The sequence below is a fragment of the Schistocerca cancellata genome, chromosome 9 (assembly GCF_023864275.1).
Source record: "Schistocerca cancellata isolate TAMUIC-IGC-003103 chromosome 9, iqSchCanc2.1, whole genome shotgun sequence".
In the NCBI taxonomy this organism is placed as follows: domain Eukaryota; kingdom Metazoa; phylum Arthropoda; class Insecta; order Orthoptera; family Acrididae; genus Schistocerca; species Schistocerca cancellata.
This window is the reverse complement of record NC_064634.1, coordinates 185,701,898-185,818,979: the sequence shown is the minus strand read 5'-3', so window position 1 is coordinate 185,818,979 and position 117,082 is coordinate 185,701,898. Positions and strand designations below refer to the sequence as shown.

At 41.9% G+C, this 117,082-nt stretch overlaps 1 protein-coding gene across 1 annotated transcript; it reads left to right on the top strand.

Moving 5' to 3' along the window:
• Positions 1–17,898: 17,898 nt before the first annotated feature.
• On the top strand, positions 17,899–91,290 carry LOC126101008 (alpha-tocopherol transfer protein-like). Its single transcript, XM_049911674.1, has 7 exons — positions 17,899–18,034; positions 56,239–56,377; positions 65,636–65,795; positions 72,605–72,860; positions 79,177–79,287; positions 87,409–87,511; positions 90,829–91,290. Exons 2-7 carry the CDS (start codon positions 56,239–56,241, stop codon positions 90,978–90,980), a joined length of 921 nt encoding a protein of 306 aa, XP_049767631.1. The 5' UTR covers positions 17,899–18,034; the 3' UTR covers positions 90,981–91,290.
• Positions 91,291–117,082: the final 25,792 nt, after the last annotated feature.

The window sequence follows — 117,082 nt, the reverse complement described above, 5'->3', positions numbered from 1 at the left end:
AGCCGTAGAATATATAGCATGGCGTAAATAAAACATGAAAAATGTTTGTGGGCAAAATTTAATGTCTGATAGGTATATAATACAGAGGTTTGATACAGCACAAGTAAAGACAAGACTCAGAAAGGTTATTTAAACAGCAAACTAGGGCTTAAAGCAATGTATGACGCCATTTATGGTAACGTAGATAGGAAGCAAATGCAATATGTCTTGCTAAGTTTCTCTCAGGGTGTCAAGGCTCTAGGAAGGAGGATTGCTATGAGCCACAAGCCTAACAGGTTTCAAGTGGGTAAGTCGAGATGGCCAATCCTCCCGCCACATTGCGTACTGTTCAAAAATTAGACGTTTATTAAGCGCACCACTCCCATTTGATCAAGAAGCTGACACAGATAGGAGTGGAAAAATTATGTAAACGCCACGAACACAGTGAACTACGACGCCTGATTCGATGTAGGAAAATTTTTGGAATTCAAAACTGCTAACAGTCATCTCGTACCGTGTGGCTTTCAGGTGAAAGTAACACCATACTTTCTGTAAAATAATAGCAAGTGCAGGTAACTACGATGGAGATAAGCAGCGATCACGCACCTTTTCTCAAAAGTAAGCCACAAAGTCTCAATAATATCGAGATCTAATGACTGTGGTGGACAGGGGAGATGGGATAATTCATCCTCGTACTTACAAAACCATCCTGAACGAAGCTAACTGTGTAAACAGGTGCCTTATCGTCCTGCAGCACTATTAGGGGAAAAACATTGTACCCTGGCATAGATCTGGACAGAGAAAATGGTCACAAAATCCTTGGCACTAGTACGACCTTCCAGAAATATTATGGCTTCGGTACCAGTTCCTGTTACGGGCATTTGAATCGCTGATGAATGGTTCTGTAATTAATTCAAGGTCACCCTGCAAGTCCATATTTATGGACCCCCCTTTGTGTTGTTTTGTTACTGATAAGGTTAACGAGTGCGACATTCAGTCCTGCAGCGCCTTTTGTAGCTATCGTCCGCTTACACTGAAGCGCCAAAGAAATGGTGTAGGCAAGCGTATTCAAATACAGAGATATATAAACAGACAGAATACGGAGCTGCGATCGCCAACGAATATACATGACAATAAGTGTCTGGCGCAGTTGATAGATCGGTTACTACTGCTACAATGGCACCTTATCACGATTTGAGTATGAAAGGGTGTTAAAGTCGGTGTACGAGCGATGGGACACAGCATCTCCGAGGTAGCGATGAAGTGGGGATTTTCCCGTACGACAATTTCACGAGTGTACTGTGAATATCAGGAATCGGGTAAAACATGAAATCTCCGACATCGCTGCGGCCGGAAAGAGATCATGCAAGAACGGAACCAACTACGACTGAAGAGAAACAGAAGTGCAACCCTACCGCAAACTGCTGGACATTTCAGTGCTGTGCCATCAGCAAGTGTCACCGTGCGAACCACTTAACGAAACATCATCGATATGGTCTATCGGAGCCGAAGACCCACTCATGTACCCTTGATGACCGCGCGACATAAAGCGTTACGCCTCGCCTGGGCCCGTTAACGCCGGCATTGGACTGTTGATGACTGGAAAAATGTTGCCTGGTCGGAAGAGGCTCGTTTCAAATTTTATCAAATGGATGGATGTGTATGGAGACAACATCATGAAACCATGGACCGTGCATGTCAGCAGGGGAGTGTTCAAGCTGGTTGGAGCTGTGCTATGGTGTGGGGCGTGTGCAGTTCGAGTGATATGGGACCCCTGATACGTCTAGACGCGATTCTGACAAGTGTCACATGCGTTATCATCCTGCCTGATCACCTGCATCCATTCATGTCCATTGTGCACTCCGACAGACTTGGACAATTCCAGCAGGTCCATAATTGCTACAGATTGGCTCCAGGAACACTCTTCTGAGTTTAAATATTTCCGCTGGCTAACAAACTCCCCAGACATGAACATTATTGAGCGTAGCTCGGATGTCTTGCAACGTGCTGTTCAGAAGAGATCTCTGCCCCTCGTACTCTTATGGATTTATGGACAGTCCTGCAGGATTCATGGTGTAAATTCCCTCCGGCAGTACTTCCGACATTAGTCGAGACCACGCCACGTCGTGTTGCGGTGCGTGCTCGCAGGGGTTCTACACGATATTATGCAGGTGTCCCAGTTTCTTCGGATCTTCAGTGTATTTTCCTACAGCGTCCTCTTAACTTGCTATCTGTCAAGATCACTTTCGACCACGTTTTGACTCAACAGATGATGTTTTGTACAATCTCTGCATGCAGTATAAATCTTCGACATAGTGCCTTTTTAAATATCAAAGAGTTCGGTTTCCTTGCTTAAAGAAGCGTCCACTATACGACCACCAAAAATTAGCCGACAGTCGAATTCAGTTAGCTCCTACATATTGCACTAACTACTATACGGTATAAAATTCTCACCATGGCTGACGCTTGCGACGCAGTGAGAGCACCATACAGATTCTGTTCGTGCTCAAATAGAACAAAATAAGCTGCTGGTTTGGCTAGCATCTGCATTTATGTCCAAGTATGCACTTCTTGCCGTTTTTCCGAACTTTTGTAGAAGAGTGTTAACATGGTAGTACATTTTACAAAGTTCGTAGTTGCGCTTTACTAAGTATAATAGCGAGAAATCGAAGTTTCTAATACGCTCAGTATCGAAAAGTCACAGGATGATTCTGGATGTGATGTTCGTCGGCTGCTGGAGCCTGTTAGGAGCATTTGTATCCATACCATCCTGACTGAAATTGGTTCCTGATGCGACGAAATAAAAATAGGCAGCGATCTGGTCAAGAGCGGACCGTCGAATGTCCAGTACGGCTATGCTGAAGAGATTGGAAATCCGTTCGTCCGGCATCTGTGCTCCGCCTGCGCGGCGGTTTACATTAGTCGAACCATTGTCTCTGCTGCTCTGGAGACCCTCTAGCCTGTATTGACCTCTGAATTTCGAATTCTTCTGTAATCTCTGATATGCCGTGACGCATAGAAGTCGGCAAATGCAAAGCTACTACTCCTATTCAGAAAACTTTTATTAGAATCTCGATTTACAAGAGAAACTTAATCCCTTCGGCTGTCCAAAAGTAGTAACGCAAGCTGCCACATGTTCCTTTGATACTTGCCCTGCGGTATCGAAATGAGGAATCAAGTAACTAACGTAGCTCTCGTCTCACTCTTAGCCATGTTGCGTGCAATATCGACCACCTGGAATGTTTTTCAAACTTTATCAAGGCCTTAAATTCAACTGTTCAGCAGTTAGATCCCGGTAGTGGGATTCGACTGCACGAAGGCGAAAAGCCTTCCCAGAGACACACATATGCATAAAATTGGATCGGAAACTGACTGCACATCTATAGCTGTCGGGAGAACATGTAGATGATGTCCCAGTACTTCGTGAGAGGTAATATTTGAAAGGTAACTCTGACAAAAACTCTTAATTTTATCTAAATGATCGATAACCCACATCGAATACGTGACTTAATGTTAGATTAACAATAGCATCTGTATACTCCCTCATTTGTAGACGTCAAGATTAAGTGAAATCACAAGCAGGTACCACCGCAATGAAAGTTGGGAATGTATACAATAAGGGAGAATAATCCTGCGTTAATATTAAAACAGAAATACACAACTTAATAACAGAAACAAATAAGACACACTCAATATAATAACAGAAACAAATAAGACACACGTAATATGACAACAGAAACACAAAAAACTTCCTCTACCACTATTAATTCACACCGGAGCAAGAGGTCGTGCTAGCGAGGGCCTTAATTAATTAATTACGTAATTTTCATGATATTTGAAAATCTGTATGTAATTTGTGGTTCATTCTGCATCGAATTATTTATCCGATACATCAAAAAGTACTATGCACAATGTATTTTCGCTTTTTGCACACGTGACGATTGACCTGTACATGAAACCAAATGGTTCAAATGGCTCTGAGCACTATGGGACTCAACTGCTGTGGTCATAAGTCCCCTAGAACTTAGAACTACTTAAACCTAACTAACCTAAGGACATCACAACCATCCATGCCCGAGGCAGGATTCGAACCTGCGAACGTAGCGGTCGTGCGGTTCCAGACTGTAGCGCCTGTAACCGCTCGGCCACTCCGGCCGGCTGTACACGAAACCCTAACTCTTTAATAAAGGAACAAAATTCAGATCTCGCGATCGAAACAGGCAGGGCACTTCAAGACTATGAGAAGCAAACAAACTTGGCTATGCACGAGGCTTATTACTCGAAATCAACCTGCCTACACCAAGATACCAAATTTATATCAAAATTGTTCCCCTTACAAATTTAGAAAAGCACTGTTTTTAAACAGGTTCCAAGTTTTTCTCAAGTCAAGCAACACCATTTTTGATGGCTCAAAGTCCACGTTCCCATGAACAAAGAGAGAAATCTAATTCAAACATCTCCCATGAGAATCGCTAAAACAAGACCTCCACGATTCGGAACCAAAAACCTCCAGAATGCTTAATGAAGTTTATGAAGCAGTTTCCTTATCAAAATGAGTATCTATATTGTTGTTGTTGTTGTTGCGGTCTTCAGTCCTGAGACTGGTTTGATGCAGCTCTCCATGTTACTCTATCCTGTGCAAGCTTCTTCATCTCCCAGTACCTACTGCAGCCTACATCCTTCTGAATCTGCTTAGTGTATTCATCTCTTGGTCTCCCTCTACCATTTTTACCCTCCACGCTGTCCTCCAATACTAAATTGGTGATCCCTCGATGTCTCAGAACATGTCCTACCAACCGATTCCTTCTTCTAGTCAAGTTGTGCAACAAGCTCCTCTTCTCCCCAATTCTATTCAATACCTCCTCATTAGTTATGTGATCTAACCAACTAATCTTCAGCATTCTTCTGTAGCACCACAATTCGAAAGCTTCTATTCTCTTCTTGTCTAAACTATTTATCGTCCACGTTTCACTTCCATACATGGCTACACTCCATACAAATACTTTCAGAAACAACTTCCTGACATTTAAATCTATACTCGATGTTAACAAATTTTTCTTCTTCAGAAACGCTTTCCTTGCCATCGCCAGTCTACATTTTATATCCTCTCTAATTCGACCATCATCAGTTATTTTGCTCCCCAAATAACAAAACTCCTTTTCTACTCTAAGTGTCTCATTTCCTAATCTAATTCCCTCAGCATCACCCGACTTAATTCGACTACATTCCATTATCCTCGTTTTGCTTTTGTTGATGTTCATCTTATACCCTACTTTCAAGACACTGTCCATTCCGTTCAGCTGCTCTTCCAAGTCCTTTTCTGTCTCCGACAGAATTACAATGTCATCGGCGAACCTCAAAGTTTTTATTTCTTCTCCATGGATTATAATACCTACTCCGAACTTTTCTTTTGTTTCCTTTATTGCTTGCTCAATATACAGATTGAACAACATCGGGGATAGGCTACAACCCTGTCTCACTCCTTCCCAACCACTGCTTCCCTTTCATGCCCCTCGACTCTTATAACTGCCATCTGGTTTCTGTACAAATTGTAAATAGCCTTTCGCTCCCTGTATTTTACCCCTGCCACCTTCAGAATTTGAAAGAGAGTATTCCAATCAACATTGTCAAAAGCTTTCTCTAAGTCTACAAATGCTAGAAACGTAGGTTTGCCTTTCCTCAATCTTTCTTCTAAGATAAGTCGTAGGGTCAGTATTGCCTCACGTGTTCCAACATTTCTACGGAATCCAAACTGATCTTCTCCGAGGTCGGCTTCTATCAGTTTCTCCATTCGTCTGTAAAGAATTCGCGTTAGTATTTTGCAGCTGTAACTTATTAAACTGATAGTTCGGTAATTTTCACATCTGTCAACGCCTGCTTTCTTTGGGATTGGAATTATTATGTTCTTCTTGAAGTCTGAGGGAATTTCGCCTGTCTCATACATCTTGCTCACCAGATGCTAGAGTTTTGTCAGGACTGGCTCTCCCAAGGCTGTCAGTAGTTCTAATGGAAAGTTGTCTACTCCGGGGGCCTTGTTTCGACTCAGGTCTTTCAGTGCTCTGTCAAACTCTCTACGCAGTATCATATCTCCCATTACATCTTCATCTATATCCTCTTCCATTTCCATAATATTGTCCTCAAGTACGTCGCCCTTGTATATACCCTCTATATACTCCTTCCACCTTTCTGCTTTCCCATCTTTGCTTAGAACTGGATTTCTATCTGAGCTCTTTATATTCATACAAGTGGTTCTCCTTTCTCCAAAGGTCTCTTTAATTTTCCTGTAAGCAGTGTCTATTTTACCCCTAGTGAGATAAGCCTCCACATCCTTACATTTGTCCTCTAGCCATCCCAGCTTAGCCATTTTGAACTTCCTGTCGATCCCATTTTTGAGACGTTTGTATTCCTTTTTGCCTGCTTCATTTACTGCATTTTTATATTTTCTCCTTTCATCAATTAAATTCAATATTTCTTCTGTTACCCAAGGGTTTCTTCTATCCCTCGTCTTTTTACCTATTTGATCCTCTGCTGCCTTCACTATTTCATCCCTCAAGGCTACCCATTCTTCTTCTACTGTATTTCTTTCCCCCATTCCTGTCAATTGTTCCCTTACGCTCTCCCTGAAACTCTGTACAACCTCTGGTTCTTTCAGTTTATCCAGGTCCCATCTCCTTAAATTCCCACCTTTTTGCAGATTCTTCAGTTTTAATCTACCAATAGATTGTGGTCAGAGTTCGCATCTGCCCCTGGAAATGTTTTACAATTTAAAACCTGGTTCCTAAATCTCTGTCTTACCATTATATAGTCTATCTGATACCTTTTAGTATCTCCAGAGTTCTTCCATGTATACAACCTTCTTTCATGATTCTTGAACCAAGTGTTAGCTACGATTAAGTTATGTTCTGTGCAAAATTCTACCAGACGGATTCCTCTTTCATTTCTTAGCCCCAATCCATATTCACCTACTATGTTTCCTTCTCTCCCTTTTCCTACTGACGAATTCCAGTCACCCATGACTATTAAAATTTCGTCTCCATTCACTACCTGAATAATTTCTTTTATCTCATCATACTTTTCATCAATTTCTTAGTCATCTGCAGAGCTAGTTGGCATATAAACTTGTACTACTGTAGTAGGCGTGGGCTTTGTGTCTATCTTGGCCACAATATGCGTTCACTATGCTGTTTGTAGTAGCTTACACGCACTGCTATTTTTTTATTCATTATTAAACCTACTCCTGCATTACCCCTATTTGCTTTTGTATTTATAATCCTGTGTTCACCTGACCAAAAGTCTTGTTCCTCCTGCCACCGAACTTCACTAATTCCCACTATATATAACTTTAACCTATCCATTTCCCTTTTTAAATTTTCTAACGTACCTGTCCGATTAAGGGATCTGACATTCCACGTTCCGATCCGTAGAACACCAGTTTTCTTTCTCTTGATAACGACGTCCTCTTGAGTAGTCCCCGCTCGCAGATCCGAATGGGGGACTATTTTACCTCCGGAATATTTTACCCAAGAGTACGCCATTATCATTTAATCATACAGTAAGGCTGCATGCCCTCGGGAAAAATTACGGCTGTAGTTTCCCCTCGCTTTCAGCCATTCGAAGTACCAGCACAGCAAGGCCGTTTTGGTTAGTGTTACAAGGCCAGATCAGTCAATCATCCAGACTGTTGCCCCTACAACTACTGAAAAGGCTGCTGCCCCTCTTCAGGAACCACACGTTTGTCTGGCCTCTCAACAGATACCCCTCCGTTGTGGTTGCACCTACGGTACGGCTATCTGTATCGTTGAGGCACGCAAGCCTCCCCACCAACGGCAAGGTCAATGGTACATGGGGGCAGGGTATCTATATTGGTACAGCTTTGTATTTCAGTTAGTGAATGTATCTAAACTAACTGAAATACAAAGCTGTACCAACACATTTTCTGAAGAACAACATCCTTACCACACCAGTGCACGGACTAAGAGACGCATTTGCGGCAGCATGTGCGGGAGGACCGCGGTACGTTCTTTAAAAATAAATAGATAAATAATTAAATAAAAAAATAAAAAAATAAAAGGGCGAAAATCGCTATGATTTTCTGAGACTTTGCTTTGTCAACCCTCAAAAAGGCCAGTCAACGGCAGTTGCCACGAAAACCAGTCGTTTTACAAAATGGAGTTGGCGCTGTTCTCGTTGCCAGCTTTTCGGTGAGAAACTTATGGTAAAGCTTTGATTTGAAGATAAGCACGTAACTAGGCCTTTCTGGAGATTCTTAGCAAGTTTGTCACTACACTACCAGACAAAACAAGAGAGTCTGTCTCCCTTACTAATAGATTCGAACACACCCACACATTCATAATTGTAGAGTTTACTCTGGGATATGGAGTGGATGAGAAAATGTGGTGATTACACAAAATAAATATTATCGCACCGTACGTATTGTCTTCCCAATGGACTGTAAAACACAGAAAAATCATCTGCGCAACACGTGCACGTGCCTGGCAGACAAATCTCTATAAAAAGTGAAAGATAATCATCTTTCAACCTGCCTTTAGCAATGGTTAAAAATCGATCAGAAAGAACGTCAAATTAAAGTGAACATGGTGAGGACCGGAGGGAGGAGGTAAGCAATCAGTCTGCAGACGTTCACACGTCTATCGTGCAAGGAACATTTTTTAGCATCTTCTAAATACTTATAATCACATAGTAGTACACTTTAGCTTTGCTCATTTTCAGATTTATCTGAAATTGCTCCATGATGATCCAATCCGGTCATTAACACCGCCATAATTTCTGAAGAATGATATAATTAATCAGTCTTACAAGGGGAATTCCCCAGGGGTGTGATCGACCTTTTTATACCATCTATTCGGTGGTGTTGGTTAGACCCTCAGACGACATACCCAGGAGCCATTCACACGAATGGGCCCTCGTTTGCGAGAAATCGACGAAAGAGCCTTTCTTACGATACCATAAAGCCTTGAAAATAGTAATGGAACGACAACAGCGACGTAGCGTGGTGGGTAAGACACCTTCCTGACTTGCTGGAAGCTGAGAGCTCGAATCCCAAATGGTGCTTTCAAACTTCGCTTTTAAATATTTATTGGAACAACATTGATCATTATTTTCATTAATTTAATTCGTTTAGTTGTATTTTTTTATTTAAAATATTGTGGTACGTCGTTTCAATTATCGTATTAACTTCATTATTCGCTCGCAGTTTTTCTTCCTTCTGTCTTTATACAACTGGGATCTTTATGCAAGTCTTCTAAACTATTTTCATTCATCTGTCATGATATTTAAACATATAAAAACGTTACCTATCGATCATAAAGCAAAACACAAAAGTCCACTGATATTTACTGTTTAATGCTGTCAAAAACATTTTTTTCGTTACAAGGTCTACATTTCTTCTTAATACTCCCTACGCAAACATTTAAAACATTAATTCTTGTTCCACTACGGACAAAATAATGTAAAGGAAGATTTAAAAAAAGATGGGATGGTAGATAAAAAAATTCAAACAAAACTGAGAACAGAAACAATGAAAGCAATAACACAAACAGAAATATAAAGTGATAAAAAGGAAAAAAAATCTCAGTTAACACAAAAAAATAATCATATGCAAAAATATTCCAAATGAAAAAAGAACCATAGAAAGGAAAATATGAGAGCAAATAAAGAAGTTAATTCAAAGATCAAAATGATGCGTCGAAATTTTAAAATAAAGTGATAAACTGAATAATAACATTGGACGAAGTCATTTTGATATAGATTCAGAACTAAAAATTTGAGTGCACCTGCTAGTGTTCGAATGTAAAACCTCTAGCATGTCAAAAATAAATCATAACGACATTCTTATTTTTACTAACCCTCCTCAAAGGGAGATGTGGGGCAAAGTGGGCAATGGTCGCAACCCGAGGCCTTCCACCTAGCCCCGTTCCACCACCACCAGGAACCAAGGAAAGAATAGGGAACATGGAGTAGAGGTACAATGAACATCTATGGTTTATTTAATTATTTGCTTTTTTAAATTAACATTAATACCACCGGGAATAGCAGGAAACCGGCGTCGCAAGGAGGAGGGCGCAGCAAGACGTCAGACTCATTGAGACTTTCGCCGTATAGTTTTTCCGAGGAGAACATTCCGATGACAAGAGAATATATCGGTTCCAAGTGTGGAAGAGGCGGGCATCAACACTTCATGACAGGAATAGCCCAGTGCTGGGATGAATTAAGGAATGACTACAAAGGAAATTGGAGAAAAACTATTTGTATTTTACATTGCGGACAACTGCACAATGGCGTCATTAAGGAATTGCCAAAATTCAAGGATACTTTTCTCGTCATCAGCTAACAAGTAGTGTACCGCGCGTCCACAAATCCACCTCACAGAGCTATTCTTTGCTTGCGGGAAGTATCCCGTGTCGGGAAAGAGGAGCAGTTGAGAACGTATCTGATGAGGAGTCGTACAGGTAATTAGGAACAACATCTGTCGTACCAAGAAGCAGACACCTGTCGCCGATCTGCACACCAGGCGCTGCTCGTCTGTGTCCATAACATCACATCGAAACGCAACGGCATATCTGGGAGATGAATCCTGTGAAGATGTTACCGGCATATTTGCTTCCCATTGACAGTAAGATACCATGTAGACTGGACGTCAGTGGCAGGGCAAGGAGCGCACACCGATCGCCAAACGGCACGCCAATCGACGTGGGGAAGCTTGCCGCCAGCCACATTCGGTGCTTCTGAAGGAAACCGTAGATCGCCTTCGTGGATGCCAACTGCGCCGGCAGTATCATAATATGGACGTGGGTCAGTTCAAGGACAAAGTGGCTGAAGTAAGAGAAGTGCGGCGGGACTTCCGAAGGTTGGATAGGTGCTGAGAGGGAGTGTGGTACAATGGCCTCCAGCAATAGGCTGGTGAGGCACGTAGGACTACGGTGCCACAAAGTCATGTGAGAGCCAATGGAAAGGGCTACCGCTCTGTAGGGCACATGATACAGTCCTAAACCGTCCCTGCACCTCGGTAGTGTAAGGGTTTTGTACCTTATTTTGAACAACTAGCTGTGGCAGACAAACGAACCCAATGCCGCTAGCGTACGGTGGGCCGTGGATGGCGGAATAGGAAATGTCTGTGCCATGTGGGGGACATGTGACGTCAAATATACATTTACGTATTGTGTGCGTTGTAGAAGATCGGGTGCTTGTAAACGGTGATCTAAGAACCCAGATCGTAGTTGGGATTGGGAAGGTAGACGTCGGCAATTGCAGGCAGTTTTCCGCCGCAGATCACCTGCGAAATAGAGTCCTAAGCACCAGATAATATCACCTACACGCAAAGGAGCAGCAATGTCCGCAGGAAGACCGGTATCTATAGCCATGGCGCTCGATTTGCGGACGTTAAGCAGCTACCAGAAGCTTCGCCGTAGGTGGTAACCCATGCTAGTGACTCCCTGCCCTCAGCACCGCTACGAAGGACGATGACGAGATCGTCTGCATGTGCAATGCAGCTGAATACATGGTCACCGAGAGACATCCCAGAGGCGTTGACGTAGGCCGTACAGCAATGGTTCCATAGCGAATGCATACAACAGTGCACAGAGCGGGCAGAATTGACGCACTCATCGAAGGATCGAGATGGGAGGAGGAAGACGGCCATTGTAGAGTACACGAGAAGTAGCTCCACGTAGGAGACCCATTACGACATCGACGGTAATATCAGGGTAGCCCATACTGCGGAACACCCCTTCCAGGAAATCGTGATCGACGCGACCGAAATCCTGGCTGAAGTCAAGAGCTACTGCCCGATAGCGGCAGAGGGCAGTGCGGATGTTATTGAGACCTCCCAAAGAAGTTAGATCGGGGGAAATCACGTACCGAGCTGTTCGTTTAAGCAACTAACAGCCAGGAAAAGTCTTTGTACCGCTGTTGAGTAACGTCAACGGGCAGTAAGCGCTTATCTGTGAGATACCCCGAGACTTGTGGATGGGACTGAAGAAACCGTCGAGCAAAGCGTCTGAAACCAGCACGAAAGGTGACATAAGGTCCTGAAAAATTTCCGTCCACACTGGCGCCAGGAGGGAGCGAAACGCCCGACACAACTCCAGTGTGAGGCCGTCAGGGTCAGGCGATCTGTTCATAAAACCTACTTGGATAGCGTCATGGACCTCGTCCTCCGTGACATTAGCAATCAGATCCATCGTCGCATCCACGAGAACCGAGCCAAAGGAGAGTCTGGAGACCGCCGTAATGTTGGCAGGGTGATGACGTTGTTGAGAGTGCAACGTAACACAATGTGCATGGAGGGAAGACCCAGTATCCCGTTGGGTATCAAAACGCTGCCTATCATCAGTTGTAAGAACATTAATCAGATTCCTCCGGCGGTGGGGTCGTTCCTGTATCACATGATACATAGATGGACGCACTTGCACTTACCTGTCGTATCTTCGTGCCCTGACCATAGCTTCTTCATGGTGGTGGTGAGAGAGGAATGTGAGCTGTGCCTTAGCACGATTCACCGTCGCCTGACGCTCTGGCGAATATGGCATCATAGTTCATTCTCAGAGAATGATGAAACAGAGTTCCTGAGTTCGTCGTCGCCACGCTGCAACCTCCCTTCCATAACAAATCAAGGCCTTGTGGAGGGCAGGATTTGCACAGAGCACCTACCAAGACAGGGCAGACTGACAGACATGACGGCGTCTACAACAAGCTGTCCACGTGGTTTCGATGAGCTGCCGGCAGTCGGGTGAAGTAAGGTCGATCGTATTCAATTTCCATGAACCACGGCCGCGCCACATACTTTGAAGGTAGAGATTGATGGCGTGGATATATGGGTCATGGTCAGAGAACACAATGTATAAACTTCCTCAGCCTGTCCCCCACTGACAATATTATGGAAGATGTAAATATGTTCGAGGTGGCTGGAAGAATGGATAGTGAAATGCGTAAACTCCAGACGATCGCCGTGAACATGTTCCTAAGAATCCACAAGGTTGAGTTGCTGGAGAATGTCGCTAGATCTGCGCATGGAGAGTGACATGGTAGTTGGTCTTTGTGTTCCTGGGTGCAGTTGGAATCGCCTTTCACGATCGATGCATCCTGCAGACCCAGCAAAAGAGGCGTGACTGTCTCTGAGAAGAAACTGGAGCTATCACGTTGGTGACCCGAAGAACAAGGCGCATAGACATTGGCGATTCCGACGGCACTACAGTGAGAGACATACCTGTGGCATCAGGGAGATAGGTAAGTCCATCAACAGGGATACCGTTACCTAAGAGGATCGCCAGCCCACTATCAGTAGGGGAAGCATGAGAGACATGTGCTGTAAGACCATGGGGAGCACAGAAAGTTGCAACGAGCACCTCCTGAAGGAGAGCAATGTCAACGTCAGCAGCAAACAGAATTTCATGGAGTAAAGTCAGTTTGTGGTGTATGCGAATGGTGTTGACACTGACCGTGGATACGCGATAAATCTTGAAAGCTGCCATCGCCAGGAGGATGGGCGATTCAAACACGGGGGAAGCATAGGGAACTCCCTGTTAAACCCCCACGAAAGTGCACATCTCTGTGATAGGGAAGAAGTCGACCCCAGCGAGTGGGTCCATCGTTCTGTACAGCTCAAGAATCTCCATCCTCAGCATCGACGTCGGCGCCCAGGAAACAGACGTCTCACCAGGCTGGTCCAGTGGAACACTATCAGAGACGCGCCCACAGGTAGCGTCAGACACATAAAGGGGGAAGCCGCATCAGACACAGGCGGGGGAAGGTCAGTGTCCAGAGGTGGACGCTGACTGGAGATAGAGGCAGGGACGGACGTTGCATCGTCAGTTGTCAGGGCGTCAGAAGACAGCGGATTATTAGCAGCAGGGTCGTCATTCTGTGCATACTTCCGATGGGCGCAGTCATCAGAAGGCGTAGGTCGTTGTCTCCTCCGTTTCCTCTTCGACTGTTGCTTCCTGAAACGCTGTTCCGTGTCGTATGGCGGACGGCTATCGTCCGACATGTGGTCAGATGGCAGAAAAGCGGAGGTCGGTACAGCTCCGTGATCAACAACATTGAGGCCGGGACAGGACAGCTTGTGCCTGCTGACGGTCATCGTTCTTTTGCATTGCCTCCTGCAGTAGTTAAGGACTGGCGAAGCATCCATCGCGTCGTCGAGAGGAGTCGACGCCGGTAACGACTGACGCACAGGCGGGGGGGGGGGGGAGGGGGGGGGGAAGGTAGCAGGCAGCAGCGCCGGAGACGCGTGACACAGAGGGAAATCAGTGGTCGCCGCAGGAGGAACAACGTCTTCGATCGGCATTTGAACCAGACTACGTCGGAGACATACAGAACGGACATGGCCTTCCCGGCCACAACCTGAACAGGTGCACTGCTCGCCATCGTACAGGACGACAGCTCTGCGGCCGACAGTAACCAAGCAGGGGACCAAGTGTTTCGGTAGTTCAATTTTTATCTGACGGACATTATTGAGGACACGGTTTGTATCGAACGTCTTACACACCGCAGCAAGGTGGCTGACGATGATGCCATAAGGTTTAAACGCGGCCATCACAACGTCCGACGGTACCTCAAACGGGAGTTCGGAAACTCGCAACGTTCGGAGGCCAGATCAGTGTGATCAACCACGACAGTCCCTGTATATCCGTCAGAGTGTCGGAACTTGAGAGCATCAGCATGGCGCCGCACAACGTCGGACTCAGCAGCAGCTGCGTTTCCCTGATGGCAGCCGGCTGCTGTGGCCGAGCGGTTCTAGGAGCTTCAGTTCGGAACCGCGCGGTTACTACGGTCGCAGGTTCGAATCCTGCCCCGGGCATGGATGTGTGTGGTGTCCTTAGGTTAGTTAGGTTTAAGTGGTTCTAAGTCTAGGGGACTGACGACCTCAGATGTTAAGGTCCATAGTGCTTAGAGCCATTTGAACCATTTGAACCCTGATAGCAAACATTTGGATCACCGAAATACTGAATCGAGTTGATTTTAGTATCGGGCAGCAAACTCGAAGAGACTTTCGAGACTTCTTAACTCGGGAAGCCTACGGAGCCATATCTTCTGAAGAGTTTCCTGTCACGTGAATTTATATTCGATGTTAACAAAATTCATTTTTTCAAAAACGGTTTCTTACTATATAATGTTTATATCAGGCGAGAAACAACAGCCATTAAGTACTTTAGGAAATACATTTAGGCTATCAGCTGTTTTATTTAACCTATTTATCATCTATCGGTTTCAGTCTTGGACTATCATCACCGGACGTCTGACAACGTCGAAAGTGAAAAAAAGTAGATAAAGTGCAATGTATATGATAACTGGATTACTCAACGAAAATATGGGTGTAAAATCATATATGAATACTCACAAGGTGAAGCACATCAGTTTAAAACATGTCCCATTTTCCTTTTAAGCTGATATAACATCAAGGTTGTCACATTGAAACCAAACAACTACCGTAACCCGTCCTTGACGTATTAAAGAACATATCCCAAAGTGCTTTAAGTCAAATAGACAACGTGTCATAGAAGAACGAAACCAAAATAATGCTGCCAAAATTCCACATTAACGGCGTAATGTGAAAGATGGTACATTTGGAATACATAACCAAAATAACAAAGAACTTTTACATCATGAGCAAAACAAAAGACCCAACATCTTTACCAAACATGTTTGATAGACGGAAAACATGGGGAACAGTGACAGTGCAAGTTACAGGGAACGCAACAACAAAATAAAAGTGAAGTTCATATAGCACTGAAACCATATGCGTTAATAACAGTAAATACATAAAGGGTATTCATAGTGCAGGAATACTTAAGTTGCCCTAATAACACAGGCAAATAATTCAAAGAAACCTGTTGCTTGATTTGGTAAGACTACACTATCAGACACTACCTAGACATCAGGTTACACATCATCCTAATTAAATGTGGTGCTTGAAGTACGTCGTCTATATCCACTCATAGGTCGCCAATGCTGAACCAGCGTTACCATCATATATCGCACCACTGGAATGCTATGGACAATAAAAAATAAGTAATGTATTTACGGTACAAACATGATAAAATCTATTTCAAAACTAAGGATAAGTAAAATGGACGCAGTCAGATTATTTATAAAAAGGTCAGGCCATGAGTGTCATTAGTGTATAATACATTATGACCTTAACAAACGACAGTAGGTTATATATAACATTGGAAATACATATCAGGGCCATGTACAGAGTACAACATCATGTACACTTCTAAAATAGTTCGCATTCTAAGCCCAGCACGTAGACGAGAGGCATACAATAGCAAAATGCACAAACTAACAGGTTTGACATAATTAGAGACAGAATACACCATGTCCAACACCATCCTAAGGATGAGAGGCATATAATACTGAAATACATAGAGTAGCAGATTAGACATATTGAGTAACAATGCTCATCATTTATAAAAACATTGGCCGGCCGCAGTGGCCGAGCGGTTCTAGGCGCTACAGTCTGGAACCACGCGACCGCTACGGTCGCAAGTTCGAATCCTGCCTCGGGCGTGTATTTGTGTGATGTCCTTAGGTTAGTTAGTTCTAAGTTCTAGGGGACTGATGACCTCAGAAATTAAGTCCCATAATGCTCAGAACCATTTATAAAAACATGAATAACAGCGTAAGAACAACTTGCATAAAAAGATATCACAATGATCCACATTCTTAACTGAAAACCAAGTGTAATGGGCAGAATACTTCATACAATCATTAGATCTTTTAATTTGATTGTATGATAATGGAATGTAGTAAATTAAATCAGGTAACGCTGAGGAAATTAGAGATGCTAAACCTAATAGACCAGGTCTGCTACTTGGGAAGCAAAGTAACTGAACATGACCGAAGTGGAGAAGATATAAAATGTAGGCTGGCAATGGCAAGAGAAGCGTTTCTGTAGAGGAGAAATTCGTTAACATCGAATATAGAGGTAACTGCTAGGAGATCTTTTCTTAACGTATTTGTCCGGAGTGAAGCGATGTATGGAAGCGAAAAATCGACGATAAGCAATTTAGACAGGAGGAGAATAGAGGCTTTTGAAATTTGGGGCTAGACAAGGATGCTGAAGGTTACAAGGGTAGATAGTGTAACTAATGAGAAAGCACTGAATCAAACCGGTGAGACAAGAAATTTGTTGCACTACTTGACTGCAAGAGGAGATCGGCTGATAGGCACATTCCGAGACGTCAAGGGATCACCAATTTAGTACTGGAGGGGAGTTGAGGTGTAAGAATCGTAGAGAGAGACCAAGAGATGAATACAGTAAGCAAATTTAAAACTAAGTAGGTTACAGTAATTATTCGGAGATAACGAAGCTTGCCCACGTTAGAGAAGCAAGGAAACAAGACTTCGAACTGAAGGCAACAACAACAACAACGTTCAGAATTTCGAAGAGTGTATTTCACTCAATGTTGTCGATAGCTTTATAGGAGTGTATAAATGCCACTAACGGAGGTTTGACATTCTTAGTAACAGTATAACCTCGCGTGTTACTAAATTTCTCCGTGACTCTAAGTTATCGTTCTGAAGTCAGCTTCTGAAATCTTTCAACTCTTTCACAAATAATTCATGTCTCAGTTTGGGAATCACGTCTTCTTAAACAGATGGTTCAGTAATGTACACGCCTATGGCAGAAAATCTAGATCACGATCGCGCGACAGGGATAAGAACTCCGCTGGTCCCAAACAAGAGGCCGTTGCTTTAACCATTGTGGTGCATCCTTTGGTTTGAGTAGAGCAATAAAGAAGCACAAACGGAAAACTACCCGGAAAGAAACTCAAAGAGCTGAACTGCTACTCGTGACCACAGGTACTCAGCTTTATCCACACCGCGTCCTTGAGCTATGCCCCGGCTACATGCTAAGTGAAATGGCCGTGCGATAGCGGTGAGGCGGGAGCATTGATGGCAGGTCCCGATTGCGGCAGTGCTGGAGGGAGTCGATTGCCGATAACGGGCGCCGCCTGACAGCCTCACACCAGACGCGACACAAGGAGGCCTGGGAAGTGCGCCCGCTAGCTCCGACCGCCTGCAGACCGAGGTACGTCTTTGTGTTTTCAACGGCCAGCCTACAGCTCTGCTGTATGTGTTTCCCATCTTCTTCCCATTAACTGATATTTCATTCTCCCACCTTGGGAAAAGAGTGGCAGAAGTAGCGTAGCAGTTCTTCGCCTGTCCAAACTTAAAATTATTCGAAAACTTTTTAAAATCATTCGGTGGAGAATCAAATTTACACACACTAGTCATACTGCCTTAGAGAAACAAACTTACTGTCATTTAGTTCTTTAAATAATAATAATAAGTGGTTAAATAAGTGGAGCAAGCTTCAGACATGGTCAGATGCACATAACTGTAAGTCTACATAGTTGACGTCAAGCAGCTATAGAATTATGTTTTATGCTCAAGAAGTATGACATTTCTGGCGAACGAAAATCTCCTCTATAAAAATCAACTTCGATTCCGCAAAGAGAGATCTAGTGAAACACAGTTCGCTCTGTTCCTCCACGACATCCATAACGCTGTATTCTACGGAGTTTAGGTTGATGCCGTGTTCCTTGATTCTAGCAGAGCAGTTGACACCGCCCCGTACTGCTGTTTAGTAAAAAGTACACAAGATAACCGAGTATCGGATCAAATTTGCGACTTGATTCCAAACTTCCTTGTAGACAGAACTCAAAACGTCGCTCCTAACGGAACAAAATCGACATATGTAAATGCAATACCCGGAGTGCCCCAAAGGAGTGTGGCAGGACCGTTACTGCTTACAATATAGACAAATTATCTAGTAGAAAGCGTTGGATGGTTCAAATGGCTATGAGCACTATGCGACTTAACATCTGAGGTCATCAGTCCCCTACAACGTAGAACTACTTAAACCTAACTAACCTAAAGACATCACACACACACATGCCCGAGGCAGGATTCGAATCTGCGACCGTAGCAGTCGCGCGGTTCCGGACTGAAGCGCCTAGAACCGCTCGGCCACCACGGCCGGCGGAAAGCATTGGAAGCTCTTTCAGAATATTCACAGATGATGCGGTTGTTGATCAGAAAGTAACAAATTCAGAAGACAGTGTCGATTTTCAGAATGACTTATAGAAGATTGATGAATGGTGCGGGTTCTGATAGTTGACCCTGAACGTTAAAAATAAATGTAACGCATTTCGCATACATAGGAAAAGAAACCCACTACTGTATAGCTACACTATTGACGATAAATTGCTGGAAACAGCATCTACCGTAATATCTAGGAGTAATCATCTTTAAATGGAATCACCACATAAAACAAGTAGTAAGAAAAGCAGATGCCAGACAGAGATTCATAAGAAGAATCTTAAGGAAACATAACTCATCCACAAAGGAAGTGGCTTACAAGGCTCTTGTTGGACCGATTATTGAGTATTATTCATCAGTCTGGGATCCTTACCATGTAGGACTGATAGAAGAGATAGAGAAGATTCCGTGAAGACTGGTGTGTTTCGCCACAGATTCATTTTGTCAGCGCGAGAGTATTACAAATATGTTCAACAGACTAGAGTCACAGATAGTAGAAGAGAGGCGTTGCGCAGAACGCGGAGGTTTGTGTGTGTTGACCAGCGCGAAAGTTAACTCCGTCCCATCGCCAATATCCACGATATCAAGGACCAGCTACTACAGATAGGTGATTTCATCTCAACTCACAGTTCAGGAGTGAATGTGTCACATCGTTATTACAAAGTTTTCTTAAAGAAATGTGCGTTAAATTCCGCAAGACACTTCTCAATAACTAAAATATTTTGGTTTTCTGATGAGTTGTTAAGAGGATATAGACCTCTATAAAAGAGACTATTTGTGAAAATAAAAAACTGTAATAAAAAACTGCAAGTGATAGAGATATGAAATTACGTATTGTCAATAAAAGCTCTGTTCACGGACCTATCAGACATTATTGACATATATACACTTCTTAGCTTTTTCTCACCACTAATTTGGAAAAATAAAATACAGAAATTTGTAACTTGTAGCAAACTTCCAAATTATGTTTTGAAACTATAAGTAGTTAAAGAATCTTAACTATCTTGAGAAATGAAGAAGTGGGAAAACAGCTAACTGTCAGCTACGATATTAATGCCTGAAATTCTTAAACTATTAAAACATTTTCGCATAAAGATGAGATAATATGACATTTTTTATATTTTATAAATTATTTTCTCTAAATTCCCATTCTGAATATAGTAAATGTTGCATGTGTGTTACTTGGTCGTTGTACTTAGGCAGGTACAATCAGAGTGGGCAATATTTTGCGATGTACAATGTGAGAAATTTTTATGTTAGACCTAGCTGCTTCCAAGGTAAAAAAATCCTGGACACTTACAAATTTCAATTGATTGCTGATGTTTCGTAAATATAATACAAAATTGGTATATCTTAGTGAAAAAAATTATTTTACAGCCTTGAAAGTGAGTGGGAAAACAATTTTTCATTTTGTTCAAGCTTTTTGTCAAAACTATCTTTGTACATACATTACTCTGTTTCTGATATTATTCACTAATTTTTATCGCCTTTTATCATAATTTTACTTCTTTATGACATTCCATAAACTAAAATCGCATACGCTGTAACAATCAATACTGCACTGCTGAAAATAGTTCATTTGGTTTTTTTTTTCGTTCGAACTTGCATAGCCAAGGTGAATTTGCACACCGACAAGGACGTCCCAACAAGAGCAGTACTTGGGAAATTGGAACTACGTACTGATTTGTTGATGATGGCCATATGAAAGAATTCGATGGACCATGAGGTGTAATAAAGGAGAAGGATACATCTTGCACTGCATGAGAGACACAAATATTATTTGTCCCACCCACCACTGATTGTCATACACACAAGAAATGAATTTGTACGCAACAAAATTTTCTAAAGTATTTGTCCCACCCACCACTGATAGTCATACACACAAGAAATGAATTTGCACGCAACAAAATCTTCTAAAATAGACTGAAGTCTCTGCGTTTCACAGACGTAAAAGGCTCCATTTCGTTGAGAATTGTTCTTGCAATATATATGCCACTGTGGCGTGCAACCCACCATTGAGTTGACTGAATTCCCACCACTGGTTTCATAGCTGTACACTCTCGTCTCTTTTTTAAACGGAATTCCTCTTATGTACTTTCATTTGGAAATAAGAGTTTCGTGTTTTGCAGTAATTTTTATATTGTCTGTACAGATCCAATAGCATCTCTTATAGCATCAACAGTTTCCTAAAAGAGATTAAATCTTGTTGCAAGGTGTTTACAGATACCTCCTTCCTCATTACACTCGATTTACCCACGTCATGTTGCTGAAGATATCCAAATTTTTTTCTTAACTGCGGTACAGAGCTTTCCAAGTTTATAAAGCTGTAAGCGGTTTTTAAAATGAGATGTTGCACCATCAGTCACGTACAGATGTTTAGGAAATGTATGCCATTTAGGTGCTATTTCATCAATTATCATACTGGCAGCATAGCATGCATGTGCATTGTCATGAATGAAATCATAACGGACACTAAAAAAACAGAGTGATCTTCCAAGAAAGTGCTCAACACTTGTGAATATTGACACTTGTGATGTGTACCAGTGGTAACTTTGAACATCGTTTTGCAAAGCATCAGACCAGTTCTCAGGAAAGTGGAAATGAAGAACTAATGTGTCAGTATTCTGGGACGTGGCTGATTTTATTTCTGCTGTGGACTGTCTCTGAATCCTATGGATATGATGATGAGTTACTCCTGTCATGACCCAATGCCTTACCTTTGTAACAAACTTCCCCAGCTTCACTGTCTTCTTTACCAACTTTCCTCCCTCCTATAACGCATAGGTTACGTCACTGTCAGTATACTGAAGGTGTAATATCACTTTAGCACCAGGACACACTACACACTCCTGAAACCAACGTTTATCTTGCAGTTCTTGACGTACACGCAACAGCACCAGATCCATCTGTATGCACTTCTTCCCTGTGACACTACTTACGGTGAAACAAATAAGCTTCAAATTAGTGCAGTGAATACATGTGCATATTGCCTTCACCGCAGGCATTTCACTCATTTTGGGCGTAAGGAGTAGAATTTTGTGAGACCAGTTTTTAAATTTGGGTTCTCCTTTTTCATGAGGAGATATGCTTCTCTTATTGGTATTGTCATATATATTTTTATCTTTTCAACTTTTTCACCATTTTCACTAACAGAAATAACATCAGCCTGACTAGGACTTCGCCAACTGCTACCTTTGTCATCACTTACGTAGTATTCCACATAAACATAAAGCATATCATCTCACAATGAATGCCCACAGTAGGAATATGGGCATGCCCGAGTATCTTTCTCATTATTTATTTTAAGAACTTTCGAAATTAAATGATTTGAGGAAGTGGCTATGTATTTCTGTATGTACTTCTTGTAGTAGCTATCTGGTATCAGTCAGTAATTGTAGCTTCTCAGTATAGGTGGGTGCTGAGATAGCAGGTAGATTTTGACACTACACATCACAGTGGGTGCACATGTCACTGTCATCAGGTCATGCCCCAAGTGCATCTACATTATTCACTTCACAAAGTTTTGGAAGACGTTGCATGTGCAAAACTTGTTTCAAGTTCTTCTATTTTTATTTGTATATAACGTTTTCTTCTTGTGCTTCTTATCTTTCCTGGGCGTTTAAGAGGGTATATTTTAGAGACTATAACAGAAATGCTAACGAAACTTCCTGGCAGATTAAAACTGTGTGCCCGACCGAGACTCGAACTCGGGACCTTTGCCTTTCGCGGGCAAGTGCTCTACCATCTGAGCTACCGAAGCACGACTCACGCCCGGTACTCACAGCTTTACTTCTGCCAGTATATCGTCTCCTACCTTCCAAACTTTACAGAAGCTCTCCTGCGAACTTTGCAGAACTAGCACTCCTGAAAGAAAGGATACTGCGGAGACATGGCTTAGCCACAGCCTGGGGGATGTTTCCAGAATGAGATTTTCACTCTGGAGCGGAGTGTGCGCTGATATGAAACTTCCTGGCAGATTAAAACTGTGTGCCCGGCCGAGACTCGAACTCGGGACCTTTGCCTTTCGCCGGCAAGTGCTCTACCATCTGTTACCGAAGCACGACTCATGCCCGGTGTTCACAGCTTTACTTCCGCCAGTATCTCGTGAGTACCGGGCGTGAGTCGTGCTTCGGTAGCTCAGATGGTAGAGCACTGGCCCGCGAAAGGCAAAGGTCTCGAGTTCGAGTCTCGGTCGGGCACACAGTTTTAATCTGCCAGGAAGTTTCATACCAGCGCACACTCCGCTCCAGAGTGAAAATCTCATTCTGGAAACATCCCCCAGGCTGTGGCTAAGCCATGTCTTTGCAATATCCTTTCTTTCAGGAGTGCTAGTTCTGCAAGGTTCGCAGGAGAGCTTCTGTAAAGTTTGGAAGGTAGGAGACGAGATACTGGCAGAAGTAAAGCTGTGAGTACTGGGCGTGAGTCGTGCTTCGGTAGCTCAGATGGTAGAGCACTTGCCCGCGAAAGGCAAAGGTCCTGAGTTCGAGTCTCGGTCGGGCACACAGTTTTAATCTGCCAGGAAGTTTCATATCAGCGCACACTCCGCTGCAGAGTGAAAATCTCATTCTGGAGAAATGCTAACATTCAGCGAATCAACAATTTCACATCGAGCAATGTAAACATCTGGACTGTTTTCTTCAGCTTCACATTCCAGTGACGAGGATCGTTCAAGTGGGTTATCACTAAATTTCCTTTTGTAGCGAGTATGGCAATTCCTGCACAATGAACGTGATGGTGACACAGTTGTTTGAGGGCCAATATATTTCTGCTGTACCTTTGACAGATTTCCAACGTAGTGAAGTGTTTTCACTTTTCTTAAACACCATCTTCTTGTGTCGTTTTTCATACTCCAGGCATCACATCCTATCACTATCTATACTTCCTACTGACATTGTATGTAACAAAAAAATCAAACCAAACGCAAAACTCTATACAGAATCATTCATGTGCAAGTTCCCACTCGTTTGCTATTAACAGAAGAGAGCTGGAAACGGTGTTGCCTACATGCATATTTTACACTAGAAATTCAATAATGCAAAATATGCAGAATGTTAAAAATTTCTAATGATTTACACAGAAAAATAATGCCCAATTTTATTGCAGTTACTGCTAACAAATTAACAAAACGATATATTGCGCAATTTTCCTAAGTTTTGTGACGAAGATCTTCGACTAAATACTCGTAAAAATGCAATTTTTTAAAAATTTTTAGTAGTACAGATGGTTGGGGCAAAGAGGATATAGTTTATAATTATATCAGTTGTGTCTGGTAATGTAACAAGAAAGTCAGCAGTCTGTGACCTTTCAAATAATGAAAAAGAAAATTTTAAGTAGAACAAATTTAAGACTTTTGTATTTTGCTCTTAAATTTGTAAGTTAAAAGAAAGCCCACATATCTGAGTATCTGACAATTAAACTGGAACATATAAAGAAGGAGATTTAAAACAGAACGCCTGCCATGTCTCCAGTACTTTCGATTTATTAGCTTTTTTTTAGTTCTCTACTCTTAAGAGTTCTCAAATTACTGTACCATTTACAAAAACCAAGATAAAATGAAAATATTTTATTTCTTAACACATATTTCTTCCAGAGAAATTTGTGATCATGAATTGACATGTTCCGTATGATTTGAGATTAAATTGACCAGTTGTGTGTCATCTTGCCTGAGGAGAGGTTACAATGGCTTTATAACACCATTCCCAACCGACTTAGTGCATGCATCCAGGCCGGAGGGTGTGCAAAGTCATGATTGCAAGTGGGCTCTTTTGTAATCACTGAACTAACATAATATACCCTCTCTACCAGTGATGCTTCATTTCTTTTCCTGCTCGCCTTCTGGGTGCTTCTCTTCTCCTGTCAGGCAGTGTAATTCATCCACAGGTCACACAAGAGATATATATTTACTGTTTTCGACTTATTACCCAGTCTTAGGGTCACCTGTTCGAAAATAGAGAAAAATGGGAATAGTGAATTACTGGGAAACTTAATTACAGATCATATTAAGGATTGCTATATAACTTATTCTAGTACATGTGGTTGTGTTTCAAAGTTTATTTGAGTAAAATTCCTAATCTTTTACTACCTCCATTTTTCATTGTTTTTAAACGGATCATCTGATGATGACTTGGTAATAAATTGAAGCCGCTCAATGTACCTCTTGTGTGACCTAAAGCTGAAAAATATAATTAAAAATAGAAGATAACAATGTAGAGAAGAACAGCAAAATGAGTGGACGAAATTAAAAATTGATGATCTTTGCGTGATGATTACTATTTCGGTTGTGACTGAAGTTTATTTTTCTTTTTTTTTTTTCTACTGACGGATATATTCATGCTGTTGAATTATTTGTTAAAAGCTGGCCTTCGGAAACCTAATAGGCAGGTGCGGATATTGGAGGAGTAATAAAAGGTTTGTCAGTGGGAACGTGGAACTGAGATGGATAAGGGGCTGGTTAGGGCTATTTATCGATTTTCTTTTTAAACTGGCAACATTGGGGCCACCAGCTCCGCTTTTATATCTTGTCAGGCATTCCTTATTTTACATTACTGTCATAATGACGTATGCTTTATAAGTTGCAGATAATATAGAATCCTACATTTATAAATTGATGTAGCATAAACAGCGTAGAAACGGGACAGTTTGTATTCGTTCATGGGAAATACAACAATAAAGATCAGTTACAAGCAGGAAGATTGAAACTACTAGCTCTAACAGAAAAGGGCTTGACTGGTTGAGCAAGGAAAAGCAAAAGAAGCAAAACAAGGAGAAAACGGAATCATTGGTTTTACCATTTGACAGAGAGGGCAATGGGCCATATACGTACATTGTTGGGGAAACATTATGAGGCTAACATAAGGAAGTGCTTCAGCGTGTTCTTAGAAGCAACAGGGCTTTGAACTGTAAACAGAGCACTGAGAAGTTGTTCGAAAGGCGGAACGATGCAGCACAGAAGGAGTTCGGGAATTATTTATTTATGTATTTAGTATATGACTAGTACCACATCCCACAAGAAAAATTATTTTTCTTTAAGAATAATAAATTTGCACACATTTAACAAATATAAAAAATTCATAACTGAACAGCCGCCCAGAATAAGGTTGTAACTGACAAAAGTAATTTTTTTCAGGAAAAAGGAAAACATTATACAGCATAAACGTTTATACTTCGAAATCCCAAACTACAGAGAAAAAAAGTGTGCTGACTTCATTAGTTGACTAACAAGCACTTGCAAAGATAACATATAAATTAAAAAGGAAATAATGGAAAAAATAATATCTTGACACAGAACAAGGTTGTAACCTTACACAGAAGTACAAGGTCATAACCAACAACAATATTTAAATGATTGTATTTAATCACAGTATTCAACGAAATGTTCAGTATCCTACAAATTACGTCTCCCCCTTGCTTATGCGGAATGTGTCATTTAAAATCACCGTAAGCAGTGGCAATTCGCTACAAACAGAAGAAAAATTCACTAAACAGTTCGTCACGGTCACGTTTAATGCTCGCATTAGCTACGGCATTCACAGCAGAGCGCTCAGAACACTATTGAACGCTCATTGGCTGTCGGAGGGTGCGTGATGTAGGTGCGCAGAACAATCCTAAACTCGACCTCCATCGTTCGTGACTTCGTTCGTGACTCCAACTATAGTCTATTATTCTTTGTCAAGGAAGTAAACTCTCTCACAACACTTGTCGTTCGAAACTGATAGAGCTACTCAAGTTTCCGAAGGTCATCATCATGGCCGTTATCCTTAGGAGATCAATCGCAGTGACAATATCTTATCAATGAATGACACGATAAGAGTATGGCTAATTAAATGTCATTAGAGAGCTGTCTGACCATTTGAAGTGTCAAATGCGAATATCGTATCTGACTTCGTAAGAATGCAAGGGAACTTCACAAATGAGAATATACGAGGGTTGGAACTTAAATAGTGGCAACTATTTATTCACAACCGATACAAAAGAGTTATATGTTTGCACCTGTTACTGTCCTTAAAAGTAGTCACCAGCGTTGTGTAGAACCCGTTGCCAGAGATGTGGAAGGCGTAGTATACCGTTACCAGAGCTTGTTCTGTTGATGACGTGAATGGAGCGGTCTACTGCCTGTAGAATCTCTGAAGCGAATTCCACGAAGTGGTTCTTTCATCTTCGGAATCAAATAAGAGTCACAAGGAGTTAAGTCACCTGCGACCAGCTTTGCGAAAGAAGCGGCGACACTTTCTGCGCAACCCACCCATCATTTTGCACGACAATGCGCGGGCGAATATATCGCAAGCTGTGGCTGCTCGATGGGACTGGGAAGTACTGTACCATCCACCATACTCCCCGGACTTAAGTCCTTGTGACTTTGATTTGATTTCAAAGATGAAGGAATCACTTCGTGGCATTCCCTTCAGAACTGTTGCAGAGATTCGACAGGTAGTAGACCGCTCCATTCGCACCATCAACAGAACAGGCTCTGCTAACCGTATACTACGCCTTCCACATTGCTGGCAACGGGTTCTATACGACGCTGGTGACTAGTTTGAAGGACAGTAACAGGTGCAAACATGTAACTCTTTTGTATCGATTGTGAATAAATAGTTGCCACTATTAAGTTCCAACACTCGTATTTCCAATTCATAGCAAAGATATAAAATAAAACGAGATAATTTACTTCTTTGTGTAAAACTGTTTTATTTTTTTTTTTTTTTTTATTTCTACGAGTTCGTTTTCATATCTCAATGCAATTAAGAAACAGATTTCTCACACCCTTTGAAAATTGACGTTGTTATTAAATTGATGACTGCTACTCGCTAATACAATAAGGGACTGTAGTACTGTCTCCAAATTCGGTTATCAAGATTATTCGTTATTTTTTTCCGTTCAGAGTGATTTTCAAATTGCTTCCAACTCAGGGCTGCAAATAAATAAATGCACTTCAGATAAAAATACTAAGTGGCAGAATATTCTTTCCAATAGCTCGTGTTATATCGCAAATGACTGAATTTAGGACACATCATTGACTGTCCTTCTACTGTTGCTATTATAGACATTATCGGTTACTTGAGTACTACCTTCAGTGACAGTCGAACAGTCATTAAATCAGTTACAGAGTGCGATACAACGCATTTCACTTGTTTTAATTCTAATCCTTATCATAATGCACAACGATACTCTTGAAAATGTGGAGTCCATTACCACGCGGTCACTTGCCATCTCATAATACATCGAGGCAACTGTCATTGAGCTGTTCCGCGTCAAATGAGAATAATTGTACAAATAAAAATAAATTTTTAATATAAGACGTTTTTATATAATCATAAATATATATAATTATAGATATATATTTATATACTTATAAATAATTTCTCCTAGTCCAATACAGAGTCCTAACTCTATACAGAGAGTTATGAAAATTTTGTAAATGTTTAAGGTGTGAATACTTGTATAAGATATGAACCGAAAAACGTGGGGCACATGCAACAGATACCAGGTAGGAGATAAAGCGTCCACTATGTATTCGAAACGCCCCAAGTATTTTATTTTAAGTCTTACAAGTACTTTCGTAGCTGTTAAAAATTAACAAATTTTCAGATCTGCCTGTATGGAGTTATGAATCTGTGTGGGACTAGGAGAAATTATTTTATCCCTCTTAGTCCGATATGCAAATTTCTTACTTTAATAATTAATTTTTCCTTTAATAATTATTTTCTGTTTTTTGGTCTTATGTTTGCGAAATTTTTCAATCGATTTCAGACATATTGATGAGATTACATCAGAGGCGTTTGGTATATTTCAGATTTATATCAGTTTCTCTTCATCCGTTTCAACCAATATACTACGTCCTCTCCCATGAACGGAATCACCCAGTTCTGAGCTATGTTGAACGTTTCATATCTTTAGCTCAGCGTGAAACGACATTGGTAAATAAAGTACCCTCCACCATACATCGCACAAGAAAACAAGTAAACATTGCATTGCCAACCAGTACTGAGTTACACTAAAAGTTTCAAGTCTCTAGCTACCGGAAAGTTACTTTTAAATCAATTGCAAAATTTGTGCTGAACATACGAACTGACAGATAAGAGTGTGAGCTAATGAAAACGAAGTAAAACGAGTCATACATGTATGAAATTCGGTTGAAACTGCTGCAGGCTTCCCTGAGTTATAGTTTTATGTTATACATTTACACCCCCATCCTCAGCAGTTGAGATGTTGGGGGGGGCGTCTTACTGTGACACTAATTTTATCCGGTTTACAAGTGATTCATGTGCCCAGGTTGATAGAAATTGCTTCAGGCGTTTCAGAGGTGAGCCTAAAATCGGATGAATTGTCGCTCACTTTTTCTGCAGAATGTAATTTACACGCATTGCGCCGTAGGGGCTGCGACGCGGTCTGCTAAACACAGCCATCGTGCAGGATCTCCACCTAGACAGGGGGAGCTGTGCGTTGTGCTGCTTAGTCGCCCACGCATCACCCCCACCTACTCCCCTACAGCAGCTAGGTGATTCTTACCCCCAATACTAGTGCATTGTCATCCAATTGTGAGATATGTTTAAAGTTCAAATTCGGTAGTTAGTTTAAAATCAATTGAAAATCTGTATCGAACAAACAGAGAAGGAAGCGACCTCATAAAAACAGGTAAAACCGTAAAGCGTTGTAACGATCTCGTAAACACCACATGAAGCATAAACATGAACAAATTCACATGAATGTAATGAAACAAAGTGAGTGTAAATACGTTGCAGTATTCAATTATCGAAATTACGCTGAATAGCACAGTGTCTGAACGTCTTACAAATTTAACAAAAAAAGCGTAACAATTGTTAAACAAACGAAACAATCTCCGTCACTACGCCTTTTTGGAAGTATTTTCTGTTGGCTTAAGATGTCCTTGTTACTTTTAATTTTTTACTGGTTTTCATTTCTAGAATGCTTCCTCTCACAGTCAGTTTTAAACTGTGACTGTTTTTGTTCTTGTTTTTGAAACTTTATACTATCACACAGTTATTCGTAGCCTACTGTTGCATATGATCATGGGCTTGTTCACCTGACGAGTTACTATTAAGGTATTCAGATACGTGTAGGTGTGTACAGAAGTTAGTTTGTTGTAAAATTTAGTTTTTCCATTTTTAAACAGATCTTCTGATGATGACGTAGTAACAGGTACAAACCATTGCATTTTTTGAACTGAGGCAGTAATATTTAACCAAAAATGTATAAATACTTATCTGAAGTCGCTAAGGCAGGAAAGACACCAGTGTTACACTTACTACACCTTGTTCGTAACTTCTGTTATTCGTCTCAATGACAAGAAAATTAGCACACTACGGCGATCTCCTGCGACACAATTCAAGCAAAACTACCTTCTGAACGGACGACGATCGATTTATTACTATGGAAACCTGTCCTTAAATGCTCGATATTTATGTTCGTCCGCTAGCTCTTAAGAAACCCAGCAATCGTATTCTGAATTTGTACGGGTGTCCGTACACGTGAGGTAGCAGTAACGTATAATAAAGGAACGAACGTGTACTGTGCCGACGTTGCTGCGGGCGATATAGGCTGAAGTGTGTTTATCCGGCCTGGCTCGATAAGTTAGCGAGTCAAGTGCCCGTGCGGCTGGACTTTGATGCCGGAGGCTTTGTATCGTGAACTTGGCCAGCACCTCTCCTTGCCTGTCGTGGGAACTAGCACGTGCGGCACCTCACAGCGGGGCCACGTGCGCTACAAGACACGTGACACAGGGCGTCACATGCCAAGCGTCACAATCCTTACCCAGTGGAGAATTTCTAAAGGACGGAGTGGATAACGGTTAGGTGAAATGTTGCAGCATACTTCACGAGACACGCTATGTAGGAAGCAGAACGAAACAATTTCTAGCAAAAGAGCCATTGGCGTCGTGCTTAACTAACTGTTCGCGTAACAAATTGATTTCTAATAGACATCCTCACATTGGAACAAATAAAAGAACAAACATTGCAATTAAGTTCGTTCATATATCAATAAACGAAATTGACGATAGTCTACAATAGTATTGTTAAAACTTAATCATTTTTACAATCGCCCATGACCGTTATTGAATCGGTTGAGATATTAGCAAATGGTTCAGATGGCTCTAAGCACTATGGGACTTTACATCTGAGATCATCAGTCCCCTAGACTCAGAACTAATTAAGCCTAACTATCCTAAGGACAACACACACATCCATGCCCGAGGCAGGATTCGAGCCTGCGACCGTTGCAGCAGCGCGGTTCCGGATTGAACTAGAACCTCTCGGCCACAGCTGCCGGTGAGATGTTAGCATTATTGCTTTTAGATACACTGTGATCATAAATTTTCCCACGCGTTCCTCACACGATCTGCGGGACGCCTTATATGGGTCGTCCTAGAAGAGGTCGATAGTCCGCAATGAGACAGAAATCGACATTAGAAGGAAAATATGCTCAATTACAAATACAGGATAAGTCAGGAGGTACAGTACATGCTTTGAGAGGTGATATTATTAGTGTTTATGTACAATAAACTGCATATGGACATATACCCTCTTCTGAATGGTTTCCGAGATAAACACAGTTAATGTACATTTTTGTTTATTTTCTGTATAATTTAAACACTGTACCTCAGTAGCGTAATGGAAATTGAGACTAACAGTTCGATACAGGGCAATTGTGGTCCATCACGTCCGGAAACTATCTCAAATTGGCCTACAAAACCTACCTAAGCTACATCATATGACCATCGTGCGAGACTGTCCATATTCTCGCGTTCTCTTAGCGCAAACCATTAGTCCTGCAGAAAAAATACTGAGTCGGAAATTTAGTTCAGTTTGATTTCGTGGCTCGACACGTTATCGCTGGAGGGTGTTGTTTTAAAGTTATTCATGAAAAACGTACCAAAGTGATGTTACTTGTGATCCGTCCAGAAAACAATTCGGCATAGGGCATATGTTCTTATCATGATTTTTGTTTAGAAACATTAATACTGTCACCCCTCAAATGGTTCAAAAAGCTCTGAACACTATGGGACTCAACTTCTGAGGTCATTAGTCCCCTAGAACTTAGAACTAGTTAAACCTAACTAACCTAAGGACATCATACACATCCATGCCCGAGGCAGGATTCGAACCTGCGAACGTACCGGTCTCGCGGTTCCAGACTGCAGCGCCTAGAACCGCACGTCACCCCTCAAATCGCGTACCTTTCCTCCTGACTCACCTCATGTATACAGAGTCTCATTTTTGGTGAAAGTGTAGCTTAAAGTTTTACTTAAAATCCGTCTTGATTGCAATTTTTTTTTTATTATTCATATGACCGGTTTCGGTTCATTCAGAACCATCTTCAGATCTGATATTTCAGTTACAGGAGTAACCCGTCCAAATCCAGCAACTTTCACATGCTACGTCACGTTTTTATGTGACGTAGCATGTGAAAGTTGCTGGATTTGGACGGGTTACTGCTGTAACTGAAATATCAGATCTGAAGATGGTTCTGAATGAACCGAAACCGGTCATATGAATAATAATAAAAAAATTTGCAATCAAGACGGATTTTAAGTAAAATTATAAAATCACTGATTGCTGTTATCCCATAAGACATTATGTCTGTTTTTGCAAAAAATGTAGCTTAAAGTCCAACTTAAAGAAATCACTGTAGGTGTTCGAAATGGTCACCATTAACATCCATATACAAACGATGCCGCTGAACTGCAGCACGAACTACTGACTTCAACGTGTTCAGTTGGATGTTTGAGCATGAATGTACGATGGATGCTCGAAGTTCATCCAATGTGCGTGGCTTTTGTCGATAAACGATGTCCTTTAGTGTTCCCCACATGTAAAAGTCCAGAGAAGTTAGGTCTGGGGAACGTGGTGGATACTCTACAGCACCTCTACGGCCTATCCATCTTCCTGGTAGATTTTCGTCGAGATACGCCCTAACACGATTTTGGTAGTGGGCTGGGGCACTATCTTGTTGAAAGTAAACTCTCCCGTCTCCACACATGTCTCGGATGGCAGATAAAATGGATGTCTGAAGCTTCTGAAGGTACACCTCACCGGTAACTGTGCCGTCAAAGAAGAACGCCACAATCAAGCTCCGGTAAGACAACCCACACCACACATTTATTCCTGGAAAATTCACGGCTTTGTTTACGTGGATGTTCGGATTTTCAGCGGCCCAGTATGCTATTTTGGCGATTTACTGTACCATTGAGTTTGAATTGTGCCTCATCAGACCACGCAATCATCTCTGCAAACTCTTCATCGTTGCGCACCATGTTAGTAAACCACTCGCAGTACTCCATTCTACGATCTGGGTGGTCCTCGTTCATTGCATGTATCAATCGTGGGATGTACAACTCCTGTGCCACGATTACCGGAACTACAAACTATTGCACTACCAAAGATGAGATAACTCCGTCAATTAGTTTGCCAGTAGTTGACTTTTAAACAGTGGATACATTTTTTTGACCCCTCTGTATAACAGTTATAAGATGGTTATTTTTTATTTATTTGCACACATTAGCTATTCTTATCTGTTATTGAGACTGCATATATACATCAATTCGTAACACATTTTCGACATTTCACAATCAGTTTTTAAAGAGATCACAGCAGGTATTTGAAAAGTCCCCAAAAATTAAAATCTCTTGATAACTTTTTTTTCATTCTCTCTTAGTGCATCTCTATTTCCTCCGTGAGGACAACGGGACAACCTAGCAGTTAATTTCTCGTATCTGCCTATTTTCAGCGTAGATATGCATGGGCCTAATCTCTTAAACAAAAATCGATTATTATTTTTCTTCGTGAGAGACCACAGTCGTGTAGAACTTTTTGAAAATAACTTTCGTTATTTAACTGCAGTTTACTGTTCATTTACTTAACACAACCATGATTTCGGATTGATAGCCATTCTCAAGTGAAAGTTGAAATGTCACACAGTGTTCGGCCTGCCTAAATGACATGTCATCGACAAAATAACATGGACCTGGTCTTATAAACGATTAGTCCTGTTACAGGATATGCGTACATACCAAAGATACAAAATGTGGCTGACATTGAGCACAGTGAATAATCATTAACAAACTGTATGGCGTATTTGACAACCAGTACGCTGCTGTGATCTGTATTTATTACGTCTATATATCCACTGACGTTAGCATTTAGTTAACAACATCCCATACAGTTTGTTAATGTTTATACCCTCTGCACAGTGTCAGTCATATTTTATATCTTTGACATGTACTCATATCCTGTAATGCGAAGAATGGTTTGTCATGGCAAACGTCGCCGAGGACATCACTTAAGCAGGTCGGACAGTTTCTGACATTTCAGCCTGTGCTTGAGAATAGCTATAAAGTCTAAATTGTAATTGTGTGAAATAAATGAATGGTAGTAGGCCTAATTTACATTAAAATGGCGGAAATTTCTTTCAGAAAAATCTGTTTATGTGAGGTCTGGGGATGTTGGTAGTCATATAATAGAGCCACATGAATTTCGCCACATACGCATTGTAGAATGTGAAAGGAGTAGACTATACAAGAAGTAACTTACATTTAACGGGAAGTTCAGCTAAATGTAAGACAATTCATATTCCGTAAAAACTCTTGATTCGCAGCACACTGGATGGGTCCCAGTTTCTACAGAAGACAACAGATCCACTTTATTAGATTGAGCTTTACTGCAATGCTGGCATAAAAAGCAAATCACAATGCAATAGAGTAGTAGCTTTCGTCGAAGGTATATACTCATGACTTCCTGCAGAAGTAGAATGCATCTCTCCTTAGAATTACAATTTTATGTGCAACTGACACCGGATATACACTGAAATAGGTTTGCTTTCCATTCTTCAGTTTCTTGTGTCATGTGGCACAACAGAGTATTCTTTTGAAGCTATAATAAACCATTTCAATCACACCTGGGGTTACTTTATGAAATCTTTTTGCGGTTCAAATGGTTCAAATGGCTCTGAGCATTATGGGACTTAACATCTGAGGTCATCAGTCACCTATAACTTAGAACTACTTAAACCTAACTAACCTAAGGACATCACACACATCCATTCCCAAGGCAGGATTCGAACCTGCGACCGTAACAGTCGCGCGGTTCCAGACTGAAGCGCCTAGAACTGCTCGGCCACCGCGGCCGGCAATCTTTTTGTGGAATTGTATTTTACACGCCGGGTATTCTTATACTGGCATCATGTTACATATTCTCGCTTAAGAAGTTGGTGGCTGACAATATGAGCACCATTACAAGGAACAGCAGTGTCCATTAGGTAACAATGGTTCAAATGGCTCTGAGCACTATGGGACTTAACTTCTGAGGTCATCAGTCCCCTAGAACTTAGAACTACTTAAACCTAAATAACCTAAAGACATCACACACATCCATGCCCCAGGCAGGATTCGAACCATAGCGATCGCGCGGTTCCAGATTGTTGCGCCTAGAACCGCTCGGCCACTCCGGCCGGCCATTAGGTAACACATTAGGTAACCGCTAGTCTCAGTAGATTTCGTTATGGTGTAAGCTCAGCATGAAGTATATTTGACGAATATTTTCGGCACATTATAATAGGGTTTCAGAAGTGTTGAAGAATTAACTGACAAAACACAACTTTTCCGTCTCATTTTTCAGGATTCCGTCTAACAAACCTCTTCTGTTATAGGCAGAACAACTTTATGGTCACTTTACTGTGTTGTGGTAACGAAAAATTCACAAAGAAACTGGCCAGGTGCGAGCAGGAACCGCCCAGTGAGGTTTTAGTACAAACTTAATTGTGGATAAAGACAGGTCATCCATTTCGGTAATCGAGGATCTCGACGATTTTTGCCTGTTATCGACATTGATACTGACGATATATAGGTCCCATGAATCCCAAGTGTTTCTAGAATGTCTCAATTTCAAGTTTGAAGTCGGATAACATAATAGAAAAGAAATATTATTTTCGTGTGATTTAATTACAAATTCACAATTTCCTGATTCTTTTCATATACTTGTATTGTGAACCCTTTCTTCTCGCCAAATTTCGTGACTCTACGTCAAGGGGAAGAACCATGTGGGTTTTGATGAGTGTTTGCGAGAATCAAAATGTGTGACATAAATGGCCGTATCTTTTGATTGCATTGACGTACGAGTTTAACGTGTTTCCATCGCCAAGGGACTGTATACATTAATATGTGACATAGATTTCAACTTGATATGTCTTCAGATTCCTGAGAAAAAGTATTCTGAACAGTCGCACTGATAGGCATGTAGACAGACGGACAACAAAGTGATAACATAAGGATTCAGTTTCTACCGAGCGAAGTATGGAACCCTAATAATGAGTAGAACGCCATTTGAGTGCATCTGATTATGTCGTTGTAATTATAAGCCGAAAAAATAATCGAGAAATGCGGAAAACTTTTAGTGTGAAGAGGGCAAAGCCTTGTACACAAGATCCAGTCATTACGAGATTGTTGTATAAGAAAAGAAATTCAACCATCTGCTTATTAGATAGTTTTATCTTGTAGACCGGTTTCAAAAAATTAATGCTTCACTTTCAATGAGCAAAAGCCGATTGCGGTTGTTCAAACAGCATTCATATGCCAGGGTAGCGTAATACCGAATGAATGATCAACAAAATAATACAAGCGTCCCTAAAATATCGAAAAGTACTATTCTACGGACATTAACGAAAAAAGCAACACCGTTAGCCACTCCAGCATTCTGAAGTGAGTAATTCATTACAAAACCACTTTTCATTAGTTAGTGACATTCAAATTCATAGCAGACCATCACAAAAGACAATCTGTCGCGCATAGATTAACTGATGTGAATGAGCCGTGAGCCTATGTTTGACTCATAGTTTATGAACATCACATAAAATATACGAGACTGCTTATCTGTGAGGCTCATGTTACGAAGTACAATTAACGCATAGGCGAGGTTGCTTATTAACGCTATATTCGACAGTTCTTGAACACTGTTCATTCGCATGGGGTTTTGCCGTATTATATTAAAAGAAGAAATAGAGAAGATGCGAAAGAAAGCTTCGAAGTTCATCATGTCTTTCTTTAGTCATCTTGGAGTGTTAGGAAAACGCACAACACTCTCCAGGGGATCACCTTAAAAGAGATTTATGTTTCGCGGACAGACTCACGCACAAAATCCCAAGAGCCCCCTTTGCAAAATGTTACGAAACGTCTCATTTCTTCTTAAATACATCGCCTGTTATGGTAACGCCGGAAAAACTAGAGTAATTCTGGCTTACTCAGAAAAGTGTCGGCTGTCTTTCTTCCCTCCTACAGCAGCCTACGCAAAAGGAATCCTGGTATGAAGGAGGGAAATCGGTCCCTATACACTTTCTACCCTCCAGCACTCACCGTACGGTGACTTGTGGAATGCGTTTGAAGAATGGAAATGGTAGACGTTCTAAGTTCCATTATTTTTTTCAAACACGCTTTTTCAGTGGTAGTATGCTCTCGGTAGTCTGTTGAATGTCCTTAGGTTTTTTCCCAGTGTCAATCTATGGTGAAAATATTTCACACATTCATTACTAGAAGTTGCGTTTTCTTTGTGCGAAGCACTGCTTCGTCGAGGGATTCCATGTACCAAGATTGTTCCGCAAGAATTACTTGTACACATGATTGTTAAGTCATCTAAAACTATTAACCCAATCCGTGTAAGAACCCAACCCGCGTAATTCCAACGCATACAGCTGACTACTCTGATTTTACAGATGCTGCTGAAACATTGTTGCCAATGCAGTGTGACTAAATCGTCTTATACTAATCCATCTCAGATAGCTACACTCCTGGAAATTGAAATAAGAACACCGTGAATTCATTGTCCCAGGAAGGGGAAACTTTATTGACACATTCCTGGGGTCAGATACATCACATGATCACACTGACAGAACCACAGGCATATAGACACAGGCAACAGAGCATGCACAATGTCGGCACTAGTACAGTGTATATCCACCTTTCGCAGCAATGCAGGCTGCTATTCTCCCATGGAGACGATCGTAGAGATGCTGGATGTAGTCCTGTGGAACGGCTTGCCATGCCATTTCCACCTGGCGCCTCAGTTGGACCAGCGTTCGTGCTGGACGTGCAGACCGCGTGAGACGACGCTTCATCCAGTCCCAAACATGCTCAATGGGGGACAGATCCGGAGATCTTGCTGGCCAGGGTAGCTGACTTACACCTTCTAGAGCACGTTGGGTGGCACGGGATACATGCGGACGTGCATTGTCCTGTTGGAACAGCAAGTTCCCTTGCCGGTCTAGGAATGGTAGAACGATGGGTTCGATGACGGTTTGGATGTACCGTGCACTATTCAGTGTCCCCTCGACGATCACCAGTGGTGTACGGCCAGTGTAGGAGATCGCTCCCCACACCATGATGCCGGGTGTTGGCCCTGTGTGCCTCGGTCGTATGCAGTCCTGATTGTGGCGCTCACCTGCACGGCGCCAAACACGCATACGACCATCATTGGCACCAAGGCAGAAGCGACTCTCATCGCTGAAGACGACACGTCTCCATTCGTCCCTCCATTCACGCCTGTCGCGACACCACTGGAGGCGGGCTGCACGATGTTGGGGCGTGAGCGGAAGACGGCCTAACGGTGTGCGGGACCGTAGCCCAGCTGCATGGAGACGGTTGCGAATGGTCCTCGCCGATACCCCAGGAGCAACAGTATCCCTAATTTGCTGGGAAGTGGCGGTGCGGTCCCCTACGGCACTGCGTAGGATCCTACGGTCTTGGCGTGCATCCGTGCGTCGCTGCGGTCCGGTCCCAGGTCGACGGGCACGTGCACCTTCCGCCGACCACTGGCGACAACATCGATGTACTGTGGAGACCTCACGCCCCACGTGTTGAGCAATTCGGCGGTACGTCCACCCGGCCTCCCGCATGCCCACTATACGCCCTCGCTCAAAGTCCGTCAACTGCACATACGGTTCACGTCCACGCTGTCGCGGCATGCTACCAGTGTTAAAGACTGCGATGGAGCTCCGTATGCCACGGCAAACTGGCTGACACTGACGGCGGCGGTGCACAAATGCTGCGCAGCTAGCGCCATTCGACGGCCAACACCGCGGTTCCTGGTGTGTCCGCTGTGCCGTGCGTGTGATCATTGCTTGTACAGCCCTCTCGCAGTGTCCGGAGCAAGTATGGTGGGTCTGACACACCGGTGTCAATGTGTTCTTTTTTCCATTTCCAGGAGTGTATTAAACATTCTTACTCTGAAACAGAAGCATGGAAAAAATCAATGTATTCCAAAGAGGAAAGAGCGTGACAGATGGTTGCCAGGACTGTATACAAAAGATCACCCTAGTTTATCAGTTACAAAACAAAAACCTGTTCACAGTGTTGCCATTTTTTCCTCAACAGCACAAAAAAGGGCTCGAAGCTCTATGGGACTTAACATCTGAGGTTATACGTCCCCTAGACTTAGAACTACTTAAACCGAACTAACCTAAGGACATCACATACATCCATGCCCATGGCAGGATTCGAACCTGCGACCGTAGCAGCTGCGCGATTCCAAACTGAAGCGCCTAGAACCGCTCGGTCACAGCTGCCGGCCTCCTCAATAGCACAGGGGATTTTACAGCGAAAGTAGCAACATCTCATTCCCAATAATTCTGTTGTGAACGAAATAGAACTCACTACTGAGGGATTTTACATGAATTTAATTTTGTTATTCTGTTTTAAAAACTATAATAAATAACAGAACCTTTGCTGACTATCATTCTACTAGTTAAAATATTACTCCTGTATTTCTGAACTTCATCTATCACAAATAAAACGTAATCCATCTGTATTGATGATAGCTAGAACAAAAACTTTGTTATTGGTACTTAGTTTCCTGGTACGGCACTTTGAACACTCCGCAATATATTATTTATATTCTAATTTGTCTTATGTTCTACAGTGACGAGATTGGAAGTTCAGTTTTGTATTATCAGAATGAGAAATGAAAATACAGAGAAAGAAATGTCTTTTTTTTTATTCTCCTGACAAATATGAGATTTAGAATGTTATCCACTTACACACTTCATTTGTAGAAGATTTATACGTAAATTCAACGTAATAAAAGATGTGATTAATTTCGTTTTTAATATTTCGTCGGTTCTTGGGGGAACATAGACATGTTAAACACCTTAAACAAAGAGTATTAATGTTCCACAATAATATTTATTTAATAGTTCTTTGTGAACCGGCTTTCGGATTCTTAGCCCATCGTCAGATAACTTAATATTAAACGGATAGTCCACACAACTTCATTGAGAGTTTATAGCTGTACAAACATTGTTGTACAGAGATATGCGACATTTTGTGACTATGTCGATACAAAACACAGTCATGATGTATTTCCCTAAATAGGCAATAAACAGTTAAATCTTAGATTACGTATATTCAGATATTAAAACTATATTAATTTATATGGTTGTACAACTAAAGATGCTGTAATAAAAGATTCACTTGTTCAGCGACATAGTCAAAAAACGACGCATATTTTTGCACAACAATCTCTGTAGAGCTATGAACTTGTGGGCAAGTTACCTGAAATTGTGTAGACTATCTGTTTAGTATTAAGTTATCTGACGATGGACTAAGGGTTTGGAAGCCGGTTCAAAACGAACTGTTAAGTAAATATTATCGTGGAATGAGATTTTCACTCTGCAGCGGAGTGTGCGCTGATATGAAACTTCCTGGTAGTTTAAAACTGTGTGCCGGACCGAGACTCGAACTCGGGGCTTTTGCCTTTCGCGGGCAAGTGCTCTACCAACTGAGCTACCCAAGCATGACTCACGCCCCGTCCTCACAGCTTTACTTCCGCCAGCACTTGCGCGCGAAAGGCAAAAGTCCCGAGTTCGAGTCTCCGTCCGGCACACAGTTTCAATCTGCCAGGAAGTTTCATTATCGTGGCACATTAATACCGTGTATTTAAGGTTTTTAAATTTCGTTTTTCCTTCACTCATAAATCTTTCTGTACAGTGTACGGTATTTTCAATTAATTTTTGCCCACAAATAGGGAGCTGCTGTCTTCTATACAGTGCAACAGGGAACACACTTTTAAAGCTTGTCTTGGATTTTGGTTCTATCTGTTGTTTACGACTGAAATTAGTGTACTGCTTTTGGTATTAAGCCGGCTGCGGTGGCCGAGGGGTTCTAGGCGCTTCAGTCCAGAACCGCGCGACTGCTACGGTCGCAGGTTCGAATCCTGCCTCGGGCATGGATGTGCGTGATGTCCTTAGCTTAGTTAAGTTTATGTAGTTCTAAGTTCTAGGGGACTAATGACCTCAGATGTTAAGTCCCATTGTGCTCAGAGCCATTTTTTTGGTATTAAGTTCACTACAGTGATGTTTATCCACTTCATACTCGTGATAAACTTTTTAACTTGAAATAAAGTTGTATGTAGACGTTTCAAATGCAACAAGCCGGAATAGTTACAAAGCTGGTAAGTTTTTTCCGCAAATATGTTTTACGTGCACATAATACCGTTTCCAACATTATTTGTGAAGCAATGAAACTCCCACTTGGCAAAACTGGAAAGTTGCTTTGCCCAGGGGGCGAATAAGCAGTCAGTGCGAGTAGACAGGTAATACGAAAGTTCAGGTTCGTAATTCGTCTTGTAATAATGATGCGTTGTCTGCCTAGCGACAAGGTTTCTATTCAGAGGCGCAGTACTGCTCTGATTTGTACCTCCTTTGCTTGTTAATGGTGCCAGGGACGTACAGGTCACAGGAACGAGGGAATTGTGTCACAGCGAGGCAACGTTTCAAGGAAATGATCGATCGCGTTTCAGTTAAGTAACAAGTTAACACGTCTCCCAAAGGCTTCACGCTATTCAGCTAAATCAGAATTAGTCGACTCTGAAAATAATAAAGGCGCAATTACGCAGCCTGCTTCCGCATTAGGTTTCACTCCGTGGCGGCGTACGGTTCTTCAGTTACAGTAATTGCGTACAAAGTACCAGAAGTTAGTCACGCGCACGATACCGCAACTGGTAGTTTAATTCCCACTATAGTATCATGTGTTGTGCAGAGATGGAAGTGGTTTCTCTCGTGGTAATTCGGAACAGCAGTGAAAAAACCAATTTACTCCCAAACTGATTTGTCGATGTCGTTCAGGCACCCATGTTGACTGCTGTTCATCGGCGACGAGGGCTGGAATTTTTGCTCCAGCTGGACATCCACCTACATGGTATAGCAATTTTTATGCCCAGCATACACGCAAGAACTAATAACAAAATGACTACACGATCAAACAGGTACTTATAATAGTGATATGACACAATTTTCGGATAACTTACTGATCTCATACGGATATGATTTTATGTATACAGACCTAAACATTGTCCAGTTGCGCAGTTGTGTGAACCACTGTGCCATGGTAGCTTAGTGGTTAACTCACCTGCCTATTAACCTGGAGTCCCAGATGCTATTTCCGGTCTTGGTACAAATTTGCACTCTCCGTTTCAGTCTATATACACTGAAAACATATCTGTATGAGGCCAGTAGCCTCTGACGACATTGTGTCATTTCATTTGCATAAGTACCTGCACCAGGGTGTCAGGCTGGATCCAGGAGGGAGGCGCATCAGGGTAATCCGTGCAGCTGTCTGCACCACTGTGCCAAGGTAGGTTAGCGGCTAACACACCTGCCTAGCAAGCGACAGGCCCTGTTTCGATTCCCGGTCTTGGTACAAATTATACTCGCCGCTTCAGTCTACATACATAAAATAATTTTCAAGAATGTTTATTTCTATATGTGTGACGTGCTGTGGAAGAGATCAGTTGATATAGTTTGTTGCGTTACCGCGTACTCTTACAAGCAACTGTTATCTAGACTTCCTTGGAATCGATCTTTCAGCACTACTATAAGACGATCGTTTGTCTACAAGGATAGATATGTTCTTCCAGTATGATGGGGGCCCTTGAATTTTCTAGTCGCGAGGTAACACTTATCTAAAACTAACATTATGCGGAAGATAGATCAGTGGAAATTGTAAATTTCTTGACCACCAGGGTTGCTGGACTTTACCCCTGCAGATTTTTGGCTGTGGGGATGGTTGAAAGGCGTAGCGTATTAAGTCTACAAACAAATTGTGAACATAGGACACGAAGTGTTGGTATGGATTGTCAATAGTGCTGCCTCCGTAAAAGAACGCCAAGAGACTCTCAGAAGAGCTACACGTGGTGTTGTCAAGAGAACTAAAATTGCATCGAAGCCGGTGGTGTAATTTATGAAAATCTACTGTGAGCATAATCATTTGCCTTTGCTTAACACCTTCTGTGACTATTTGCTTGGCTTCCATTCTAGCATCTCTATCTCTGAGGCAAAAACATTTTTAGGGACCAAACAGAGAGGCAATCGATACACAAAGAAAGGTTACTAACATGTTATATGGAAAGTGATATTCGAATTATTCTTTGCTACCTCACCCACCAACTCCATCCCAAGAGTTCGCGTAAGAAAGGGATGCTGTCTTTCCAGCTACTATCCAAATTATACCTCGAAGAAGCAATATCGAAAAAAAAAGAGATTCAAGAGTGGTATTATATTCAGGGTGAAGGGATATCAATGATGAGATTCGCAAATGATATTTCTGTCCTCAGTGAAAGTGAACAAGAATTACAGAATCTGTTGCATGGAATAAACAGTCTAATGAGTACACAACGCAGTCCGCCACTGTAGCTGAGTGGACAGCGCGCCGGCTTATCATGCCGGGGGTCCCGGGTTCGATTCCCGGCAGGGTTGGAGATTTTCTCCGCTCAGGGACCGTGTGTTTGTGTCGTCTTCATCATCATCACTTCATCCTCATCGACGCGCAAGTCGCCGAAGTGGCGGAAACTCGAAAATCTTGCAATTGGCGATCAGGTCCACCCCTCCGGGAGGCCCTCGCTACACGACGTTTCATTTCAGTACACAACGTGGATTGAGAGTAAATCGAAGAAAGACGAAAGTAATGTGAAGCAGCAGGAAAGAGAACAGCAAAAAACTTAACATTAGAACTGGCGATCACAAAGTAAAGAAATTAAGGAATTCTGCTATATAGGCAGCAAAATAAACTCTGACGCACGGAGAAAGGAGGATATAAAAAGGAGACTAGCACTGGAAAAAACGGTATTCATGGCCAATAGAATTCTACTAGTTTCGGAGGCCTTCATTGCAGGAAAATATTTCTGAGGATATACGTTTGTATGGTAGTGAAACATGGGCAGTGGGAAAACCGGTACATAAGAGAATCGAAGCACTAGAGATGTGCTGCAGCGGAAAAATGTTGAAAATTATGAGGACACTTAAGGTGAAAGATGAAGAGGTTCGGCGCAGAATTAGCGAGGAAAGAAATACATGGGAAACACTGACAAGAGTAAGAGACAGGATGACAAGAGATGAAAGGGAGGAATTCGTGGCGGGCCCCATAAAACCAGTAAGAAGACTGATGACTAAAAGAGAGGGAGACCATCTCCTAAAATATTTACTTTTCCTCCTGAAGCAAGCCTGCGTGACTGTATAATATTTGTTCTACATTTTGCAATAAATACGGCCAGCTATAAGATTTCTTCCACTTATTGCACAGGGGGAAGCTGATTTATTTGTAGTGTTTGGTTCCAAGGCTTACTGTTAATTCTTAGAGCCCTTGTGAAGAGTGTTTACGGTCATACACTTAGTAACAAGTTTCTTACGTAGTTATAAATTAAGCAAACAAAAACTAAACTATTAAAATATGGGAAACAGTCTTGGATAACTGACGTGCCAGCTTAAAACAATGTCAGGAGTAGTTTTAGAATAATTTTTTACATATAATTGCAGGGAGAATGTTGTACGCTACTTATCGTACGTCCACACACATCGCTCATTTTCTGTTTTGCCCGCTTTCTACGACCAAACACTCAAGTTTACGTGGCGTTTAACAGCGTTTTACCCGCCGTCTCCGGCACGACAAAGCCATTAGTGGAACGGCGTCTTCCTTACAGGTGCTAGGATATTAAAATTACAAGTTGTGGATTCCGTTGCTTGGAGAAGCTATTGAACGATAATACGCAGCGACTCGTGACGGCAGACGCTCCTTTGTAATAATGATATCGACCTTTGCGACAGCCGCCGTTAAGAATTACGCAACTGCGAGAGAACTGCATTGTCACAGAATACGTGTCCATAACGCTGCGCAACTAATGTCACCGGAGGATGACTTGCCTCAACGTAAAACCGAGGATGTACATTCCCCATATGTAACTCTTGAGATGTATTCATACGTCCTTTGCGGGAACAGCTATTATGTATGTGTAGTGACACTGCCAAGATTTTTGATGGCGTACGCAGTGAAACATGAGAAACAGAGATGTTGTATTACTGGCTACGCACAAGCATGAGTGTGGTATCGTCTACACAACAAATAGTATTTATCACTATCAGACTACAAAAGCAATCTTCTATGCACTCTGAGGGAACTATAACATAAGGCACTCGTCCCGCAACTGATTTCTACCTCCGTAAGTAGTGTTCCAGAGTTATTAAATTCAAATTCTCTTCAACTACATAGTTACACTGATATGACAGATCTCAACTGTATCAAGTGACATGAGATTATTGCTCGAAATGTTTGTTTCTTATTTGTAACACAAAGATATTCAGCATCTTTGGTCGGAATTTAAAGGTATTGCCCACCACGTGCATAGCACATAGCAAAAATATACGGGAGGGAAAGGATCCACCTTGGTACGACAAACATATTAGGAAGTTTCTGAGTAAGCAGAGAATTTGGCACAGTCGTTTTAAACGTAGTCACTGCCCCGCTAACAAACAGAAATTATGTGAAATGAAAGGAGCTGTCAAAAGGTCAATGAGAGATTCTTTTAACGAATTTGAAACCGATATTTTATCTGCAGATCCTAAAAATAACCCAAAAAATTTTGGTCGTACGTAAAATCTATGAACGCTACAAATAATTCAGTACCTTCTCTTGCTGACAGTACAGGTAATGTAACGGATGATGATAAACAGAAGGCCGAAATTCTAAACCAAGCTTTAAAAAACTCGTTTACGGTAGAGGACTGCAGCACCTTTCCTCCTTTCAATTATCGAAAGCAACAATGGCTGACATAGTCGTTAGTGTATCTGGTATTGTAAAACAGTTAAGATCCTTAGACGCCAGGAAGGCATCTGGGCCAGACGGTATACCCGTAAGATTATATTCTTATCCATCATCTGTCAGTTAGCATTGGATCAACGGAAAGGACTGGAAGAAGGCCCAGGTCATAGCAATCTGTAAAAAGGGTAGCTAATCGGATGATTATAATTACCGGCCAATTTCACTCACGTCGATTTGTTTTAGAATCATGGAACATATTTTGCGTTTAGACATAATGACCTTTCGAGACCCACAGAAGCTCGTCTGCAGAAACCAGCACGGTTTTAGGAAACAGCGGTCATACGAGCCCTCTTTTGTGCATGATATACAAAAGGCTGTAGATACCGGCTCCCAGGCTGATGCCATATTTCTCGACTTTCGAAAGGCGTTCCAGTCAGTTCCATACTGCCGCTTGCTCCAAAAAGTGAGCGCTTACGGTCTATCCGATGACATATGCGGCTGGATAGAAAGTTTTCTGACAGAGAGCAGTATGTCGTTCTGAATGGGATGACTTCAACACAAACAAGCGTAACTTCAGGCGTGCCCCAGGGCAGCGTAATAGGTCCGCTTTTTACGAATTACGTAAAAGATCTAGTTGATGGTATTGACAGCGGCCTTAGACTGTTTTCCGATGATGCTTTAGCCCCCAGGAAAGTAATATCAAGCGAAAGTTGTAAAGAAATCAATGAGGATTTGTAGGAAATAAATGCGTCGTCTAACGACTGGCAGTTATCTCTCAATATTAGTAAGTTTAACCTACTGCGTATAACAAGGCGAAAATCCCCATTGATGTACGAGTACAAAATAAATGCCCAGTCATTGGAAGCGGTAACATCTGTCAAGTTTCTGGGTGAGACTATTCGAAATGATCTCAGATGGAACGATCGGATTATACAAGTAACAGGCAAGGCAAACTCTAGATTACGGTTTTTGATAGAATCCTGAAACGATGAAGTCCTTCAACAAAGGAAATGGCTTACAATACATTAGTTCGTCCAGTCTTAAGAGTATTGTCTGTATGGGACCCTTACCAGTTGGGTCTGATTCAAGAGACTGAGAAGGTCCAAAGAAGAGCGGCAAGATTCGTGACTGGTACATTTAGCCATGGCGAGAGCGTTACAAATCTCATTCCAAGTTTGAAGTGGGACACACTTGCAGATAGACAGAAGGGGCTGCTCACTAAATTCCTAAATCAGATCTTCGCCGAGGATGTAGAGCATATATTATTACCACCGTCTTTCAAATCGCGCAATGATCACCATTCAAAGATAAAGGAAATTATAGCTCGTACTGAGGCGTTCAGAGAGTCGTTTTTCCCTTGCGCGATCCGCGAGTGGAACAGAGTGGTGGGTGGGGAGGGGGGAGGGGGTGGGGGAGGGAAATGTAACTTTGGCCCGAATTGTGCCCTCCGTCACTCACCGCTTGGTGGCTAGCGGAGTATATATATATAGATGTAGATGTAGAACTTTCACCTCATATTTCTTAAACAGACATCTTACACTATTCGAAATTGACAAATGTGATTTGCACGTCCCATCGTACTGTTGGTCATATACTTCATCCGAAAAATAAATTTCATTTGTAAAATTCTTTAGTAAAAATTGAGTGCACATAATGTTAAGCTAATCACAGATCTCATTGTAGCCTTGATATTAAAAAAATGTCTCTTTGTTTAGAGGTGTAGACCAAATTCTCATTTTCTTTGTTCATTTTCACACCCGGTTGCCATCTCAAGCACGTACATCCCGCTGCGCAGCACCTAAGAAACTATAGGATTTGTCGTAACTTATGGTTCCGTTGCAGTAGCTGAGGGTATAGTGCCACCAGCACACCTTAATTTATTGAACACAATTTTATTCGACAATGAACACACAAGAGCACAGTATACGAAACAACCAGCAGGCAAAAACAAAAGTCAAGTCCAACCAAAGAGTCTGTTCAATCAAAGCACAAAGGTGCTGTTTGAGTGGTCGATAGTCGGCACAGGTTTAATTTCCGCAAGCGTGTAATGATGCTGCGTTCGGTTTACAACCCAAAATACTATAGACTGCTCTTCGATACTCGCATCCAAATATATTCACTCTTGAGTGCTGTCCACGGCGAATAATAAAAACCAGTTTCAAATTAATAGTAACATAAACATACTGGTTCACAGTTTCGCAAACAAGTGTACCCGGAAACCCAAAAAATATATAAATATGTATACAATTTTCCCATTGTAGTTTCGCGATGTAGGAGTAGGCTACCACGCACGAATACCCAGGCTCAACAAACAAGATGCTGCACTCAGAATTGCGTTGAATTATGACAAGAGTGTCACTGTAACATACACGAGTATATCATAGAGTCGGAACGCATATATTAGAACAATACAATGACAGATGTTGAACCCCCTCTCGTAAGAACCTGTGATTCTGAGTGTTCTCTATATCGTGGCAGAAATTGTCAACTCCAAAACTTAAGTTAATAAATCACTGAAATTAAACATTCTATACTGTGTTGTCAGGTCATTGCCTAAACTGTTTCTCACATTCCACCCTTTGCAAACGGAGTCGACGTACGGTTGTATTGTCGCTTTGTGAGGAGTGGTTGGCCGTTTCTGCTGTCGGATACCATCTTCGGCTAACTTCTTATGCATTATATGCCGAATCGTAAGTTATCTATATAACTTAACCTAGTGGTGAGCTTATTCGTATTAGACATGCAGTGACAATAGATATATATCCCACACGTTCCACTCTTTCAGCCGGCCGCGATGGTCTAGCGGTTCTGGCGCTGCAGTCTGGAACCGCGGGACTGCTACGGTCGCAGGTTCGAATCCTGCCTCGGGCATGGGTGTGTGTGATGTTCTTAGGTTAGTTAGGTTTAAGTATTTCTAAGTTCTAGGGGACTTATGACCTAAGATGTTGAGTCCCATAGTGCTCAGACCCATTTGAACCACTCTTTCATACAAATAAGCACTCTAGACAAAGCATTTTAAACTGTGTGGATGTATCACATTAATACCTGGATAATTCCCTCATTTCGGTGAGTAAGAGAGTCCACAAATATTTTCAATTTGAAGCTAATTTTAAGACTGCATCCTACAGAGATAAAAGACAGTGGGGCAGTTGTTTGCTGTGTTTCACTCACAGTGTCGTATAGCCTTTCACAGGATTAGTGTCAGCTGACTTAGTGGACAAGACGAGGTGCGACAGGGTGCCCGAGTGTTTGTCAAACCAGAAATGTGTGAGTGCAGCTCTGTGGCGACGGGAATGTCCGCAGCATACTCCTAATGAAGATGTAGAGGGGAGGCAACACCTTGTCAGCGAGAATGTTGAAATCAACATCCTGGTTCATGTTCACGGCAACTTGAATGAATGCACCGAAGTCATGGTACTAAAGCGCACCCATAACAACGTAGTAGTATCGTGGACAGAACCACAACTTCCACCAACTGCCGGTTAAAAGCCTCTTTGAGTCGTCCATCCATTCAATGCCTCCCATCATTTGATAGTCCGCCTCGATAGCTGCATGGACAGGATGGCCGAATGCCATGCAAACGGGCCCGGGTTCGATTCCCGGCTGGGTTGGAGATTTTCTCCCCTCAGGGACTAGGTGTTGTGTTGTCTTCATCATTACATCATCCCCATCGACGCGAAGTCGCCGAAGTGGCGTCAACCCAAATTTGGCTTGCACCATGCAACCGGTCTACCCGACGGGAGGCCCTAGCCACACGACATTTCATTTCAGTTGATAAAAGAGGCAAAATCTGGACTTCTCGGACCACACTGCACACCTAAAGTCGTCTACTGTCCGCTCTCTATGTTGTTTGGTTCACTGAAGACGAGCAGCTTAATGTGCCGCTTTTTACGGTAACTATTATTATAACATACTACCTGGCTGCGAGCGGCATGCTATGCTACTCGCAGACATGACGGAGAGCCCGTGTTGATACATTAATAAATCAGGCTGCTTCATTCAGTGTATGATCATGAGCACATCCGAACACGATTCTCCCTTTCTGCCATTCTGTTATGTGTTCACGTCGATACATCTTACCGCGCTGAATTGATACAACCGACTAGCACACACTATGGTGACAAAAATCACGGGATATCTATGTACACGTAGACACATGGCGATAGCATCACGTGCACAAGGTACAAAAGGGCAGCGCATTATGGCCGCACGATGGGAATTAAAGGACTTTGAACGAGGAGTATTAGTTGGAGCTAGATGCACGGGACTTTCCATTTCGGAAATCGTTAGAGAATTCAATATTCCGAGATCCACAGTGTCAAAGGCGTGCCGAGAAAACCAAATTTCAGGCATCACTTCTCACCACGGACAAAGCAGTTGTTGAAAGCCTTCACGTAACGACTGTGAGCAGAGGCGTTTGCGTAGAGTTGCCAGTGCTAACAGACAAGCAACACTGCGTGAAATAATCGCAGAAATCAATGTGAGAAGTACGACGAACGTATCCACTAGGAAGGTGAGACGAAATTTAATATTAATGGGCTATGGTGGCAGACGACCGGAGCGAGTGCCTTTGCTAACACGCACGAGCGATGGGACACAGCGTCTCCGAGGTAGTGATGAAGTGAAACAACAAATCTCCGACATCGCGCCGCCGGAAAAAGATCCTGAAAGAACGGGACCAACGACGGCTGAAGAGAATCGTTGAACGTGACAGAAGTGCAGCCCTTACGCAAACTGCTGCAGATTTCAACGCTGCACCATCAGCAGGTGTCAGCGTGCGAACCATTCAACGAATGGTTACACCCATTTATCAGTATCAGTTGATATTTTAGCTATATGATACTATGTTCCTTTCGTTTTGTGAGGTGCACAATTTTAAACTCTTGAACGTTTGATGCAAGTAGCCAGTCTTTGCACCTATTATTAAATCTTATCAAGATCTGACTGAAAACGTGTGCAGCTTTTTTCAGACAATAATTACAGAAGATAGCATCAGTCAAGCGAAGAGTGAGCTTATTATTAATACTGCCAGCAAAGTCACTGATATACGACATGAACATTAAAGGTGCCAACTCGTTTCATTGATCCAAGGAGTGAGAGAAGTATGGATCTCGAAAATCGCAGCATCCTGTGACGTCTCACAAGGTCATTTAAATACACACTGCCATCTCTGCAAACAGAAGCGGGACTCAATGATGAACATCACAGAATGCTACGTAATGTCGCAGTTGACTCTGATTCCGTATCACGTTTTAAGTCCGTGCTGTCTATTGTAAATGGCACTTGACCGTTCAAGGTCTCAATCCATCTTTTACTAATCTGTTCCCGACAGTTTGCGGTGACACTGCCTGTAACCTGTGCTCGGATTTCAGGTGTTTCATCCATCTATTCGTCTGAACCAATCAAACACAATCCTATGATGGTTTGAAGTTACAGCCCTTCTGGAATGACCCGTGGCTACTCTTGTTACACTTGTGCTCCCTGCCACATACTGCATTACAGTATACTTTCTGAGTGATTCGTCGGTGTATGTTTCCTTTTCCCTCAAGTCCGAAAGATGGTGATAAGCTACATGTGCACATCCTATGGGCCCATTCACTGGGCATACTGTGTCGCGATCAGTAACGATCTTGCACTGACGACAGTCTTCATCTGTAGCAATGGCTTCATTGTGTCGTGAAAACGCAGAAAACAAGCTCCCGTAAGGATAACGATATTAAAAGGCATATCCCACAGGCGTGTGAATATTGGAGCATCAGTTTGGAAGAGTTCATTCGACGTGTTCATGGCGTAAGACTTCCATTACTGTCAGTGTCGGCCATAACCTTTTCCAAAAAGGACAGATAACTAGGGGGAATAATTTAATCTGACTTTTAGTTGTTAGTGCAACGTAAAATGCAGTAAGTACTATGTTGAGCGAGTGCCAAGTCCTGGATGAGCCATACTATTAGGCCTGCTACATGGTCCAAACCTCTTCAGAAAATCAGTTCAGGACGTCTCCGCTGTTTGAGTCCTAAAAATTGATTTGTTTTTCTCCGACATGAAAGATTGCGGAAGCGTTTGAGCAAATCTTCATTTCCTCCGAAGATCAAAATGTAATATTGATGAACATGTATAATCGTCATTCATTCGTATATGGTCTGAATTTTTTGAATGATTTCATGTTATCTTCAGCTGCCTTTCTCTTTATTTGATACACGACTGCAAACTTTTGGCATTAGGCTATTTTCAAGCATTTTATGGACGATTCTTTAATGGTATATTATGCCATACGCGTCCTTCCTCCTATGGTTGCATCAAACTGCCACGAAATAAATAAGAAACATCTTTTTTAGATCTGCAACAACTGTTTAAAACGAACGTGCTTCCAAAATAGCGAAAATAGCGAAAAACTGTTTTTAATTTATTTTGCGGCAATTACATGCAGTCATGAGAGCAAGGTCTTGCATAGCATAATATACCATTAAAAATGTCCATAAAATACTTGAAAATGGCCTAAGGCCAAAATTGTACGTCAAATAAAGAGAATGGCAGCTGAAGGCATCACGAAATCATTCAAAAAACTCATCGCAGCTGCAGCGGCTGTTGTAGTAAGATTATACTACATTTTCATCAATATTATATTTTACTCTTCGGAGGAAGTGAATACCTGCGTAATCACCCCTACAACATTTCACACCGAGAAAAAATAAAGCTATTTGTATGAATCAAAGCGTAGAAACTTCCTGTACTTATCTTCTTAAGAGTTGTGGCTGGAGTGGCTAGCGTAAAAGTGTCCAGTTCACTACATGGCACTCGCTTCCTCCTCATGAATATAACAGAACAATACATAAGAATCACTATTATGAAAATTTGATATTACAAAACTGTAATATATTACAGTACATAATTTATTTACGTTGTACCATTATGAACAACATATGTAACAAATTTTGGCATTACCTCTTGCTCTATAAGCTCTCAAAGAACGAGTTCTCCTGTCTCCAATTCTGTGACGTCTCTCTGCCGTACTGAGTCTGATGTCTTCTTTACGATCAAACAATGACCTGAATGGCAGACTTAACACTACCTATTCCCTATTACTTTCGTGGCTTGTCTCTTCCGAATGGGCAAGGGCTAATGTCTGGAGAGGAGGCTTTAGGACACACCATGTTTCTTTCGTACCGACACGAGAATCACCTTTAAGCCTTCTGCAGCCTTGTCTAATAGAGGCTTGTGCTCTGCCTCTAGTGATCTCTTTGAGGACGGCACTTTCGCTTCCAGCATCAGTTTCAGCTTTACACGTATTACGTTGCTATGTTGCTTTTCATATATAAGGCGAGTTCCCGCCAGATTCTCATATCCACAACTCTTATGGCTATATTCATACTTCTCTTGTGGTCGTTAATTTGTTCAAGGTGGCCGGCTTAACATAATGTCTGCAGTCTAAAATAATGTTTGAAATGATTTTAAATGGTTTTGAAACAAATAAAAAGTTCCATAATTTTTCTTTATTATCATTCACCACAAAAGAGACATATTGCAGCACTGCAGTAATGCGTACTCAGTGTTGCCACTATACCATGTATTAGAATGTAATGAACAGAAAATGTCCCTATCGTCACTCTGTCCAGTTCACATTGGCTACTTATCCTTATACTCAAAGAGAATGTTATGTATGCCGTGAGTTGTATGTTTTGTCCTATTGATTGGCATGAGCCTTGATGAATAAAGATATAAAAATAAATAAATAAACAAATAAGTCACTAAAAACTGTCCGCAACTGCCAATTTTTAGCTGAAGCAGCTTCTTTCATTATCGTGACTTTTGACGTCATTCTAATGAAGTCATCCAAGCCCTAAGTTAGAGCTACGAAGTTTCTTATGACTCAAATGATCATTTGAATCATTTAAAATTACACTCAACGCTAATTTTCAGTATGATTCACTGGATTAAAACAGTATCAGAGGGTTATCACAGATGGACGGTTCTATTTGCCTCCAAACCATATTTATAGTCCGTTGATTGAACCCGAGATGACATAAAGAGGCCAGCCGCGGTGACCGAGCAGTTCTAGGCGCCTCAGTCCGGAACAGCGCGACCGCTACGGTCGCAGGTTCGAATCCTGCCTCGGGTATGGATGTGTGTAATGTCCTTAGGTTGGTTAGGTTTAAGTAGTTCTAAGTTCTAGGGAACTGTTGACCTCATATGTTAAATCCCATAGTGCTCAGAGACATTTTTTTTCATAAAGACGAAAAAGGCTAAAAACATACAAAAACTAAGATCACTACAAAAAAAATGTCAAAATCAAAATTAAACGGACTCTGTATAACAAAGTAGTTCAGTCTCATACATCGACTGTGATGCTTTAGTTTATTCAGAAGTCTTTTGGAAGAAAATATCGAAAAGCAGTTTGATCCATGCTATCTTGTCAGGCTGTGTGGGGCTACCTCATCGAAGCTCTCCCCGTCTGCCATACAAATATATTATGTCACTGCGAATAAGAGTTGGTTCTGATCTGAAATAAAAGTTAATAATGTAGAACATAATTTCTAAAAGAGGCACCAAACACGAAATCTTGAATCATATGAATAAAGCTGATAATGTAATTAGGAGTAATAAGATCGATGTTCATCGAGAGGGATAATTTCAAACACTATTGTAGTGGCCGGAAGTGTCAGTTATGCTACATTAGAACCAACTTTTATTTCGAAAAATTTAGGTTACGGTCTAAAAGGAGTCTTCTTTCTGAATAAATCGATTAGATATACATCGAATAATCGCAATCGGGCTTTGAATTGTGAAGAATTCAGTAGAATTACTAGTATATCACAAGATGCAGCAACAACTTCTACGTGCCCGTTAACGGAATATGAGATTTTTGGAGCACGTTTCTCTAGAATGATGCGCTACATTGTTTCAGTCAGTGTCAACAATTCATTGGTGCCTGTTTGTGGAAGAGATTCAAGTAACAATTACGAAATGACCTCGGCCACGAGGTGTTGAATAGCAACATGTACGACCATTTATTATCTGTATACCTAAGGGCTAAATCAGTCATCCAGTCACCTGTCCTAGTTCCAGGTTTCCTATCTAACAGTTTTCAAGGATAAAAATGTTTCATGTAATTATTAATCAAATTTAAAATGCTATAACTGTGTAACCGTAAGAGCTGTAATCTTACTTTAAAGGTTTAACACAATAAGACAAATATTACAGTTAAGAAACTGTGTGTGTATCTTGAGGCAGCCTAACCTACGGCGCGCAAATTACCCAGACAATATCCATCCAGTATGTGAGAACGAGTGCACGTAGTGAGTTACAGTAAACTTTAAAAGTGATTTCAAATCTTTGCGGATGTTTTAATACTGGAGTTTGATTTTTTAAACAGCCCATAGACGGTCAATAATACTGTGCAATATTATAGAGGCTTTCCCTAGACAGCTCAATGATAGTGTCAATTACACTCTGGCTCCGAAAGTCGGATGATAAAGACGCTGCTGCTCTGATATTTACTCTGCTTTGTTGTAAGCAGAAATATTGAATGAAAATTTGGTCCAAGGAGTGTGAAACATCATCCACGAAAACTTGTTGTGAAAACTGAGATTGAATGAAGAAAAAGATTATCTTAACTTTTTATGTGTTGATGGTCCAACATTAGTCATTTCCCATGCGTTCATGTACGATAGTGTTTAATTATTATATTACCTAGGGAATTGCTCACTGCTCATTTTATAGTGTTAAACTGGATTTACTGGTCCTTATTATGTCTTTTTAATATTATCAATAGCATACTCCCACTTTTTGCTCACGGTTTCAGATGTATCTAATAGTTTCTCAAATGACAACATCCTTCGGGAATTACTGCTTATTTTCCACTTTGGTACAACGTCGGCCCTTATACCTTTTTAAGTGGTAGTTAATGTGGTCGAGGACAGGTCACCAAGCTGTCCAGCCACCAGCATATGGCGGTCAAATATAAAACTAACGACAAGTATCCTTGTGGAAAATAAACAATAACTGCTGTAAAGTGGAATAACATTGTCATTACGAAAATTATGTACGACTTCTATACCAGCCCAAAAGAGACTAACGTAATTATATGACATATGTTTGATTGTTTCTTGTAGATGGGATATCGAGAGCTGACGCCCGAACTACAGGCTAGAGCGGAGAAGGAGCTAAACGAGGATCCCAAGAGGAGGGACCAGGACATCCAGCACATCAAGGAATGGCTCAAGAAGCAGCCCCACCTCAAGGCGCGTGATGGTGAGCCAACCAGCCGCTACATTATCTTCTCCTGACATTGACTGAATTCACTTAGACTTGAGTTTAGCAAGCCGTGGCGGTGATAAACAGGAATTCAGTTTCTTCCTAAAGGTGCTTGAACACCTCTGTAACTTTTCATGCGCACTACATAGGTTCACATACTCATTGCAAAAAGTAGCAGTGGGGTGCATGTAATGGTGCAATGTCACGCCTGCCTCTGACTTGGGTGCACGAGCCATTGTGCACAGGCGTCGGAGTCCTCTCATCACAGTCGGATGGACAGGTTCATATAGTGGAACAGTCGTACGCCTGAAACCTGGTGGTCAAGGGAAGGCAGGATTCGGTTACGACTGTGGACAGGGCCGTAATCAGTTACTGTTGGTTGCCTTTTGCAGTTGCACACATTCATTTTTAAAACAGTAATTCCAGACACAACAATAAATAAAAAATGCCACACGTTATTAATGAAGGAATAAACAACTGTGTAAGTAATAGCGTTTTCAGTGCGTTACAATTTAGAAAATCAACATAACATACAGATACAGATAGTGTTTAAAAACACTAGCCACTGTGATTACGGCTGAAGGTCTTACACGCCAAGAATGGCAATAAATTAAGAATGTTTTAGAACTCGTTGCAATTACAGCTTACATGTACTGAAATATTAAAAAGTAAGTGGCCACAAACACAGCAGAAGTTATCAGATGCCAGGAATGGCAGTAAGTAAGGTTTTAAGGGTTGCTGGTAAAATACAAATATCAAATTATTTTTCTCAAAGCAAATGACCACAATCACGGCTGAAGGCCTTACACGCCAGGAACGGCAATTGTATAAATAATTTAGAAACCTGCTGTAAAACAGCATATACAAGCAAATGTTAATTAAAAGAAACAAGCAACTGACCATCCAACGGGTGAAATAAGATGACGGTAACCTTATTACACAACCCTTACACTGCTAGATTTATTGGAGAAGGCGACCAGAACCATTAATTAGACATAAATAACCTTTAATGTAGGTATGCTAATAAATAGTACAATAATAAAACACAATGACCAGCCACATACGGTGCTCCGGGAATCGACCTCTGAGAAGGTCCAGCAACAAACACTTTCACGAGCGATGAGATAGGCAGCCAAGAGTTGCATTCACTTTACTCAGACTAGTAGCAGTCTAACGAATGACTAATGACGATCTTGCTGAAGCTACCTGACGTCGATAAACCAAATGCAACGACGGAACAATACGCCAAAGCCGGAACCGGCGGTCTGCACTACATGCCCAGAATACTGTGCTTAGAGCGCCCGAAACCAGAAAGAAATCACTACCACCAGAGTAGAAGAACCGCCAACCGGTCTACAATCAAGAAAGCTGTCAAAACTACACGCCTTATGAACAGCAGCGGCAAGGCGAGGAACGTACACTGCCATTACTTATACAAACCCCCAGGGCAGGTAACTCGGGCGTTAGCAGCCACCAGGCAAGAAAAATTACCACTGGTTGAACTTAACAAATTGCAACAAGATGAACGCGCTAAATAGTAACAAGAAGTCGAGGAAAGCTAATAAGATTCGCCTTCCCCAAGTACTCCACTCGCTGGTCTTTACCTCGGCGACACTACGAGCAGCAACACCAACCCAGGTCACTGGAGAATCGCGAGATTTCACAATGGTGGAGGTTTCTCTACTTGGATTGAAATGCACTCATCTTAAAACTTGCTGGATCCAGTTTATGCCGAGGGCGTGCACCCTCGTGACCACAGCCCTTCCATTCGGGAGTCCATGCGTGCCGTCAGAGATCCCAGCGTGTTCCGCACTGTGAGGACCTGGCTCCTCCCGAGTCCCCAAACGAACTCGCCCGCTCACACGACGCAGAAAAACCACGACATCGCCCCAAAGATAGGGCAACAGTACAACATATCGATAACCGCCGCTGCTGTCACTGTCGGACAGGTAACGCTTGAGAAACCGAGTGGCGCCAGTCAACACGAGGAAAAGACAAACAACAGCAACCATGCCAACTAAGCGATACCGTCTGGCCTGCAACAGAGAGCGGAAACCCCAAAACAGCACCAACGCGAGCCGCAGCTCGGCTCAGCGCCTGTCCGCGGTTTTGACCGTTCACTGTTCTGTGTTACCGTTCGTCACTTTAAATGGTTCAGTGTTTTGTTTGCTTTCAAGTTTGCCTTGCCTTAACGTTGGGATCTAACAATGAACGCATAGATATTGATGAGCATTATCGTGTATTTCCTTGTTTATGGTTAGTTAATTTGGCGGATTATAAAAAGAGACGAAATGACTAAGTTCCTGACAAATAAGCGTAACCTGGAAGCAACAAACAAAACATGAGCAAAATAAGAAGCTTTCGTTTGTGCTGGTGTCGATTACATGCTGAAGAAGAAAAGTAATACTGGGGCCTATGTCATACCAAAGCTGTTTTGATTCCTTTACGAGCTGCTTTGATCCACATATAGCTTGGCTTGCAATTCGAAAAATAAAATAACATTGAAATCGTATGTATAATTTCAATAACTGCGTCCTCTGACGTATAGCCACTGTAAAACAATATGTTTGCTATCCAAAGTCCCCAAACCAGGCGAGAAATTCCATCTCAATTCAAAATCTCGTGTGACAGCAAACTATTCTTCTCCAGAATTTGGAAGTTGAAGGTAAAAAACAGAAACTCAAAAATTTGGCTGGCCGGGCTTGTGTTGTCCTCTCAGTGCTTCTATTCCATATATCTCTATAGTCTTTGGATATTCAGAAATAAAAACGTATTCTTATTTTGTTGGGCTGTTAATTGTAAACGTTCATCATCAAATGAGCTATTCGCTTTTCAGAGAAAGAAAATTGATGTGCTCATTGATTTAGCTTAATGTAGTCCTCTAGGGAGTTCATCGGAGCCTGGAAAACTCCTGGGATTTTCATACTGCAGATACCCTGAAACGGAGCTTCAACCGCGATAGTTGTCTCCAGAAGTGATGCTTTTTCTTGCATGTGAGACAAACACATGAGCACGGTCATTAGGCTCAATGCGCGCAAATCTAGATGCACCTTCGGAAGGCACACCATACTAGCAGGTCCTATTGAAATAGCCAAAGCCCATAGTAGCCTTTTCTGACATTCACTTTCGACATAATATGTCTAGAGAAGCAAAACGTTTCTCATACCAAACTTATTAATGATTTTAGTTTAGAAAATTAACAGGTTTTCTTAAAAAAGTACATCAATAAGACGAGAAAATTCTTGACTCATACAGCTATTTACATGGTCTCGTTGAGCGTTCTTCAAGAAAGAACTTTATAACTGGCCAGCATAAAGTAACGGTTGCAGCACTGCTAATTTTCTTAGTACGCACAGACTGTCAACTGGAGAGCTAAGGGAGCAGTGTTAAATTCCTTTACTGATTATATCACCTACAGGAAACTGAAAATCACTTATAAGGAGACCGAAATTGATTTATACAGTAGCAGCTCATTTCCAAGGTGGATAAATGGTAGATAATGGACGTAAAATGGACAAGATACCGAATACAAATATGTTAAAAGTACAACTTATACTTACAGAAACTACAATGGACACATGAAATTTATCGTATGGGCACCAAACCGAAAACGATGGACTATCAGGAGAACGATGGGAGAGTGTATTTGAACCACAAAATGAGACATTATATAAGAATTTTGTGCAATCTTATGTTGCATAGAACATGTTTGGTTGGGATCATTAGAGAGTTCATTGAGGGAAGACGTGGAACGATTTCAAATAGTGGAACTACATTAGATGTAGCAAGAAGCGAAAGTAATGACTCTAAGCCATCTGGAAGAACCACTCCAGTACTTACAGGAGAAAGATACGGGAATTTCAGGTAAGTGGAAACAAGACGGCTCCTCCCGCTCGTCCCCACCCACTCCCCCTCTCAGTCCGACAGCAGAGGATTAATGTCAACTATATACTGAATTTTTTTTTGCAAAATCGCTGTCAATAAAACGTATCCAGTAGACTGATTTCAGTCATCCCTGAAACTGGGCGTCAAAACCAGAAACACTGATTGTGTAAAGCAGTTTGGTCATTCTTAGATCGCTAGGTGGTTATCTGTAACTTTTGAACCACGACCTGAAGATGAAGGTATTGTAAATTATATGGGAATACCTGACTGCATTTGTATAAAACAGGTCTGTGTGTCGGAAGAGTACGTTTGACGATGGGAAATGTCCCTAATGTTATTAGAAAACGACTGTACGACAATGCGACTTCATTCTCTTAAGCTGTAGGGAACCTATTACCACACAAGGCACTTATTGTCAAATGTACCGTGACCAAGACATAATTAACAGCAAGCAAATTATACTCATAAATGAGATACTTACGGGTCTGTATTGCATCCATTGTTCCTACATTTCTACGAAATGCAAACTGATCTTCCCCGAAGTCGGCTTCTACCGGCGTTTCCATTCTTCTGTAAAGAATTCGTGTTAGAATTTTGCAATTATGACTTATTAATGTGCTACTTCGGTAATATTCACACCTTTCAGTACCTGCTTTCTTAGGATTTGGAATTACACTCCTGGAAATTGAAATAAGAACACCGTGAATTCATTGTCCCAGGAAGGGGAAACTTTATTGACACATTCCTGGGATCAGATACATCACATGATCACACTGACAGAACCACAGGCACATAGACACAGGCAACAGAGCATGCACAATGTCGGCACTAGTACAGTGTATATCCACCTTTCGCAGCAATGCAGGCTGCTATTCTCCCATGGAGACGATCGTAGACATGCTGGATGTAGTCCTGTGGAACGGCTTGCCATGCCATTTCCACCTGGCGCCTCAGTTGGACCAGCGTTCGTGCTGGACGTGCAGACCGCGTGAGACGACGCTTCATCCAGTCCCAAACATGCTCAATGGGGGACAGATCCGGAGATCTTGTTGGCCAGGGTAGTTGACTTACACCTTCTAGAGCACGTTGGGTGGCACGGGATACACGCGGACGTGCATTGTCCTGTTGGAACAGCAAGTTCCCTTGCCGGTCTAGGAATGGTAGAATGATGGGTTCGATGACGGTTTGGATGTACCGTGCACTATTCAGTGTCCCCTCGACGATCACCAGTGGTGTACGGCCAGTGTAGGAGATCGCTCCCCACACCATGATGCCGGGTGTTGGCCCTGTGTGCCTCGGTCGTATGCAGTCCTGACTGTGGCGCTCACCTGCACGGCGCCAAACACGCATACGACCATCATTGGCACCAAGGCAGAAGCGACTCTCATCGCTGAAGACGACACGTCTCCATTCGTCCCTCCATTCACGCCTGTCGCGTCACCACTGGAGGCGGGCTGCACGATGTTGGGGCGTGAGCGGAAGACGGCCTAACGGTGTGCGGGACCGTAGCCCAGCTTCATGGAGACGGTTGCGAATGCTCCTCGCCGATACCCCAGGAGCAACAGTGTCCCTAATTTGCTGGGAAGTGGCGGTGCGGTCCCCTACGGCACTGCGTAGGATCCTACGGTCTTGGCGTGCATCCGTGCGTCGCTGCGGTCCGGTCCCAGGTCGACGGGCACGTGCACCTTCCGCCGACCACTGGCGACAACATCGATGTACTGTGGAGACCTCACGCTCCACGTGTTGGGCAATTCGGCGGTACGTCCACCCGGCCTCCCGCATGCCCACTATACGCCCTCGCTCAAAGTCCGTCAACTGCACATACGGTTCACGTCCACGCTGTCGCGGCATGCTACCAGTGTTAAAGACTGCGATGGAGCTCCGTATGCCACGGCAAACTGGCTGACACTGACGGCGGCGGTGCACAAATGCTGCGCAGCTAGCGCCATTCGACGGCCAACACCGCGGTTCCTGGTGTGTCCGCTGTGCCGTGTGTGTGATCATTGCTTGTACAGCCCTCTCGCAGTGTCCGGAGCAAGTATGGTGGGTCTGACACACCGGTGTCAATGTGTTCTTTTTTCCATTTCCAGGAGTGTATTATACTCGCCTTGAAGCCTCAGGGTATTTCGCCTGTCTCATACATCTTTCACACCAGATGGAACAGTTTTGTCATATATCAGTCATGTATCATTACGTGTCAGGCTATCAGTAGGACTGACGAAATGTCGTCTACTCCTGGGGTCTTGTTTCGACTTAGATATTCCAGAGCTCTGTCAAATTCTTTTCGCTGTATCATGCCGCCCATCTCATCTTCATCTACGTCCGCTTCCACTACCATTATATTGCCTGCAAGTTCATCAGCCTTGAATACACCCTCCATAAATTTCTTCCACCTTTCAGCTTTTCCATCTTCGCTTAGGATCGATTTTCCATCTGCGCTCTTCATATTCATACCACTGCTTCTCCTTTCTGCATAGTCCTCTTTAATTTTCCTGTAGGCAGTATCTATCTTTCCCACAGTAATATATGCTTCTAAATCCTCATAGTTGTCCTCTAGCCATTCCTGCTTAGAAGTTTGGCATTCCGTGTCAGTCTCATTTTTTAGACGTTTGTATTCCCTTTGGCATGCATCATTTGCTGCATTTTTGTAGTTTCTTCTTTCATCACATAATTTCAATACCTCCTGTGTCACCATGGGATTTCTATTAGGCTCTTCGTTTTACCTATTTAATCCTCAGCTGCCTTCACTATTTCGTCTCTCAAAGCTAACCATTCGTTCCACCGTATTTCAAATGTTCAAATGTGTGTGAAATCTTATGGGGCTTAAGTGCTAAGATCATTAGTCCCTAAGCTTACACACTACTTAACCGAAATTATCCTAAGGACAAACACACACACCCATGCCCGAGGGAGGACTCGAACCTCCGCCGCGGCCAGCCGCACAGTCCATGACTGCAGCGTCCTAAACCGCTCGGCTAATCCCACGCTGCCACTGTATTTCTTTCCTCTCTTCTTCTCAACCCTTCGTTAATGCTCCCTCTGAAACTGTCAACAACCTCTGGTTCTTTGAACTCATCCAGGTCCCATCTTCTTCATTTCTTACCTTTTTGCAATTTCTTTAGCCCTTTCATTACGACCGCCGTATTTAGCCGAGATCCACGCGCTGACCTGTGTTTACAAGCGCCACAGTCTGCCGGCATGCAGTCGCTGATGCGTGTGTACGAGCAACGTATATAGACGCCGTCAGCGTACGTCTTTTTTCAAGTATTATTGGACACTGGAAAAAAGTTATTAACTTTTTCAAGGTTCGTAAAATTCACTTGAATATTGTATTTGTAGCTATGTTTAGTTTGTTTTATAAAGTATTTTACCTGCCTACAGAGGAGTTCAAAGCGAATTCTGTTCGTTAACGGACTCACTTATTCAGAAAATATTCGGATAATGAAAATTAACATATTGTTACATCACCTAAAAAAGCAAAGAAAAGAAGAGCTGTATGTAGTACTTCAGCATCAAAAGCGGGGGATATTGAACCCATTAACAGTGGCCTTTAAATATGGGCGTCAACAATATTCATACCTGAAGTACATAAGTTTGCGTCAGAAAGTTCAGCGATTAAAGTAAACATAACTAGATCAGCGAAAATCTTAGATTACTTTCAGCTTTTCGTCTCTAAAAATCTCGTAGAGTTAATTGCAAATAAAGCAAATCACTATTGGTCTCGGAAATATAATAGTAACATAAACAATTCAAAGGAAAGTAGAGTAGCCGAACTGCATTGTTTTTTTTCTCCTATCATTTTTAATGACGCGCAACAAGAAATTATCTTTAGTAGAATATTGGAGGAAAGACAAACTTCTGTGTAGAGATATTTTTGGAGACTCAATGGCTAGAGGCTGCTATTTCAAATTATTACGAATGCTACATTTCAACCATTATGTCGATTCTACCAATGATCATTTGTACAAAATACGGAACGTCATTGATTTATTACGAAAAATCTTTAGGCAGTCATTTCAACCATTGCAAAAGCCGTGCATAGACGAGAACTTACTGTTATATAAAGGGCGGCTGTCTTTCGAACAATACATCCCGTCAAAAAGAAACAGATTTAGATAAAATCTTTTGTTCCCTGTGACTGTGAGACAGGACTTGTACAAGATTTAATTGCTTATGCCGGATCATCTACCCTGGCTGATACCAAAAATAAGGATATTAGAAAGTCGGGAGCAATAGTTGAAGCACTTACGAGCCCCTATTTAGGAAACGGCCATACCGTTAACGTAGATAATTGGTATTCCAGTCCAGCTTTATTTAGACAGCTACACAATAACTGCAGAAATGCGTGCGGGACCGTAAGAAAGAGAATGAAGGGAATGCGTAAAATTTATGAACGATTAAAAAGAGGACAGGCAACCTCTCCATCATGCTAAAATTTAATACTCATAAAGTGGATGGATAGAAAAGAGGTCTATATGCTTTCTACCATGTACTCGGATGAATTTGATACAGTAACTAAGCACGATGGGAAAAAAGTTATCCAGAAACCTATATGCGTATAGGATTACAATAATACAGTGGGTGCAGCTGATAAAGCTGACATGGTTATGAGCACTGTGGAGTTAACACGCAAATATCTGAAATGGCATCGCAGATATTTCTTTCGCGTGTTGTACATTTGTGTGCGGAATACCTGTTGTCTTTATAAACACAAGAGGAAAGAACCGGTATCCATGGAAAAATTTCAGTTGCATTTAATTAGGGAAATACTGGAAAAATATCATCGAAGTATAAAACGTCAACATTCAACATCAACAATCATCCACTGAGATTAACAGAAAGACAATTTCCTTCGGCCTGCAAACCGGTAAGAAGAAACCGAAATAGAAGGTGTGCTGTTTGCAGTGCATACGACAGAAGACCATAACCTAAGTATAAGTGTAAAAACTGTAATGTGAGTTTTTGTGTTGACCCTTGTTTTCAAATTTATCATACTGAATTACGTTATTAAGAATATTTTGAATGATTCTAAATTGCATTTTTATTTATAATACTGATAAAATCTCCATATATATTGTTATGTAACACTTAAATAACGTAACCTGCACATCAGCTTACTGACGGGCAATGTGCACATTTCGCGGCACGATTTCACGAATCAGTGGCGCCACTGCAGCGGAGCAGACTGCCGTGACGAAAGGGTTAGTTTTAAGACCGATATGTATCAAATAATCAAGTTGCAATATTTCTTTCGTCTTCTTATATCGGACAGCTGTCCTCAACTCGACCTTGCTAGTGGCACGCAGCTTTCGTTCTCGTGCCACATGCATCAGCGTTTCCTTATGCCCGGCATGGCGTGTGTTTTTCCAGACGACCAGTGGCTGCTGACGTTCCTGCGCGGTTGCAAGTTCTCGCTGGAGAAGACCAAACAGAAGCTGGACATGTACTACACCCTGCGTTCTGCTCTGCCAGAGATCTTCACCAACAGGGACCCCTTCTCGCCGACCGCCCAGAAGATACTCAACTCCGGGTAAGGCGAAGTTGCTCTCCGCTCTTTGCAGTTAAGAGTTGTCTTACTGGCATCTAATTAGGCAAAATTTGTTTATACCAAACGTATGCTGACAACATGAGTATTGTCGTTTCCTCAGATCCGGAAAGATAATTTAATGTAAGACTCAGGAAATCGAAAATGGCTCCGCGCTTACGAAGATGTAACTTTTAATTAAAAATGTCAGTACCTTCCCCAGTGGAGTGTCACTGTTTCACTGGCATATTCGCGATGGAAGGCTGCCAATGACCGTCAAGATAGAAAATCTATTTAATTAGGCAGCTCATCCTATTGCTCACCATATCCTGGCATCAGATCGTAAGATTTTTCCTTTGCTAGAACATGACTCAAATACACACAATTTCAGCAATAACACAGCACGAGTCTTACATGAATCAAGGAAACCTTATGAGTAAGAGCAGGTGGGTAGAGTCACACAGAGACACACAGAGAGACAGACAGAGAGAGAGAGAGAGAGAGAGAGAGAGAGAAGCGTGGATACCTGCGTTGCGTGTAGCCCACTTTACCCATCACTTCTTTACGCTACAGTGGTGTCTCAGGTCCCTTTATTACACCACAACCGGTTTTCTCCCAAACGAACATCTTCAGATGACCTGTTCTTCAACAAGACACGAAGTGGGCAAAAAGCTGCTAAAACAAACACATAATGACTGATATGAAACTCACAAGGGAGATTCTTTGTAATTAATTCTCACAAAGTGGCAGTGGCGTCCATGTGTCAAGACTGAAAATTTTACTCTCCCACATAACGCTAAAAGATACATTCTGCAATAGAAAAAAATGGTTCAAATACCTCTGAGCACTATGGGACTTAACAGCTGTGGTCATCAGTCCCCTACAACTTAGAACTACTTAAACCTAACTAACCTAATGACATCACACACATCCATGCCCGAGGCAGTATTCGAACCTGCGACCTGCGGTTCCGGACTGCGCGCCTAGAACCGCGAGACCACCGCGGCCGGCTCTGCAATAGAACGAGCAACCTGAAACACTACGCCGACCACCTGGTACAAGCATAGCTAACAGCAGGTGGAGCGGGCAACATAACAACGTTCTACATTATACCGAACTGTCGACACAGGACCACTAAAAGAAAGAATTATACATGTAAGCTCCCTGCGCGTCTTCTGTCAGTTGTCGAATATCATAATCATTTCAAAAGTATAGGGTAATAAATACGAGGTGTGATAAGAAAGTAAAGAGAATTTTTTGTTTTACTTAAAGTATCTTTATGTATTCATCAACATCAACTTCGCCCCCTCAAAGTAATCCACCACAGATATCATATACTTGCCCCAGCGCTTTTTCCAATCTTGGAAACTTTCCTAGAGCTCACTTTTCGTTATGGTGTTCAGATCCTTCAGCAAATTTTTTTTTTTTTTCATTTCATCAGTGTTGGATTCTCTTCGGCCTCAGGAGTAGAAAGAAGTTGCAGGCGGCGGTGTCCGACGAATACGGTCACTGAGGCATCATAATGGTTGTTTTTCTTTTTGCCAAAATATTACGAACAACCGCTGAGTTGTGAACGGTAGCGTTATCGTGTTGCAATTTCCACGAGTGGTTATGCCACAATTCTGATTATTTCCTTCGGACAGCTTCACGCAAGCCGCGTATAACTTCCGGGTAGTACTCGTTATTGACCATAAGACAGTAACTCACTCCCATTGTAATCGAAGAAAGCAGTGAGGAAAGCCTTCGCATGTGATAGAACTTGTCGAACTTTTTCGGGCTTGGCTCTTCAGGCAGTTTACATTGTGGCATTGGACCTTGGTTTTGACGCCATACCCGCACACCCGTCTCTCGTCATCTGTTCTAACCTTCTTTAGAAGTGCTGGATCGTTATCGACTTCGATCAGCAATTCCTGAGCGATGTCTGCGCGACGTTGGTTTTGGTCTAAATTCAACAGTTTATGAACATCGGAAAAAATTGCTTGGTAGGAGCCAAAGAATATAACGACATCATCAGCAGTCTCTCTGATTAAAATTCTACAATTCTGCAGAATAATTATCTTTACTTCTTCCACATTGTGAGTAACTGATGTGCTAGAGCGTCCAGGGTGGTCATCGTCTTCAAAGACTTCTCGGTCATCTTTCAAATCTTATGCCACTCGTTAACTCATGTCTTACTCATATTAGATTTCCCAAAGGCCACAGTCAACATTTCGAATGTGATGCTGCACTTTATTCCACTTTTCAATCAAAATTTAATGCAAATTATTTCAGCCAACTTTTCAGTAAGTAAAAATTCGCGGAACGCTCGAAAAGATGGCCCCACGAGGTAACCGCGCGGTTTGAGGCGTCTTGTCACTGTCCGAGCGGATCCCCCCCGACGGAGGTTGTAACCCGTGGGTGTGCGTGTTGCCCGTAGCGTAAGTTAGATTGAGTAGTGTGTAGGCTTAGGGACCGATGACCTGTGAGAAGTTTGGTCCCATAAGACCTTACCACAACTTTTCGAAAACATGTATAACCTTTTCGATTGTCAGCATTAAACTAGATATTCAGAACTTCTGAAAATATAAACGTACACTAAGAACGTGTGTACCAACAAGATAAAAAAAGTTTGGAAAGTCGGGTATATGAAGCCAGCGAAATTGAAAAGTTGCCGTTACTTTTTTTATCACACGTCGTCCACTCTGAGACAAAAAAAGAATCACCAAGAAGTAATTATTCGAATGGGGTGGAAGTCGATAGATGTGATGTACATGTACAGACAATAAGATAATTTCAGTTTCAGAAAAACTGGATGACCTTTTTCAAGAGGAAGAGCTTCAGGAATTGAGCAAGTCAATAAGGCGTCGGTCCACCTCTGGCCCTGTTGCAAACGGTTATTCGGCTTGGCATTGACTCATAGACGTCCTCCTGAGAGACACTGCGCCAAATTCTGCCCATCTGGCCCGTCAAAATCCCGAGCTGGTTCGAAAGTGCTGCACATAATGCAGTAAACTTTCTCAGTTAGGGAGAGATGCGGTAATCCTGCCGCTCAAGGCAGGGTTTTGCTAACACGAAGACAAGCAGTAGAAATTGTTGCCATGTGCGATCGGGCACTGTGTTGTTGAAATGCGAGCCCAGGATGGCTTACCATGAAGGGCAGCAAAATTGGGCGCAGAATATCGTCGACATGTCGCTGTGCTGTAAGGTGCCGCGGATAGTAGCCATTGGGGATCCTACTATGAAGAGAAGTGGCAACCAAGATCATCATTCCAGATTGTGAGACAGTATAGCAGGTCAGGTTGATACCCCACAACTCTCCAGGGCGTTTCTAGACACGTATTCGGCCTGCAATTTTACTACGTAGAACTGTCTTCAGTGATACGTCCTGCTTCTAACTGAGCCCTGATGAACAGCGAAGTCGTATAATTCCTTGAGATCTTCGCAGCAGCAATTTGGCCTTGGCTGCCTTGTAGCAAAATGTTACTGACAAAACATTTATAATTTTCACTGTAGCTTCCATTTTGTGACTACATCTTCATTTATACTCCGCAAGCCACCCAATGGTGTGTGGCGGAGGGCACTTTGCGTGCCACTGTCACTACCTCCCTTTCCTGTTCCAGTCGCGTATGGTTCGCGGGAAGAACGACTGCCGGAAAGCCTCCGTGCGCCCTTGAATCTCTCTAATTTTTCATTCGTGATCTCCTCGGGAGGTATAAGTAGGGGGAAGCAATATATTCGATACCTCATCCAGAAACGCACCCTCTCGAAACCTGAACAGCAAGCTACACCGCGATGCAGGGTGCCTCTCTTGCAGAGTCTGCCACTTGAGATTGCCAAACATCTACGTAACGCTATCACGCTTACCAAATAACCCTGTGACGAAACGCGCCGCTCTTCTATGGACCTTCTCTATCTCCTCTGTCAACCCGACCTCGTACGGATCCCACACTGATGAGCAATACTCAAGTACAGGTCGAACGAGTATTTTGTAAGCCACCTCCTTTGTTGATGGACTACATTTTCTAAGGACTCTCCCAATGAATCTCAACCTGGCACCCGCCTTACCAACAATTAATTTTATATGATCATTCCACTTCAAATCGTTCCGCACGCACACTCCGAGATATTTTACAGAAGTAACAGCAACCAGTGTTTGTTCCGCTATCATATAATCATACAATAAAGTTCAAATGGTTCAAATGGCTCTGAGCACTATGGGAATTAACATCTGATGTCATCAGTCCCTTAGAACTTAGAACTACTTAAACCTAACGAACCTAAGGACATCATAGGCATCCATGCCCGAGGCAGGATTTGAACCTGCGACCGTAGCAGTCGCGCGGTTCCAGACTGAAGCGCCTAGAACCGTTCGGCCACCGCGGCCGGCTCATACAATAAAGGATCCTTCTTTCCATGTATTCGCAATACGTTACATTTGTCTATGTTAAGGGTCAAGTGCCACTCCATGCACCAAGTGTCTATCCGCTGCAGATCTTCCTGCATTTGGCTGCAATTTTCTAATGCTGCACTACTCTGTATACTACAGCATCATCCGCGAAAAGCCGCATGGAACTTCCGACACTATCTACTAGGTCATTTATACATATCATGAAAAGCAATGGTCCCATAACACTCCCCTGTGGCACGTAAGAGGTTACTTTAACGTCTACATCTACATCCATACTCCGCAAGCCACATGACGGTGTGTGGCGGAGGGTACCTTGAGTACCTCTATCGGTTCTCCCTTCTATTCCTCTGTGTGGGCTCTAATGTCTCTGATTTTATCCTCATGGTTTCTTCGCGAGATATACGTAGGAGGGAGCAATATACTGCTTGACTCCTCGGTGAAGGTATGTTCTCGAAACTTTAACAAAAGCCCGCACCGAGCTACAGAGCGTCTCTCCTGCAGAGTCTTCCACTGGAGTTTATCTATCATCTCCGTAACTCTTTCGCGATTACTAAATGATCCTGTAACGAAGCGCGCTGTTCTCCGTTGGATCTTCCCTATCTCTTCTATCAACCTCTAGGCGCTCAGTCCGGAACCGCGCGACTGCTGCGGTTGCAGGTTCGAATCCTGCCTCGGGCATGGATGTGTGTGATGTCCTTAGGTTAGTTAGGTTTAAGTAGTTCTAAGTTCTAGGAGACTGATGACCACAGATGTTAAGTCCCATAGTGCTCAGAGCCATTTGAAACATTTTTTTCTTCTATCAACCCTATCTGGTACGGATCCCACACTGCTGAGCAGTATTCAAGCAGTGGGCGAACAAGCGTACTGTATCCTACTTCCTTTGTTTTCGGATTGCATTTTCTTAGGATTCTTCCAATGAATATCAGTCTGGCATCTGCTTTACCGACGATCAACTTTATATGATCATTCCATTTTAAATCACTCCTAATGCCTACTCCCAGATAATTTATGGAATTAACTGCTTCCAGTTGCTTACCTGCTATATTGTAGCTAAATGATAAGGGATCTTTCTTTCTATGTATTCGCATCACATTACACTTGTCTACATTGAGATTCAATTGCCATTCCCTTACCTGTGCGTCAATTCGCTGCAGACCCTCCTGCATTTCAGTACAATTTTCCATTGTTACAAACTGTCGATATACCACAGCATCATCCGCAAAAAGCCTCAGTGACCTTTCGATGTTATCCACAAGGTCATTTATGTATATTGTGAATAGCAACGGTCCTACGATACTCCCCTGCGGCACACCTGAAGTCAGTCTTACTTCGGAAGACTTCTCTCCATTGAGAATGACATGCTGCGTTCTGTTATCTAGGAACTCTTCAATCCAATCACACAATTGGTCTGATAGTCCATATGCTCTTACTTTGTTCATTAAACGACTGTGGGGAACTGTATCGAACGCCTTGCGGAAGTCAAGAAACACAGCATCTACCTGGGAACCCGTGTCTATGGCCCTCTGAGTCTCGTGGACGAATAGCGCGAGCTGGGTTTCACACGATCGTCTTTTTCGAAATCCATGCTGATGCCTACAGAGTAGATTTCAAGTCTCCAGAAAAGTCATTATACTCGACCATAAAACGTGTTCCAAAATTCTACAACTGATCGACGTTCGAGATATAGGTCTATAGTTCTGCATATCAGTTTGACGTCCCTTCTCGAAAACGGGGATGACCTGTGCCCTTTCCCAATCCTTTGGAACGCTACGCTCTTCTAGAGACCTACGGTACACCACTGTGTAAAATCGAACTGGTATTTCATCAGGTCCAGCAGCCTTTCCTCTTTTGAGCGATTTTAATTGTTTCTCTATCCCTCTGTCATCTATTTCGATATCTACCATTTTGTCATCTGTGCGACAATCTAGAGAAGGAACTACAGTGCAGTCTTCCGCTGTGAAACAGCTTTGGAAAAAGACATTTAGTATTTCGGCCTTTAGTCTGTCATCCTCTGTTTCAGTACCATTTTGGTTACAGAGTATCTGGACATTTTGTTTTGATCCACCTACTGCTTTGACATAAGATCAAAATTTCTTAGGATTTTCTGCCAAGTCAATACTTTACTTTCGACGTCTGTAGACGTCTCTCCGTTGAGAACAACATGCTGTGTTCTGTGTGCTAAAAACTCTTCAATCCAGCCACACAGCTGGTCTGATATTCCCTAGGCTCTTACTTTGTTTATCAGGCGACAGTGCGGAACTGTATCGAACGCCTTCCGGAAGTCAAGGAAAATGGCATCTACCTGCAAGCCTGTATCTAATATTCTCTGGGTCGCATGAGCAAATAAATTAAATGACTGACACGGAGATTGAAAAAAAAAAGGAGCCCTCATAGCATGACGTTGAGAATCTGCGTTTTCCATCTTCAGGAGCGTGGTGGTGCTGCCGCAGCTGGACGACGAGGGCCGGCGCGTGACGATCCTGCGCACGGTGCTGCCGCCGAACGCGGTCCCCCTGCACGAGAGCATCAAGCTGAACATGATGGGCGCGGACGCCACGCTGAGGGAGGACGACGCGGCCGTCGTCTGCGGGGAGGTCACCATCCAGGACATGCAGGGCATGACCATGGCGCACATGTCCGTCTGGACGCCCTGGCAGCTCAAGCGCTTCATGACCTGCTACCAGGTGCGTGCGCGGCGCTGCGGCAAACACTTTGCCGCCGACGGTCTTTCTCCTCTACTCTTCCATTTACAGTGGATTCCCAAATATCTTGACCATTCCAAGCAACTCTTTATACAAAAGAGAAAAAAAGAATCAATGACTTCTTGTTTACCAACCAGGGAGGCGTTAAACTGCTTGACTCCTCTTCTTGCAACTTTGTTCGTTACGAATATACATTCATTTTCAGAAGAAAAACGTAACACATTGAGCGACTACAGATATGACGTTCATATTAATAGGACATCTACCGGGTGATCAAAAAGTCAATATAAATTTGAAAACTGAATAAATCACGGAATAATGTAGATGTTGTTGTTGTGGTCTTCAGTCCGGAGACTGGTTTGATGCAGCTCTCCATGCTACTCTATCCTGTGCAAGCTTCTTCATCTCCCAGTACTTACTGCAACCTAGGTCCTTCTGAATCTGCTTAGTGTATTCATCTCTTGGTCTCCCTCTACGATTTTTACCCTCCACACTGCCCTCCAATGCTAAATTGGTGATCCCTTGATGCCTCAGAACTTGTCCTACCAACCGGTCCCTTCTTCTTGTCAAGTTGTGCCACAAACTCCTCTTCTCCCCAATTCTATTCAATACCTCCTCATTAGTTATGTGATCTACCCAACTCATCTTCAGCATCCTTCTGTAGCACCACATTTCGAAAGCTTCTATTCCCTTCTTGTCCAAACTAATTATCGTCCATGTTTTACTTCCATACATGACTACACTCCATACAAATACTTTCAGAAACGACTTCCTGACACTTAAATCTATACTTGATGTTAACAAATTTCTCTTCTTCACAAACGTTTTCCTTGCCATTTCCAGCCTACATTTTATATCCTCTCTACTTCGACCATCATCAGTTATTTTGCTCCCCAAATAGCAAAACTCCTTTACTACTTTAAGTGTCTCATTTCCTAATCTAATTCCCTCAGCATCACCCGACTTAATTCGACTACATTCCATTATCCTCGTTTTGCTTTTGTTGATGTTCGTCTTATATCCTGCTTTCAAGACACTGTCCATTCCGTTCAACTGCTCTTCCAAGTCCTTTGCTGTCTCTGACAGAATTACAATGTCATCAGCGAACCTCAATGTTTTTATTTTTCTCCATGGATTTTAATACCTACTCCGAATTTTTCTTTTGTTTCCTTTACTGCTTGCTCAATATACAGATTGAATAACATTGGGGAGAGGCTACAACCCTGTCTCACTCCCTTCCCAACTGCTGCCTCCCTTTCATGTCCCTCGACTCTTATAACTGCCATCTGGTTTCTGTACAAATTATAAATAGATTTTCGCTCGCTGTATTTTACCCCTGCCACCTTCAGAATTTGAAAGAGAGTATTCCAGTCAACATTGTCAAAAGCTTTCTGTAAGCCTACAAATGCTAGGAACGTAGGTTTGCCTTTCCTTAATCTAGCTTCTAAGATAAGTCTTAAGGTCAGTATTGCCTCACGTGTTCGAATATTTCTACGGAATCCAAACTGATCTTCCCCAAGGTTGGCTTCTACTAGTTTTTCCATTCGTCTGTAAAGAATTCGCGTTAGTATTTTGCAGCTGTGGCTTATTAGATTGTTCGGTAGTTTTCACATCTGTCAACACCTGCTTTCTTTGGGATTGGAATTATTATATTCTTCTTTAAGTCTGAGGGTATTTCGCCTGTCTCATACATCTTGCTCACCAGATGGTAGAGTTTTGTCATGACTGGCTCTCCCAAGGCCGTCAGTAGTTTTACTGGAATGTTGTCTACTCCCGGGCCTTGTTTCGACTCAGGTCTTTCCGTGCTCTTTCAAACTCTTCACGCAGTAATATATCTCCCTTTTCGTCTTCATCTACATTCTCTTCCATTTCAGAATATTGTCCTCAAGTATGTCGCCCTTGTATAGACCCTCTATATACTCCTTCCACCTTTCTGCTTTCCCTTCTTTGCATTGAACTGGGTTTCCATCTGAGCTCTTGATATTCATGCAAGTAATTCTCTTTTCTCCAAAGGTCTCTTTAATTTTCCTGTAGGCGGTATCTATCTTACCCCTAGTGAGATAAGCCTCTACATCCTTACATTTGTCCTGTAAATAGAGAGGTACAAATTGACACACATGCTTGGAATGACATGCGGTTTTATTAGAACCAAAAACATACAAAAGTTCAAAAACTGTCCGACAGATGTCGCTTCATCTGATCTGAATATCAATAATTAGCATAACAAAGTAAGATAATGCAAGGACGATGTTCTTTACAGGAAGTGCACAATATGTCCACCTTGATTCCTCAACAATAGCTGTAGGCGAGGAATAATGTTGTGAACAGCACTGTAAAGAATGTCCGGATTTATGGTGAGGCATTGGCGTCGGATGTTGTCTTTCAGCATCCCTAGAGATGTCGGTCGATCACAATACACTTGCGACTTCAGGTAACCCCAAAGCCAATAATCGCACGGACTGAGGTCTGGGGACCTGGGAGGCCAAGCATGACGAAAGTGGCGGCTGAGCACACGATCGTCACGAAACGACGCACGCAAGAGATCTTTCACGCGTCTAGCAATACTTTTTTTTTGTTCTAATAAAACCCCATGTCATTCCAAGCATGTGTGTCAATTTTTACCTCTTTATCTACATTATTCTATGGTTTATTAAGTTTTCAAATTTATACTGACTTTTTGATCACCCGGTATCTTGACCGTCCCAAATAACTCTTTGTACAAAAGGGAAAAAAAGAGTCAACCACTTCTTGTTTAGCTACCAGGGAGGCGATAAACAGCCTGACTGCCCTTCTTGTAATTTTGTTAATTACGAATATACACTCATATTCAGAAGAAAATCAGGACACGTTGAACTACTACGGATATGACGTTCATATTCACAGGACATGTACATTAACATGTGCTGCAAAGAATTATTAGCGTATCATGTCGGCCCTTGAAATCAAATCAATGTCGATATCGTAGCGCTCTCCCATTGATCAGACAAACCTGTGACCATTATTGCTGCCCTGTTTCGTATTCGGCCAATATCGCCTGCATCTCGTGGTCGTGCGGTAGCGTTCTCGCTTCCCACGCCCGGGTTCCCGGGTTCGATTCCCGGCGGGGTCAGGGATTTTCTCTGCCTCGTGATGGCTGGGTGTTGTGTGCTGTCCTATTTCGTACAGGTCGCAAAGGCTTTAACAGCATTCTATGATTGTTCGCACATGTGATTTATAAGCAACATCCTTCGTGCACTGTTTACATTTCCTCACTATTCGGGAGAACGACGGTTCAATCCCGCATCCGGCCATCTCGATTTAGGTTTTCCGTGATTTCCCTAAATCGCTCCAGATAAATGCCGGGATGGTTCCTTTGAAAGGGCACGGCCGTCTTCCTTCCCCGTCCTTCCCTAATCCGGTGAGGCCGATGACCTCGCTGTCTGGTCTCCTTCCCCAAGGAACGCAACCCCAACACTTACTATTCTGCCAAGCGATCGAAGTCTGTCAACTGCTTGACATACGACTGCGCCTAAGTGAGCGATTGAATATACGAGTTCGAATCCCGATCTCTCACAAAGGATTCTTTTCTAAAGTATCATAATAGCTTTTGTTGTTCACTTTTACATTCACTTGTAGTTTTCTTAGAAAACTAATATTAAAATTTGTCGGCAATGTTCGAGTATTACGCTTTACAGCATTAATATTTTATAGCATCTCTAAGAAACATAAAAAAGTGTTGTGTAATGTCGTATACTCTTGCGAATAAGCTACGAAATCCATGGCCAGCCACGTCAAATGTTTTTAATTAAAGGTATACTGAAGTTCTCAAATTTGTTTCATTGCTTTAGAGAACAGAAGTTAAGTACACGAGATTTAATTCTTTGTGAGGTTCTTCTGAGATTGTTGTCTTTCGAAACAGAAAGGAACTCCTCTATAAAAGTATCAGAAATGGACCAAAAGTTTTGTTATGAAAGTAATATTCCCGGCCTTATGTGATTTAGCTTAACATGGGAAATTCCACTCAACATTTTCGGACAGGAGTAGGAAACTCAGCGACTCCAAAATACCATTTCAGTACAATATCCACTGGATCACACCTGTCGCTCACTTTAAGTTGTTGCTCGATCTATGAATTTTATTTGTTCTCTCAGCATTCCATTTACGTATTACTCCAGGTCCACCGGCTGTCAACTTCGAGGATAGAACCACAAAAAGGTTTGTACGTAAACTTGACTTAATATACAAGGCGGTCAGAAATACTCTGAAAAGCTTGTTAAGGGTGTTGCATGGTAGGTTGTGCTGAGAAATGATTGTTAAGAAAAATGTTGATACACTGCGCTATTTCCGAGTTAATTAGCCAATCAGGTCGCTGCAGTCGCAAATCGATGTGGTCCGCCAGATACAATTAGTGTCAGTTATCTTCATTGCGCAAATGACAGCGCACTACACTGCTCAGTCTTTGGCTCCCAACTATAGTCCAGTGACAAATTTTTGTATTGATGTTCGGTTTTAGGAAGCCAAACGAAAGACAGATTAGGCCACACCGTCTCTGGCGGGCAGCTTGAAATTGCGCGCGCATCCGCCTCATCAGCTTGTTTCAATACTAATGAAATCGGAAAACGCTCAGAGTATTCAATTTTTTGCATAACCATTATTTCTCTGCACAACCTACCCTGCAACACCTTCACAAGTTTCTCATAATGTTTCCTGACCACACTGTGTACACGAAAAAAAAGATAATTCTACGAAAAAACTGAACAGGAATATAACACATATAAGGAAATCTAGGTGGAAAGCTAGCTGTCTTTCATTTTACTTTCTTCCAACGTTTCAATTCCGCTGTTGATGTCTTCCCCAGGATTTCAAATAACCACGCACTGTAGGTCTCGCGATACGTTCACTTCGACAGCGCCCAGCCGTGAGAGGAAGTCCTGGAGCTCTCAGCAGTATAACCGAGACACTGAATGAATGAGTTACTAAAAGAAAAGTCTATTTTAATATGTGACCTTATGGTGTGTTCATTGACATAATTTAAACGATTTCATGACGATTAGAAAGTTTAACAGGAATGGGTACATATCTTGACGATGGTTGCTTGTACTTGCTTATAACTGACATGTACTGAATTCTTCACGATAAAGGATGACAGCCAAAACAGTTGCAGGACAAAAATTTATTAAAATTCTTGACCAAGGTTTCGGTATATATAAATATACCTTCATCAGAAGTAAAAAATCTAAAATTACATCATGCAATGGAGAGTAATAAAACAATTGTGCCAAAGGCGTCGTCAATATTCAAGCAGCCGAATTTTTGAACTGACAGTTTTTATTATCTTCTTTGACTGAAAGCTGCACTAATGCGAATATTCAATTCAACGGGAATCCAGGAACATAACAAGTGGAAAACCAGCAATTTGAAGGCAATGTGAGTACTACGGAGCAGTTTTGACACTAACTCAGTGAAAAACATGAGATTATTTCTTTAAAGTATACAAATTAAATAATCTTTTGACTTATCGATTAGATTTTCCGCCTGCTGGTGGGACGGACTATAGTTACTACTCCTCCTTACTGAATTGACTTTCTGGCTGTTGCTCGCTCCATACTGTGCGTGACTGCGAACATTGATCAGTCAGACGGCCACTGCATCCAACATTTATACCCGTAGTTGCTTTGTGAACTGAGCTAAGTCTCTATACATTTCACTTCTGTGATGAAGCACCTCTGGACAGTGTAAAACGAAAATTTTCCCAATACTTGGTTTTGAAATGTGGCACAAGGTACTTACATTATTATCCTAATTAATGATTACCTCGTTTTCATACCATATTGTATGATAAGGTATTTTACCAGTGCTGTAGCTAATTCCACACCACTATATTTACGGCTTTTCACTCCGTGCTACTGACACGGACGGGATAATTTTACACTCGGCAGAGAGTCAGACATGAGTCGTCTCCAATCACTTTTGAACACGACTGTGTTTTTAAAAGAAAAGAAATTCAGTATTTAGAGGTGCTGTACATCTTTAGTTCTCAATTTCTCTCTACCTGACTAATTCTCGTATTATATTCTCTTCACGTAATTTATTGCAGAGCATATAGCTGTTTATGTTCAGTATGTAGAAAGAGACTGCCAATCAGTAGACACGTAACTGAATTTCTCTGAAGTTCACGTACTGTGTACGTGTACCATTATAAAAAGTCATGTGAAGAGACTAATGTACAGGAAAAAGAAGAAAATTTAGTTGCAGCGTACACATACAATGCTGAATCGTCGTGACACGTGAAGATACATGGTTTTCTTTCTTTTCATAGGAAGGATACCCACTTCGACCCAAAGGGATTCATATGATCAACTGCCCACCAGGCGTTGAGAAAGTGATGTCGGTGCTTGATTCCATACTGAAGGAGAAGATCAGGAAAAGGGTAAGTAGATTAAGAAGAAATAACTCAGAGGATTCTAATAATGTTTTTCAAATAAAACTGTCTGAAAATGATCGTTGGAAATGAAGAGGAAAAATGTCACCTACAAGTATCCCTGCTTAACCTGGGTATTGTGTTTCTGTGCTTTTATAAGTTTCCATTTCTAATGGAACTACGTGGTTTTACGGATAATATGTCGAGTACATTCAGGTACTATTTACAGTATATGTGATCATTTCTTCTATCTGTATAAGTATCTATTAGAATTAATATATTAGTTAAATGTTTTCCCTTTTGCAGTCAGTGTTGACTATAGTGAAATCTGTTTGAGTATAATGCCGTGACACTTTACAAGACGAAATAAAATCGATATTTTGATTTACTTCCAAGCGACTCAGGTTGCCGATAGGACACATTCATGACGGCCGGAAGAAAATGTATGGTCGAATCAAAAGAACTGTGTTACTTTCGAGGGGTCTAGGCGTTCAGTTTCGAAAGAAAAAAATAGAATTTGAGCGCTTACCCTCTAGCCGACGGGTCTTAAATTTTAATTTGCTAGACATGCAGCAAAAGCTTGTACCTTCATTGGATGGTTCTAATTTTCTTTAATTATGGTAGTGTGCTACGAAGTACCTCCTGCACCGTATACTGAGGTTGTGGTGTAGGGCAGTTCATATAAACCCAAATTGAATTTGATCACTTTTAAACAAAAACACGAACACGTGGGAGGGGGGGGGGGCGGGGAGGAGGCAGTAACCGCGTGTTGTTGCTGGTGGTGGTGGTAAGTTCCTATGGGACCAAACTGCTGAGCTCATCGGTTCCTAGGACTACACACTACTTAATCTAACTCAAACAAACTTTCGCTAAAGTCAACACCAATGTCCGAGCAGGACTCGAACCTCAGACGGTGGGGGGAGGGCGAGGGGGAGCCGCGCGAACCGTGGCAAGGCGCCTCGGACCACTAGGCTGCCCCGCAACCGCGTGCTATAAGCATGTCTGATATAGTGATATAACTACTGTTTGAACCTAATAAGAATACTGCCTATGATAGTTACTATTACTGAACATCTTTCATTGCTTATTGATTCGTTATGCCCGCATCTCGTGGTCGTGCGGTAGCGTTCTCGCTTCCCACGCCCGGGTTCCCGGGTTCGATTCCCGGCGGGGTCAGGGATTTTCTCTGCCTCGTGATGGGTGGGTGTTGTCTGCTGTCCTTAGGTTAGTTAGGTTTAAGTAGTTCTAAGTTCTAGGGGACTGATGACCATAGATGTTGAGTCCCATAGTGCTCAGGGCCATTTGAACCTTTTTTGATTCGTTATTGAGTGCATTTGTTTAGGAAGGGGTCTCATTATCGATTGTAACTACATAATTTTGACTGAGGTAGGTTTTACATTCATTCTTTAGACAGAACTCTCGTTCATTTGATCCTACACATATTTTGCTCCACACAAAAATCTCGTCGGAAGCACGTGTATAAGTTCACTGAATGCGGTGGAAGCGTGACGAAACAACTGTACCCTGAGTTGTTTTCGCAGCGGCTGGAACCACATCGCAAAGTACGTCAAGCCGTCCGCCGTGAGCTAGCGGTTCTAGGCGCTTCAGTCCGGAACCGCGCTGCTGCTACGGTCGCAGGTTCGAATCCTGCCTCGGGCATGGATGTGTGTGATGTCCTTAGGTTAGTTAGGTTTAAGTAGTTCTAAGTTGTAGGGGACTGATGAAATCAGATGTTAAGTCCCATAGTGCTTAGAGCCATTTGAATCGTTTGAAAGTACGTTAATCGTCTAACGCTTGTAGCGTTACACTGTGCTTTGTGTTGTGTTTCGGTGATTTCATATTACAGGCTACTTCACTAGTGTGCAGGTACTTTCACAAAAACAAAGGTAATACTGCAGTGGCAAATTAAAGAAATCGTAATTATAATGTTACTTTGTAATGAATCAATGGAGATTGTCGGTCACTTGCATCAAAATATTCAGAAAATATCTCTAAACCACCTCCGAAATTTTCTGATGCAGTTTGTGTTCACCCTCTATATTAAGTTGGATCATTCTATGTTATGACAATTCATCCCCCACCCCATGACAGAATTTATGTACCCATTCTGTCTGCATCGCTAGTGTTATCCCTTCTGGAAGTGTTCGAAAGTTGTCCGCATATTTGCGAATCATGTAAGCTGAGGCGGGGGATGTATCAGCTCAGTATTCTCCTAACGGGATGTTGGAAACCGCCTAAAAACTACATTTAGAGTGGACTGCACACCATCTTCGCCGTTAAATTGCCGAGTGGATTAAATAAACAAAGACGGAAATAAAAGTGGGTGGCCACAATTATTTCGATTGGCACACTTTAACGATGCAGTATCACGTATTGCTTGTATTGTGCTCAACGCATCCTATATGTCTCTCTCCATTCGGTCCGAACTTTACAATCCTAAATATAACAGACAACTGCACCCACTTGGTAATGTGACAATTATGTAATCCGCAGAAACATTTTTCCGCATATACGGAGAAATACATCAAATAACAGCTCAGTAGAACTGACACACTGCGATTGCAGCGCTGTTACGCCATGTTCAAATGTTCAAATGTGTGTGAAATCTGGCCGGCCAGAGTGGCCGTGCGCTTCTAGGCGCTACAGTCTGGAACCGAGCGACCGCTACGGTCGCAGGTTCGAATCCTGCCTCGGGCATGGATGTGTGTGATGTCCTTAGGTTAGTTAGATTTAATTAGTTCTAAGTTCTAGGCGATTGATGACCACAGAAGTTAAGTCGCATAGTGCTCAGAGCCATTTGAACCAATTTTTTTTGTGTGTGTGTGTGAAATCTTATGGGACTTAACTGCTAAGGTCATCAGTCCCTAAGCTTACACACTACTTAAATTATCCTAAGGACAAACACACACACACCCATGCCCAAGGGAGGACTCGAACCTCCGCCGGGATCAGCGGTACAGTCCATGACTGCAGCGCCTCAGACCGCTCGGCTAATCCTGCGCGGCTGTTACGCCATGTGTAAGGTGTAATGGTGTCAGATGTTTTAAGAGCCAGTACTTGCTTGCATCACATTCATCATGTTTACTGCATTGTCTTTCAGAAAGTTTTAGCATAAATTTCTAACAGTCACTATACTACTACATACTCCCTCCCCAACACCCCCGCCGTCAGGCGGCATTCAGCTCTTTCATGAGTTTGTGCGTGGCGCACACAGAGCCCCAAGCTATTGCGGTCTTTTCTTCCTTCCCGGACTGCATTCCCTTCAACGTACCGCCCGCTTCCTGTCCTCGCTCCTTTCCCTCTCTCGGTGTTCTTGATTACATCGGCCTAACTCTCCTGGTTTCTGCTATCTCTCATGGTTTTATTCCTCTTGTTTTTCATTCTTCAACTTTCCTTTTCGGCGTTTTCGGTCCCCATTTAGCGTTTGAACTCATCTGCTGAATTTTGCCTCCGTATTGTGAGCCAACTGGAGAAGAACACCTTACTTAGTGTCTTTAGCGTGTGGCCGTAGCACATTTTCCACCGTTTTCTCAATGCCTTTCGTTCCGTTGTGCTTTAACCTTATATAGGCCGCACAGTAGCCCGTCCATGTGGTGGGGTCGTAATGGACCCCTTTGGTTGAGTCGCTTGACAACATAGGCATCGTGCTTCTAATACCTAAACTACCACCTCCGTTGTATGCCTAGGAGTGGTTGCTTGTCATTCTGGGGCCTCGATACGGCAATGATCGCCGTGCCAGACAGTCTATGCTGTGGATGGGTACGCCCACAAGAAAGCCCCTGACGAGAATGGGTGCTATCATGGCGCACGCTTTGTGTATGAACGCATTACACTAAAAAAAATTGACGAACGGTTCTTCTACGGACATCACTTTAGTTGGGAATGGATATTTTCATGCTACTTCTTATGCAGCCACTCACTAGAACTAAACGGGACATTTTCATCGCCACAAGGTCGTTACTTTTCTTGGGGACTATAGAAGACAAGTTTGACGAAGTTGATTCTCTGAGTGAGATCTAGCCGGGTTCGCTGTTGATCAGAACTTCTTCTGCAGCCCAAAATGAGGCCTTTCGTGCCTGTGACCATCTTGACGACTTTGATTATTTCATTTTGTTTCTCATATTTTCAGAGGCCTTAAGGACCGTCACATCGATACCAGCACTTTTATTCTGGCTCTTAGGGGGATTCCCTCCCTGAGAAGGCCAAGGTCGTTCTTTATTAATGTGATGTAAAGCCGTACTTCCGTTCTTGGGGATTTAAATGCCCATTACTCCATGTGGGGCAGTGCTGATTCATCTAATCGGGCTCCTCATAGACAAGTTTCTTGCAGGCCACCATCTGTCCCTTCCTAATAATTGTTCCCCTACCAATTTCAGTGCTACCTTTGGCACTTTCTCTTCCATTGAACCTTCACTGAATTCGCGTCCATTTCTCCCTTCCTTGCATTCCGCAAAATGCCCGTTGTCACAGCGACCATTTTCTACGGATTTTCTCGTTCCTCTCCATCTCCCGATGGCCAGGTTACGCCACTGGACTTTCCATCGAGCTGATTGGCCTCTGTAATCCTTCCAGGTCGTGTTCAAATGCTCCTTGCCAGTTTGGACTGATGAAGCCGTCCGTGACAAGTCCGACATGATTATTCGTTTTATAGTCCTTGCCATCCTGTGCTTAGCAGGCCTCTTTCGTCCCCAGCTGATCCCTTGGTGGAGCACAGGCATTGAAATCGCCATCTGTGATCTTTGTCGAGCCCTGCAAACACCTTAAGCAGCACCCATCCTCCACCAGTCTAATTGCTTTTAAATAGCTTCATGCCAGAACCTGTTACTTAATCAACGAGAGCAAGCAGGTGTGTTGGGAATGCTTTGTCTTCTCCCTAGGTTCTTTTGTCCTTTTATTACGGTGTTGGCTGTGCTCTTCAGCCTCCATTGTTGCCAATGGCTGTCTTCCACCCTGAGACTTTGTCTCACAGGTGACCTTTGTACAGATCCATCAGTTCTCATGGAACACCATGCAACACATTACACAATGGAATTGGTGTCAGCCTGCAATCCGGCTGAAGCTTCCCACTTATGTTTTACCCATTGTCAAGCGAAATCTTTCAATAGACCTCTTTCTGAATGGGAGCTTCTTTCAGCCCCCTTCTGTTGCAACATTTCAGCCTCTGGCTCGATTCCATACATAACTAAATGCTTCAACACCTCAATCCTCTACAATGACAATAGCCTCTGCAGGTGCTTAACTGTGTTTGAGTCCAAGGTGTTTTCCTCTCTCCATGGAGGGACAGTATTTTGGTTCTGATCCTGAAGCCCAGCAAAGAACCATCGTCTCTCTATACCTACCAACTAATCACTCTGACCAGTATCCCATGCAAGTTATTCGAATGGATGTGGCTCACTGGTTCTGTAAGGTCATCGAATTTGGAACCTTTTGCCTCCTTACCAGTACAGCTCTTGGGAGCACTGTCTCCAATCTATCATCTTCTTCAGTGGCGAACTGCATTTCAGCACACCTTTTCTTATCACCACATTTTCCACAGTTTTCTTAGATTTTTGTAAGGCCTACGATGTGGCTTAGCGCCATCATATTTTCCTTACACTCCATGACTGTGGCTTCAGGACCCCCTCCCAATTTCTGTTCATCAGCTCTTGCTCCACTGGTTGTTCCAAGTTTAGATTGCCACCATTCTCAGCTTTCTATGGGCCCTTTCCTTCATCGCTATTTATGGACGTGGCCTCCATCAGACCATCGGTCACCTCTTCTCAGTGTTGATGATTTTTGTATGTAGGCTAGTTCCCACTCAGTGGCCTCTGTGGAGCGACAGCTCGAGGACGCCATCTGGCGCACTTCCAGGTGGACTCTCTCACATGGTTTTCAGTTCTCCTCCACACTCTCCCCTTTAGTAGCAGGTGATGCATTTTTGTCACATGCTACAATCCACCTAGACCTGGAGCTCTACCTTGATACTCAGTGCCCAACCATGGTCACCCTGTTCCATTTCTCGGGTCTTCTCCTTGACAACAAGCTTATTTGGTTGCCTCATATCTGCCATCTGTATATTGGCTGTTCCCATAAACTCAATGTTCTTCACTTCCTTCCCCACATGTCTTGGGCCACGAAGTGTTTGACTCTTCTTTACTTTTGCTGGGCCATAGGTCTGTCTTGTTTGGACTACAGTAGTTTATGGCTTAGCTGCCCCTTCCACACAGCCACTGTTTTACATGGTCCACCATTGTGGTATCGATTTGGCCTGAAGTACCTTTCACACTAGCCCTGTTGACAGTCTTCTGGTTGATGCTTGGACCCTCCTCCCCATCCCACCCCTTCCTTCTTATCCGCTCTTTCCCTGGCCACCTGTTGTTTGCTATTCTTTTCATGGCTTTGGCTCATCACCTTTCTCCTGCCCATCCTTATGTGGGATTACCAGCAGGGTGCCACCTTTCTTCTCTAAACTGTGACTCCATCGTTCCTTTTTTGTTCTGTTCTCCACAGTCTCCCTCAAACACACCCCTTGATTAGTTATTCACCCTCACATCCAGATGGATCTCCTCCATGGTCCAAAAGCCTCCATGGCTCTGATGGTGTTCCATTGTTGATCTGCCTGATCTTACAACAGTTTTAGGATGCTGCTGTTTTTACAGTGATGGCTTTAAATCCGTTGAACACATCAGATACGCTATCTCTTCATATGTGGGGTGTTTAGCACAGAACTAATGGCCGTTTCTGGGCCTTCAGCTTTATGAAAAGGTCCTCCTTCACACAAGTTTTGTGTGTGCAGACTCGATGAGTGACCTTCAAGCTATTGTCCACTTTCTTCCCACCATTGCTTGTTCTCTACCATCCATAACCTGCTCGCTGATCTTGACTGTATGGCTTGTTATGCTGATTTCCTTTGGAATGTCCAACATGCACATGGGTATCCCAGGTCAGCTTTCTGATCGTCTGAATTGGGTGTGGGGGGGGGGGGGGGCGGAAAAGCCACCTATCCTCCTCCTCTGCAACTCCTCCAGGGGTGGATTTGCAGCTTTATGTCAAATTACTTTTCGTTCAGTTGTAGGGTGAACTGGAGGGGGGGGGGGAGGACCACCCCCAGTCTAATATAGTTCATGCGATTACGGGAATTCCTGCTACATGGTGTTTGTCCCTCCGCCTCTCCTGTTGGGAATCTACCATGATCTTCCGACATTGTATCAGACATATCAGGTTCATCATGAATTTTTACTCTGTAATGAGGCGCAGTGCTCCCTCCTTTGTAGAATTGGGGCTTTCCTCAAGGTGATCCATATTTTGCTGGACTGCCCCTGCCTTTTGGCCCTTTGCAGTAAATACATCCTCCAACTCTTCTAGTCTTGGATGTCAGTCGATGACCCTTGTATGTTTTCGTCCATACTCGGTTTCCTTCGTCAAAGTGGTTCCAAGATTTAAGTACACGAATTCCCTTCTGGAATTGGAGTCCATAGGTTAGAGTTGGCATTGGTTTGGTATGCCTGCGGCCTTGGCTCTGCTCGGACCAGATTTCTCCCCCCTTTTCCCTACGTTTTATCTGGTGTGTTGCGCTTTTTTTCCCATTTTCGTACGTCTTCTTCCCATGGTGTTATTTCGCGATCATGCTGTAGTATGAGGATCGGGATGATACTGCGGCTGTGCCGACTTCCCATCGCGCCTAGCGTTTCTGGAGCACTCTCTGATCTCGCTCTACAACTTTACCACCACACATCCCTCCATTGACTGATTTACTATTACTTGATGATTCAGGAATTGTTGTGTGGTAAATTCCTTACTTGGTCAATTCTGTTCAGTACTTCTTCATTAGTCATGCTATATAACCATCTAATCTTTAGCATTTTTCTGTAACACCACATTTGTAAACCTTCCGCTCCCTTTTTCTCCGTGCATACTACTGTAATACACGCGATGTCTATGTAAAAGTGATCCATAGATGAATAAATTTATAACTTTCACCACTACTACATGGGTAAATATAATCTCGGAACTGTTTAGCGTCACTTGTTATACATCGTTTATGTAATTTACATTCTTCATCTTCTCCATACATCCTATGTATTTCGTGAACGATATGTTTTATTGCACTCTTCAATATTAATTTTAACAACTTACATCTTTCTGTTGCAGGTCATGATTCATCCCGATCTGGAATCGTTGCACAAACACTTCCCAAAGAAAATACTACCGGCAGAATATGGAGGGGAGGCAGGACCGATCGATAAAATACAAAGTTAGTAGACGTCTTTTCTGTCATGAATTCAAATAGTTTCTATGATTAATATAACACCAGTGAACCTCCAGTCCAGAATCTAACTCCCATGTATAAAACAGTTTCACATGTCCAATTACGTACAGTTGATATGCTTATTAACTGACGCTAAGTACGTAAAAACGTTTTGGCTGAAGACGCAAAACCACGATAATGTTGGTTTTATTCTATATAATTTGTGTTTGTTTTAAGAAAAGTTAATTTTCACTCAGCTTAATGGTTATGAGGTCATATATAGCTGAATTATCTGTCGTGCAGTGATATAATTTTGGAGGTACATTCAGTGGTATATTTGGATAGTGTCTGAAATATGCGCTGTGAACGAAGTTGGTAGTACAAAAGTTGTAAATTGAAACGTCATGCCTGATGTTGATGTTTTACTGTATGAACAGCGAAGATGTAGTGAATGAGAAACTTTTTTCCTTTCATTATTTTGTGGGTATTTCAGCCAGAAAAGTTTCCGAAGAAGTTTTAAATTATATGTAAAATTTGTTGGAAGTCGCTAAATGCTCTCAGTCTCAAATGCTGGATGAATATAGTCTGCGTAATTTGCTGCCTCAAGACATGTACATAATTTTTATTTTTAATTCCTTACTTACTGTGTTAATCATTTTAAGTAAGGCTATACATCTTAATCAGTATATTAGGTTTGTACATTCAGTCAATAGTACATGAAATTTTTTTTTGCCACTGGAAAGCGCTAGAAGACACAATGCAACTGGAGCTTAGTGGCCATTTTGTGATAGGTCCTATCTGCGTGGTAATGGAATGTATTTCACTTTCTGTATTGCAGAGATGTGTAAATTATAAGTTCTCAAGTACACCTCCAGAAGTCGTTAACCTAACTCAAAGCAGAATTCACTTCCTGTATCTGGTAAGCCTTGACCATGACCAGTCTTTTATATCAAAATATTTTGCAGTTGTCGACGTGACTAGATTCAGTGCACAGGAAATATGAACAATAACACCTTTATTTTCAAGACGTTTCGGTAAATTTCGAAATACGCGAATGGAACAACGGAAAGTAATACAAAAAAAGTGAAAAACCTACCAGAAGATCTAGGAAGAACATTTTCAACGCTGTACCGTAACCAAACTTATATCTATCGATCCTGTAGTTGCATGTCACATCACTCAAAAAGTGGTTAAGTCAAAGCTTACAAATATTATAGGGTTAAAGATGTTCTTTCTAGACCGTTTTGTTGAGAGTTATAATGCATGTGGATACTGATGATAAAATACGTCAGTTCAAAACTAACTCGCACATTACACTGCATTGAGAGCTACATGAAATACTGTTAGACGAACGTAACGTGGCTCACGACAAGGCATGACACCATATCAGGTACACATTGGAAAATGCACAAGCAGTCAAGTGTACATGTTTTGAGGATGAACAGAGCAGGCATACTCATACATGAAAGCAAAGATCTACGAACATCATGGCTTACACAAGTCTACAGATGTTCATTTGAATGCTTTAGACGAAACGCAACATTGCAGATTCAAAACATCTTGTCCAATACAGTTCATAAACTTACAATTTTTTTCTTATCTTATATATTTCTCATTACTCTTCTGACATATCACTTGTTTGTAAATACACTGCCCTTACAACTTTGTTAGATACAACTTCTCTTATTTAATGACGTGTAACATCAATATGCTCTGACCTTTCTTGATCTGAAGAATCAACAGACGAAGTTATCGCTATCTTCGTTAAGTAAAACAATTCTTCGTTTGAATAATAATATCCTGGACTTGAAAGAACTACTCGCTCTTCCAGATCTTTTATCCATTTTAAGCGACAATAATCTGGATATCAGGATACAACAGCTTGTCGATTTGGGAACCTGAGAATCTAGACCCAAACATTTCGAGGGTTCTAGCGCATGTGTTTACTGCCGGTAAACTAATTCTGTTGAGAAGAGTGGCAAATGTATTACTGTGCACTTTATTAGACCGCTTCAGTTTAAAAGAAACTAGCACATTACTCTGTACTGAGTGCTACATTACATACTGTACGACTTACAGAACATGACACACGACGAGACATGACCCAGTTGCAGATACACACTGGTAAGTAGACATTCAGTCAAGTGGACACGTAGTGAGAATGAGCAAAACAGAGACAGTGGTGCATAAAAGCAAAAACATACAATGATCATGGGTCAGATGAGTCCACAGATGTTCCTGTGAATGCTTTTTGATTAAACTCAACATCATTCATAGGTTTTCCACTGGTTTTCGCCGTATTTTCCATTCATTCTCGAATTCAAAAGTTTAAAATCCAAGATTCTCTCTGCGGAAACGTGTATTTCTTCATCACCTTGCTCAAGAGCGGACATAAATAACGAATTAAACTATTTTCACCCCATGGACCTAAAGCGTCCGAAACTCATCGTCTGATTTAATAAAGCACGAAATTTTTTGTAGTTAAAGTCGTTATTATTCACAGTTCCTATGTATAGATGTGAGCGATTAGTAGTGGCACTGAGGTTATTATCGCTAGAAAAATGTAAAGACAGTACAGAAACCTCATGTGGACAAAAGACAACACAAATTGGGCCGAACTGGAACGGCGTCGCATATCTCTGAGCTACGCTGATGAATTAAAATTATAAGATAATCGTCTGAGAATCCAATTAAGGCTTTTAAAAACGACTTTACTAATAACTATAACTTTTAGTGGCTGCATCGTTCCATTGTGAGAATTTTCTATGCTTATTATCATGACTGATAATGCTCCGATTGTACCGGTTGGTTTTAATTTAAGTGCGGCCACTCACAGAGATCCACAATCTGCTGTAACTACCTTAAGGCAGCTGAACTTGGTAGATAGTCTAATGCGTTCAGCGAAACCCATCTAAACTGTAGAAAAGTATTTCAAATTTTAGCCACCAGGTGCAATTCTGGCGCTGTATGGCATCTCCAGTGTTAATATTGAACGATTTGTGTAAACGGCTGTTAATAATCGAGTCAATATTATGCCTTTCTCACTTTTTTGACCTTTTCTGCCCGTTCCAAATTGCATTGACATCGCCAAATTCGCACCTGGTGGAGCTAATTTTTTCCAGCGGAGATCTGTTCTGCATTGACGCTTTAAAATGTCTACAGTGTTTCCCTTTCGCACGTTAATTGCAGCCCACAATGGACGTCTATCAGTAGCTGTACTTTAGTTATAACCACACGGAACTGCATTGCTATTATAAGAATGGGAGTGTTCCAGGTCTCGATGACACTGAAATTTCAAGGCTACATACTTTGCCTGATTCCAGATATGTGGAAGGAGCGCATTGAGAGGAACGCCGAATTCTACAAAGAGGATGAACAGTACGGCGTGGACGAGTCCAAGAGGCCGGGCAAACCCAAGACGCAGACAGACCTGTTTGGCGTAGAGGGCTCCTTCCGACAGCTCAGCGTGGACTGAGGCGGCGTCTTCGTTAGAAGAGACGCTTCCGAGAGCTCACATGACGATGGGGAAAGCGCGGAGGAGTGGTTCACAACAGCAGAACCGCCCCTTATGAGCCTCATTACTGCTGTACTTGAAAATAGCGGTTCGCGATTGCGCAGATTTTAAGACTGTTACATCGCCACTGTACTTTCGAAGTAAAGTCAACACTGTCAACATGGAAAATAGTTTTTCCACTAATTTTAATTTTATTTTGATTGATTTTCGTGACGCTTCCTACTTCCCAATCCTTTATTGTCTGAAAGAGATCGGTGGTGAGACATTCAGTATCCAACCTCTTCGTCTGCATACGATCGGTACATAAGATTTTATATTTCTGTTCATCTTCCAGAGTTTGCACAGGATTTGGATAAAGTCAAAGCAGCGTTTGTACGAACGTTATTTGTAAACCTACATCTGTTTGGGTATAATAAATTACTGAAGCAGCTTAAACAAATTTTAAAAAAATTAGAAACTACTGCTTTACATACTAACCATTCAGGCTTGAGTATTTACCACGGTTCTTAAGCGATTCATAAGTTACCTCTGCATAAAATTCTACGGCAGAAAGTTGCAGGCAACCGGGAAGAGCATTCATGTTTGAAACATCCCCTTAGAACTAATTTTACATGACTGTGCTTAACCTGGCACACAATAATTTTAGCGCGACGCAATCTGACTATCAAAAATCCCTGCAAAAGAATGGCCCTGACAAACATTAAACTATACCTTTCACAAATCACTTACCTCACAAAAATCTTCGCTGCTCGAACTACTGCAATACAGCGAGTGCCACTACTGCCAGCTAAATAAAAGATTCAAACTACTGAAGGTACTAACTACTGATAGGGATAGTTAGCAAATGAAAGATATTAATAGAGAACAAACAATGTATTTACCTTAATATTCATAATTGACATTCAGTCTTACAGATTATCAAAACTCCGCCATCTCTCTCCCCACGTCCACCACTGCTGGCGGCTCACCTCCAACTGCCCAACGCTATCTGCTGTTCACATCCAGCTATAGCAGTTCATGACAACAATGGCAGGCAACAATGCAAACTAGCGACATACTGCACACAGCACAGCCAGTGATTTTCATACAGAGAGCGCTACGTAACGTTGCCAATAAGAAAACATAAACAGCAAACTTACATAAAGAAAACATAAACAGCCTACTTACATGTTCTTAGTCAGAATCAAAACAGTGGAAGCCAAGATATTTTCTTTTTCACGTTCATGGAGAAGTGAAATTCACTTGGAGACATGTCTGGGCCGTAAAATGCTTAAAAAAATTCTATGTCATTGCAATCCGTTCATGTTTTTATTTGCGAATTTACATTTTACTGTGTGTACTAACGTGATCGGTATACAGAGGCCAGTGAAAACTGGGAAGGAAAATACGAGTGGAAATTTTCTAATAGGCAAATAAATTACAAAAAATTACGTGTTGTCAAAGATTACGTGAAAAAATTTGAGTTTTCTGAACAAGCATAAGGTGTGACTTGCACAAATACACCTACATCTACAATTAAAAAAAGGCATTCATAAATCTTTGCCAGTAGTTAATAGGATGTTTCCTAGAAATAAAAAACACCGTTTAGTCTGGAGCAGTAATGGTCCTGACGTTTTTGCCGGTCACTATTTGAAAACACTTTTTCCTGTTGGTACGAATGGTAAAAAACCCAGTCAAGTTATAACAGCCCTGTGGACAGCTGAGCCACGTTTCGCACTTAACACTTAATGAGAATTTAATTTTTCACTACTACTCATGAACTGAATCGACTGACGTCTCAGTTGGGAGCTGGAAAATATATAAAAAATTAAGCAACAATTTTTTTCATACTCATTTAAAAGTTAATTCCAGTACAGCCCATCGATATCTATGAGGTTCTCAATTAGTCCCTCGGAATACTTTTAGGATTACTGCCTATTTTGTTTTAATTATTTGGTACGTTTGTAGGTAGATTTTCTTTCTGAAAATCGCTGTAACCGCTCTACCAGAAAATATTTTTTGTTATTGAAATTTGATCGTGCTACAGTCAGAGATTGCACGCGGTGTGAATTACTGGTTTTATGTCATTGTGTCAGCTGTAATACTGTCTTCATGGTTCCTTAGATAATAAGAGTGCGGAAATTTCATGTATTCGAATTCAAAAATGGACAACTGAAATTTTATAAACTTATTTGCAAGCCATATCTTCGTTTGGTTTCCAGTTGAAATTTTGCGGATTTTTTTGTTACACTTTATCGAGTCAAGTAAATGTCTGTGCGACGTAACACTGCTTCTTGACAGCAATCCACAGCCTTAAGTTACCAAACATACGTAATACCGCCTTTTGGAGTAAATATACACGGTGTTTCAGGACTTCACCAACAAACTTCGAGAAGCAATGGGATCAGTATTACTTGACTGACGCATCGGTTTTTAACCCGTCTTTTATGAATTACGGTCATGAGTGGGGCGTATGGATTATGGTACACAACATATTCACAGTCTGAGTGTGCTTTATTAGTTGTTATTTATGCATGTGAGTTTACAGATCCTACATCGACACCGAATTAATTGAATTCAGTTGTATTTCTGCCACTGCGGCAGCGGCGGGATGATGCCATGATACCTATCCCCTCTCCTAGCCCACGCCCCCTTTCTTGGAAATAGACTAGTGAGAAAGCATCTGAGCCGAAACACACACACACACACACACACACACACACACACGTGTGTGTGTCCATAACAGATGGAATATTTGTTGGCTTGAGATGGAGCTGAAAAGGCTCAGTTACTGGGTTGTGATTGAGAGATCTTTATAAATATAGAAGTTTTAACAAGCATGATAAGTATAGATGACAAGAAGAAATCCAATCTCTGGGCGAGTCAACATAAATGCACATATAAACTGCCACTTTAATGTCTGTCAGTAGAGTGTTGGAAACTATACAGCATTCGTTCTGGAATGTGAGAATGAGTATGAAACACACTCTCCATCAATAGTGAAACACCAACGTTTACTTAAGCAATATTACTATCGAGTTAGAAATACTAAGTTTCGATGAGTTTTACTTCAACTCCTATTCCGAAAAATTTCCTAATAAGCAATGAGATCGGCTGTTAACGAATGGCGTGCCATACAGGTGGCCACACACACACACACACACACACACACACACACACACAACACACACACACACACACACATTTTGGCAATTACCGGAGACAAATTAGGTGTTGTAATGCTTTATGGGGAACTCGGTTTTGTCTTACACGAAGTGTGGTACAATGATTGAGCTACGGTCCTTGAGAAGTGCAGTTTAATCTGAAAGTTAAATTAACAGAGAGTTACATGTGATTTTGATAAAAAAAACAGTGCAGATACTGTAGAGCTGAAAATACTTAATTTTATATCATCGATTGTGTCTTGTACCAAGTCTGATAGCAAGAACGAATTATGCTCGTTTACAAGTGGGAGGTGCTGGCCGCTGTGGCCGAGCAGTTCTAGGCGCTTCAGTCCGGAACCGCGCTGCTGCTACGGTCGCAGGTTCGAATCCTGCCTCGGGCATCGATGTATGTGATATACTTAGGTTAGTTAGGTTTAAGTAGTTCTAAGTTTAGGGGACTGGTGACCTCAGATGTTAAGTCCCATAGTGCTTAGAGCCATTTGAACCATTTTTGAACAAGTGGCAGGTATAGAAAACAAAGATTGGCTCTTTCAATTTAAAGGCTGGTAAAATAGTGGCCTGTGATTGGGGCATAAAAAAAATCACCACGTGCATTTATGCGTCTCCGGTGGTTGCCAAAATGTTCATGGACAGATTTGAAGACGAGGCATTAGAGATGGCTAGATACAAACCACATGCTTCTTCAGGTATGTGGATGATACATTTGTGATTTGGCCTCATGATAAGGATAAACTCAGTAAGTTTCTGAAACATCTGAATTCACACCATCCTAATATTAAGTTTACCATGGAACTGGAATGGAAAAGGATGGCCAGTTGCTGTTTCATGATGTACTTTTCAAAAGGAAAGCAGGTGGCTCCTTTGGCCACGGTATGTATCACAAAATTACATATATTGATTTATACCCGCAAGCCAGCGGCTGTCGCCACCCAGCGCAGAAGAACGGCGTTCTGAAGACATTGGTCCACAGAGCACATACCGCATCACACCAAAATAGTCGGAAGTAGAAATAGAGTATCTACGATCAGTACTCTGCAAGAATGGATACACGGCCAAACAGATTAAGAAAACCCTCCAACCAATCATTCCGCCAAACAGTCTACAAGAAGAGCAAGTTAAGGCAAAGACTGAGGCGTACCTGTCCTAAGTACGATTTACAGTATTTCTACCAAAATCAGACGGATTGTCATGAAACTTATCACCTATAAAAACAAAAAGGTTTCTGAGAAATGTGAAACACAGAATGTGAACACGGCTAACAAAACCAGGAGTTTATAATAAACTTTGCTAATGTGGAATGTCGTACATTGGCAAAACAACGAGGGTAATGGACCGCACTTTCGAGGATCATCACAGGCACAACAGACTAAGACAGGCAATTGCACAATCAACACATGAGCTGTGTGCTTTTCCAGGCACAACCGTGGCACAGCACTCCCCTCCCCTTTGGGAAATATAGTTCACTGGGTTGTACTCTGGTACATTTCTGAAATAGTCGCAACAACATGTTCCTTTGGTTAAGACATACATATAATATTCTCTACTTCTCCTTTCACTCTAATTGAGTATGAACCACTCTGTTCATTGGTTGCCTATTAACATAAGTAGCCCTTTTTTGTATTAATCCAGACTGCTGGTGATTAGTGTACTGGGAGATCTTCTGGTCAGGCGGTTTTCTACCTAAAGTACACACACGTTATAGAAACTGGAGTCAAAACCGCAACTGTACCGGTAACCGAGGTCCTCATTATTATGACTTACTACACTGCTCACCACGGTATTGCTGTACGTGTTGGAGCATCCGCTCCGTGGTAATGTATCCATTTTACTCGCTATAAGCCATCTGAATTTCTCTCGTTTTTACACACAGGCATTTCTCCACTGAATCATCACTTGACAAACTAAATACTATAGAACTCCCTTCCTAACATATTCCATAACACACATTTCAACAGCAAACATATTGCGACATGACTGCCGCATATCACTATGTAGTAATGTTTCACTTTGTGCCACTATTTTGCGGTTACTTAGTTGAGTGCAAACCACATGGGTGCTTTGAAGCAAAGCTTTGCGTTTTTCTCGATAGGGTTGTGCTCTCCTGGTGTGGTCTCGGTTCTTGCTTGTCAGCAGGAGGCAGTCAGTGTGTATCATTAGGACGGGCGTGTAACCCCGGGCGATCGGGCAGTTCCTGCGAAAATGGGAGTGTCGCATCCTACTTACTTTTGTTGGCAGAGCTGATCCTTGCCCTCACTCAGAACAGAGGATGTCATGCCGCCACTGCTGTCCCCAGAGAATAACCGAGCGAGATATTTCTGCCTGTTCTGTGCATTTAGCAAAGGATGGGACATCGTGACAATGTCCAACTGGCATGTAAATCTAAGTTGCTTTCGCTCCAAAATTTTTGTGTATCCAATTGAATGAGTGACTCCCACCATCAAGATCGATGCAAAGAGGCAGACCAATTAAGGAGACACTGCTCCAGAGGAGTATCAACCCAGTGTTTATTAATGTGTGTTTTGTGTGCCAAGAGTGGTAAGTTTTTCCGTCAAGTAAGCGATAAACTCGCCCATCACACTGGCAACGGCATTGAGTGCCACCTTCAGGTGGAATTTCTCAAAAGGAGAAAAATGTAAACTTAGATTGTAGACATTCATCTCTGAGTCTTCGATGAGATGGAGTCGTCTCTGGCCTCATCATGTGCTGCTAAACACTTTCTAGCTGACTTGGGGAAATGTGAATGCTGCACAGTATGGCAGCATGATCTGTATTCTGAGTAGCTCTTCCACACTCTTTGGTACCTTCCCATACTGTTAGTGTCATTTTATAATTTCATCTCAGTTTTAGAGAACTTTGCTGTCTATTAAATTTACTGTGATTTATGTCAATCACTACAGCAACAAAGTAACTATTAATCTTAGTCTTGAGATAGATCTTAAGGTCAGTCACTGTATTACAACTTCACCGTGGTTAGGCGACCCCAAATAACAAAAAGAGTGTAGCATGTTTTACTCTCAATTTGTTGTTCCAACTGTGGCGGTGTTTTCATTGTGTGCAGTGTGCAAACGCAGAGATCAGTTATATAAATAATTCAGAGAAATGAACGAACATTGTACTTCCTCGTCTTGTATGTTCAAAGAATTGTTTTATAACCAAAAATGCACTTGTACTCCTAGAGTCAGATATGGGACACAGCAGACGTATCTTTAGACTTCTGTATGGTTGGGCAAATGACAAATAATATATATGTTGTTATAATTGGGAATATGAAAAACACCAGTATAATGCTAAACAACATTCATTACTTATAAAATTACAAATGCTGCAAAATATTACACCAGTCTTTTGTGTGTTTTCACTCATAATGTAATGTTCTACCAAGATCCGTCGCAAGTCAGTCAGTGCAATAACTTATTGTACTCCTAAACTGTTGATCTCATTGTGGCGGTATTCCCGCTGTACACAGGGTGCCAAATTCAAGGAACAGTTACTTCAAAATTCAAAGAAGGGAACGACAACTGTACTCGCACGTCTTATATCATTATAGACTTCACTTAGTCCGCAACTTGGCTTTGTGTTGCTTAAAGATGCTGAGATGAAAAAACTTTAAGATAGAGATCATAACTTTCGTATCAACCCTTATACAAGATCATATCTTAGCTCTCTTTCGATATTTTAGAGTTAGGAAGGCACATTCAGACATCTTGGATAGTAAAATGTTGTAGTGGCCGTTTTTAGTCCTGTTTTATGTTTGTTTGCACACTACGTTGCCTCTGGAGCACATGTTGATATTGCGCTAGCAAAGACTGTATCATTTTTAATTTGTTTCTTTTTGTGTGCGCTTGGATTTTGGGTGATTCAGTTATGGTGAATTTATATTCCATGTGAAGATTTATTTTTGACGTGAAGACGTTTATACAGGGTGGTCCATTCATAGTGACCGGCACAAATATCTCACGAAATAAGCATCAAATGAAAAAAAACTGCAAAGAACGAAACTCGTCAAGCTTGAAGGGGGAAACCAGATGGCGCTATGGTTGGCCCGCTAGATGGCGCTGTAATAGGTCAAATGGATATAAACTGCGGTTTTTTAAATAGGAATCCCCATTTTTTATTACATATTCGTGTAGCACGTAAGGAAATATGAATGTTTTAGTTGGACCACTTTTTTCGCTTTGTGATAGATGGCGTTGCAATAGTAAGAAACGTTTAAGTACGTGGTATCACGTAACATTCCGCCAGTGCGGACGGAATCTGCCTCGTGATACTTACCCGTGTTAAAATGGACCGTTTACCAACTGCGGAAAAGGTCGATATCGTGTTGATGTATGGCTATTGTGATCAAAATGCCCAACGGGCGTGTACTATGTATGCTGCTGGGTATCCTGGACGACATCATCCAAGTGTCCGGACCGTTCGCCGGATACTTACGTTATTTAAGGAAACAGGAAGTGCTCAGCCACATGTGAAACGTCAACCACGACCTGCAACAAAAGATGATGCCCAAGTAGGTGTTTTAGCAGCTGTCGCGGCTATTCCGCACATCAGTAGCAGACAAACTGCGCGAGGATCGGGAATCTCAAAAACGTCGCTGTTGAGAATTCTACATCAACATCGATTGCGCCCGTACCATATTTCTATGCACCAGCAATTGCATGGCGACGACTTTGAACGTCGTGTACAGTTCTGCCACTGGGCACAACAGAAATTACGGGACGATGACAGAATTTTTGCATGCGTTCTATTTAGCGACGAAGCGTCATTCACGAACAGCGGTAACGTAAGCCGGCATAATATGCAGTATTGGGCAACGGAAAATCCACGTTGGCTGCGACAAGTGGAACATCAGCAACCTTCGCGGGTTAATGTATTGTGCGGCATTATTGGAGGAAGGATAATTGGTCCCTATTTTATCGATGACAATCTAAATGGTGCAATGTATGCTGATTTCCTACGTAATGTTGTACCGATGTTACTACAAGATGTTTCACTGCATGACAGAATGGCGATGTACTTTCAGCATGATGGATGTCCGGCACATAGCTCGCGTGCGGTTGAAGCAGTATTGAATAACACGTTTCATGACGGGTGCATTGGTCGTCGAAGCACCATACCATGACCCGCACGTCCACCGGATCTGACGTTCCCGAATTTCTTTCTGTGGGAAAAGTTGAAGGATATTTGCTATCGTGATCCACGGACAACACCTGACAACATGCGTCAGCGCATTGTCAATGCATGTGCGAACACTACGGAAGGCGAACTACTCGCTGTTGAGAGGAATGTCGTTACATGTATTGCCAAATGCATTGAGGTTGACGGACATCATTTTGAGCTTTTATTGCATTAATGTGGTATTTACAGGTAATCATGCTGTAACAGGATGCGTTCGCAGAAATGATAAGTTCACAAAGGTACATTATCACATTGGAACAACCGAAATAAAATGTTCAAACGTACCTACGTTCTGTATTTTAATTTCAAAAACCTGCCTGTTTACAACTGTTCGTCTAAAATTGTGAGCCATATGTTTGTGACTATTACAGCGCCATCTATCACAAAGCGAAAAAAGTGGTCCAACTAAAACATTCATATTTCTTTACGCACTACACGAATGTGTAATAAAATATGGGGATTCCTATTTAAAAAAACGCAGTTGATATCCGTTTGACGCCGGCCGGTGTGGCCGTGCGGTTCTAGGGGTTTCAGTCTGGTAAAATAGAATACTTCAAATACGAAACCCCGCTCAAGACCGTAGTCGACAAAAGTGACAGGAAACGAGGGCACATGGAGGCCAAGTCTACGTACACTCTAAATATAATAAAGTATGACAAGGTCAGAGATGATCTTCTGGCCGAGATGGGCGGCACTGAAGAAGAAGTGTGTCCGTCCCGTCACACCTAGAAAAATTGGTAATCGAGAACTTTCCCTTATGCTGAATACTGGTGGTCTCATAAATGGGTTTTCGGAAATCACGTTTTTAGTCTATGGGCAGGTACAAGATTGGGCGGCTATCCCGCTGCGGAGAACCCGGTTGAAGAGAGCAGACTATTGAAGTGGAGAAGCAGGTGAGATTGTCCTTCATGCTTCAGGCAGTGCCACTACAGTTTCCCTGCCCGTCGAACCCCCGCTCCCAAGAAAGCAGAAAAGCACGGGATAGCTGTTGTAGAGTTTGATCAAATTATCTGCGCCATTTAGCATAAGGTTTCTGAGATACGAGACCTCCAAATGAAAGAAAGCTGAGAGTAGCCCAAAATCATATTAATAGAGTATGTAGAAGTTTTTAGTGTCAGACTGATACTCTTAAGAATATTAGATATAAGTTAAGGGTTAAAAATCAGTGTAAGTCGTTCACTAGACCACACACATTCCACCGATCTATAAAGAAAGAGTAGGTGGGACAACAAATTAAAGAAATGTTGGAAGAAGGGGTTACTGAAAGGCCAAACGCTACCTACAACAGTCGTCTCCTTGGAGTATGAAAGAAAGATGTACAGTCAAACTGGTACTGGCTTCCCGCAAAATAAACACTACCATTGTGCACGAGACTCTAGAAGGGCTTAGTTACAATAATTTCAACAGAAAAGTATTTTCTCACTAGCCATTTGCGCTAGAGACTGTGGCGGGTCTAACTATACCCCAGTTGCCGGCAGTATACTGTATTTTTGTGCTATAGTAGATGTTACCAATTTAAGATGTACCTTTTGGTTTGTGAACATTTTCATGCGTGTTCTTTCGAACCCCAGACACGACACACAATGAGGTTCAAAATGTTCAAATGTGTGTGAAATCTTACGGGTCTTAACTGCTGAGGTCATCAGTCCCTAAGCTTACACACTACTTAACCTAAATTACACACCCATGCCCCAGGAAGGACTCGAACCTCCGCCGGGACCAGCCGTACAGTCCATGACTGCAGCGCCTCAGACCGCTCGACTAATCCCGCGCGGCACATAATGAGGAAGTTGACAATTTCGTCAGCAAGTATACTGACGTAATGATGTTTTCTGTGAAGACAGCTAATTTCAGAAATGGCGCCAGATGCAAAGGAACTTTTAAAAAAAAGTGATACCAAGTTGCAAAAAAATAGATGATAAAGTGATAAATTTCCATCTGACAGATGATATTAGTCGTCAAGAAGCAGGAAAACGTGATGTCTCTTCAGTAGAGGATACGAGTACTGGCTTACATTCACCTAAACGAAGACACATTTTCTTTACGCATATTTCAGAAGCACATTATATTTACTCGGAAGAAAACCTTGGATTTAAAGAGAAGAAATCCAAACTCTTTTCATTAAGGCCTAATAATGTTTTGCCATATTAAAAAATGCCTCGCGAAGTCCATGCAAAGAAAGAATTTTTGCTTTCTAGCATTTCCGGTGCAGAAGAAAAATATTCGAAGATGCGGCAATAAACTTGTTAGTACTGTAACATGTGATCCAGAAACTAAATATTTTACTGAAGATCATTGTGAATATTGTGATACAAGTGCATTTCAAACAATTTTTGAAGAAAGCGACTTGGGAATGCCTGAAACTTCACACCAGTGGGAGGCAAATGACACAGGTTACCTCGTTGTCACTGAAAAATCCTCAAACGTAAGGCAGCTAGTGCTAAAAATCTTGAAACAACTTCCTTTCTTTAAAGGACATGTTTCCTCAAGAGGTCCCACGCTTCATACATCGAAAACAGTGAATTAAATTTGGTGAATGACGAAGTAGTTTTGCAAGTGGACTTTGCAGAAAGTTATTCATTGATTCTCAAGATGAGATCCAGACGGTTGACTGATCCCACGTCCAGCTTACTGTTTTCACTGGACTTGCTTGACTCCCGAACAACAGCATAACAAATTACGGTGTTATATCTGATGACTAGGAAGATGGTAAAGTAGCTGTTTGGGTATATTTACGTGTAATTCTTCCTTCCTTTAAAATGTGTCCTTGTCTTGAAAAAGTGAAATTTTTTACCGAAAGTGCAGCTGTTCATTGTAAGAACAGATAGACTCTGCCCAATTTATTATTTTTAAAGAAGACCTTTGCGCCTCAGGAGAACGAAACTTTTTTTTCTGCCGCGGGAAACAGCCTGTTGATAGTGTGTGAGGAATAGTTAAGCACAGGGTCTAGTTGGTTGTAAAACGTCGAAACTTTATTTGCAATTCCCTTCAAAGTTTTTTAAAAATATTCTTAGAAAGTGCTTACAAAGTATAGAACTGACCATGGTATACAGAGATGCTATGACATGTTGTAAGGAAGACCTAGAGAAAAGATGGGAACAGACTGAGCAATTCCACATTTACAGAGAGCGCAGTGTGTTGCACGCAATAGTGAAAAGTGTTATTTAAGTGTAAGTCAGGTCTGTGAATCAAATATTAGTGAAAAGATCAGAATTTTATCACTTGCCAATGATGAAATTGCGCATAAAGAGATCAACATTACGTCAGAGAATATAAAACCTTGAGACTTCGTTCTTGTTCATCATGACAAAATTTTAAAAAATCAAAAGGATTAGATTATTATGCATTTGTACTAGGAAAAACTGGAAGGAGTGTCATCTACGATACAGACATTGAAGTGGGAAAAAGTGGCTCTGGCCGCATCCAGCCGACGAATCTTTTCAACCTAAGTCTGTAGTTTTAAAAATAGTTATCCACCTGACATGACAAACAACAGGGGACAGTTTCAATTGAATTGACTGGTTCCTTTGCTCATGGACTTGGTGTACCGTTACTTAATGTTTGAAAACATTTTAGTTCAAAGAAAATGTTCAGTTCTATTCACGGTATTAATTATCTTTGTATATATTATTGTTTTCAGCTCTAAAGCAAATCTAACAGGATTTCAATATATGAATTTCATTCTGGTCCCAACCATATTACCATACTATGACAGATATAACAACACTATACTTTAAATATATAGAATACAGAAATGTTTCAACTGCTGAGATGTAGTCTTCATTTCAAAAATATAATTGCCAGTTAACTATTCACAATTCGCAAAGTTATCACCTTTTATTTAACACAACGCTGATTTGTTTCTCTCCGAGTTCCGACCGTAACATACGTTCATTATTTTTTTCACCATTTACTTTTAATAGAAATCATTTGAAAACTGTATGGGAGAGAAGTGCTGTATAATACCACAAAAATATATAAACTTGATAGTTACATAAAAATACTAAGGCTTTATTGTTCTGATCTATCACAACCGTGACCATGTAATGACCCAAGAACAGAGCAAGCCAGGGATCCAGGGCTATGTGATGTAAACGAAAAGTTAGGAAATAAGGATTGCCCATCATTAAGGCAGTTTCATTTGCTACGAGGCAGTAAAATCATAGAAATCAAAACAGAACTTCATGGGGAGTGTGGGGGTGGGGGTGTTATTTGTGGCAGAGGAAATTATTAATAAGCTGATCTGATACACTGATACATCAACTACTGCTAAGTACATTTTGGTCCAGATAAGTGCGCCATCAAAGAATTAATGTACTTTATCAATATGGAGGAAAGTACTGGCAGTTTGTGTGACCGAAAAAGAGCGGAATATTTTCCACGAAGCAAGCTGCTCCTTTTTGCCTAATTTTCCCCAGGACATGACTACGTGGCTGTCGTCAACTTGGGCGCGACTGCAAGGTCAAAGGGCGGTGACCGCTACATCCTCGTAGCCATAGAGTTAGGTCGAAATATATCACACTGATACCACTGGAGACGGCTATTGGAAGCGCTTTCCGAAGCCATTCGTCAGAACCTTCCCAGGTGTGGCTTAGTATGTAAGACATGTGCCTTAGGAAAGCGCTAAACAGTTCATTTCAGAGGCACGGGAGGGAATGTTATGTAAGAGGAAGATATGGGGTGGTTACACTGCTGTGTGTCATCCAGAAGCAGAGAGAATAATGAGACACTTGGAAACTGTTGTCACATTTATTACAGTAAGTAGCACAATACCTGGGATCAGTACATCAAGGATTTAGAATTAATGATGCACCAGCTCCCTCATGACTCAATGAAGCTACTGCGAACCAAAGTTTTAATAATTCATGAACGAGAGGGCAGAATCAGAGTTGGGGTTGCATTTCTGCTGCAGCAGCCGGCCAGGTTTATATGGGTGACTCCGGACCCAAGGACACCTAAAGTATTTGAACAACCAAATACCTGCATAGAACAAATCCCAATATATTCGGTGGTTAATTGTATAGACGAACCAACGTATCATACTAGAAGAAAGTGAACACCCTATCACAAAATACTATACATATCAGAAACTCAAGAACAGGAGCAAACAACACAAAAGACACAACAATTCCAAAGATGGAAAATTCGTACCTTTTAACTGCACTGATCTCTACACCTATATTTCAATACAAGAAACAATTAATACTACAGAAAAAACAACTTGTTACAATATAGGGAATCACCCATTCCAGAAATACAGGAGATCGCTAAACTGCTACAACTAGCACTAATCCAGAATTACTGTGAATTCAGATATCCATTATACACAGAAATGATGGAGTAGTCATGATATGTAGCATAGACAGCACCATAGCTGATATATTTTTAAACACATTCCAACCAACGCTTTTTAGCCTCACAAACACTATTGAAAGAATATTGTATTTTATTATCGTTATGTAGATGACACCCTGTTACTCATAGACGGTTGTGGCACAGACATTCAACAGACACACAAAACATTTAATGAACATCATCCCATCATGAAATTCACAATGAGACCAGAAAACACTAAAATGAGCAATTTACACGTCCTAACAATAGAAAACGTCCACAACACACATCAATACGAAGTCTACAGATAACACGCATCAGACACTATCACCAGCATGAGATGCTCTGCAAATCTTTCAATTTTGTCAAGAAAACATGAAACAAGTATCAGTTTTCTTTATTTCAAACCAGGAGCTAGCTGATGTTCGTAGTTGTCGTTCTGCACGTTTTCCATCTGCAAGAACTGTTCCTGGAACTAGATCAATGCAGCAGTTCTTAGCATTTGAGCAATGCTGATTGGAGGCAAACGCTCAAGCTTTGATACCAGTTCCAGTGTCATTTTTCATTCCCGCCGAAGTGAACCATTAATGCCTAAAGTTTATGTGCATGCTAATTGATACGTTGCTTGTGTGGAAGATTCCTTCTGGAATTTAAGCATAGTTTTTAAAGTGAATGACAAGAAAATCGATACGATAGCTAGATTTATGCGTGCACCCTTTTACTGGTCTGAAAATGAGACTTGAAATGTTCCATTCTCCCACATTTCATTTCAGGTGGAACTCAACAGAATGACAAGATGTACTTATATTCTAAGTGAATTCTCTTTTAAATTGGTGGAAGCAATATGGTCCTTATTTAAGAGTAAAATGAATGTACAATGAGACACATTACTGACCACAGTGTTGCTAAGAGGTTTGTGGCTTTATTGTAAAACTAACTGATAGTTGACTTATAATGTGCATAATTGGGTGTAATGCTGAGACTGTTTGCCTACAATGATTAGATTCTGGTGAATGACATATCTGAACAGTATGTGTGAAGGGCTTAGAGGTATGTAGTGACAAGTCACATTTTTGACATATACATGATTTTTGGTATATACATCAAGATAGGCAATCGCAACTGACAATGCATTTTCCTCAGCAAATTTACATTTGTTACATGTTAATATCTTTCCCCTAGTATTTCATATAATAATTAATTTTTTTAATTTATCCTATGCAAGTACAAAATTTAGGTCTGAAGAAACTGGTCTGTTTGCTATTGTATGTCTTCGTTAGAAACAGAGGTTCTGCTTGTTTATCCCCTTCTCAGTTTTCTAAATAATGTATTATATCCTCTCATTTCTACGTCTTCAATTTTTTTTTCCTGTAAGATGTGTGCAGTTTGTGGAGCATGTAAAAAAAACCATTATTTTTCGGAAGGGGAACATCCAAAACATTTTATTTTTATTTTTCAAAATTAATCAAATAAAAATCATATTTATATATGTATTCGCTTTCTGATAATTTTTATCTTATATTAAACATCAGTTTATGACAAATGTTCAATGCACGTTCCATAACTTTACAATAATTTATATGGATCTCTGGTCATTTAAATCAGTTTTAGAGTTTTCAAATGAATTGTGCAGCACATTACATTAGATTTCATTACTTTGAATATAATTAAGATATTATTATATAAATTGGCCAAAATCCATGACAGTATAATCAGAGAAGTATATGAAGTGTGTGATACCTCATACATTGGCGCCATGACCTGGATAATTTGAGATGGAATGACCTAAATTCCTGTCATCCTAAAGCACACAAACATACATACTTTTTTATGATGATAAATAGACTGATGAACCTACCATTACAAAATAACGCAATATATAAAGAATTGGAATTCCTCAAACACATAGCAGCACAAAACACCTTTAATGCCAAGATAGTCGAACAAACCAATGATAAACACGACAAACCGATACATATTACGATTCATAGTGTCATAAAGTTAACATGAGGGGTACTAGCAAATCAGAACCTAAATAAATATATCACAAATATGTATAGGAAATATATGAAACGGAACACATTCATAGCCTAAAGGAAAACTACAGTAAGATTTGCATACCACACTGCGCACAACCTAACAACAAAAATACACTCAAGAAAAACGAAACCACCAATAAACACATGCCCAAACTTTTGCCAAGTTACTTCTAATGCCTGCAAACAATTCTATATCGGCTAAATGGGAAGAAGTTTCAAAGCAGATAGAGGCTATGGAGAACATACCAGAAACAGTGACACAAACCTATCCACTGCCTTCGTACAAGCAAAAAGGAAACCACAATGTGAACCAGAGCGAAAATGTGATGCAAGTTCTGCACATAACACCAAAGGGCCCAATAATGAACTTTTTAGAAGATATAAAAGTCTGCATACAAGTGGGCAAATATTCGGATAAAATTCTTAACGAACAAATCGACTTAGAACATAAAAATTGTATTGAAATTATGGAACACGACATATTTTCAAGAAACCTTGGGTAACTAAGTGGCGCCCACAATGCGAGCGATGTACCTCGGACGTTCAACTACCGAGGCGGCAGGTTTGGATATTGTTCTGCGCATTGACAACACAGACGACAACTGACGAATAAATGACAAACGTAGTTAAAAATGAATACAATACAAAAATGAAACCATTATACTACTACCGTCACTTCAGCAATGTAACGAAGAAATGAGTAGACTGACTTACCTCAGTTGTCAGCACGTCCTGAGCGTGGGTAATGCAGCATGAGATGTCACCAACTGTAAGAATTCCTTTACTTTCGTATGCGGGGTAAGTTCGTGAAGTGTCTTCGAGAAACATCAGTAGAGTGTCACATGTATGAGATTTTGCTGAAAGTAGTAAATTGTGGAAATGCAAGTATCTCTCACGGTCGGCCCTCTCTCTTAATGTGTGATTCGAATGACTTCCACAATCACTCAGTTTTTGGATGTGCATGAATGAATCGTCTGAAGATACAAACTCTACTGTTTGTTTCACGAACTCTCAATCGAAACCCTCATCCTTCAATTTTTAATACAATTTGAAGCCGTCAGTTATCACTTTTATACTGGGGAGAATGAAAGGCTTTATAACTGGCTTTAAAGTGGTCTTACCCTGAGAATAAACACGAAGTATAAAACACTTTCTGAATTCCCCTTCGGTCCCACCGAAAACCCAGATATGTTCTGCCTAGTTTTTAAGGCGACATCCTCTCCCGTATTTACGAGTAGCGATGTGCGACTCGTCAACTTCTACAATCTCGCTGACGCCACCAATGAGAACACTCTCGTTAGTTAAAATTACATAGAACACATTCCGACAAAATCCATGAGTCACAGATGTAATTCACAGACAGTTAACATTCTGAGGCAGTCGCTTGCCACGTATAATCTTTTATCCATCGCGAAACGATACTTACGTTTTTGTCAACGCTGAACTTCGAGGCTTCGATCCAAATATTTTTTCTAATAGAGGCCCTTTTTTGCATTTTGTGCGTTAAAGCTCGAAAGGGGAGTCTAAGTGGTCTTTTTGTACAGTTTCACACATGATTCTCGGTAACAAACCATGCAATTTCTTTGATCTTGGTTCGGCAGTAAATTACATTCTCAATAGAACTATGGGCATTTTTCTACTATACATATGAGTGAAATTAAATTACGCAATTATAACAGAATCGCTCATAGTTCTTCACAACGTTAAACGACATTCCCTTGTGAACGTGCAAAACAATATCCAAAACGGCAGCCTCGACAGTCGAACGTTCGATATTCGTTGTATAGCGCTGGCACTACGAGCGTAACTTCGATACCCAACGCTACGACTCCGATAATCAAGGTTTCTTGGAAACTGCCGAACACGAGAACGGCTAAAATAAATTTACAAAGGCAACACCAGCGAAAATTAGCAAAGAATTTACTACAACCACACACAACTCCATAGATGAATAAGTCAACGATATAAGCATATAACATCGTTGACTTATCTATCAACTAAAGCTGTCAAATTACAGACGTAGGCTACAATACTGACAGTGCCATGAAGGAAAAAAAAAAGAAGGTAGACTTCCGTCATTGGATATTTTACTGCCTAGGTAGCAGAATTCCTTAACTACATCTACTTCGTGAGCATCAGTCCTGATGTTAGGTTTTTCGCTGTTCTCATGTCTGCTACTTCTCATTACCTTCGACTTGCTTCGATTTAGTGTCAGTCCATACTGCGTACTCATTAGACCAGGGCTTCCCAACGTATGGTCCGCGGACCCTTTAGGAGTCCGCCAGCTCTTTTTAGGGGGTCCGCGGCCGCCATTCACCAAATCGTGTAAAATAATGAGTAAAATTATTGAATCAAAATGTGAAAATCAAATTCATAACTTTTTTTCGAGTGAAAAACGAGTGTACTTTTACTTCAGGTCGTATTCCCAAGCAGCAGCTTTTGCGGTTCCTAAGTGAGAACGCATACACAGTCTAGTGCCGGTGAATGCGGCTTCTCTGATCGACTGTTTCGCAACAATACGAGGGTCGTTTGTGCGCCGGCTCACGGTGGTAGGTGCGCTGAAACCTTTTACGCATGCGCGGAGCGAGCTTTGTCGACCAATCACAGCGCTCGCTGACACGTATGCAGCCCCAGGCATCATTAAATGTTAAACTTGCTTTGTCAGTGTACTACCTATTTCATAAGTCGATTTTTGACCTTCAAATTGTTTTCATTCATCTCTAAACCAAAGACTGTTGATACTTCGGGGGGGGGGGGGGAGGGGGGGGGGTAATTGGCAACATGGAACTTGCATTAAAAATTTACTTATTTATTTATTCAAGCATTTATTTAAGCATTAAGAAGCTTTTAGTTCCCATGGGTTTCGCTCTGAAATTTAAGGTTACTGTGCTCTTGACTGACTAGGGGTCCGCCATGGATTTTCGACTGAAGAAGGGGTCCACCAGCTGAAGAGGTTGGTAAGCCCTACATTAGACTGTTCATTCCGTTCAGCACATCATGTAATTCTTCTTCACTTTCACTCAGGATAGCAATGTCGTCAGCGAATCGTATCATTGATATCCCTTCACCTTTAATTTGAATGCCAATCCTGAACTTTTCTTTTATTTCCGTCATTGCATCCTCAATGTACAGATTGAACAGTAGGGGAGAGAGGCTACATCCTTATCTTACACCCTTCTTGGTCGAGCACTCTTATTATTCTCTCTAGACTGTTGTACATATTGTATATGACCCGTTTCTCCCTATGGCTTACCCCTACTTTTTTCAGAATTTCGTACATCTTGCACCATTTCACATTGTCGAACGCTTTTTCCAGGACGACAAATCCAATGAATGTGTCAAGACTTCTCTTTAGTCTTGCTTCCAGTATTAACCGCAACGTCGGACTTGTCTCTCTCGTGCCATTACTTTTCCTAAAACCAAACTTCATCTAGAGCATCCTCAATTTCTTTCCCATTCTTCTGTATATTGTTCTTGTAAGCAACGTGGATAAACTTTTCAGCTCTTGTCGTCTTCGGAATTGTGTGGATGATGCTTTTCCGAAAGTCAGATGGTACATGCGATTGCAGTCTTTCTCGGCGTATTCTCATACATTCTAAACACCACTGTGAATAGTCGTTTTGTTGCCACTTCCCTCAATGATTTTAGAAAATCTGATGGAATGTTATCTACCCTTTTGCGTTATTTGATCTCAAGCCCTCCAGAGCTCTTTTAAATTCTGATTCTAATACTGGAAGCCGGCGGTTCTAGGCGCTTCAGTCTGGACCCCGCGACCGTTACGGACGCAGGTTCGGATCCTGCCTCGGGCATGGATGTGTATGATGACGTTAGGTTAGTTAGGTTTAAGTAGTTCTCAGTTCTAGGGGACTGATGACCTCAGATGTTAAGTCCCATAGTGCTCAGAGCCATTTTCTAATACTGGATCCCCTGTATTTTCTAAATCGACTCCCGTTTCTTCTTCTATCACATCAGACAAATCTTCCCCCTCATGGAGGCTTTCAGTGTATTCTTTCCACTTATCTGCTCTCTCCTCTGCATTTGGCAGTGAAGTTCCCGTTGCAATCTTAATGTTACCACCCTCGCTTTTAATGTCACCGAAGGTTTTTTTTTAACTTTCCTGTGTGCTGAGTCTGTCCTTCCAACAATCATTTCTTTTTCGATCTCTTCACATTTTTCCTGCAGCCATTTTGTCTTACCTTCCCTGCACTTCCCATTTCTTTCATTCCTCAGCGACTTGTATTTTTGTATTCCTGAGTTTCCCGGAACATTTTTGTAGTTCCTCCTTTCATCAATCAACTGAAGTATTTCTTCTGTTACCCATGGTTTCTTCGCAGTTACCTTCTTTGTACCTATGTTTTCCTTCCCAACTTCTGTGATGGCCGTTTTTAGAGATGCCCACTCCTCTTCAACTGTACTGCCTATTGAGCTATTCCTTATTGCTGTATCTATAGCCTTAGAGAACTTCAAGCGTATCGCGTCGTTCCTTAGTACTCCCGTATCCCACTTCTTTGAGTATTGATTCTTCCTGACTAATGTCTTAAACTTCAGCCTACTCTTCACCACTACTGTAATGTGATCTGAGTCTATATCGGCTCCTGGGTAGGCCTTACATTCCAATATCTGATTTCCGAATCTCTGACTGAGCATGATATAATCTAACTGAAATCTTCCCGTATCACCCGGCCTTTTCCAAGTATACCTCCTCCTCTTGTGATTCTTGAACAGGGTATTCGCTATTGCTATCTGAAACTTGTTACAGAACTCAATTAGTCTTTCTCGTCTCTCATTCCTTGTCCCAACCCCATTTTCTCCTGCAACCTTTCCTTCTACTCCTTCACCTACAATTGCATTCCAGTCCCCCACGACTATTAGAGTTTCATCCCCCTTTACAGAAGGCGGCCGTTGTGGCCGAGCGGTTCTTGGCGTTTCAGTCCGGAACCGCGTGACTGCTACGGTCGCGGGTTCGAATCCTGCCTCGGGCATGGATGTGTGTGCTGTCCTAAAGTTAGTCAGGTTTAAGCAGTTATAAGTTTAGGGGACTGATAACCTCCGCTGTTAAGTCCCATAGTGCTCAGAGCCATTTGAACCTTTACATACTGTATTACCCATTAAAATCCTCATACACTTTCTCTGTCTCTTCATCTTCAGCTTGCGACGTCGGCGTGTATTCGTGAACTATCGTTGTCGGTGTTGGTTTGCTGTCGATTCTGATAAGACCTGTTCACAGAAATGCACTCTCTGCCCTACCTTCCTATTCATAACGAATCCTACTCCTGTTATACCATTTTCTGCTGCTGTTGATATTACCCTGTACTCATCTGACCAGAAACCCTTGTCTTCTTTCCACTTCAATTCACTGACGCCTACTATATCTAGATTGAGCCTTTGCATTTCCTTTTTCAGATTTTCTAGTTTCCGTACCACGTACAAGCTTATGACATTCCACGCAAAGACTTGTAGAACGTTATCCTTCCGTTGATTATTCAATCATTTTCTCACTGCAGCCTCCCCTTTGGCAGTACCCTCCCGGAGATCATAATGTGGGACTATTCAGGAACCTTTTCCCAATGGAGAGATCATCATGATAATTCTTCAATTACACGCCACATGTCCTGTGGGCACACGTTACGTGTCTTTAATGCAGTGGTGTCAACCCCGATAGCTGAGTGGGCAGCGTGACTGATTGCCGTCCTTCGGATCCTGGTTCGATCCCCGTCTAGGTCGGAGATCTTCTCCACCCAGTGACTGGGTGTTGTGTTGTCTTCATCGTCATTTCATCTCCAGCTGGCGCGCAGGTCGCCCATTATGGCGTCGAATGTAATAAGACCTGCACCAAGACGGCCGGACCTGCTCCTCAAAGGGCCTCCCGGCCAATGACGCCAAACGTTTATTTCCACTGCAGTAGTTGCCATTGCCTTCTGCATCTGCATGCCGTTGATCATCGCTGATTCTTCCGCCTTTAGGGTAAGTTTCCAACCCTTGGACAAGAGAGTGCCCTGAACCTCTGTCCGCTCCTCCGCTCTCTTTGGCAATGCCTTTGGCAGAATTAGGGTGACTTCTTATGCCGGATGTCTTCGGCCACCAATGCTGATTATTAATCAAAATTTAAGCAGTGGCAGGATTCGAACCCAGGGTCGAAGACCTTTTGATTATGAATCTTTTTGTTCATTTTGTTCGATATAGTTCGTTGCGTTTGGTCTAGGTGGACGTCGCAAGACATCCTTTGAAGTTGATCGTTGATTCCTTTACTTAGCTTTTTTTTTTTTATTACAACGGGCACTCAGCCCTCTGACCAAACATTCTGAGTTACCGTACCGGCACCCCTAGACCACGGGTGCCCTTCACAGTGTTACTAGCGAGAATTATTCCGGGAAAAGAAGCTAGTAGGCTACAATTGGAAAGGTGGGCGCACATCTTACACAGATTAGGCTACCATTGCTAAAAAAAATTACTTATATATACGTTAAAGCACACTCTCCATTTTATGGGGTCTTAAGCGTTTGAGGCCAGTCCCTTAATCACATTTATAACATTGCACCCTGCTGGAAGGATTTGAAAACTTATCTTTTTTACCTTGTAAATTGCTATTATTGGCCACACATTGGCTGATGCATTATCGGTAAGATTGCAGAGTGAGAAGTTGTGTGAATTACTGTGAGATTAATGTACTGAAAACCTAATAAAACAAGAACTCTGTTCTGCGCGAAGGTATACACCTATGCAGTTCTGTTACTTCGACATTTCAGTAATCGTTCACTTTGTTGACATACACAAGACACGATAGCTTGCCTTGCTATTTTCTTCATTATATGCGTTTATGGGCTATCAAAGAACATGTAAGTATTTTTTTTTCAAATGCGAACATTAAAAATGTTCTGCATAGGAGATGAAAGCTGAAAATGTGACGAACAAGCAGTAGTACCAGTAGTACCAGTAAGCAAACAAGCATAGGTTTCAGAGTTTCAGCTTCATTTGCTGTCGATATAAATAAAGTAGAAGTGAAATTAAATGGATTACGAAAGCATGCTTTCCACATCACTACCGCCTCTTCTTCGTTCTTCGAAATATATCAACTAAAAATAAATTGCATTAACAAGGCGAAATGCATCGTATTGCCGGCCGGGGTGGCCAAGCGGTTAAAGGCGCTACAGTCTGGAACCGCACGACCGCTACGGTCGCAGGTTCGAATCCTGCCTTGGGCATGGATGTGTGTGATGTCCTTAGGTTAGTTAGGTTTAAGTAGTTCTAAGTTCTAGGGGACTGATGACCTTAGAAGTTAAGTCTCATAGTGCTCAGAGCCATTTGAACCTTTTTTTTTTTGTATCGTATTACTGGAGCAAATACTCATTTAAACAGAAAAAAGTTCGAAATTGCCTTCCTGACACTACGTTATTCATGTGAGCACTACAATTTTTAGTGTTTAAATCATTTGTTGCTTGCACACGATAGAAGTAATGAACAAGAATCAATCGTAAGCAGTAGTCTGCTAATGTTTTGGGCTCTTTAACATGGCGGCAAGTCCCGCACACTCTGACTTCAAAACAATGCGCAGTGTAAGTCTGCAGTGTCATTTCCCCTTTTTTTTACCTCCATGGGCAGTACCGCATGCAGTATCTTTGGTGTCACTGAAGCTAGGAATTTAGAATCTCAATATGGCGGCGAGCGAACAGCTGTTTATTTACTGATAAAACAGTCATAAGAAACGGAAATAAACTGATATAACTACGTTACGTTTAGAGTTTTGACATAATAGTCAATACATGCGTCGTGTTTGGCTCTATTTTTTCGTACAGCAGAAGGAAGATACACAGAATGGGACATGTTTCAAATCAAGCACCACTAGAAATATATTACATGTTTTTGCTTTTGTTCTGTGTGAAAGCCTAAATAATTACATTACAGTTTGTCCTATCTGAAATACAGACAATGTTTAAATAGTTTATGTATATTTTAAGGAGTTTAATAAATCTATTATTAACAGATATAGCTTAATGATGTATTTTTAATCTGCTCTGATCAACTTCGACTCTTCTTCGAATAGTATTCTCGTTATGAAATTGCTCGTTTAAATAGAATGTGCTATTTGTCGTAGATAACGAGTGACTTATTTCGTTTGAGTATTCTTGTGAAATATTACTATTGTTTTATCCGTCTTTATACCAAACTCACGTTCTTCTCATAACACGATTCTACAATGTACTCGTTTATCTTAAACTCAAAGCAAAAATTTGTGCTAGTGCACAACTTGTTTAGATCACCTCGTAAAGCTTACAACGTTATTTCGTGTCACAAAATCGTAGTAGTACCATACAGAACTTCCTGACGCCGCGATCTCACCTCACCAAACGTCAGGCTTCAGTTAAATATGCGCCTTTACCAGTCTAGTAATGCATGTCTCCGTGTCAGACCTACGGAAAATGTTAAATAGGTTTTAGCAAATATTGCTGAGCAACAAATTCCAGTGTGAAATATTATATATCTACAGAATAACAATTTCGTCTGCGCTACACCTACGATATGCAGAAGTATTAGATAGCGATAGCGTTGATGACGTGTTGTGGAAGTCAATATTACACTCTTGCTCATAAATTAAGGATAATTGCAGAACCTGGTGCCACACAAAGTGGCACGACACAAAACTGGTTCTAACGACTATGAGCACTATGGGACTTAACGTCTGAGGTCGTCAGTCCCCTAGAACTTAGAACTACTTAAATCTAACTAACCTAAGGACATCACAAACATCCATGCCAGAAGCAGGATTCGAACCTGCGACCGTAGCGGTCACGTGGTTCCAGACTGCAGCGCCTAGAACCGCTCTGCCACCCAGGCCGGCCACAAAACTGGCGCTAATATCATAGGCACATAAGGAACGCTCACGACACAGATATGTAAGTCCACGATATTTGTGATAAGTTGAGAAAAGCGTTCCGAAACACATGTGATACAAAACGCCACTGTTTCCTGCACATGTACCCAAACATCAATATGGGATATGATCACCATGCAAAAGTATACAGGTCGCACCACGGGTTGGCATACTCTCGATCAGGTGGTCGAGCAGCTGCTGGGGTATAGCGTCCCATTCTTGCACCAGTGCCTGTCGGAGCTCCTGAAGTGTCGTAGGGTTTGAAGACGTGTAGCGATACGTCTACCGAGAGCATCCCAGACGTGCTCGATGGGGTTCAGGTCTGGAGAACGGGCAGGTCACTCCATTCACCTAATATCTTCTGTTTCAAGGTACTTCTCCACGATGGCAGCTCGGTGGGGCCTTGCGTTATCATCCATCGGGAGGAAGGTGGGACTCACTGCACCCCTGAAAAGACGGACATACATGTGCAAAATGACGTCCCGATACACCTGACCTGTTACTGTTCCTCTTTCAAAGACACGCACGGGTGTACGTGCGCCAATCATAATCTCACCCCAGACCATCAAACCACGACCTCCATACAGGTCCCTTTCAAGGACATTAATGGGTTCACGCCAGATGAAACCTGACGAGAACCACTGTTCAGTCTATACCTGGACTCGTCCCTGAACATAACTTGGGACCACTGTTCCAGTGACCATGTACGGTGTTCTTGACACCAGGCTTTACGGGCTCTCCTGTGACCAGGGGTCAGTGGAATGCACCTTGCTGGTATCCGGGCGAATAAACCATGTCTGTTAAGTCGTCTGTCGACGGTGTGTTTGGAGACAACTGTTCCAGTGTTTGCGGTAAGGTCCCAAGCAAGGCTACCTGCAGTACTCCGTGGCCGTCTGCGGGCACTGATGGTGAGATATCGGTCTTCTTGTGGTGTCGTACTCTGTGGACGTCCCGTACTGTAGCGTTCCCTGACACGTTCCCTGTCTGCTCGAATCGTTTCCATAATCTTGAGATCACACTCTGTGGCACGCAGAGGAACCGTGCTACGACCTGCTGTGTTTGACCAGCCTCCAGTCGCTCTAGTATTCTACCCCTCATAACGTCATCAGTATGGGTTCGTTGAGCCATTTTCAACATAGTCACCGTTAGCACGTCTGTAAACGTCTGCACACTTATTCGCTGCACCGTACTCTGACGTACACCAACACACCTCTGCGTATGTGGACTGCTGTCAGCACCACGGTGCGACGATCGCAGGTCAAATGCACTGCATGGTCATACCCCGAGGTGATTTAAACCCGCAAACCGCCCACCAGATCTTTGTTTCACCATGTATCAGCAGTGTCCTTAATTTATGAGCATGAGTGTACAACAGATTATACAGAGTTGTTATTAGTTACGAACTGATATAGATTCACGCACTAGCAATTCCATATGTTCCCAGATAGCTTGACAATGCCAATGGGGCCGAAATAAGGTTAT

Bases quoted from the DNA above. Each gene is read 5' to 3' on its own strand.
- LOC126101008 (XM_049911674.1), top strand. From the start codon at position 56,239: ATGGGATATCGAGAGCTGACGCCCGAACTACAGGCTAGAGCGGAGAAG. The intron at 65,796-72,604 runs GTAAGGCGAAGT...TTCCATCTTCAG, and splicing joins CAGAAGATACTCAACTCCGG to GAGCGTGGTGGTGCTGCCGC. The intron at 87,512-90,828 runs GTTAGTAGACGT...GCCTGATTCCAG, and splicing joins ACCGATCGATAAAATACAAA to ATATGTGGAAGGAGCGCATT.